Source organism: Eulemur rufifrons, chromosome 17 (genome assembly GCF_041146395.1).
Source record: "Eulemur rufifrons isolate Redbay chromosome 17, OSU_ERuf_1, whole genome shotgun sequence".
Classification (NCBI taxonomy): domain Eukaryota; kingdom Metazoa; phylum Chordata; class Mammalia; order Primates; family Lemuridae; genus Eulemur; species Eulemur rufifrons.
In genome coordinates this window covers 32961460-33105638 of record NC_090999.1, presented here as the reverse complement: position 1 = coordinate 33105638, position 144179 = coordinate 32961460, and the positions used below count along the sequence as shown (strand labels likewise).

At 38.0% G+C, this 144179-nt stretch overlaps 2 protein-coding genes and 1 pseudogene across 2 annotated transcripts; 1 reads left to right on the top strand and 2 right to left on the bottom strand.

Moving 5' to 3' along the window:
* Nucleotides 1–48463: 48463 nt before the first annotated feature.
* MOCS2 (molybdenum cofactor synthesis 2) lies at nucleotides 48464–57979 on the top strand. Its single transcript, XM_069492838.1, has 6 exons — nucleotides 48464–48529; nucleotides 50137–50281; nucleotides 53117–53244; nucleotides 53829–53979; nucleotides 54879–55002; nucleotides 57426–57979. The coding sequence occupies exons 2-6, from the start codon at nucleotides 50184–50186 to the stop codon at nucleotides 57489–57491; spliced, it is 567 nt and encodes a 188-aa protein (XP_069348939.1). The 5' UTR covers nucleotides 48464–48529; nucleotides 50137–50183; the 3' UTR covers nucleotides 57492–57979.
* Nucleotides 57980–66663: 8684 nt separating this feature from the next.
* On the bottom strand, nucleotides 66664–140254 carry ITGA2 (integrin subunit alpha 2). The gene is made up of 30 exons (XM_069492229.1): nucleotides 140122–140254; nucleotides 132769–132889; nucleotides 114851–114960; nucleotides 112089–112180; nucleotides 108939–109053; nucleotides 108645–108772; nucleotides 106385–106533; nucleotides 102854–103004; nucleotides 102395–102560; nucleotides 100484–100560; nucleotides 98559–98697; nucleotides 97565–97710; nucleotides 95694–95837; nucleotides 93719–93922; nucleotides 92847–92983; nucleotides 89749–89888; nucleotides 86216–86367; nucleotides 83960–84070; nucleotides 83308–83390; nucleotides 82742–82883; nucleotides 81496–81588; nucleotides 80835–80911; nucleotides 80665–80748; nucleotides 76744–76846; nucleotides 75153–75263; nucleotides 73798–73902; nucleotides 73354–73467; nucleotides 70074–70163; nucleotides 67207–67323; nucleotides 66664–66744 (listed from the first exon to the last, which is right to left on the bottom strand). The coding sequence occupies exons 1-30, from the start codon at nucleotides 140252–140254 to the stop codon at nucleotides 66664–66666; spliced, it is 3615 nt and encodes a 1204-aa protein (XP_069348330.1).
* On the bottom strand, nucleotides 115486–120699 carry LOC138398361 (ZZ-type zinc finger-containing protein 3 pseudogene; annotated as a pseudogene).
* Nucleotides 140255–144179: the final 3925 nt, after the last annotated feature.

The window sequence follows — 144179 nt, the reverse complement described above, 5'->3', positions numbered from 1 at the left end:
TTGCATGTTACTTCCCCCTCTCTTAAAATAATCCCACCATTTTCTATTTCCTCAAGTCCCAAATTTAGGTGTTATCCTTGATTCTTCTCTTTCCTTCAGCTCCCTCCTCCAAGATTACATCTGTCAGCAAGTCCTGTGGGTTCACACCTAACCAGGTCTCAGTCCATCCATGTTCCTCTACATGGCCACCCTATTTCAAACCGCCATTTTCTCTCCCCTGAGCTATGCTACCATGGCCTCCTGATTTCCTTGCTGCTTCTTTTCCCCTGCAGACAACGTACAAAACATTCAGAGTGATCTTAATGGAACTTATGGTCAGAGGGGAAGACAGAAAATGGTCACATAAGTAAATGAATTAAAACAATCATTATTAATTGTGATAAATGTGATGAAAGAAATCAATACAATGATGTGATAAACAGAGAGGGGGCCACGAGCCTCCCATAAATGGGGAGTGTCTGAGTTAAGGCTGCTCAGGCTATCATAACAAAGTACCACACAGTTGTTACTTAAACAATAGAAATTTATTTTCTCATGGTTCTGGAGGCTAATAGTCCAAGATCAAGGTGTCATCAGGATTGATTTCTGGTGAGGTCTCTCTTTCTGGCTTGTAGATGGCTACCTTCTCGCTGTGCTCTCACATGGCCTTTCCTCTGTGCCTGTGTGTGTGTGTGTGTGTGTGTGTGAAAGAGAGAGAGAGAGAGAGAGAGAGAGACGTCTCCTGTGTCTCTTCTTCTTTGTATAAGGACACCAGTCCTGTGGGATTAGGGCCCCACTCTTATGACCTCAATAATCTCCCTGAAGTCTCTATCTCCAAATACAGTCACATTGCAGTTTGGGACTTTAACATAAGAATTTGGTGGTGGGGGTGCAGATATAATTTAGTGCATAACAAGGAGGCTGGGAAAGCCTTTCTGTAGAGGTGGCATCTGAGGATCTGAGCTTTGAGGTGGAGCTCACCACCTAAAACATAGAAAAAGGGTAGCACACAGAGGGAACTCATGGACCTGATGCACCTTCAGGTATTGGATTTCTTGGTTATCAGAACAAATAGATAAATAAATTTAGGCATTTCTAGCCTGGTCAAAGTGAGACTTTAAAATCAGACCTATCCTCTTCAGGTTTCTACTCAAAAATCACTTTACTGGCATTTGAAACTGGCATTCAGACAAGGTCGGAAAGAATACAAAGAGACTAATTACTGGAAGGTTGGAATTGCAGCTTTACTTCCAGTCCAAAGCTAACACTACTCACTGAAACCTGTTCACATAAAAGCTGCCTCTGCAAAGGATGAATTCTTGGGATGTCTCATCAAGTACTCAGTGGATGTACGCCTGCTCCATTGATGGTGATTTAAAAGCATCATCCAATTCTACTATGAAGAAAACAATTCTCATAATGTCCTAAAGGTCTCATTGGCTGATGTACACAGAGATTCTTAATCTCAGTCTTTCTAAGTCAACTGAAAAATATTTGACATCACGCGTTGGCAAAGCCTTCTTATGGGCCGCCAACTGAAGCTTTCCGCCATAGCTTTCCGCTGTTTACCCAAGCAACAACAGCTTGCAGATTATGGTTGAGACGTGCTCAGAGACAGGAATGGGGAATGTGAAACATTGAAATCCTTCCATATTTATTCAACCACACCTCGTTTTCATTACCTCCAAGCAGGGAAGTGAACGGAGAGAACTACAAAATACAATAGGCATGATTTGTGCTTGATTCAATCTTTTCCAGCTCAAACAGTGTAATTATCACATGCATAAGAGAGCTCTAGAGAAGTATCTTTCAAATTCAGGCCCAAGAAACTGTCCCCTTTCATGACAGGCCATTAGGGACTGAAGTCTTAGCCTAATTTGGTTAGTAAATACATGTAAACATCATTTTTATTAATGACAATTATCTAAGACTCATATTTTTATAAATTATCCTAAATCTCTTTATAGTGCACAGTTGTTTTTTAAAAGGAAATATGCAAAACAATACACACTATATGTTTTATTACCAGTGGATAAGTTGAATTCTTGTTTGACAGATTTTTATATGTCGCACTCCTTTGGTATACAGTATCATTGATTGGTTTCAAGTAATGGCCAAGGAAAACTAAAATTTAACTTTCTTTACATTGCATTCAGCACTGATTATACTTCTATTAATTAAAAATAGAATAGGACTAGATACGTTGCTTATCTAATTTTCCATGGTGCAATTTGTATTTGTGGTTTAATTGCACTTAACTGGGCAATATTGGAAGAAGCTTTAAAAAAAAATAACTCTGAAAATCTATTTGATTGTAACTATTACAATAATAGCAAAGAAAGAATTTTATATTTTCCTTCATGTAATGTGTAAAAATGTCTACCTGCACATGCATATGAACCTTTAAAATATGAGCATGTACATGAAATAATTTATTTCTACTCAGTTTTTTAATGAACTATGATTTTCTATTAAAATTGTTAAGAATCATTTAAGCAATTTTAGTGAGACAAATTACCTTAAAACTACTCCTGTGAAATAATAGTTTTTAAGTGACAATTATACAGTTGAAATATCTACTTGGTGTAAATGTTTTTAAAAAACCTGTATATTCTTGGTTTTGTCCACATACTCATTTTTGGATCTTTTTCTGTTTTTAGTTTGTACTAATAATCTTTTTTCTTACAAATAATTCCAAGTTTACTTTAATACAGATGGTATTCGTCTATAGCCAAAAACACTTTCCAAAATGCAACCTAGCTCAATAAACTAGCTTAAAAACCATCTTCAATAAAAATACACAGTCAAAACAGATATTAACAAGAATCAAAACCCCTAAGAGCATCCTAACTGGCTGTTTTCACTTCATTAGTCCTGGTTTTTCTAAATCTAATCTAGAACACAAATGCATAAGAAATAGAAATTGATTGCATAACTGTATACATGGTTTAATGGGACATGGTAACTTGAATGGCTGCCATCTATACTGTGTTAAAAACAGGATCTTGCACATGTCTCTAAACTTTGCCAGATAAAAATGATCATGGAATTTAATACAATTTAGATTACCAAGTATGGGATAGTTCAGGCTGAAACCCTGGACAGTTGGCTGAATAGGCAGGAAAATTTTACCTTTCTGAATTCAGAATTCATCTTTAGATTTTATATTGGCATAAAGTTACTTTAAAAAAAAATGCTCTCTTGGATGCCTACTATTTGCAAGAGACTAAACTAAATATTAGTGATAATGATGGTGAACAAAATATAAATGGATGCTGCAATCATTACTTAAAACATATAAACATTAGAAAAATAGTTTAGTTCCTCTCATCTTTTATCAATTATATGGTTAATTAATTGTCTTTATAAAAAAGACTGTTGTTGGAATTTAAGAAAATAAAATACAAATTTCATTTCAGAAATAGTGAGTTAAACTGTTTGGTTGTTCTGAACATATACTGCCACCCAATGGAGATGTGTCCAAATGACACTAGTCATTTGGAGGTCTGGAGACCACACAGCCTTTAAAGCAGTGGCCCCCAACCTTTTTGGCACCAGGGATTGGTTTCATGGAAGACAATTTTTCCACAAACCGGGGTGGGGGATGATAGTTTTGGGATGATTCAAGCACATTACATTTATTGTGCAGTTAAACCCCTCTGCTAATGATTATCTGTGTTTGCAGCCACTCCCCAGCTCTGGCATCACCGCCTCAGCTCCACCTCAGATCATCAGGCATTAGATTCTCATAAGGAGTGTGCAACCCAGAACCCACGCATGTGCAGTTTGCAGTAGGGCTCACGCTCCTATGAGAATGTAGTACCGCAACTGATCTGACAGGAGGCGGAACTTATGCAGTGATGCCAGGGATGGGGAGTGGCTGTAAATACAGGTGAAGCTTCACTTGCTCACCCACCGCTCACCTCCCACTGTACAGCCCAGTTCCTAACAGGCCACTGACCGCTGCCAGTCTGCGGCCTGGGGGTTGGAGACCACAGCTTTAAGGGAAGTAATACTATCCTAGTGAATCATTCAGAGAGGTATTTTTTTGCCCAGATTGAGCTGGATTGCCCTAGTTGAGGGGGAAAGGAAGAGAATCTTTAGCTAAAAATGTTTTTCTCTAAACCCAGCAAAAAAAAAAAAAAAAATCTAACTCAAAATCTGATCTGAGGTGATTATAGTAAAATAGTAAAATTGCCTATGACTGGCTTGGATGGTATCAAGTGACAATAACTATCTAATAGAAACACTATCAGCATGCTAAAGACACGTTTTCCATGTTATATAGACATTGCATCATGAGGAATTGAGGCTGGGAAAAAACACTGGAATAGAACACAGGTTTTCTGGTCTGCAGTTCTCTAAATTCAGCCCAAGTCTTATTTATCAAGGGTAATTTGTAGAGGATCCAGACTGCTCAAGAGGAGGGATGGGCTAGAATGTTCCTCGGCGTTCTTTCCCCTTCATTATTATTATTATCAATGTCATGTTCAAGCCTCTGTCATACACACACACACAAAATATTTTCAAAGGGAAAAACTGTAACTCCTCTCCAAAGTTCTTAAAATCACTTACATGTTAGATGCAAGTGATATTGCATCTAGCATCACTTTTAAAAGATGTTGAAATGGCCCAGACATTTTTCACATTTTTCTTGATCCAGAGCTTGGGATAACCAGCATATATCCTATGGCAAGTTTTAAAATATGAAGGTGCCCTGATGTCAAAGGCTTGCTTTGTTTAGGAAATTCATAATTCAGGAAAAGTTAAAGTAATTTCCAGTTTAATGAAAATGTTGCTATATACGCTCTTTATGTCCCAAATTCCACTTCTTTTTTACAAAGACAAGAGTGACAGAGGGGTTGGGGCATTGAGTGGGACCCCAGTGCATAGGAACGAGAGCTCCTTTTTAAATTTTGGCTGTTAAGAAGGATTAATCTTAGTCATATCCTCCTGGGAATGCTGCAAAATTTTCTAAGGTAGCAATTGCCTTACTGAATTTATCACTTGATTACCTTAACACCCAAGTGTCCAGAGAAAATAACTACTTAATAATGCATCATGTAACAATTCAAGTTATATTAATAATATAACAAGAGAGATTAAATTGGTTTATTGAAAAATGTTATGGTAAATTTCTTCCATAGATTTCCTCAACAAGTGATTAAAGCCACCCTTTGTGTAGATTTTGCAGAGTTTTTCCATTTATTGAAGTGTTGGAAATAAAACACATCATTTAGTCATTCAACAAATATCTATTGCATACTTACACTGCACTCTGTTTAAATACCTTGTTGTGTAACTGTGTATATAAAGATAAGTAAAAAGACAGAATTACTCCCCCGTCAGAGAGAAACACAGCTATGGCTTGACAAGTGTGTACTGACTTAATGTCTAAGACAGAAGTTAGTTCAAAATATGAATCCCATCTTACTGGATGCAAGAGTGATGGGACATTAAATCAATTGATCATCAAGTGAATTAATACACTGTTGCTATAATGAGAAACTACTCTGTTCCATTGCAAAATGACTATTAAATTTTTAACAAAAAATGTGCCAAGAACAGCATCTTTTAGCCAGATCAAAGTTTATGTGATCAAACCAGATTATTTTAATAATGACAAATTACTCTACTAGAAAAGTTATTAATGTTGCATGTATGGAAGATACACAGTGATACTCTAAAGACAAATTAAACACATGGGAATGCAATTGCTTTGCTGGATCCTCATTAATAACTGTCTCACAGGAAGTTGCTAGAGAACTGTTGGGGAGCTAGTCAAGTTAAAGGCTCTTCTGTCTCATTTGCAATTTACTGGGATTGAGAATCACTAGAGAAGTGCATGTAAATCTTGATCCTCCCTTTTGACTTTCCCTAATCACAGAAGGATCTATCCTATTTCCTATTTTTCTTATTCTTGGCCAAGTTCTCCAAGTACAGAAGTCACTCCCATCTCTCTTAATTCTTACAAGCTCCTCAGGGTACCAGTTAGCAAATTCACTCTTGCATTAATAGCCCTCAAATGACCTTGGAGTTGAAAACCTTCCAAAATTGCCCAATGAACTCCCAGGGAGTAATTTATGTATAGGAAGTCACTGGTTTTGATCTGTGTGCAGCCCACTTTATAGATTGGAAGACGAATGGACTAATAAGTATATTCATGGATTGTTCCTATTTTTGATCTTTATTTACAGGGCTAAGGTTAACTTCAATTTGCCTAATTTTATTCCATTATCTCTAACTTTATCATCCGTCGTTAATAACATCAACCACACATCCACTGTTTGTAGAACCCTCTGTCTTCCTTCTAGTTTTCTAACCCCTTTTAAGGGAGATATTTTGTTTTCTTTTGACAAAATTTATATTTGTTCTTTTCCCCTCAGTGGACTGAGAAAACAAAATGTTCTGTGGGGGAGAAATATTTAATGTGAAAAGTTTCTATTCTGTGCCCTCATCTGGACTTTCTAATTAAGACAGTATACAGTAAAACTTTATTATTTTGGAGGATAAAAAAGAATGATGTTTAGATTAATTCATTTATGATAAATAAGTGCTTTATGAATGGGCAAAAAACACAACTAGTTAATGAACAAATAGCAGTGACTCAAAAATCATGTAATTTCATATATAGTTTTAGTAACATAACAAAAATAGACATTTTGAGTATCTGAGATTTCTACAAAGACACATTCATCCTCCACGCCCCACAGACCCCCCTCATAGAAATCACCTTGTTCTTTCTTTAGATTTTGAGGCTTTCCCTGTATCTTTAAGACCGTGCAATGTTTCTTGTTTGTCTGTTCCTTCCTATGGTCATTGCCCAATGATACCAGGTCCAGCCAACTTCCATCCACAAGGATCTGAGTTTGCCCACAGCTATATCTCCCCACTGTCCCTGATTTCTGTTCTCAGTTTTGTTCTCTGTGTCCTCAGCTGCAGCTTGTTCCTGGAACTATTCCCAGTTTTAGGAACTAGCCAGGAGAAGCTGACCCATAAGATGGGAGCAATAGAACAATGATTTCCCCAGCTTTCTCCAACTCTCTGGACCCGTGGGGCTGTTGTCGTAGGCGGCAGGAGCACGTGAACCCTCAGCAATGCTCTTTCACTGTCATTATTGGCACTGGCCTCTTGGATCTTCACAATTAGCCCATGAAGTAGACAACCTTTTTATAAAGAAGGAAACAGAGACTTCACGAGGTTAAATCACATGCCCGCAATGGCACTGCTAGTGAGAATCAGAGCCAGGATTTGAACTCAGGTGTGCCCAACTCCAGGGATCATGTTTTTTTTTTTTTTTTTTTTTTTTTGAGACAGAGTCTCACTCTGTTGCCCAGGCTAGAGTGAGTGCCGTGGCGTCAGCCTAGCTCACAGCAACCTCAAACTCCTGAGCTCAAGCGATCCTCCTGTCTCAGCCTCCCGAGTAGCTGGGACTACAGGCATGCACCACCATGCCCGGCTAATTTTTTCTATATATATTTTTAGCTGTCCATATAATTTCTTTCTATTTTTAGTAGAGATGGGGTCTCGCTCTTGCTCAGGCTGGTCTCGAACTCCTGAGCTCAAACGATCCGCCCACCTCGGCCTCCCAGAGTGCTAGGATTACAGGCGTGAGCCACCGCGCCCGGCCTCAGGGATCATGTTCTTAATCACTACAGGCCACTCCATCCCAGACACCCTAACGTTGAGACAGTAGCTATGATGTTCAGGATTATCAGATAAGACAGATGAAATGCAATCCAAATGACTAATCAATTATATTGTATTTAAGATAGTTGGAATTTAAAGTTTCTGAAGTTTAACACATGAATTCATAATGGCTAATATTTTTTGAAGTAGTTATATGCCAGATACTAGTCTAAGTGCTTTACATATATTTTCTCATTTGAGTCTCACAGTTCCCATTAAAAAGGTAGGTACTGTTATTCTTTGCACTGAAAAAATTTGAAAACAGAGGTACAGCATGGTTAAATCGCTCGCCCCACTTCTGAGAGCAGGGAAGAGCTGTGATTTGAACTAGGTATCTCTCATTCACTACGTTCTGCTGGTTCTGATTGAATTTCACTGCTTCCCTTATAAATACTTTCTATGAGAAGGCACTGTGCACGGTGTTATTTATGCATTATGCATAATCCTTGTACCAACCTTGAGAGGGAGTACTATTATCCACTTTTTACTGCTGAAGAAATCTGTGATAGAAAGGAGTAGAACTGGGATTTGAGCCTAGCTCTGATTGATTTCAAAGTTGTTGCTTATGGGAAATAATCTGAAAAATAAATAATGGACTCAAAATAACTTTAAGAATGACTGAAGAGGAGACTTAAAACAAAACAAAACAGAACCTCATTCATGCCCCTGGCAACCCCATTTATCTTGGGTTTTCTTGGAGGCCTCCATATCACTTTTTCTCCTGAGCAGTGTTATTTGGAAGATAAAGTGTTTGAATCATAAAAAAAAAAAAAATGTATTGGACTGAATTCTGCCTATTGGTGATAGTTAAACATTTGTGGTGTTTGCATTTTATTTTTACCTCCTATTTGAGGGATTAAATTATCCTTTTCAGTTTTGACTCTTAATTGCTCATAGGTTGACTGTCATAGGCAGGCCATTAAAATGCCTGTCACCCATCACCTACTCTATCTTCCTGGAGTCCAAAAACCTTTCTGCCATGACTGGCTTCTAGTCACCTGAGGCTACCTCATAGATTTGGCTAATGTGATTCTCTTGGCTTTTCTGGAAGTGCCACCAGCTTGTTTTGTTCTGTTATTAGAGTGATCTAAACATGATTTCTTGACCTGATATGCCCTTCTGATCATCTTGATGCAACCCTCTCAGCTTCACACTTTGGCTTGTATAATATTTGCAAATATATAAAGTTTTAATCTCCACTCTTAGAAGTGGCAGATCCTGTTTCGGAATGAAGTGCTATGATTTTTGTTACTTGCTTTTTTTTTTTTTTAAATTCTCCCTTCAGGCCAGATTTTGGACAATTTCCCTGTTTCATATTATAATTCTCAACTGTATTAACATTCAGATTTCCAAGTTGAATCTCATTTCATGATTTTCTGCCATATTTCTAGCCTCTCTTTTCCACGGCGTATTATATCCTCTATCGTTACAATTTTTAAGCCACTGCCAACTTAGCACATTTGTCATACTAGCAGGGGATACTGTTTACCCCCATCACCCTCCACCAGACCATGAGTAAAGATATTAAATTAATCTGGTTTCACTCCAATACCATAGAGAACTTACTGGACACCTTCCCCTGTCTGGGGATGGCCATTTATCACTGCTTCTGGATGTGGTACTCTGGCATGTTTTCAGCTCGTGTGACAGGGCTTCTATAAGAATAAATCTACTTCAAGAGAGATTTTTGTGTTGCAAAATATTAGCTGTGATATTAAAGGTCGGTTCTATTAGGTCTACTGAATTTTTTCCTTCGCACTAATTTTGGTAATTCATTCAAAAGAGGGATTAAGTGTGCCTGGCATTATGCACACTGTATTTTGTTTAGAGTTCCAACATCCCAGATGTTCAGAATAAGCAGCTGTGGGCACACTGGAGGAGAAAAGTGAAATATTCCCAGACACCCTATTATGTACCCAAATGCTAGAAGTGGCTGATGACTATGAATACATATACCTATGTATGTATATACACACTCACATATGAATCTATATATGGACATTCACATATGTGGTGTGTTGGAATGAGCATATGCTGGCCTGTGAAGCCAAACTCTCAGAGAGAGAAAGGACTAAACAGGTTATCTAGAGATACAGCCTCTGCTGCAGGTTCCAACTCTCTATAGCTGCCTGACCCAATTTATAACAGTTGATATAGTGGAGTCTTATATGTGAAATGTCTAGTTGGGTCAAAATTATTTCTAGTGTCCAATGCAGCATCTAAATGTATGGTTGCATATCCTTTTTCTTTTATTCTTTATTTTTTTTAATATCAGAACAAACAGTATTCCTTTGAGATTGACTAGGTAAAATCATGTTACATCTGACTCTGGGCTTTGTTTTGTTTTTGTTTTTCTACAGCAGTAGATTAGGGGATTAGCAGATTCAGGCTTTTTTTGTACATATTCAGAAAATAGTTGATTCTGGAACCAAACTATAGAGAGGGAGTTGCCAATGCCACTATTGGCAGAACAGAGGAGCTGTGCTGCATACCCTAGGATGGGAAAATTCGCCCTCAGATTTGCTCCTAAGAGTTCCTAAGGAAAAAATGGAAACTTCCTCCCCTCAACAGAACTCCTGCCTTAGAAACTCACAGAATCTTGGACCTGGGGGTTATTTGAAGGTCAGCTAGCTAAGTCCCTTATTTTAGGAAACTTAAGTTCCCTTAACTTTCAGTGCAAGACTCTTTCCTTTGCATGCAAGGGAGGGAGGGTGAAGAGTTCATAGCAAAGGGGTGGCCCTACCTTCAAATTCCGCTCAGAACAGGAGCCAGGACCTGCCTCACATACCAGGTAAGTAAGAGGCACAGTGAGATGTCTCAGAGATGGTCCATGACTCTGGAGAGAGAGGAGAAATGACAAGGCCAACCAACTCTTCTTTCCCCTACACTCCCTCCAAAACCACGACAGGGGACTTTGTCCTCTTTCTTTGTCCTTTGTCCTTGAGTTTCCATCAGGTCTTCATTTACAGTTTAAAGGCAAGACAAATGGCCATGACCACTCATCCTGGTGCTTCTTTCAGAGCTTAGAGTGCAATGAAAATAAAAGTAAGGCAACATGAGGAACTGAGGGGATATGTTCCTCCCAAAGCACAAGGGAGTTGCAAAGTTATTTATTCACAGAAACAAAGAAAAGTATGCACTTTATTTAATCAAAGGCATGTCATTGGAAAGCCAAGTTTCCCAGGGTAAATTACATCCATTTCTATTACCAGTGAAATATCTCTACCCTTTAATTAAGTCATCTGCAATACATGAAGTAATGAGACACCAAATGTTTCAAAAACCCTACAAACATTTTGCAATCACCGGATCCTAAAAACAGTTCCGTAAGCTATTAAATGCACTAACTAAAAAGAGAGAAATAATCTCCCATTTTCATAAAAATGTATAACTGCATTGAAAGGTGACTGGGAAAATATTCACCAAAATATAAAGGGTTTACACCAGCGTTATAAAATTATGAATGATTTTTACTTTTTCGTTAAACTTTCTGAGTACAGCTTACACAGTCTAAGGGAAAATTATCCTTGTAATCTAAAAGGACAAAACTAGTTTTATTTTGAGAAATATTAATATAGAGCAACCTTTCGGGCATCTGTAGAATTCTTGAGTTTGTGGCAAGTGCCTCCATTTTCCATCTATTCAGTCTCTTCCTTAACTTCCATTATGTGGTTCCTCTTCAGTCCCACTCTGATGAAACTTTCTTTTGAATGTTACCAATAATTGTCCTTTCTGAAAACATGATGTTACTTTCTGTATCTTAATTTCTAAATTTCTATAGTTCAGAAACCAGCTAGCCATGTATTCATTCAATCTCTTTCCATGATTTTCAATGACACTGAAATTTCTCCTTCTCCTTCCTATGAGCACATTCCTCCTCTACGCTGCTACTGAATGGTAGCTGTTTTTCTCCCCTTTCTCTTCACTCACTTCTTGGGTGAGCCCGTGACCTTCCATGATGCTAACCACTCAGAATTCCACCATGTGGAAATTGCAAGGCCACTGGGTGCCAGGCATTGTGCTCAGTGATGTGGATTCAATCACAGATAAGATACAGTATCCTCAAGGAACTCATTAAAAAGAAGAGAATATTAAATTATGCATCTTGCTAAGTTTAAAGGTAGAGTCAAGCAGAGAAATACAAGGAAGGAGTCCTTAACTCAGCCTGGAAAGTGGGGAAAGACTTCCTTAAATGAGTAGTCAGTCATTTCAGACACAGCACAGTGTGAGCAAAGGCACAAAGATGTGAGACAGCACAGTTCGCACGGGGACCTACAGCAGCCTGGTCTCGACAAGCCTGTGAGGCAGGGTTGCCCACAAAGGGGAGATGAGGAGGGCCTAGTTAGATGTGCTAGTGCTATGGGCTGAATGGTGCCCCACCCTCCATTCATATGTGGAAGCCCTAAGCCCCAGTGTGACTGTATTTGGAGATAGAGCCTTTATGAGAGCACGTAAGGTTAAATGAGGTGGTAAGGATAGGTCTCTGGTCTGATAGGATTTGTATCCTTATAAGAAGAGAGTTCACTTTCTTTCTCTCCCTTCCCTATGTGAGGGCACAGTGAAAAGGTGGCCATCCACAAGCCAGGAAGAGAATCTTCATCAGAACCTGACCATGCTGGCATCCTGATCTTGTATTTCCAGCCTCTAGGGCTATGAGAAAATAAATTCCTGTTGCTTAAGGCACCCAGTTTGTGGTGTTTTGTTATGGCAGCCCTAGCTGACTAATAAAGCCGGGGAGTCTGGACTTGATCCTGCAGACCAGGGATTCTCTGCAGGGAAGTACTGTTGCCAGGACCATTTTGGAAATTTGAGAGAGGGGTGTTTTTTTGGCTGTAAAAATAATTTCCAGCTGCTACTGGCATTTATTGGGTAGGGGTCAATGTGCTAGGTATCTTCTTCATGAAGCATTCCCATGCAATGAAGAAATGTCCCACATCCTCCAGACATTTATGTTAGGTGAAAAACCTGTTTATAATTATCTGGGTCCAGAACAAAACTGTATTTTATTTAAAAAGACCACGTGTCTTTATATAATGCAATATACACTGAAGTTTTCAGGAATGTCACTACTCTGTAAATTGAGGGAATTTTTTTTTGGTGACTCAAACCTTGCTTAATGTACTAGGAAAGCCTATTACTTAAAAGAAACAAATGTAGAATGTTTTCTGTAAGATTAGTATACAGTTCTTAATGTATCTATTTTTTCCATTTTTTTCATTGTGGTAAAATACACATAACGTAAAATTTACCATCTTAACTATTTTCAAGCCTGCAGTTCAGTAATATTCAATACAGTACAGTCACAATGTTGTGCAACCATCACCAACATCCATCTCCATGACTCTTTCACCTTGGAAAACTGAAGTTCCATACCCACTAAACAGTAACTCCCTTTCTCCCCTCCTTTCAGCCCCTGGCAACCACCATTCTACTTTCTGTCTGTATGATTTTGCATACTCTAAGTATCTCATATAAGTGAAATCATACAGTATATGTCTTCTTGTGATTGGCATATTTTGCTTAGCATAATTCCTCAAGGTTCATCCATGTTGTAGCATATGTCAGAATTTCCCTCCTTTTGAAGGCTGGAATGATATTCCATTGTATGTATATACCACATTTTGTTTATCCATTCATCTGTCAATGGACATGGGTTGGTTCCACATTTTATCTATTGTGAATAATGCTGCTATAAACATGGGTGTACAAATATTTCTTTGAGAGCCTGCTTTCAATTCTTTTGGATATATACCCAGAAGTGGAATTACTGGATCATATGGTAATTCTATTTTTAATTTTTTTTAGGAACCACCATACTGCTTTCCACAGAGGCTATACCATTTTACATTCGTACCAACAACACACAAGGATTCCTATTCTCTACATCCTTGCCAACACGTGTTGTTTTCTTTTTTTTTTTTTCAGTTTTGATTTGCATTTTCTCAATGATTGGTGATGTTGAGCAACTTTTCATGTGCTTATTGGCCATTTGTATATCTTCTTTGGAGAAATGTCTATTCAAGTCCTTTGTTCATTTTTGAATCAAGTTTTTTGAGTTTGGGGGTTCTCTATATATTCTGGATATTAATCTCTTCTCAGAGATACAATTTGCAAATATCTTCTCCCACTCTGTGGTTTGTCTTTTTACTTTGTTGATTTTGTCTTTTGATGCATAAAATGTTTTAATTTTCATGAAGTTCAATTCATTTGCTTTTTTCTCGTGTTGTCTATGCCTTTGGTGTCATATGCAATCACTGTCAAATGTCACAAAGGTTTTGTCCTATGTTTTCTTCAACAAGTTTTATAGTTTTAGATCTTATATTTATATCTTTGATTCATTTTGAGTTAGTTTTTGTATATGGTGTTAAGTAAGGATCCAACTTTATTCTTCTGTATTTGGATATCCAGTTTTCTTTAGCACCATTTGTTGGAAAGACTGTTCTTTCCCCGTTAAGTTGTCTTGGCACCCTTGCCCCAAATCGTTTACCACATATATGAAAGTTTATTTCTGGACTCTTTACCCTATTCCATTGGTCTATATGTCTGTCTTTATGCTAGTACCACCCTGTTTTGATTACTGTAGCTTTGTAGTAAGTTTTTGAAATCAGGAAGTGTGAGTCTTCTAGCTTTGTTCTTTTTCAAAGATTGTTTTGGCTATTCGGAGTCCAGTGAGATTCCACATGAATTTTAGGATGGGTTTTTCGATTTCTGCAAATAAAATCATTGGGAGTTTGATAGGCATTGCATTGAATCTATAGATTGCTTTGGGTAGTATTGAGATCTTAATAGTAATTCTTCCAGTCCATAAACATGAAATGTGTTTCCCTTTATTTATGTGTTCTTTAAGCAATATTTAATAGTTTGCATTTTTGTAGTTTTCATTTTAGAAGTCTTTCACCTCCTTAGTTAAATTAATTCCTAAGTATTTTATTATGTTTGATGCTATTGTAAATGGAATTTTCATAATTTCCTTTCCAGAGTTTTCATTGTTAGTGTATAGAAATGCAAAAAGAGCTGCAATAAGTCACTCTTGGTGTTTGTTTTTCCAATATATATGCCTGTGTCAGTCAGTATATATAACTGTCACATGTGTAGTGACTCAACATACAAGTGTAAAGCATTAGTTATTTTGTCTTCTATTGTTTTTGTGTCTGGGCATTTACTAATGAAATATATTTTATTATGTTATTCCCTTTTACTTCTCTTTCATAATACAACTAGAAAAAAATTCTAGTTTTGTATTTTGTTTTGTTTTGTTTTTCCAATATGTATGCCTGTACCAGTAAGTATATGTAACTATCACATGTGCAGTAACTCAACATACCAAGGGTAAGCATGTTATATATGCAGGTTATACTTATCTATAAATTTTATTTCAGGATAAAAAAAAATTTGAAATTTTTTTTTATATAAAAATGGGACTATTGAGAACTACTGCTGTAGAAGATGGGGAGCCAGTGAAGAATTTTAAGCCAAAGATTTGTCTAAATCACTTCAGATTCCTTAACATTTTCCTTTCTCCCCAAGAGTTCAGAGATAAGCGAGACATAAGAGTCCCCCTTCCTCCCTCCCTCCCACCCCTGTGTACTGTTGCCATGGGAAATCTTTCCAAGCTCCTACTTTCAGAGTCACTAGATTAAGACATTGGACTTGATGGCTAATGGCACATTCCAAACCTAAGGAGAGATCACCACCCATGTCAATACTACTCTAGACAACTGTATCAAATCCCTGCTCCCTGCTGCTGCCAATCTCAGAAGTAGATTACTGTTACCTGAGGAATTTTCTGTCCCTTCTTTTGAGGATGCATTTATTTCAGGATGAACCAAGCTCTGAGCTCATAGGCGCCAGAAGCATGTGTAGCCATCTTGGTTTTGTGCTTGGCAAGGATAACAAAGTGATAAGGTTTCTTTTAGTCACACTAAGTCACATGATCAACAGTTGTGGTAGTGAGTTGACCACCAATACTATCTGAGGTTCTTATGGAGGTCAGCTGCCAATGACAGTAAATAATTTAGCTTCTTTGCTCAAGTCTAGCAATCTGATTGCTACCCTGGGAAAATCTTAGAACTGTTTCATGCAATGAATGCATACTGAGCACTGAACAAACTGCTTCTACAGACTAGTGGAATTTGCCTCGATGCTATATGTGAGACTGGCAGAAGGATCCCATTTTACTATATACTTCAAGGCTCTGGCCTTTGGGATATACACTCACTCATTGAGTAAATTTCACCAGGAGACCACACCCACTGAGAGAGGTGTGGGGAACATCCTGAGGAGCTAGGACCATTGATTGTGTGCTTCCCACATCATCATGTGGTCTTCACCTTCCTGGCTGGAGGTCTGTGACTTGACCTACTTGTAAAAGAGCTGCACATTCTACTTTTCTTCAGACTTCTGCTAACATTGGCTAGGTTCTCCCCCAAAGCCCTAGGCAACCCCTGTGTCATGAGTTCAGAATAAATGTGCCACTTAGGAGGAAGCGTATTACCCAATACTGGTTTTTTTGTCCCTACTTCTATTATGAGTACACTGCCTATCTTTAAGGCAAGAAGATATATAACTTCTTTAAGCCCTATAAGTGCATTGACACAAATTTAAGACAGAGGTTCATTGGGTTCCCACCTATGATTGTGAGAGGATTGGTATTTTGTGTAAAGAAATAGTTTGTGGAGCTCCACTTTTGGAAATAGACCATGGCCTAAACATGGTCATACTCTTTCAACTGTTATCAGTTTACCTGATTCCTAAGCTGTCAGGTAAGTTCATGGGATGCCCTCCAGAGATTTTGTTTTTTTTATTTCATCTAAAATTTTGGAAAGGTAATAAATGCAGATATGCCTTGTCTGGTATAAACACACTCTAACACTGTGGGGGGTGGGGGGCTGTGATGCAAAACCCAGATTCCCCTTCAGTGATGAAAGATTTATTACCTGGCTGCTGGGTGCACTGGTGAACACAGCCTTAGACTGTCAGCCTCCTTCAGGGTTTGCCTCAGCTAAAAAGAGCAGCCTCATCCAGTGTCATCCCCCCTTTCTGGGGTGGCCAACATTCATTGCAAGGGAGCTCTAAAGGCCTAGCTCCTATCTTACTAAAAACAGTTCATGTTCATCTGAAGAGATGCTGAATTCTTGAAGGAATGTATTTGGTGGATGACTTTAAGTCTGACTCAAATGAAGGGGATGACGTTGCTCTAGGAGCTGCACCCAAGTTCTGTGACAGACCAGAATAGTACCAGTACCACCCCACAACTCCCAGCCACCAGCAATGTGCTGATCTTCTTTTCTAACTAGTCAAAGTGTAAAATTGCCATTTTTCCTTAAGTCCCTTCAAAGACAGTAGTAGCAGTGTGCCAATGGCATGTCAATCAGTATGACTCAGTTGTCATCAAGAGCCTTCTTGTTGCATGAACTTTCCCAATTCCACGGTCTGTGGGAATTCAAAGCCTTCTCAAGAGTGTCTGCTAATTCCCCAGATGGTTTCTGTTTCCTTAGCCTCTCTTAACTCCTAGATTTCTTACTCATCACCTTTGTCCTACACCATTTGACTCCAGTGTGAATCTCAGTCCTTCCTATATTTTTCACTAAGACGACCACAAAAAAAAATTCCTAAAATTAACCATTCTTTCTAAGGACTCAAAACTTATGTAATGGATGGAAAAATCAAGAGATAGTATGTATAATAGAATCTCTTTTCAGGAGAATCAAGCCATGACCTTAATAACAGCTTTACTTCATCAGCTGTAGAACTTCATGCTCCTAAACTCTAAAACTTTATCTTGGCCATAATGATATCCAAATTTATCAATATTTTCTTTAATCACTTGGTAATGCAAGCAGGAACTTCCCTCTCTATATGTAGGAATTTTGTCAAATTGTAATAATTTAGTTGAAGAACCAATAGATGAAAAATTCCTACTTACATATACATAGAATTTTGTCACTAAGAGGACAATTTAGAGGCTGAATTCTAGAAGGAATGTGTTTATTAGCCGTTTTTACTATTCTCTTGTCTAGCCTGAGCAAATGGAAGAAGGGTGAACTGATGGTGCTATGTGTTGGCATAATAAAAAATTGCTATTAGGAGCAAAAGGACTTCACTACATAAAATAATTATAGATATTATCCTAAGAGGATCTGGCAGGGGCAAATGAAGAACTATCACAACCTGCTTCTTCCAGTTCTATACCAGGAATGATCTTAGGGACTATGCTTTGTAGCAATGCTCGACACAGTGTGCCCAGTGGCACTGTTCGGGAACAGTGGATGTCCCCTCCTGTACATCAGGATGGAGAAGCACCTAAATGATGCTGTGATGAAGAGAAAATATATCTATTCACTGACTGCATATTACTTTCCTCTCTTGCCCTAATCAGATTCTTCCCAAACTAATCTATGGTGCTTTTATTAGTTTACGTAGATGGATACTATTTGGCAAATTATGAAACAGTTTATTATACTTTTTAAAAAGCCAATAACACAACATCTGATTCTTTTTAACAAAAAGTTTCTTCCCCTGAATGCTTTCATTACTTTTGTCAGTGGATTACAACCAGTTGTTATTTCCATTGAAAAACTCAACTTTTCTACTTTCTGATTCCATGAAACTGGAGCCCAGTAGACTTAATTACATTTAAAGGTGGCTGGAGTTAAGTAGCAGAACTTTGCTTTAGCTTGAAGTTGTGAGTTTCACTGTGCCTTGATATGCTTTAGCTGCCTAATCAATCACTCTGCTGGCTACATACTGTACTGTAGAGGATTTTGGGTGTTCAAGTGAAAAATAATTGGACTAGGTCCAGAAGAACACACAATGGATTCTCAAATCATTAATTTTTGGATTAGGCCTTTACTTTGGCAACATGTGTACAAATAACAGAATGACTGAAATTAATTTATTGCATTCAAGAGACATCTGTAATCCTGCAGTTACTCGGCGAGAAAGAATGAAACAATTTCATCTTTGACCATTTCCCTTCTTATTCCAGCTAAACAAACCTCGCCTCCCTATATTACTCAGATCCTCTGTTCCAGCTGATAGGAAAACAAAGGACCTCATAAATGAGCCTTTATATTTATAAATTTTAATACATATAAAAACACAAGGATGACATTAAAGTGTCATGAAAAGCCAGCTGAAAGATAAATTAGAGACTAACACTTCCCACTTCAGGTGGATCTGGGGGTGTCTGTGCCAAAGCATTGCATCTATGTGAGAGACCAAGAGTGGAGCTCATCTCCCTATAGTTCTGAAATATGAAGGCCAGGGCACACGTAACCTCTGAACAGCTCATGAATCCTGGGGAGCTAAATTCAACAGGACTTTATTCTTTTTCTCTTTTATTTTTATTTCCTTTATTAAAGGGAAAATCGTGACTAAAGAAATGCCAAAGATGCAGCCCATGACATTGCCGTAGTGCCCTCCATCTCATCAGTTGTGTTCTCAACAAAGCTGCAGGCTGGGCTGGCAGGGGCGTCAGCTTCTTCAGGCCCAGAAAAAGTAACCCACGGCCAGAGGGGATCAGAAATAAATAAGGATCAATGACAGTCCTGCTCCAATCATTGACCAACTTAGTGTTCAAGGATATTTACTGTGGGCTTGAAAGAAGAGCTTGAGATTTCTGCTAAAGTCAGCAAACTTTTTCACCCCAAGAGACTAACTGGGAAAATGTTCATAGCTCCCAGTTGTGTGCTATTGGAAGGCCTGTGGGAAGAAGGGAAAGGAAGAGAAAGCAAGGAGATAAATTCGGGTGGCAGGAGAAGGGAAGAGGAGGAAATGGGAGCCGTTAACAATAGTGGTGGTATTGACAGAGCTAGCACATGGCCTCGAGCGTTTCAGAGGGCCCAGGGACTACAGGCCTGGTGGGGGGTTTTCATGCTCAGGTCTCACTGCCATTCATTTACTCCGGTTGGGATAGGTGGTGTGAAGTTGGAAAGATATTTTAAAATGCATCTATTTTTCTTTCTACACAGGAACCTTTTTTATACTTGATATTATCTTGAGAGTTTTGTGGAAATTAATTGAATGGAATAGGTTTCATTTACTGAATGTCTACTGTGAACTTGTTCTTATGACTTCACGAGGGGTCTTATCTGGATTTTATGGATAAGGAAACTAAACCTCCAAGAAGTTAATAGGTTAAGAGATTTGCTCAAGTCAGACATATAGGAGGAGAGCTGGGCTTGAACCTGGGTCTGGCTTCAAAGCCTGCCTACCTTACACTGCCCCCCTCCAATGTACCAACTTTCCCCAACTACAGAATTAAAATCTCTGCATCATCGGGTATTTAATCATTCAAAGAGATTATCCTTTGCTAAGTAAGATTTAATATTTAATTATATGAAAATGCCATCTTCTTCTTGGTGTGCTTTAAAACCAAGTGGCTTCTATTCCCTAGAATCTTATTTTCTAGACTCATTTAGGACTTGGATGACAACAAAATCATGTAGAGGACAGACTTAGGGCCAGAATATGAAGACTGTGTTTCTGATTCTTGTTGAAGTTGGAAAAAAAAAGAAAAAAGAATATGAAGACTGTGATGTCTGTCTGTCTTTGTTCGGACAATCTCATGATACTTTATTTGTACTTTTATTTTATTTTACCTTATATTTAGCTTATTTAGTTAAAAATACTACATAGTTATATAGACTTAGGAGTAAATATAATTTGCAGCTATCTAGTTCTAGAAAGGATTTCAGGTGACTTGAAGCATAGTTAGCTAAGTATTTCTATACCCTTCATTTCTCTTGACTCAATTGCCCAATTCTTCGGGCTGGAGACTTTCCCAGCCATCTTTCTATCCCCAGCAGTCCCCAGCAGTCCTTGATGTGGTAGGCAACCAACATTTGTTGAATTCATTCCTGCTGAGATGACTTGACAGATGGAGTGTACAAAAAGAAGGGATTCTATAGAAAAGACATGTATGGATTATCTCACAAAAGAAATAGAATATTTTAGAATAGAGGCTAGATGGAATGACTCAAGTTTAATACTCTTTATGGATTAGTGGATAACCTTTTTGAATCTTTAAATACCAATAAAACATGTTGAATAAAAAATTTTCTATATTTTAAATCTATCACTTTGTAAATATTTTCATGGGCCAGCAATAGTCATTTTTGCATCCTTGGATCATAATAGATATGATTTTTGCCCTTTGTCAAGGGAACAAAATGGGCAGGTGCACTGAGGAGCAAGTGCATGGGGCTGTTTTTATGTCTGGGTTCTGCTTTTATCTAACAACAATTTAGTGGCTGCTATTGTTTGCCTTTGGCCTGTGTTCTTTTTAGTCCTTACCTGTTGGCAGCTCTTATTTATACTTTGAGAAAATAAAACAAGTGTTTCACAAACTTTGGTTTTTATTCTTGTAATATTTTTCACTTGCACAATGTAAGTGTTATAATTAAAAGGGCAACTAAAAGGCAATACTAAATTACATATACTTAAAGCTATATTATCTGTGACAGTGCAAGGCATGTAGTAGATAATCAATAAATAATTATGGATTCAGAGATTATCTTTACAACTATCTTTTGAAGCTCTAGTTCTGAAACTAATTTGCTATATAACTTTGGGCACATTATATCACCCTCTGGGTTTCAGTCTTAGCATCTGAAAAATGAAGAGATTAAAGTAAGCAATATATAAGAACCATTGAAACTTTAGTATCCTATGATCAACTTTATGGTATAGATTAGTTCACCATCTCTATTTTTTCACTATGAGAATCAAATTATTTGTATCTTTGGTGGTAGATGAGTTTAGAATACAACTTTATCTTTTCTACTTTTCTTAACCAGAGATCAAATTTAGGGTAAATTATGTTAAGATGTTTTATGCAGTATCATGAATATTCTTCTTTCTTCAACCACTGTCTAGAGGAGAAAGAGTAGATTCTTTTCGGCATATCGTTTTACAAATGGGATAAAGAGTTTCAGAAAAATCACTACTCCCAGCCACTATAAAAAAAAATTTTTACCTTCCTAAACCTGCCCCACAAGGAAAAGAAATACCCAACCCCAATCCACCTTTAGATGAAAGCATATACTAGTCCAAACACAAGTTAACTTGCAAGAAATTCAACCCCTTCTCAGTTAACTTCTAGGCAGGATCTGCAAAAGAGCTTCTTACTTTTCAAAAAGGTGTTGGGTGGGGAGGTTACCTGGCTCTAAATTGTGTTATAAGAGTTTATGGGTCTGTAAATTATTTCTAAAAGATAATTGATGTCATACTTCCATTATACCAAACAAATTTTCAGGAAGAGAATCATCAGTGTTGCTATCTGGCATCAAGCAAGTTAAGATTTAAAAAAAGAAGAACAAAAAACTTGTAAGTGCCAACAATAAAAAGCTTACCATTTCCCCCTTCTTTTTCAGATGACTACTTGATTTCTTTTACTTACTTTCTTTCCTGAGTTTCATTTTTCTGACTCTAGTGTTCTGTGATCAACAACATAATAGGTTCCAAAGATGGAGATGAATCGCTAAAGCCAGACAGGGATTTATCTTAACAGCTTAGATGACTCAGAGGATTAGAAAAATATATCTTTTTCTAGGGATTCTAGGGTTTCTAGGGATTCTGGAATAAACTTGGCTTATGCTGCTAGAAATGGATAGCTAGCACTTTGTGTATACTACTAATAATGTACACCACTAATAATATGATTTCACTGAGTTACAGAAAATTTTCTAGGTAGGCACTCAGATACCTGCTTTCACTAGAATGCTCATTGTTGCTTCCCTCAATTATCAATAAAATAGGTGCTAATCATTCATAGATGATGCTCCTCCACTCTGTAAAATGTGGTTTAAATCCATTTTATAGAAATCAATATTGAAAGTGGAATTCAATGTGTCCTGTGTTTATGATCCCTTCCAAAGTTTGAGTACCTAAGTTTAGAATTAATGTTTAAGTATATGCTTATGTATTAATATTTAGGTTTTTAAAGAAAAACCTACAGATAGTTCAAATAAAAATGTCTCATGGATGGACGAATGAATGGCTATTTCTGTCTTGTAAAACCCAGTTCTGCTGTGGTCTTATAATCTGCTCCAATATTGTGTACTGCTATCAAAAGAGGACTACAAATATTCAGAAATGTTGCCTTTTCTGGACAGCCTGACTTTTTTGTAGATTTTTTTTCCATAAATGTTATATATCCTGTGAGAAGGTTAAGGCCTTCTCAGGGAGAAGAGAGATTTGCAACCACTCAAGCCTGAAGGGCAGTTTGAGTTGACGTGCCATTGATGAGCAGGCTGTCCGCGCTCCGAATCCAGCAAGCATCCATCTTGACCTTGACTCAAAGAGCAGAAGAGTGACTTGCATTTATATTAGAATTTTGATGCTGATAGATAATTACAGTACGCAAAACACTGGAGCATGATAAATAGAGAAAGCTGGGTAGATAGCTAGGTGGAGAAGCTTCTAGCAGGACAGAGCTCACCAGAGATTATTTTTTTAATATTGGTTAAATTAACCACAATGAAAAATAGTAATTTTTAAAAACAGCTTTTTCAACCAATCTGCAGTTTCTGTTTTTGGTAAAATTAATAGCTGCCTGGGACTCTCCCAGACTCTGATCAATGTCAGATGTTAGGAAGATTGTATACCTGAGTGACTTTGGCAGGAGGTCTGTACCAGAAATTCTACTTGTCTCTGCAGAAAACTGCCTAGGCTTGGTCGGTACCTGTACTGCTGTCATCAAACTGTATTTGACTTTTAAGTGCTGGTTTGAGCTAAGAATGGCTTCTTCTATTTGTAGTGAGCTTATTGCAGGTACACACAGGAACATCACGAGTGAAGGGTATGTTGCACGCATCTGCTTTGTATAAATGCCTTATTTCACTTGGACAAAGTTCAAATGTTTGAGAGACCACAATTTTTGACTATTATAGACAGACCAATGATGCTTTGGAACTTCAACAGATAATAAGGAAATTTTTAGTGTTTCAGGGATAGTTGAAAAATATCCCTCATATCTACATAAGATGTGGCTGTCTTAGAGGGCACACTTTGTTTGCTTTCTCCTCACTTGGAGCCAACATACACATCATTCTGATTTCCTGGAGTTTCTTCACTCCTTCTTCTGCCAAATTACATCCTAGCCTTCTTTCAAAACTATGCGCAAAACACACATCCTTCAGGGAGCTTTCTGCACTGGCTCCACCAACCTCTCATAGTATTCCTGGGGGGGTTTTCCCTTTACTTTTTAAGGCTCAGCCATTCATTTGTTGGTTCATTTAGCTTATCTGCCAACTCTATGGTAGGCAGAGCTCTAGGCACTTGAGATATATTGGTGAACAAAATAAAGATTTTTTTTTTCCCCTCAAAGAGCTTATACTCTTTCACACTAAGGAGAGTAGTGTGATGGTTAATTTTATGTGTCTCCTGAGCTGGGCCACAATACCCAGATATTTGGTCAAATGCCAGTCTATATGTTGCTGTAAAGATTTCTTAAAAAATGAGATTAACATTTAAATTGGTAGATTTAAAGTAAATCAGATTACCAGCCATTATATGAGTGGGCCCATTCAATCAGTTGAAAGTCTTAAGAGAAAAAGACCAAGGTCCCCTGAGAAAGAGGGAATTTTGTCTCTAGACTGCCTTCAGACTTGAGCTGTGACATCAATTCTTCCTGTCTCTCCAGGTTGCCAATCTGTCTTGCAGAACGTAAACTCGCCAGTTTCCACAATCATGGGAGACAATATCTTAAATAAATAAATGCATATTTGTAAATTCTTCCTGCACACACACACACACACACACACCGTACTGCAATTGCTTTTGTTTCTCTTGAGAATCCCAATTAATACAGAGAGACATAAAATAAATAATATGTATAAGTATTAAGTAAATTATTAATATATGGTACATTAGAAGATGATAGTGTGAAAGAAAAAATGAAAATGTAGAATAGGATAAAGAGAACTGGGAATGTTGGGCATGAGAACCAGGCTGATTTTTAAGCAGGGGAAGCCTCACTGAGAAGGTGAGACATCCTTGCTTGAAAAATCAGAAGATATTGGGAGAGTCAGCCGAGGAGCTATCTGGAGAAAGAGCATTTCAGGCAGAGCAGCTGGAACTAAAATCCTAAGGCGGCCGTGTGCCTGGTGTGTTCAAGAAATAGCAAGGAAGCTGGAGTGCCTGGGATGGAGAGCAGAAAAGATGGAGGAACAGGAGCTGTGGACAGAGCAGTAACAGGGACCCATGTGCATCAGAGCTTTATTGCAGATTTACTCACTGCAAGGTGAGCTGCTGTAAAGTGTTGAAGAAAGAGAGACATGATTCTGATTTGTGTTTTTAAAACATTTTTCCTTCCTGCTGTGCAGAGAATTGACTTTAGTGGGCAAAGATAGCAGCAGGGAGATGTGTTAGAAAGCTGTATCCATGAGCTACTGCTGAGTGACAAACCACCCCATATTTTAGTTGCTCAAAGCAACAACCATTATTTAGCTCACAATTTTGTGGATTGGCAAGTTAAGATGGACTTAGGCAGGCAGTTCTACTGGTCTTCTCTGCAGTAAGCTACAGCTCAGCTAGGAGGCTCTGCTTCAGGGAGCTGCCTCGCTATTGGCTTGGACAATGGGGGTGGGGATGACCAAGCCATCTCATAGCGGCAGCAGGGTTTCAAGAAAATGAGCAGAAGTGGGAAAGGTCTCTTGAGCCTAAGCTTAGAATGGGCATGCCATCACCTGAGGCAAGTCTTGGGGTTTACGCCGGTTGAAGGGTTAGAGGAATAGACTTCACATCTTGATGGGGGAAGCTACAAAGTCACACTGTGAAGAGGTGTGGTATAGCAAGGGGAATAACTGAAGCCATTTTTTGGTAAACAATCTACCATAGAGGCCATTTTGGATATCCAGGTGAGAGATGATGGTTGTGTGGACTGAGGTGGTGGGAGTGGAGGGGATGAGACTTGATCAGATATTTTATTCGTTTTCAAGGTTGAGGCAAGAGGATTTCTTGATGGTTAGGTCTAGCATGGAAAGAGGAGAGGAGTGGAGTCCAGGATAAGTCTGAGATTTTTGGTCTGAGCACCTTGAATGATGGAGTTGCCATACACAGAAATAGGGGAGACTGTGTATGAAACAGATATTTGAGCGAAGATCATAAATTTCATTTTGGCAATGTTATTTGATGTGTCTGCTAGCCCCATAGGTAGAAATGTGGAATATGCAGTTCATATCGAGGCTAATATCTGAGAGAGAGATTTGGGCTAGGGTCTTCAGCATATAGCTAACATTTAAAATCATGGGAGTGGGGCCGGGCATGGTGGCTCACGCCTATAATCCCAGCACTCTGGGAGGCTGAGGCGGGAGGATCATTGGAGCTCAGGAGTTTGAGACCAGCCTGAGCAAGAGTGAGACCCCGTCTCTACTAAAAATAGATAGAAATTAGCTGGACAACTAAAAATATATAGAAAAAATTAGCCAGGCATGGTGGCGCATAACTGTAGTCCTAGTTACTCAAGAGGCTGAGGCAGGAGGATCGCTTGAGCCCAGGAGTTTGAGGTTGCTGTGAGCTAGGCTGATGCCATGGCACACTAGCCCAGGCAACAGAGTGAGACTCTGTCTCAAAAAGAAAAAAAATAAATGAATGAATAAATAAATAAATAAATAAAATCATGGGACTGAACAATATCACTTCAGGAATGACTAAAGATAAAAGAAAGGACTAAGAATTGAGCCCTGGAACCAGTACACTAACACTAATGCCAATGGTAATGCTGTAGTGTATTAGAAGTTCAAGAAGAGGAAGAAGAACCAGTAATGGAAACTGAGAAGGAGCAGCCAGTGATACGGGGAAAAAGCAGACCGAAAGAGTACAGCGTCCGAGACGTGAAGAGAAGAAAATGAATTGAGGAGTAGAAGATGATTAACTTTGCCAAATGCTGCACGGACAGGTCACCTGAGATCATTGCCAGCCAGCTCATTTGAGGATCTTTGCAAACATAAACTTCGGGACTTTCTTGTTATTTTTTCCATCAAGAAAATATTTCCACCTTGGCTGTCACAGGAGTGCCAGTAGTAGTAGTACTATGATGTAGTAGTAGTACTAGCAACAGGAATAGCAGTAGTAACAGCAGCAGCAGTGTGGTAAGAGTAGTAGCAGCAGTAGAGTCATAGCAGCAGTCGTACCAATGCAGCAATAGCAGCAGCAGAAGCAGAAGCATGCTCCAGGCCCTGTCCCGTGTGCTCATATGGATTATCTCCTTAAATGCTCACAGTAATCCTTTTCTTGATGGGTGAGGAAACTGAGGCACAGAAATGTTAATTAATTTTCCCAGCGCCAGTAAGTGATGGATCTGGAATTCAAACCCAGACATTCTGACTCCAGAGCCCTCCTCCTCATCACTCTGCTACACTGACTCTCCGGACGTACGAACAACAGTCTCCTTGGTGGTGTGATTGCAACAGATTACATGCTGCCATCGGATTCTATCATCATTTAGTATGAAAGCCAGGCTCCTGATCCTGTAAGCATTCGTCTACTAATAGTATATCTTGTTCTTATTTATTTACTTCCTTACCTCCATTTCAGTCTAAAACCAATTGGAAGCAGCCTTTACACATTATAAAGCATAAACAGATCAGGAATAAGTGACGGGATAGGGCAGACACCTTGCCTCCATCAGCCATTCTAATATTAATACCTGGCAGGGAAATGATCATTTTATTTCCTCAAAATTTGCCTACAAGATTCAAAAAGTAACATGTAAATTTTAAGAAACTCTTTTATGGTTATCTATGTTTTTAATAGAATGAATCATTAAGTTCCCTATATCATTTAAGCATAAACAGCATGTCAAACTTTTGCACTATATATAATCAAAATGTTATCTTTGAATTACAAACACTTTATAATTGTGGCTAGCACAAAGAATGAATTCAAATTTGGCCTAACAATCATTCACGTTTATCTTGTGTTTATCGAAAATAGATACCGACACATCTCCTATTCTTTTTAATAATGTAAAATGCTTCAACACAGTATAAAAATACACCGTAAGCCCCAAATTATTTTAGTCATAGTGGCCATTTAAATTCTTTTTTGAAATGACAAATTGGAGATAATGATGAGATAGCCCGATGGAAATGTCTGTAGGAAAGGAAGTCAGCATCTATAATTTTGGTCCTGTGTTGCCCACCTACGGCACAGTGCAGTGGGCTTAGTGTGATTTCAACCCACTCCAAGGCAGGAGACAAAAAGTGACACAGACTCATGCTCCTATCTTCAAACTCTGCCCCACTTGGGAATGACCTTAAATTCAACATGTCTAACAGGAGACATGTTCTTAATTTTTCTTTTTGCCTCTAGTCTCTCAGCTCTCTAATTCATTCTTCAATAACAGCACCAGATCAGTCATATTAAAGCCTTACTCTGTGGTGTTACTTTTCTGAAAATTAATGACTGCCTATCGTCTACAAGAGCCATACAGTCCCCCCTTGCTTGGGCAGGTTCGCTAGCCAAGGCAACAGCCTTTCCCAACAAGTTTCTTCCTTGACACTCACTGTAAAGGCTGGAAAGCAGACACTTTTTTTCTCTCCCTCTCTTTCAGCTATAAGTAGCCTTTGACTCATTTTTGTACAATGAGATATAAGACTACTGAGGAATTCTGAGAAAGCCCTTGCTTTTCTAATAAAAAGAACATACGTGGCTGTTGCTATCCTTTCTCTCTACTCCTGTCTTGAATGTAGATATAATGCCAGGAGCTTCTGCATCCATCTTAAGACCATGAAGAAAGAAACAAGGGTAAAAAGTCCCTAACGATGGCAGAGCAGAGGTAGAAAGACCCTGGTCCATAAGAACTCTGCTGAGCTGTTGACACACCCTGAGACTGCCTGATTCTGTATTTCTTGTTAAGTAAACAACAAATTTCTTTGTGTTGTAAGCAGGGTTTCTGCTAATTAAAGATGACATTATTCCTAACTAATTCAGCTTGGCATTTAAATACCTGCATTATCTGATTTGAAGCTTTCATTTCATACATAGCTATCTTTACTTGGCTACTTAATCCCCATGTTTCAAAAAAATCTTGACTAGTTTCCGTTTCTGGAATACTTCCTGGCCTTTCCTGCTTTAGTGATTTAGCTCATGCTATTTTCTCCCCGGGGAATTTCTTTTTTGTATTCTTCCACAAACAACAAACTCCCTTCTTTTTCTCTAATCTTGCTATATAGTCTTCAATGTCCAGCTTACATTCTACTTCCTCCGTGAAAACTTTTCTTATCTTTCTGGAAGTGATAGCATCCTTCTTTGAATTCCTATAGAACTTGGTTCTGTACAACAAAGATCACACCAAACCCCAGAATACAATTACTTATGTACATGTCACCTCATCTTCTAAATCATAATCCTTGATTGAAATTTGACTGATATGTTATTATATCCCCTTAGAGAGGGGTTGAAATTTGGTAGTCAATTTTTTTTCTAAGTGAGTGAATGAATAAAGGAAATGGATCATAAATGTCTAAAATATAAAGTAGGTTAGGAGTAACAGAATGGAGAAGTAGTGAAATAGGACTCCATAGATAGAGTGAAAGGCAGACTATTCTGTCCCTTTAAAGAGGTCATGGAAAGTTCCATCTAGGTACAGAACAACATAAATGAGGTTTGAGTCAATTGTAAGGAATATAATAACTCTTGGGTCTCAAGTCACATTTTGACTGTTGTGTGTGGTGAGCTTTTTTGTAGTGTTTTCGTTACATTTAATGGGAATTGGACACATAATTCTATATATCCTACAAGGAAAACTGGCCCATATAATAGTCTAATTAAAAATTGTACTCTTTGTGGTTTTATTCACATGTTTTCTTTGTATTATAACCTAATACGCTTGCTTAGAAAAACACATTTTATTGTTTTTGAGTCATTTCCCCATCTTGAGTTTATTAAATTTGAATTAAAATAAATTATTCTAAAAACAAAGCTCTGTTTTCTACACTGGAACTTGAAAAACCTTTGAAACTAAATAAAGTTAAAATTCAAAACATTAAGCAAAATTAAGTCTTAAAAATGGTAAGGCCTTGCCTGTCTCAAATATAGACATTTAATACAGCAACAAGGGAGTCGTTTTTGTCCTTTGGTTTTTTTCCAGTTGGGGCTGTTTGATTAATGTGGTGTTAAATGCTTAATGTTAGGTAACGAATTAAGTGCCCAGCCCCCTTCCCACACACTTGTAACAGCAAAGGGTGGCTAAGGATAAACAACTCTATGAGGAGAAATAAATATACTATATATGTGTACAGGCAGACATATCCATGGCCTTAAAGAGAGAGAGAGGGGAAAAAAGGCTTTGGGAGAAAATACTTCAAATATTTGTCTTTCTCCATTATGTTTTATACACATGTGTTATAGAAGAAAAAATGCTCAGCAAATTAAGAGAGCCCACTAGGACTGCTGTCACTACTAGATCTTGATGACAAGCAGTATTCTGAAGAAATATATCTAAATCATGGACACTTTTTTTTTTTAAGTTAAGAAATCCAGAAAAGTCCTGATTACACATTCTGACACAATCTCAATAACAGTTTTTAGACATCATGTCCTCTCAGCTGTAAGCCCACATATGTGTCCTTTACTGGCTAAGTTCAGAGCCAATTTTTTCATGCAAGCCTGGAATCCTATCTACTCCTTTCTGATCTTTCAACAGTTTTCAAGGAGTCAGCCTTCCTTCTTTCCAGAAAGCAATCATCCATTCTTTCAACTTCGTGTCACCAACATTACTCATCACAGTGGAGAAACAGACAAACGAAATCTTTTTTTTTTTTAATTTGGAAACAGCCCAAGGTTCCAAATCTCTTTCAAACTTGTCTAATACTTCCCTACTCTATGACTGCTAATTTTCTCGGATGTTATTGAAAGTTTCCTTAGTTTATTTATTTATTCATTCTTTCCCTCATTCAAAAAATATTTATCAAGTGCCCATTATGTGTCAGTCACTGTTCTGGACTCTGGGGATACATCAGTGGACAAAACCCTGAGGAAGTTTGCATTCCAGAGGGGAGAACTGATTGTAAATAAATAAACAGAAAACCCTCCAGTCTACCAGGTGGTGGTGAGTGATATGAGAAAAATATGAGTTAGGGAAATGGAGGAAGCTGAGTGGGAGGGCCACTGCTTTGCCTTGGGTAGTCAGTGAAGGCTGCTCTGATAGTATGCATTGAGCAGGACCTGAAGGAAGTGAGGGGTGTACTGTGCAGATATCTGGGAGAAGAGCTGTTCTTCTGTATCTGGCAGAGGACACGAGAGGTGCAAAAATCTGGGTATGCCTGACGTGTTCTGGGAATGGCTGGGGCAGAATGGGCAAGGTGTTCGGGGTTGAAGGAAATGGCATTAGGTAAGACAGAGCTGGGGCCAGACCAGGGCCTTGTTGTCCATTTTAAGGGCTTTGGTATTTACTCCAAGTAAGATGAGATGCCACGAAAGAATTTTTAGCAGAGGAGTGATAAAATCAGAATTTAAGTTTTTAAAAAATCACTTTGACTTTGGGGTTGAGCACAGACTATAGAGTCAAGTTCATAAACAGGGAAAACAGGAGTCAATTGTAATAATGCAGAGCTAGATGAGTTCTTGTTTTAGAAATATATAGACTCAGCCCAGTCTGGGTTAGATGTTTAACCATGGTGCTCTCCTCATGGCCAGCTTCTAGGTGTGTGGAATTTTCTCAGAACCATTCATAACCTGCTCTGATCTCATTTCTTATATGGGCCAATCTCTCCCCAATTCACCTACACCCAAGATGCCCCTATGAGACCTTCCTAGGGGAGGAAGACATTAGGCCTTTGGGTTCTTAAAGATTTTTCCTCTGGGCTTCAAATATTTTTGCAAGAAACTTGCATTTGTGACTTTTTTCTCTTCCAAGGTATCTCTGACACTCTAGGTTTGAGAAATTCTCTTCCACCCCTTGGGATCCCTCTCCTCTGCTTTTTTTTAATCCTCTTGGTTTTACCTGCATATGTTATCAAAGCAAGTTCTCGCTTTAGCTGGAACTCAGTCTCCTCACCTGTTCTCAATTGTGCCTGAACTGAGTCTTTTTGTACTTCTGTGTTCTCTGGAACCATGATATCATCCAAGGGGAACCCGTGCCTCATTCGTTAGCATCAGCAGAATTTGTCTTGCTTCTTCTACCCCTCAGAATTCCTGCAAAGTTTCTGTTTCTTGTCTAAGAGATACCTCTGGCCCAGAGTTCATTTTAGGAGCACTAATGATTGACAGGCCCTGAGCCTTCATTCTGTTTTTCAGTTTGGACCACCTTCTCCCATTACCTATGGCAGAGGTTACTGGCTACACACCAGCCATATCCGCTCACAGATGTGTTTTGTTTGCCCGTATGGTGCTTTTAAACATTTTTGAAAGCTTGCCAACACTTAAAAATGATGACATTTATACAAAAAAATTGAATTTTTCATTTCTCTTGAAAAATGGGAAGAGTTGGCTAAACCAGATACGTATGTCAACAGTCAACAGGAGCTGAGTGGCAACTGCGACATTTGACAGGGTGCTCTGCAGGTCTCCCTGCCCCAGACGGCCTGTCCACGCTCCATCAAGTCCCCTGTCTGCTGGGTCCCGAGATATTTGAGTGCAACACCTATGGTTTCCACTCTCATTCTCTAACTATCCTTCCTAGAATTATTCTAAAAGAATAATTCTGAATGCTCCAATGCCCCTGAAGAATTACTAAAGATGATGAGAGTAACCTTTTAGAATTATACCTTAAAATAAAAACAATACCACTTCCTGACATATAGAAAAGTATTAGAGACACAACTTTCACATAGGGAAGAAGAGCGACCAACTTCTTATGTCATTTCAAAATAAGAATCTAAATGGATGTTGGCTTTTGTCCACTTTCGTGCAACCTGGGACACCACTGGACGTACACTGACCTGCCCCTTGGCCTAGCCTTCCCCACGCCCAAACTCCCCTAGCAAAGCCTTCTGAAATAGGGTTTATAGAAACATGAACAATGCAATGTAACTGTGGACAAAGTTACTGGTGTTGCATTTGCCATAGCCACTTCTGACCTAATGCTAATGTTTCTATTGCTTTTTGAACCATTTTCAGATGTCTGTATGATGAGGGAGAAATTCTCCAATATCCCGTTAGAGTTACTGAGCAGTCTGAATTCAGTGGAGTAAAAATATATAAAGATTTTATTTTTTCCAGTCACTGCCTTCAACCATGCCTAATTCAACACCATTTCTTGTCACTTAATACCATCTGGGATAGATCCCATAAATTTGCAGCCACTTTAAGGCATTAAAACTCAGTTATTTTAAAGAGTCAAGCTCAAATTTGATTTAAATCCCTTCCCTCCTGTGTCACCTTTCTTGTGTGAGTCTTTCAGCGGGCCCTGCAGGACCCTGACCGGCAGATCCAGCTCCACGTCCACCTCTTCCACTGCCCAGTAGAGCGTGCCACCACATGGCTTCTCATTACAGGGCTCCCCTTGCTCAGGTGGTCACCACTGTAGGCAGGGCACGACACCTCCACCCTGGCTACTTTCTGCAGTACCCGCTTGGCCTGCAGTCAACAAGCAGTGGTAGGGCAGACCAGCCCCTCTCTCCTTCCTGGTGTGCCTCTTTAGTGGTTTTCTCCTCCACCCAGATCAGCACAGGGGCATATTTAGCTGGTTTATGGTCCTAGCAGATATCTAACTGGGGCATCCATCCACTCGACTGAGGCTGTGAATCTCCCAGGCCCCTGGTCTCCGAGCTCTCCTCTTGGAGGGAGACTTCCTCTCACTTGCCTTAGTGTGGAGAGTATCTCCTCTTCTCTCTGGGGAAAGGAGGTGAATCATCTCTCACCCCAAACACTGCTGTTTCCCCAAGGACAAGGAACCCATTGATTCTCATCCTTTCTTCTCCCTAGTTTATAAAGACTGACATTTGGGGGTAGTCATTTGTGGTAGCTGCACTTCTGCAGAATTTTGTAAACCCTGATGGAGACAGCTGGTCTAATGTTGTCCACTCTCTTCAGAAAGCAGGGACTTCACAATTTCACACATGTCGTTCTCTGTTTTGAGCCTTGGTGCCATGTCTGGGAAAGCCCCCTTCAGCATCCTGCTGCACTGTTCTCTTTGAGCTGGCTGAATTGGCTAGGCTACCTCTAGCTGTGAGTGACAGAAAACTCGACCCAAAATGGCTCTGATGGTGAGAAAGTATTACTACATTGTCTCACTTAACTTAAAAAGTCCAAGTGGGAAGATCTGGCTTCGGGTCCTATTGCTTCCTGGCTCAAATAGTGTCCCCAGGTCCCTAGCGCCACTCCATTTTCTCTGGATGAAGAAATGGCAGATGGAAGAGTTGCGGGATCTTTGTGGAGGCCCCCAAGGCTCACACCGTCACAAGCCAGCTTTCCCAATTACTCAGAAAAAAGTTCTGGAACATGACTTGGGTCATGTGCTTGTCCCTGATTGTGTCACAGTGCTCAGAGACAGTTGAGGGCCACTCAGAGAGCCAGCTGAAGTTTGGAAATAACTTCCATCCATCCTTCCCGACCTCCTGTGGTATCCATCAAAGAAGGCCATAGATTTTCCTGTTCCAACCATGTTCAAACATAACCTGAGGGCACTAGATACACGCTAGGACCTGAGGCTAAGGAGTGGCCTTGGCAATATAATGGAGCTATTGCTGAACTTCAGAGCGACATGAAGAATAGTTGTTAAAAGTATATGGCCTCAGAGTAAAACAGACCTGGATTCAGACCTGCTCTATCAGAAAAGGAAACTTGGGTCAGTATTAACTTCTTTGAGACTCAGTTTCCCCAGCTACAAAATGGGAAGTATTGATAATACTATGTCATTGGGTTGTTAAGATGATAAAATAAAATGTGTCCAGTACAATTATTATATAATGTCTGGCACAATTAGGTGCTCAATAAGTATGATTTTTATTGCTAAGTACTTCTGTGAACAGAGAGCAATACTATGGAAAAACATGCAAAAGTATGGAAGATTCTCCTTGCACTTTCTAGAAGAGGCCAATTTGACACTGTTATCCCAGATGGTAAGCAGATTTTCCTGTTATTTCTCCTCTTACTCTTTGTATATAGCCAATGGAGGGCCCAGTGTGAGAGATGGAGGGTGAAGGAGATGTAGGTATATAAATTGTCTTAAGCAATGCATGTGTGTATATGTACATATGTGTATATATGTGCATGTATATGTATAGATGTGTTTATGTGTGTGTGTGTGACTAGAATGTTCATGGGTAGGATTAAGCTAGCAGAGATTCATCAATCATTTCCAAAGAGCAACACAGTATACTTTGGAGAATCTGTCAAATTTGAGACACCTGTGAATTTAGCAACACCCGCCCCGCCCCCGGCCCAAGACATTGCTGAGGCCTTCTACTCTTAGGCTGGTTTGCACAAAAAGATAGAAATCAAGGCATTTCTGTTTTGTCATTTAAAGCAAAGCAATCTTACCAAAATTTCATATTTAAGAAAATTTTTAAAATATTGATGACATGAATTTATATTTCTAAAATGTATTTTCAACATTTATTTTTAAAATTGAACAATATTGGACTTAAATTTGAGATCTTTTTTTAAATATCAACTAGAAACTATACCTTTGTGTAACCCAAAATGTTATTTTTTATTGAGACAGTAACAATGAAGGTAATCTTCCCAAGCATACTATGTGAATTATATGGAAATATTTGGTATAATGACATAAATATAAAATGTAACAAGAACCCATTGTTTCAAAATTGGGCTGCCACTTATTCCGAAAATAAGATATCAACTGGCGCCCTCTTGTGGAAGTGATTATTTTAGATGTGGGAAAAGAAAATTTTATACAACAGCATTGTGACATATCACAGACATATTTTTTCCAGACACTTTCAACGACTTCAAATAATTGTACATTTTTGACTATACACAAAGTCTAGGAGAAGATGTTAACATGCAGTATAATGATGATATTCACATATTTACACTGTAAGACTTTTTCTTCAGTAGATCTTCAGCTGTCATCTGATTCAACTGTTCTAAGAACTTTAATTAGCGCTCATTAAGGTACATTTATATTACACCTCGAAAAGTTGAACCAGATAAGTACATTGAAATGCAAATAAAAATACTTTTTACTAACTTTAAACCTATGGTGTCTCCATCTGTATTGTTTTTCCCTCTCATCTGCCCTCCCTAAAGCTCTCTTGATGCCTCCTCCCTCAGGAATAGGTTCTGATACAGACTAAAGAAAGTTCTGGCCAAGTGGGAAATTCTCCAGGAATGTCAGCTGTCACGTCCACCTCCACCTTCTTGGAGGCTGGTCACCTTCGCTGTATGTCAGTATGTAAAGAACAGTCAGACTGAAGGTAATTCTTGGGCTATAGAATTCGCTGGTATTCAAGGTAATCAGAGAGAGGCTGGTCAACTGCTCCGTAGGCATGTGACAGAATGTGTTCAAGTTCAGTTAGTTATCTGGGCCCAATAACCTTCATGGTCCCTTCCCACCTGAGATTCTCAAGTTCTACTTAATGTGATGGCCAGCCCCACTGACTGAACTAATCACTTAAGTTGCTTCTCTTTAGTCCTAAAATGGCCATGAAGATTTGAGTCTACTCCTCACAGCATTGGTCTGTACCTTCCTCTGGAATTACTCTTTCAAATAAACCCTCAGAACTTTTAAGGGGCCTTTCAAAGTGCACATTAATCAGGGCACTGGACCATAATGAAGATATGAGGCTCTTTCGCCATTATTTTTAAATGGCTATAAAGAACCAATGAGTAGATAGATTGTCTCTAGCAGAAAATTGTCAGGTATAATTAAGGGTGGGATGTCGATTCAGATATGGAAATGGTGCAATGTAGAAGGTAAGGGTGCACATACTCAAGGGAAACATGGAAGCAGCCTGGGATGAAGGACAATGTGTGGGTTTGGGGGCACAAAGGACCTCAGTTCAAACCCTGGCTCTGTTTCTTGCTAAATGAATGGCCCTAGTTAAGTGTCTGAGCCTCCTATGTCTGTAAAATAAGAATGATTATACTTACCTCACATTGTTGTTATAAGAATTAAATGACATAAAAAAATGAGAAGCACAGAATATGGCACTTGGCACACAGAAGGCTCTCAAAAAATGATAGCTTTTCTTATTAAAAGGAAAAAGCAGTATAAAAGGTGGGATCTCGGCCAGAAAGGGTCCTTGATGTTTAAGGCCTTAATAGGCAGTGGTGGGGTACACACACTAAATAATTATTTTTTGCATATAATTAGTGTTTATTATTAATCCATGATAGCCTCACCTCATGAATCAGAGGGCTATATCTCCATCATCCCTAATATTTTATAATATTTTCCCTAATAATCTTTGATTATTGATTGGAGCACATTTTAATCTCTCAGTATTTGGAGTCACACATTTAAGTACACTTAGCTAACTTAGAATAAAAAATCTGTGTGAATGGAGCACAGTAACTTTTACCTCCCTTGCCTTTGCATTAGGGACATCTCTGAAATCTTCTGAGAGCAAACATTTTGGGAAACAACAGCTTCTAGTGCCCACAGCGAGGGATCCATGGAAAACCTTAATAGTTGAGCCCTAACTATTCCACAGTTCAAAGACAACTGTGATATTGGCCAGGTCTATAAACTGGGTAATCACAGATTATGCTAGAGATTCATTTCTGAAGACCTTGTAGCGTTCAAAGGATTTGTAATTTAAGACAAATTCTACTGAAGGATAGTATTTGTAATTTTTAGCTGAAGTGGTGCCACCAAGTGGCAAGAGCAAAAATAGCATGCACTCAGACAGCCAGTTCTCAAGGTAGCAATTTCTCATTAATTTTTAATTAATTTATTTTGATAATTTCATTAATTATTCTTAATTAATTGACTTTGATTATCATTTTTCAAATATTACACAAAATTAGACTTTATTACTGTTTTTAATTGGTTGAATTCAAGTATATGTAATTCAAATGTGCATAAAAGGCAATAGCCCTATAATTTAATTCTTATGATCAGAAATTAATGTGGACAAAAAATAATAAAATGGACTCTTGAAACTAAATGAAATGTGAGGAAGTCTGTACATGAGTAATTTTAAATAAGCATTAGATCGCTTTGATTTCTTTAGAACTCTACCTAATGATTTGATTGATTCCCTGAGTAAAAATGAATATATAAGGTGCTAAGAGAACTGACCAATATTAAAAATATAAAGGTGATTTAACTAAAGGCTGTAAAACTAAAAAAAAAAATGTGAAGTTGAGGTTTTGTGGATAATATGGCAGACTGACCACATGCTAATTTAAATAAAAGTGAAGAAATTCCAACAGGATACTTTCACAATGAGAGAGAAAAATATAGAAAAAAGAAAGAGAGTGTAGGGGAGAGAGAAAGAATCAATAGGTAACAGCAAATACCTGGAAAAGGAAGAGCAGCTGAAGGAATGGGATGGAGCGAGCTATAACATAGTCTAGAGTGTTTGAGCAGAAGGATACTATTAGGAGGTTCTGATTAAGTCTCAGAGACCTGGAGATGGAGGTAAAGCCCAGTGGTGTGTGGGAGAGAGAATGCAGAGCTAAAAACAGGAGTCTTAACTTAAGCTCCATCCCTAGAAAAGTTGACCTTAAATTTCCAGCCACTAATTTCTCTGTACGCACAGAACTCCAGGTAGCAAGGCCCCTATACCCTAAGAAACAAATTGGAATGTATCTCTTTGGCTTTTATTCCCTAACATTGTGGAAAAAGCCTGTCCTTCTGGTCAAGATGGAGTAACATGGACCAGATTTACCATTCCAATTGAAACCATTAAAAAACTGGACAAAGGACAAAATGTATGAAACAACCGTTTTCAGGACACTGAACATCAGGTATTGAAGAACAGTGGCCCCTGAGAGATAGGAAACAAATGAGGTAGACACTATAATTGCCCAGCTTACTGCCTGGAGAGAATTTCCAGAAGGCAACACAGGCAACCCAGGCAGAAACCAGTGGTCTCTGTGAGTTGAGGAGAAAGAGATGAGAGTCTGGAGAAACCAAGTCAGCTAGGCTACCAGAGAAGAGAGATGTGTACATAGAACTCTGGAGACTTGCTGAGGGTCTTCTTAGAGCATACAGTTGAGTAATGTTCAGTATGTGCTTGAGGAAATTACTCAAGGCCAGGGAAAGAACCACTGCAGAGAATCAGGGGAAAAAAATCTACAAAACTCACAGGTCCAGGATTAGTTTCTGTTTCCACCAGCTGACTGGAAAAACCTCATAATTCATAAGGCATTGGGTAGAGTTCTCAGAAGAATTTTGCCTCAGTGGTGACGAAAATTAACACTAGACTAAACACTGGCTTGGTCCTGCTTAACAAAACTTAGAAGTAAATCCCAAGAGTTAAAATGTTTTCAAGTAACATAACCTGTTTCAGAACAAAGCTCAAGAACATTTGTAGACGTACAAAAATATTTACCTCACCCAACAAAATAAATTTCATGGTATCTGGCATCCAGTCAAAAATTATCAGACTTTCATAGAGGCAGAAAAATATGACCCATAATGAGGAGAAAACCAGCCAGTCAAATTGACCCAGAAATGACTCAGGTGACAGAATTCATAGACAAGAAATGGGAGTTTTTTTTTTTAAAGACTCAAATTAGGTTTCTAGGGATGAAAAGTAAAATGTCTGAAATGAAAAATACACTGGGTGGTATTAATGGTAAATTAGAAAATACAGAAGAAAAGATTAGTGACCTTGAAGACATGACAATAGAATCTATTTAATATTCAAAATGAAACAGAAATAAAAAGAGACTAGGAAAACATGTGAACAGAGCACCGGTGAGCTGAGGGAGAACTTCAAGTGGACTAAATTATTTGTATAATTTTAGTTCTCACAGGAGATGGAGGGACAAAGAAGAGAGAAATTACTTGAAGAAATATTGGCCTGCTTGAAAATTATCCAAATTTAAATAAAATTATAAACTCACTGTTTTATGAAGCTCCATGAACCCTAAGCACAAGAATCATAAGAACTACATGAAGTCATATCATATCCAAATTGTTTAAACAAGTGATAAAGAGAAAACCTTAAAACACAGATTTGGGGGCGGGGGATAAAAAGACACACTATATAGAGATATGTATAAAGGAACAAAGATAAGGTAACAGAAAAGACAATGGAAACTAAAATGCAGTGGAGCAACATTTTTAAAATACCTAAAGAAAAAACTGTCAGCTTAGAATATGCAGTTGTTGGATATAGTATTCTATGTGTCAGTTAGGTCAAATTGGTGAATCGCTATACAGATCTTCTATATGCCTAGTAGTTTGCTTGTTTTGCTATCAATTACTGATAGACATGTATTAAAATCCCCAACTATGATTGTGGATTTGTCCATCTTTGCTTTTAGTTCTGTCAACATTTACTTTATATATTTTGAAGCCATATTATATGGTACATACTAATATCTTCCTCTGGAATTGACCCTTTTATTGTTATACAATATCACTCTTTATCTGTTATAACACTGCTTGCCTTTTTGATCTATGCGAGTATAGTGACATCAGCTTTCTTTTAGTTAGTATTTGCACCATGTATCTCTTTCCATCTTTTATTTTCAACCTTCCTGCTGTCTTATTGAGCTTGATTGAGTTCTTTGTGCCAGGGTTTAGAAAACGCCCTCAAAGGAATCGATGTGAGGCCCACCACCTGTATTTTCCTTCTCTCAAGTACCTCAGCCCTCACTCCGTGGTGCCCGCACACAGTTGTTTAATACATCTTTTTATATTTTTTGTGAGAAGGTAAGCCTAAATCCATCTACTCCATCATGACCGGAACTGGAATTGTACCATCTACTCTCTGGTTTCCAAAATTTTTCTTTATCCTGTGGATTGATGCCTTTTAACGTAATTTTTCAGAGGAAGAGGAGGTAAACATGTGCTCAACCTGCCATGTTTAATCAGAAATCCTCATCTACGCTCTGCTGGAGTTCTGCCTGAAATTGCACCTTCAAATACTTGTTTGTTTTCCTCCCCTTCCTTATCCACCTTTCCCACTTCCTTACCAATGTTTCCTAGGAACATTTCCTTAATCAGTTACTTTGTTTACTCATTTCAGGTTGTACTTCTGGGGACCAGGCCTAAGATAATTTAGTAGGCTGTAATATTTACCTCTTCAGTTAAAATGTATTTATATTCTATAACCATAGTTTCCATGCTTGTTTAAATTTGATTGTATATTTAAATGAATTCAATGTTTGCCATTGTTCCCCGCCCCCATGCCTTTCATTTCATTTCCAGTTTGATTAGATTCTATTATGAGGAAAGTTCTGTAAGATGGTTCTGTTTACTAAATTTCCCAAATTATTTCATATTTGCCTGTTGTCTTTATAGTTGATGATAATATATCTGAATATAATATACTTTAGGCTCAGTTTCTTTGCCTAAGCACTTTGTAGACAATTTCTGTGTCTTCTGATGCTAAATGTTACTGTGAAGAAATCACAAAGTAGCTCAATTTTCTTCCATGTGTAACATTTTTTATTCTTCCTGGATAACTAAGGAAATTTTATCCTTAAAATTCAATAAAGACCAGTAAATATTTCATTGTTCACTATGCTGTTTCTAGAATTTATTGGAATACGCAGTGTCCTTTGAAACTATAGTATAAACTCCTCCTTTGTTTGAGAAAGTTATCATTTATTACAACTTAAAATTCATGTCATATTTCATTTGTTTATTTCTATTCAGGGACACAGATTATCTTCATATTCTGTGGTCTTTATTTCTACTCTACATTTATTATCCTATCTGTAATTGTTTAACCTCTTTTCTTTTTCTCTGTGTTCATTGTAATTGTCTCCAGTGTTTCCTGCAGACCTGTAGTTCAATAAACAGCCACTAGCCATGTGTGGCTGTTGAAATTTAAATTAATTAAATATTTACAAAAAACTTAAAGTTCAACCCCTTGACTGCGTTAATTGCACTTCCAGTGTTCAGTGGGCACTTGGGGCTACTGTATTGGATGGCAGTTATAGAACATTCCAATCACTGCAGAAAGTTCCCCTGGACAGTGCTACTCCAGAGCAATAATTGAGTCTGCTGCTTATTTTATGTTTCCTCTTTCTTATTTATTTATTATTTCTTCTGTAATGGTATTATGTTAGTCCCTAATATTTCCTTATAACCTTTTATTTCTATTTTGTGGTTTTATCTTATTCTTGAAGTCTTCTGATACAAATCTGTGTTCTTGTAAACTTTCTCATAGTACAAACCACCCTGGGGGATTTTCCCTTTGGGAGGGGATTTGCTTTCTAGTATTACTTATTTTTTCATCTATCATTGCACACTTTTTTTTCATATTAGTTTTATTTATTTATTTTTGGCTGGAATAAATATTTCCCTCCTTACACTGGTTTATATATTTTTTTTTCTGTTTGTTTCTAACTGTACTGAAACTTAATAAGGAAAGATTTGTCTAAACCTAGCTATGCTGATTATAATGTGGCTAGATTCTGCCTTACTCCTCTTCTCTTTCCCTTACTTTATAAGCTATACTGCAAGGGTTAGCAAATATGGCCTGTGGGACAAGCTGGCCCAGCTCCTCTTTTTGTAAATAATTTTACTGAAACAAAGTCACACTCACTCCTTTGCGTATTGCCTCTGGCTGTTTTTGTGCTGCAATGGCAGAGTTAAGTAGCTGTGACGGAGATCACAAGGCTTGGGAAGTCTAAATATTTATAGTCTGGCCCCTTTACAGAACACTGTGCTGACCCCTGAGGTACAGTGAAGGAAAAATTATCTGTAGCCCGAGGGCATGGGGTAGGGTGAGAACAGAATTAGAGAAGATCCTCCGTTAGCCAAACTGGGCTGTTTCTTATTTGGAGTCTTATTAAAGGCCTTTGTTCTGGGTTCACTTAGTGTCTGAGTCAGTTCAGGCTGCCATAACAAAGTACTGTAGACTCAGGCTTATAAACAACAGAAACTTATTTCTTACAGTTCTGGAGGCTAGAATTCTGAGATTGGGGTGCCAGCATGGTGAGGTTCTGGTGAGGGCTCTTCTGGGATGCAGACTGACAGCTTCTTGCTGTCTCCTCTCATGACAAAGAACGTGAGCAGGCTCTCTGGGGTCCCACTTATAAAAGCACTAATCTCATTCATGAAGTCTCCACCCTCATGACCTAATTACCTCCCCAATTCCCATCTTCAAATACCATCAGCTTGGGGGTTAGGATTTCAACCTACGAATTTTGGGAGGACAGAGACATGCAGTCCATAATACTTCATAATGGCAGGCATACCCTCTTTGAGACCAGGGATGAACTCGAGCTTCAGTTCATCCTCAATCCCTAGGTCAATTTGGACCTCTGGAACTTTTGCTACTTTTAAGGAGAGGTAACCCAATTTGTGCTCTTGCCCTGTACTCAGGCATCAATCATTTCCATAGCCAAAGAGCTGAAAGATGTATGAAAGGTGGGTTTGGCTTCTTTACTGAGCACCTTTAAGACTAGAAAGACGTTACCTGGGCTGTCCACCACGGGCTCTGTGCTCAACCTTGCCCCTCACCTGCAAGTGTCTCAGATCTTTCCTTCTTTCTTTCTATTTCTGTGGACATTTCTGCTTCACCAACTCCCCTTTGGTGAGATTTTTCAGATTTTTGTTTTCCTCAGCTCTCCTTCTTAATCCTTCTAAAAAAGCCAGTGTTAGGAGTTTTCTAGAGCCCACACTATGCTCCTTAAAAGAGCTTTGGTTTTCATTGGCTAACAACTTCTGTGTGGTGTATTTTTCTCTTTTTTAAATCTATTTGTTGTGCATATCTTAGACTTCAAAGAAATAAAATTTTGAGATCTGGCTTTCTTCTGCCATATGAAATTGGTAGATTGTATACATTGGTTTTATTAAATGATCAGTGAAGATCACATTTACAAAACTCTTTTTTAGCTACCTTTTTTCATTTTAAGGTGAAGGATTTGCAATTGGAATAACTAGCCACAAGGGGGTGTGCTTGTTTTGACTTAAATTTCCTTGAATAAATTAACAAATACAGTAAATATAGTTTATGCTGGGTTTTGTTTTTATTTACAATGACCAATGAATAAAATAACAACAAGGATGAGATATTTTTAAATTACCTCATTCAATTATAAAACTGATTCAACAATATTTTGTACATTTACAAGTGCAAGGCACTCCACCGGGCTGTTTATTAGTAGCATGCTATACTCTATGTCTTTACAAGTCATTTTTATAGAAAGGTGCTTGAAATTATGGGTGATCTGTTAAAATGAGTAATTCCAGATGGATTTATGTAGCACTATTCTTTAAAAAAATAACTATTGCATCACCTATATTTTAATGAGAAGTTTACCACCAAATATACCTTAAAGACATTAGTCCAGCGTCTACAGATCTCACACCACAAAGTCAAGACTTCTTCAGACAGAGATATGCTCACTATTTAAAAATTCTGCTACAATTTAAAATAAAAGGGCTCACGTGGACTGAGATTTGAAAACCTATTTCCTATATTTTTTAACACAGCGTATTATTATAAGATTCAAATTTCTTAAGCAAAGTAACTGACATTAAGTAGCATTTCAGAAAGAGTTCCTGATAATGGGCTGCTGGATACCTAGGACTGACTAGATGCTATTTAGTAGCCAAAAATGAGGCAGAAAATATTTGGACAGACATGGAAATAGGGTATGTTTAAAAATTTTGGTAAGATAATATAAAATATTTAGATTTTAAACATCTGTGTAAATGAATGGATAGGCTGTATTTTAGATAAGTTTAGGCACAGTGCAATTAGAGGCTAAACTGTAACATGAAAACACAGAACTAATGGTGGCAAGTATTTAATTATATTATTTTAATTGTGTATGAAAAAACCAAAACAAAAAAATGTGATCTACTTGTGAAACGACTGACAGACAATCTAACAATGAACTTTGATTCTGCCAGGTATTTCTGGGAGAAAATTATTTTTCAGAAAAAGGAATGAATATTTTTGATAATTTGTTACAATAAGCAAAATTATCTGGGGTCTTGTTCTGTCACCCCAGGCTGGAATACGATGGCATAATCATACCTCACTGCAGCCTCAAATTCTTGGACTCAAGTGATCCTCCTGCTTCAACTTCCTGAGTAGCTAGGACTATAGGAACACACCACCAGGCCCAATTTTTAAATATATTTTTAGAGATGCTGGGCGGGGGTGAGGTGGGGGGGCGGCGGGCGGAGGTGCTTACTATGTTACTCAGGCTGGTCTTGAACTCCTGGCCTCAAATATTCCTCCATACCTCAACTTCCCGGAGTGCTGGGATCACCGACATGAGGACATGAGCTATCACACCTGGCCTTTTCTGATCTTTTAACAGAGCCTTCTGTGAAGGCCTGAGATGTTCCTATATGTCTCATCTCACAGAATCTCATCTTTTTTCAATCTGAAAATAAAAGGGAAGTGTTTTTGCCTTGACTTACTTTTCATTTTAACCAAATGGGGTTCCTTATGCTAAAAATAACTGGAAAAATGATGGTTACAACTATGTTTGTATCATAAATTTCAGCTTAAGTGAAATGCACATATTGTTCTTAAAGTTTTGTTGGTTCCTAAAATGATTTACTATATTCCATTCTGAACATTCACTGATTTAATTAATAAACTCACAATAAAAAGAAAATCAAAGTCTTTGGAATAAGCTGGTTTTTTTCTGGTATTAGTTTTTCTTGACTACCCACAAATTATAGGTAGGGCTACATTTTTTAAAAAAGAATTGTTTCATATCTACCGTGTAATAAGTAAAAGACACAAACAGAAATTTCACAGAAAAGTACATATAGGTAATAAAAACACAAAATGATTCATCTCACTAATAATTAGAAAATGCAAATCAAAACAAAGCAGTATTATTAACCTATTAGTCAGATAAATATTTTATTTTTTAGCTAAATTTTTTCATTTATCAACAACAAAATAACTGAAGTGAAACTGAAAATTATAAATTATTAGATTTATAATTACTATTTCATAAAAATAATTGCTCCTGAAAGATTGCTTGAAAGTAAAGAAACAAGATTATGAAAAATATTGAGAAACTTGAATTAATATTTTGTAACTACATGTTCCAATTGTGGACAATTATTATTTAATAGACTAATGTCATTTACATTTTATTCTATAACCATAATCCCACAATTGATGTCTTTGTTTTGTTTGAATGGATTAAAATCTACTGCCAGTGTTTTTTCTCTAGATTTTTGTTTGTACCATTAATGTCTTTATTACTGAGTTAATTATACTGATTACTGTCTTGACTGAGTGGATTTTTTTGCCCAAGAAGAATTTTTAAAGAAGAGTTCATGGGAATCTCATTTTTTCAGTTTTTGCAGGTTTAGGAATATCACGCTCTGGCCTTTAGAAACATCGCTTTGGCTCTAGGTAACATTTTGAGTCATGATTTTGTTCTCAGTCTTGTTTAGATACTGTACATCACCATCTTCTGGCCTCAGATGCCACGTAGGCATCTAAAGCCACTGTCATCATTCCCTTGTTTTTATGCCTAGATGTGAATATAATTTTTCATCCTTGATGTTTAGCAGCTTTACCAGAATATATGTTGGTGTTATTCAGTTCTTGCCATTTTTTCCTGCCAAGGGCTTCTACCTGGTATCTCCAGCTTAACTTCTCATCATGTCTCTGCAGAGGGCACGTCCACCTTGCCAACTATTTGTCCTGTGAACTCACTATGCTGCTTTATATCCCTGTGGCTTGGTACAGGCAAGAGAAACTCCCTCTCCTCCTACCCCCACTCTGTCATTTGCTGTTCCTGTTCTAGCAGATTTAGCTCACGTGTTTCCTTGGTGAGAGTTCCTGGAGCACACTCCTCAGGTGACCTACCCACTTTTCCCTTTCATCCATGAAATGTAACATACATCCCCAGTATTACACTTAGTACAGGGAGTTACCATTAATGTTAGCTCCAAGGGGTGCCTCACATATCCACGTAACTGCGCAAGCAATTTAAAGCCAATTGTTCTTGTTGGTGAGAAGCCGGGCATATTGGATGGGTAGTATGCGGACAAATTACTGAGCAGCTAGTAAACAGGAAAAGTGTCAATCTGATAGAGATCGAATGTTCTGCTAAGGCGATGTTGTAAGTTTTCAAGGAACGCTAATCATATACCGGATGGCGGGGTCGATAAAAGTGTCAAAGAGAAGCCTAAATTAGGTGAGCAAGTTATTAGCTACGTCTCTGTAACGTAGGTGAAGTTTCAGGGGAGTCCGGTGTCTGCTCTCCAGCACCCCGACCTTCCTCCTGGAGTGAGGAGCATGTATGGTCAGCTTTTTTTCCATTTCCACATTTATTGCTCACTCTCGCCACCACGACCCAACTGCGGGTGAAAACTAATCTTTTAGTGGAGTTGTCCAGAGTGGAAACAGCCGGAGCTGGGCTAGGGGTGGGGATGGGGGTGGGGGTGGGGGCGTAGGGGTCGGTGTGTGACAGCCGCACCGAGCTGGTCGTGCGCATGCTCCGTGCGGGCGCAGGACGCGGTGGAGCGCCGTCAGGTTGCGCCTGCGCTCTGGGTCGGCCCGGAGCCTCGGCCTCCGCAGTGGTAATTCGGTCGAGAGGCCGCGGGCGCGATGGTGCCCCACTGCCAGGTAAGGGATGCGGGTGCGGGTGCGGGTGCGGGACCCTCCCGGACGTGATTGCCCCGCCCCTTCCCCCAGGGACCCGGCCCTGGCCGTCAGACCGTCCCCTCGACCTCCAACACGCACATACCTGGCGGTGCCTTTGGTTCGGGCCTGCCGCTGCAGCCACGGCGGCCCCCACCTGGTTTCCGGGCTTTGCTCCGGCCACCTCGACAAAAATCTAGTCTACTCGGTGAATTTTTGGATTCTGGGTCACGGCATCAAGGACAGGCTCGTTTCTGAAGGCGCCTTCACCTTTTCTGGGCCCCCTTTTTCGGATTATTTGTTTTGACGTAGATAAATTTTTAATCTAAAAAGAAATGTACCTAATTAAGCTTTTTTATGAAGAAGTGTGCCTCACCTATGGATTTACGAACCCTTGATTATTTGCAAACCTGTGATTATTTCGTAGAGAATAATTTGTACTGAGTGGCAGACAGGCTGTCTTAGTGGGATCTCTTAGATTCCAACAAACCATGATCCTTGGGAAAAACAAAAAAAACGAAAAAAAGGGATCCCTTAGATATCACGCTGATGGCACAGGTTTGTCCTAGGAAATACCCGTTTATCCAGTATTTCAAACCCACTTGTCAGGTTTTGTATGTTAAATAACTAAACCCACAGCTGCTGGGTCCAGTGTAATGTAGACTAGAATCAAAGGTCATTTGACGACTGTGAAAGACAAGTCTTTTGCGGATTTGGTCATTTATTTTATTTGTGTAATTCATCTCTTGACTCAGACATTTGTTCACTGCTTAAGTGTTTATAAAAGGTGCTATAATTTTATGTCAGTTAAAGACAGGCTTACGATGTTTTCTGAGAAGATAAATACTTAGGATTTTAATTATAGCATATTTAAGTTTCTAAAACTAAAAGCATGTAGAAATTTGTCTGAATTGTGCTTAAAACATAACAGTTTTTCAAAATTTGAACTTGTAGATATACTGAAAAATTTTTATGGACAATTTAATTTTCTCTAACTTACAAAATTTGTTTTTAATTAAAGTAATACATTTGGAAAATGAGTTAACCTTGTAACTTCTCAGCCTGGACAGTCAGAAAAGGACCATGAATTATTATTAAAAGCATTTTTTTTCCTTTCAGGTTGAAGTATTGTATTTTGCAAAAAGTGCTGAAATAACAGGAGTTCATTCAGAGACCATTTTTGTGCCACAAGAAATAAAAGCACTGCAGCTGTGGAAAGAGATAGAAAATCGACATCGTGGGTAATTAAAATTTTGTAGGATGCATATGATTAACACTTTGTAATATTTTAAAAATATGTAGATGTTAAAAGTAAAAGGGCTAATAGTTATTTCCATGCTTAATGTCAAAAGGGCCATTAGTTGTATTTTTCTGGAACTACTTCTGAAAACTTAAAACTCTCATATTTAGAAATGCACAATTTCTTAAGGAAAGTTAAAGATATTTTACTGAAAAAAACACAGTGAGCTGGGATACTCCCAGAGGAACATGACTGTATGTTCTTTCATAATTTACAAAATACTAAAAATGTATATTCTGCATTTTTATAACATTAAATGAAATTGTTACAAATTCTGTTAAAAATGTGTGCTTTAGCTGGGCACAGTGGCATAGGCCTGTAATCCCAGCTTCTCAGGAGGCTGAAGTGGGAGGATCACTTGAACCTAGGAGTTAAAGACCAACCTTGGCAACATAGTAAGACCCCATCTCAAAAAATATCTGTGCTTTAACTTCTTTGTCCTGCCCCTCTCTTTAGAGAACTCAGAATAAAAATTTCTAAGATTAAAAGCAAAATGAGCTACAACAAATCCTGGATGCTGCTGAGTTTTTGCTATATTTGATTTTTTTTCTTCTGATTTTGAAAAATGTATAGCTTTAGTGTTGTCATTCGTACCTCAGCCTTTTTAGAACAAGTTATAAAAGTGGCTTATTCCATGATGTTCTAAGAATATTAACGCCGTCACTTAAGTCTATATAGATGTTTAACCTGGAAGTCCTAGTGCCATATAAACGATAACTCCACAGTGCATGTTTAAAAGGAAACTATCTTATGAATTGCTCTCACAGTGGCTTCGTAACTAATGAAACATGGTGGAGCCTCTGTTCTTTACTTTGCAACTTTTACCTGCAGGGAGATACCTGGTCTTGTGGGAAACTTCCTAGCTATACTTAGTATGCTTGTGCCTGTAGACAGAAGGCCCCTGGAAAGGCCATGTACTGATTAGGAAATTTTTCTTTTCTTTTGATCTGATTTGAATGTTGCCTCCAGTCTAGTGGGTTTTTGGTTTGTTTGTTTAATTTTCTAAGACACACAGCATCTAATAAGGAGTTGTTAGCAGTTTAATATGTTCTTTGCAATGAATAAGTATGTTTTTCAGTGGATATGTCATTTCTCCACAGAATATGAGTTAATTTAATTAGTAAATTTTGCAGGTGATACTTTATACAGTATTTTTGTTTTTTAAGAGGTAGATAGGGTCTCACTGTGTTGCCCAGGCTAGAGTACAGTGACGCGATCATAGCTCACTATAATCTTGTACTACTGGGCTCAAGCGATTCTCCCACCTCAGCCTTCAGAGTAGCTAGTACTGTGGGCATGCACCAGCATAGGCAGCTAATTTTTAAAATTTTTTTGTAGAGATGGGTCCCCTCTGTTGCCCAGGCTGATCTCAAACTCCTAGCCTCAAGTGACCTTCCCACCTCTGCCTCCCAAAGTGCTGGGATTGTAAGCGTGAACCACCATGCCTGCCTTATAGAGTAATATTTATATAATATCTTTAATTGCAGCTGAAGAGATTTGAGGTCTGTGACAGCATTGACACTTCTAATCATACTTTTTCCCCTTCAGATTGGCTGATATTAGAAATCAGGTGATATTTGCTGTTCGTCAAGAATATGTCGAACTCGGAGATCAGCTCCTCTTGCTTCAACCAGGAGACGAAATTGCCATTATCCCCCCCATTAGTGGAGGGTAGTGCTTTTGAACCATCCAGGTACGTGAGATTTGTTTTTCTTAACCAGTGTTGTACAGAAGGGCCATACAGATGGTAACTTGTATGTGGGCTGCTTAATTTGTTTGTATAGTCTTTGCAAGTGTGTCTGGTCAAGCAGTTGTTGATGCAGCAACTCTTTACTGGTGCAAACAGACTTGTGAATACCTACCTACCTTCTCTGCAGCAACTCTATTGTAAGCAGTTTAATTTTAATATCAGTTTCATGTGTTTATTCTGTTCATTTACCATGGCTTATTGAGATCTTATTATGTGTCAGGCACAGTACCAGACAGTGGAGTGTTAATATCCATATTTTTCATGTGGGAAAACGAATTCAGAGGAGCTAAAAAACTTGCCTTTGATCACATAGCTAATAAGTGGCAGAGCCAACATTTGAAGTCATTATTGGACTCTCTGTTTACTTTTTTGCAAATGTGCTCTCTGATAGTACATTTTAGCTCTCCGGGGCACAGAGAAATGTAGAAAAATTGCAAAACTAGATAGTCAAAAGATCACTTTGCCTGAAAAGAAAGCTAACCATTGTTCAGGTATAAAGGAACAGCTTTATTATTGTAGCTATGTTGCAGTGGCTCTAAGACCTACACCATCTTTTTTTCTTTCTAAGCAACTTAGTCCATATTTGACTAGGATAATGTATAAGAACATTCTTCAGTCTAGTCTAGAAAGAGCACACTTAAGTACAGACAGATTGAATGAGGCTTAATTTAGTCAACTGAAGAATAAATAATGTAGAAATTAATAGTCATCCTGATTTAAAAAAAAAAAAAAACACTTGGTAAGTCAGAAATGACAGACTTTTTGATAGGATTTTTATCCAAAATCAAGGATAGATATCATGCTGAATGGCAAACACTTAGTTCCATTAAAGAAAGGAATAAGCCAAGGATGTTTGTTTATTTCTTTCACCCATTTTTCCCCCTACCCTCCTGGAGAGCAGTGCCACAAAAAAATGAAGTATAGATCTGTAAAGCAGATTGCCCTTCAGAAAACTATGGGCTGCCATAAAAAGGGTGTCTGTGTTTGTGATGATTACAGCTGTTCTTTGGAAAGATTGGAAAGATTACTTAAAAACATTGTGTGTTGTTTGAGTATATTTGGCAGGATTGGTATTATGTAATTTTAGAACTTGCCAGCTGGGTTTTAGTAGTCCTGTAAAACCAGAAGTTGTGGGAACTCAGTGGTTTGTAGCTCATAGACCACATTTGGGTTGCCTATGTCTTATTGCAAGAAAAAGAGGTAGAAGAAGCTCAGGTGGCTGAACATCAGGTGATAAATCTGGAATCCAGTGGTATATGAATAATTATGCTTTTCTTTTCAGTAGTTGGAAGGAGATAGGGAAAGAACATTGGATTTATTAAGATTCCTTGGTTGGAATTTCAGCACCTTGAATGAGTCCTTAACGTCTCTGAACCTTCTTTTTCTTGTCTTTCAGTTCAGATAAAACCTCAAAGAATTTATAATTATGCTTCTCATAGCTTGCAAGGTCCTGCCTATCTGTCCACCCTCAGTCTGTCCTGTTCTGTCCCTTGTTGGTAGGTTCTGGAGCATGTCCTGCTCTTACTTGCCCCAGAGCCTCAGAACGTGCCACACACTCACTCTTCCTGGGATCCCTATTTCTTTACATGGTTGCCTTCTTTCAGGTCTCAGTTTCTGACATTAACCCCTGAGAGAGACCTGAAATAGTCTCTTCCCCAGCCCCCATAAACTAAGTCAATACTTGTTTATTTCCATAACTTATCCCTGTTCGTAATTCTTATTTATTGCTTTGGTTCTCTCATTTGAATACAAGAACCTTGAGGAAAGGAGCCTGTGCTTTTGTTCCCTGGTCAATATCTGGTGCCTGGCCTTAGTCTCTGGAACTTAGTGAGTGTGTAATAATGGCCCTTAAGTGAGTATATAATAGTTGATGAATTAAATGAGAAATGCATGGCAAAGGGCTTTGCACAACACCCAGTAAATAGGTATGGAGTTCATTCCCTTATTTCCTCAGTTTCTTAACTGGGGTTATGCCAGGTCATAAAAGGAACCCGTAGAATCACCATAACTTCTGCTCTCCCCCTTTCGTTTATGGATAAAGGAAAAGAAAGTTCTAGGTGTGGTGCTTGGTAACATAGCAGTTAGAGGTGGTGGGCATGTAGATGAAGGTGGCAATATCTCAGTTGTACCATGATGGGAGATATTAGTAGTAATTACAGAATTCGGAATACATTGTCATATGAGATAGATTACACTTTAGTGATCATATTAATGGTGAATTCCTTTTTTATAGTATGCCTGATTCATTAGGGATATTTATAAATATGTTGAGTTTTGCTAACATTTTACACTTATCTTTATCATTCAGGTCAAATCATGCCTCCTAACACATCTAATTGTGGGGGGTATATGGGAGGAGAAAAGAAACTTTTTATCTGAGGAATGTGAGCCTGTTTAAATTATCAGGCCCAGAGAGATACTGGAATGAACAGCAGCCATAAGATGCTATACACTGGATATCACAACTCGTCCCCTATAGTTCAACAATGTATAGCCAGTCAGTGTCATCTCTGAACCAATGGGAATTTCTGTCAAACAACTTTGTATCGGCCCCCTCCTTGTTCTCTTTCCCTTTAAAAACTTGCTTGTACCAAAGGCAACTTAGAAACGTCCCAGGCAGCTGTCCTCCTTTTGGCTTAGGTAAACTCCTCGTGGTTTGTGCCTCAGCCTCTTCCTTTTAGGTCCACATAACAGAAAAGATATAAATTGAAACAGCCTGTAAGTTGAATGTTTTGCCCCTGGTACTAGAGTTAAGGTTTATTAACATATTATTTCTAGGAGAGAGATGGATGAAGTTGAAGAGAAACCGAAAGAGATAATAAAATTCACTGCCAAGAAACTTTCAGTAGATGAAGTCTCACAGTTGGTAATTTCTCCACTCTGTGGTGCAGTATCCTTGTTTGTAGGTGAGTTAAAATTTTCACAGCATCTATTGATTGCACAAGATAGTAGAAATTAGCAAGTGCTTCCCATGTTCAGTGTTAACAGAGGATTTTTAGATACGAGGGATAAACCAAGATTACTTATGGTGGTAGGTGGAAAATTTTTTTACTTCTTATTTGTTTTGGTAGATTTGAATTAACCCATATTAAATTACAAGGCATCTTTAAAAAGTAGGATAAAGGCCATTGTTAGGAGAGAGAATTTTATATTTTCCAAATACTGAGGGAAAAGTGTACTTAAAAATAATCCTGACACATAAATATTTTCCTTTTGTATATCAAATGCTGTTTGAAAAGGAATATATGGCCTGGTTTGTCATATGAGTGTTTTAAGTAAGCTTACTTAATCATTGTTATTTTATTTCCATATTATTTTTATGATAATTATCTTTTGTTTTCCTAGTAAGGTTTGTTTTTAGAAATTTCAAAGTAATTTTTAGACAAATTGGTATGCTACTTGTTCACTATTCAAAAATAATCCTTTTTAATTCTATTGTGCTATTTCTATTTTAGGGAAAAACTTTAATTGTTTTCTTTCTTTTTTTTAGGGACTACAAGAAATAACTTCGAAGGGAAAAAAGTCATTAGCTTAGAATACGAAGCTTATCTACCCATGGCAGAAAATGAAGTCAGAAAGATTTGTAGTGAAATCAGGCAGAAATGGCCAGTGAAACACATAGCAGTGTGCCACAGACTTGGGTATGCTTTCCTTTATCAGTTTAAAAACTAAATATGTTGTTGTCTATCTGTGTACTAATTCTGACTCTTGAATCTTTCTTAGGAATTCTATTTTCCCACAAGAGGAAGAGTTGGAGGACGTAGGGACTGCTCTTAGTACCTTTAGTGACTGCCTGTTGGTTGTAACGCTGGGAGAGCACTTGTTGCCCCTAGTGCTGTAACAGTGCATTCGTGCCTGGGCTTTCAGGCCCTGGACCTTAGTGTGGACTAAAGGCCTTGAGACCTTTTTGAGAGTGTTTTGTGGTCTAGTCTCTGTTCGTATGACAATCGCTTATAGATTCTTTTTGATGTAAATGCCTTTGAAAGTCATTAAAGTAGTTTGCCTTTTTGTACCACTAGAAAGAGAAGAGTTCTTGGCTTTGAAAAGAAGCCAGCAGTTGAGCCTATGTGTATCATATTTTATGAGTTACTATTTTGTTAATAATTATAATTTTATTAATAATAGTTTTGCTAGTGATTAATGTTATCAGTCCTAATATTTATTGATTTTTTAAAAATTCTGTGTTATACTTGTCAGGTGGTAACTTTGTATCTCTGGGCATTACTTGGCACTGTGCCTTGTGTGTTTGAGTCAGATGTGTGCTGATTCAATGAAAGGACCTTTTCTTCTTAGTGCCCATCAAACAGGTTTAGTGGATAGATACTGACAATTTGGCCACAACATCAGCTTCAGCATCTCCTCTGCTGAATGCTACTGGAATGAATTACTGTTTTCTAACTAAACTGAATGTTTAAGTAAAATAGAACTACAGTGTAATTACAAGAATGCATAACTGGATATTTTTTTCTATATGTCTAGTAGATTCTTTAATACCTAGATTCAGAGGTGATGGTAAATGTTTTCCCTCATCTCATTAAAGCTTGGTTCCAGTGTCAGAAGCAAGCATAATCATTGCTGTGTCCTCAGCCCATAGGGCTGCATCCCTTGAAGCTGTGAGTTATGCCATTGATAATTTAAAAGCCAAGGTGCCCATATGGAAAAAGGTGAGTTAAGAAAAATATCTCATTTTGCCACGTGGACCTGATGTTACTCAGGAATTCTTAGATTAAAGGGTGAGGAATAAGAGTGCATACAGTATTTGTATTTATGTGCCTTCTCTGACTATAGATTCTTATTTTATCTGTGTAAAAAAGCATTTATGTAATACCTCCTTTCCATTTTGTTAAGCATGAAAAATACATGCTCCAGAGAATGCATGGCACAGAGTAGGTCTCAGTAAGTGGTATCAGTTAGAATTCCTAGGCTGTACTATTCCTGTAGTTCATATGTGAAGTCATTTCCCTTGAATTAGAATTCCCTTGATTAGAGGGTCTTTCTTTTGGAAAGTGGGAAAAATGCCTAGCTATTTAGGCAATGGCTAAAGTAGAAATTTCTCAAGGTAAAAGAGCCTTTTTCCTAGAACTGCTTCTTTTTAGGAGAAAAAAAGGTAAGATATCACCATCTCTGAGAAAATGCATAGCAGGTGGATTTAAAAACATCAGTAGGAAATTCCACCTTGTTTTCTGTCAATAAGTCAAACCAGTCAATAAGAGGAAGCAATTCTCTGGCTAAATAGAGGATTCTGAAGGGATGAAAAGGCCCAACTCCCTAACTTCTCCCCTGGTGTAGTAACACTAACCGTGGGATTGTTGCATGCTTGCACATGTGTAACTACACTTCAGCGTCTAGAATTGTCCACAGCATTGTGGCTGACAGCAAAGCTGAGGAATTAATGAACAGCTCAGTAGATCAGAAGACTGGAGCAGAGGGCCAGGGCTTTTAAAGGGTGAGTCTCCTCTCCTTCACAGGAGCCTCAGTCAGTGTTAGAGATAAGCAAGCTGGACTCTGAACCAGAGCCTTGGTAATTTCGCGACCATATTTTCTGAATAAAACCTGAAACCAATTGTTAACAAGGGAATACTTTGGGATAGAGGATAGAATATGTGAAAGGGAACTAGGTGAAGCTCAGATATATGGTTGCTTAGCAACGAACAAAGCTGCTACAATTTTGATAGAATATGAAGCAGGCCTTGGCCTTGGAAGAGGGAGAAGTAGAAAAGAACATTCCAAGATGAGCTTCAAGCCGGGGCAGGAATAGCTTTCTTTACCAGAGAGGAAAGAATGGATATTAAGCCAACAGAAAGTAGACGAGGGGGAGCCCCAGAAAATAAGGGTTAGGGATAAGAGTTGGGCATATTCTTCTTGTCCTTTGAGGACTAGCTGGGCTATTTGCTTTTCTCTGTTTGTGGAGATTTGGGGGAAGTGTAGGTTTCAGAGGACAGTTGAATTTGGATTCTTCTCTCTGCAGAAATGGAATCTGACTAGAGAGTGAGGAAAGTGATAGGTTCTTCTTCCCTGCTTTCCACAAATTATCTAAATTCTAGTCTGGTTCTAGTCCTAGCCTGTGCTAGGGAAGTGGGTGGCGGGCAGGTAGGGCTCATACTTCACACAACAGCTCGCACCAGAGTACAGCTCACACCTGTGTAAGAACTTTTGCAGGTGATCACTTAACTTGACCGCTAATGGAAATAACCCACCTGTCTTTAGAAAAGCATATTGAGAAACGTTTAAACTAAAGACCTTCCGCCTTTCCTTATATAACCTTGCCCATGTTGTCTCTTGTCATGGCTCAAAATGGAATTAATTGTTTATTCCCTTCTGTTGTTGCACCTTGTCTCGTTATAGCTTCTTGTCTGTCATTTCTGCAACTGGATTGAGAGTCCTTAAGTGTAGGGAACATGTCTATTCATTTTTCTATTCTGAGAGCCGTATACAGTCCATATTTGTTGGATTGTTAAAAGAGGAGCCGATTGAAATAGACGTTGTTGACTAAAGAAAAAACTAATAATTGTAATAAAGAATTAATGTTAGTTTTTTCAGATGTCTACTGAGGACTATAGGCCGGGCCTCCGGCCCAGGAGCAGTTCTGTCAGACTGCTTGAGAGCAGTGTTTCAAACCACTGCTTATATACAGGTGATGGGGGTTCAGTACGAGTAAAATCACATTAAGCTTGCTCAGAAGTTGTATTAAAGCAGAATCACATCAAGGTTTGTGTGTAAGGGCACCTCTGGTTATAGATTACAGAAGTATACTCACTGACTCCATCTAATGTTTTCTTAAGGAAAGGCAAGGACTAGGGTCGTTTGTCTTTTAAGGAATATGCTGAGTCAAGACGAGATGCAGGGGGCTGTGTGCTCTGTCCTGTTTTGTCTCAAAGTCATTATTGCGCAGAGAGTTATATGTCTTCACAGGGTCAGGGGCCTTGTGAAATGACTCAATGAGCAGAAATGAGCAAACTTGGCTTCTTTTGTTTGCTACTCTGTTTCACAATGTAATATTCATTTGTCTGAGTTATTCAAATGTATTTTATTTTCATTTATTAACATGATCTATTTTGATTACCTGATAATGGTTTTGTTTTTTTAGGAAATGTATGAAGAGTCATCATCTTGGAAAAGAAACAAAGAGTGCTTTTGGGCGACCAACGATTAACCACTTACGTATTTACAGTACTAAACCTTAAATTTATTGAACTTTTATTATTGATCACATTTTTATTTTTCTTCTCCACAAATTAAGCTAGTTTTCTGAAGTACAGTCTCTTATGTTATACCAGTGGGACAAAATGGAAAACAAAAAAAGCAAAATAAATGGATATGTAGAATGAGTGGTTATTATGGAAGTAGAGATAGAGGAAGGACTTTAGGGAAGAAATGGGACAATTTAAATGTGAGGAAAGATGTCTTTGGTAGACATATCCTTCCATGACTTAATTTCTGCTTGTAACTCAACTCATATTGAGGTATGGACCCTTCTCGTTGACTTTAACTGTCTTAGAAAGAGCCTTCCCCACCCCGGCCCCAATCCATTGATAGCATTGTTATCAGTGATGCATTATGGGAATGTTGGCAGAACTGGAAAGTGTAAAAAGTCATTATCAGACAGTCTTGATATTGTAGATTTTCAGAACTTATGTATTCTAAAAAATAAACTAAATAAACTCATGATTTAAAAAGTTTAAAAAGTCTTTTCCTGTATTTTTAAATTCAGTGATAATACCTAAAATATTTCAAGTAGGAAATACGAAGGTTTCCAGTATTTTAGAATCTATAATCTTACTATAAAACTTTTTGTATTTTATTAGTTGTTAATATTGTATCAATATGTAAATCAGCATAAAATTGTAAAACTAACAATGGGGTAGTTCGTAGTTGATGTTTAAAATTTGACCCACAACCATTTAAGGAAATTATATTAATGAAATTAATATAAGGAAACTTATATGGTTGTTTATTAAAGCATTTTCAGATAGTTGTCTTTTTGGTTGCTTATGCAGCATTATGATTAGTGAAGTCATTAAATTTTCTGCAAGATTTTTATACTAAACAATGATCTAATTTTTGATTGGTCAACCTTTATACTATCTTGATAGACTTGAGTGTGTAAGTCAATTATCGGTTTTATTTGAAATTTTTTTCCATCTTTTTTGAGGTATACTTGACAAAAATTGTATATACTTAGGGTGTACAATGTAGTATTTTAATATACATTATGAATTGATTATCATAATTCAGCTAATTAACATATCCATTACCTCACATAGTACTTTTTTTAATGTGTGATGAGAATACCTCAGATAGACTCTCTTTACAAATTTCAAGTATACACAGACAGGTCTTAAAATAAAATATCGGCATAATTTGAGCAGTTGGCATCATCACAAAATTTGCATTATGGGTATTAAGAACAAAAACTGTACTTTTAGACACTTAAATTGAATGGTTTTATTTTGTTTCTGTGACAAATAAGAAATCTAGTGATTATATCTGTTACATTTAGGAAAACAGTTTTTACCTAGGGAACTCATTTAACACATTTAGTGAATGCCGTTCTGTGCCAGGCACTCACCCAGTGATGCGTGTCTACCAGTCTTGAATACCATGGGGAAGACTGCATCCCGCCTCTGGCTGGGACCTACAGGACCGCCACATTGACTTTAGGAATCTCACGAGTACTTGGTGCCTATTCCTTGGCCCATCCAGAGAGATTGGGCCAGAAAGATATTGGGAAGGCAGACTGAGTTGGGCTTGCCTGTCTGGTCTCAGCCTTACCCTCGCAATTCATTGCCACCCTCTGCCTTCCACCAAATGCCCTGGAGAAGGGGCTGGGTGTTGGACAGTAAGTTGGATCTTGTATCTGAAAGCACAGTATCATGGGGTTACTGGGCCACTGCAGACATTTCTAGGATTTTGCACACGTTGTTAGTGTGATATGTTATATGTAATGTTAATATGAGATATGTGGATTTCAAGATTTTTCCACTCAAATATTTCTTTAGAAGGTCTTTATTGAGGCTAATTGTGTTTTTAAAAAACAGAACATTCTTTAAACACATTTTTGAAGAATCATGCCTTCATTAAATAGGCTTTATTCTAAGTTTGGAACTGAGACTGTTATGTTTTTAAAGTTTTCATACAAAGGTTAAGGAGTTAATCTGAGGCATGCAGGAACTGGGATGGAATGTCCTTGAAAGTTTTTGTGCATTGCAGTCAACTTAGATAGGGTCTTCACTGATCCTCCCTTTCGTAGGAGTAAGTGGCAGAGTTAACTGGTGGTTGAGATATTAAGGGGCCAGCATCACTCTGACATGTAGCCTTTCTATCTCTGTAACTTGGCTGCTCAAATAATTAGAAGAGTAGGCCCCCCCCCCAAAAAAAATCAGCCTTTAAGCGGATTGCCTGCAAGGTTTCAAGGCCACTTTGAAGTTGTGACTTTGTGTGATTGCTAGATAAGTTCACTCAAGAAGTAGGAAATTAAAACTTCAAGTATTTGAACATGTGGCAAAATGAAAAAAGAATTTCATCATCTTTGGATGAAAGTAACAGCAGATGGTCAGTGAGTGAACTGTGGATATTTTCATCCTTTGGGTATGTTTAGAGTCAATATATTTTCAATATTTTTTGAGAAATTGTGATTAAGAAGCTAGTAGTTTGAGGATTGGTCTCAGATCCCCAAATGAACCTACTGGATAATTAGAAAATGGATTCCTGAATGTATCTTGAATCCAGTCACTTCTTCCTTACTCCACTGCCACTTCCATAGTCCAAGCCTCCAATCCAATGCTCTTAGACTTTTGCCGTGGCCTGTGGACCACCCCTCTGTTGGCACTCTTCCCCCTCCTGCTAGATCATTCGTCACACTACTCAGAACCCTCTGATAGCTCATCATACCCTAGGACCTCAAAGTCCTCACCATGGCCTGCAGTCCTACACAGGGGCCCCTGCCTGCCCTCACCTCCTGTCTTGCTCCAGGTGTTCCCATAGTCTGCTTCTTCATTTTAGTCTCTGATTAAATGTTACCTCCTTCGAGAGCCTTCTCTGACTACCTATTTAAAACTGGAGTCCTCTCCCCTTCCTCTGCTTTGTATTTTGTTATGGTACTTGATGTACTATATCTAGTAGTTTATCACCATCGCTAGACTATAAACTTCATGACATCAGGGACTTTGACTTTGTCACTACGATGCTTAACTAATACATGAGTTTACTGTATGCACTCATATTTGTTGAATGAATACCACTGCTATTGGTGTTAAATAGTGTGCCCTACATTAAACTTGACACGTGTAGTTGTAATGCTTACAGGTGTGAAATGTATCTGGCTAAATGAATGCATGGGTCAGCCCAACTTTTCTCTTTCCCTTCCTTCCCCACTCCCATCCTATGACATCTTACGTAGTTACTGAGCATCTATCTAGTATTAAGATGGCAATGATTTGTGTGATGTAGTTAGGTGGATCATCCAGCAGAGGGGGGTAGAGGCAGGGCAACATGAGTCTTTGATTTTATTTGGAATAAAACCCAAAAGTTCAGCTTAGTAGCCATTTTCTTTAAAGGCAGGTTGGAGTGGTCCATAAATGAAAATTAGGCCCTGTTTTTGTGTAAGATGATGCCCAACTTTTAATTGGCATCTTGATTTAAAATATTAAAGAGTTATGATAGGATGAGGAAGGAGTTTTTTTAACAGGTGCTGTAGAATAAATAAAAGGAATTACTTTTTAAAAAGTGAGTAAATGTAAAACTATTTTCCACTTAACAGTATGGGGCAAAGTGGTAGCTTTAATACAGGTCTTTAGCAGCATTTCCTAACCTGCTCTGTGGAAAACAAACAAACAAACAAACAACTAAGGCTCCTGTTCTTGAACATTTTGTTTTATTTTTTAAGAAATGGAGTCCTGTTGCCCAGGCTGGCCTTAAACTCTTGGGCTCAAATGATCTTCCTGCTTCATCCTCGTGAGTAGCTGGGAGTACTGGCCCCTAGCACCGTGCCCAGCTCTCCCACATTGTATTTTAATGTGAGATACAAACCAAACACACTTACTGGTAGCTGTGCTGCAATAAGCTGCCCTTATGAGATGGTCCACTATTGGGATGGGCAGGGTGGCATGAGAGAGCACCTGATAAATGAGTGGGAGCCATCTGTGCATCTGTATAAATGGCAGCACTTACACACTTTCCAGCCATCCTTTGCATTAATCTGCCATCTGTACAGTGATGGCAGTCTGTGAGCCCGATGTGTACCTTATTTTATAATTTCAGTGTATGCATTTCAGCATATCTAATCTTTAAATAAAAATATTTAAATCCTCATTCTTACTACTAAAATTAAAAAAAACCAACTGTGCAGATGACGATGCTTTTGTATGTTGCAGGAGTTTGACTGATGTTTTTCCATCTCTATTCCTATCGTACATTTTATTTCAAGAGGTAAGTTGTGCTTTAGAGCAGTGCTTGTCAAATGTTAATGTAATATGAATCACCTGGGGATCTTGTTAAACTTCCAATTTGAATTTAGTAGTTCTGCGTGGCACCTGAGATCTGGGTTTTATAACAGGCTCCTAGGTGTTGCAGCACTGCCTATCCATGGACCACACTTTGAGGAGCAAGGCTTTAGTCTTAAGTCTGTAAACTCTGAAGGCAGTTTAAGGCTCCTGCAAAACATGCTTGAGGTCAATGCTAGAAAGGTAACAGACTGGATACCTACGGCTAGTTACATACTCAGTCTTCTTAGTCTTGAATGTGTTCTGAAGGACCCAAGTACATAAATATAGTAAAATGTGTAAGTTGTAAAAATCAAAACCCAAAGGAAGGTCGGGCGTGGTGGCTCATGCCTGTAATCCTAGCACTCTGGGAGGCCGAGGTGGGAGGATCGCTCAAGGTCAGGTGTTCAAGACCAGCCTGAGCAAGAGTGAGACCCCCTGTCTCTACTAAAAATAGAAAAAAATTAGCTGGACAACTAAAAATATATAGAAAAAAATTAGCCGGGCATGGTGGTGCATGTCTGTAGTCCCGACTACTCGGGAGGCTGAGGCAAAAGGATTGCTTGAGCCCAGGAGTTTGAGGTTGCTGTGAGCTAGGCTGACACCACGGGACTGTAGCTCAGGCAAAGAGCAAGACTGTGTCTCAAAAAAAAAAAAAAAAAAAAAACCAAAAAAAACCCCAAAGGAAAGAATTAGCTTTATTTTCAAAACAATTTTAATGATATTCAATAATGTGGTATGAAAAGAGTGGTATATAATTAAATAAAACTTTTCTGTTTGATTCTCTTACTGTGACATGAGAAAGACAATTTGTGTTAATTTCTACTCCAAATTGATTTTTGTTTCTCAGAAATCAAATGATTTGTGCAACTTGACATACAAACATGCATATATTTATGTTTATAGTTTTAGTGGAGAGAAAAATATAAATACATTTATTTAATCAAAAACAGCAAACATACTTATCACATCTTAAAGACTTACGTATTATATCTGAAAGAAAATATTCAAGACAATTTCTTTAAAAAATATACAATTCTAACAGTTGTGCAATATATACATTTATATTTTGACTTCCTCTGTCAAAATAAATCAGGTACATATGAAACTATATTTACATAATGGCTACATTTTCATTTTTAAAGTTAAAAGAACTAGTTAATATTTTCATTTATTTCAAAATTTACCCATGTGTTTATCTTTCACCTCTAGATGTTTAAATTAATTTTTCAAATTGATTAAAACAGGTATGCCTGAATGTACATGAAGAGCATAGTCCTAGAAACTTGTGTATACAATTGTGTTATGTGCACATTGAAATATTACAGATGGATCTGGGAGCACAGTTTAGGAAATTCTGCTCTTCTGTTTAATGATGTCCTCATGAATGAGATTTTCATATATTGGGTTAAAGCTTATATCAGGATAGCTATATTATAAAATTATACCTCTTTTAATAATTTTTAGTATAATCAATTGCGAGACTGTAATAAATTGCTTTAGTTTTCCTTACTCTTCACAGTTAATAGATAACTTTCACTATTTTACAGAACATTGCCAGCTAGAAAAAATTTCTGTCCAGTTAGGAGTTATTACTTCATTGCTGAAATGAGTGATGCACAATTTTAAATCTCAATGCGGTTTCTTCATCAAGCTACTTTACTACGTTACTATTTTATAATGCTTGTGTGGCAGCCATGCGTGAAGCAACTCAGAATTTTTATCTCATTCTATAGGCCTTGTCTATACACCATTTATGAAATGGAAATTTTAACATGACATCTTTTACAACCTCTACTCTACTTACTTTTAAAGCAAAAGTATAATATGAATAGAAAGACATAACTTTCCTTTAAAAGACTGTTTTGTTCCCCTTAATTTCTTGAATAAATAGTCGCCTTTGCTTAAAAGTGCTTGAGAAGTACTCCTCCCAGGAGGCACTTGACAATGTCTGGAGACATCTTTTGATAGTCACAACTGCAGGGGGAGATGCTACCTGGCTTCTAATAGAGGCCAGCAATGCTGCTAAACATCCTACAAGGCACAGGGCAGTCCTTGATGAGGAAGAATCACCTGGTCCAAAATGACAATAGTGCCCAGGTTGAGAAACCCTTCCCTAGTGTGATAAGTGGTGTGGAGGCAAGTGGCTAATATTTTACTTTACAGTAATCCAGCTACTTCCTGGAAACTGTGTAATCGACGCTGACTACTTAAGGCAAGGCTTAGTCAGAGTTCTCAAGCTCAATGTGTGTATGTGACCTTAGTTACGAACTTATCTAAGCAAGGTGAGGCAGAATAAAATAAAAGGACTGATGTGCTATATTTCTTTGTATAGCACATTGGAAAACTAGTATGTATATATACAGTAGTTACATGGTTTGTTAAATATTCTTTATCAACCTAATGACTAGTTTCTCTGCTCTTTTTAAATAAAATTTTGGTTGGAATGAAACAGTGAATTCACACAGCTGTTAAAAGATTTGAGCTCTGGCACACCTGACTAGAGAATACCATGCTGTTTTTCCTATAAACCCCTGACGTTTTATGGCTAATTGTTTGTTTGTTTGTTTGTTTGTTTTGCTTTGCTTTGTCAAACACAAGGTAAATCATTAAACAGTACATATGGCTCTGGACTGCCCACACGGGCCAGGCCAGGGGGGCAGTCACAGCCATTCATATGCACAGGGCAGATACCTGTTTTCCTCTGATGTCTTTCCCAAGTCAAACTCTTGGAGGATTTTCTATTTGTATTAGAGGAAATCCAGATGATAGCACTTTCAAACTGAAAGCATCACTGCCGAGCTCCAGCCCAGTCATCCCATTTTATAATGAGGATGCCGAGGTTTACGGAGGTTGAGGACTTGTCCTCAAAGCTTTAGCTATGTAGTGTCTGACATAAAATAGTTCCCATTGCCCTTTTCCTCCAAGTCTCTCCTAGAGAATGTGTGTGCTCAAGAGCCGAGAAAAGTAGAAATGGGTGGTGGTTCCTCAGTGTGGTCCATTTACATCATAATGACTGGGGTGCTTGTTAATATGAAGATTACTGGGCTTTATCCCACTCTGACCAAATAAGAATTATAGGATCTACATTTTGAACCAGCTTGCCCAAGTGAACACTCTCTCTTATGGAAGTTTAAGTACTCTGGAAACAAGACAAGCACACACAGTGCACCTGCTAATTTGGTGGTTTCTTTCCAATGCCTTGTGTGTAACTTTCTGTGAAATCCTGAGATGTTTTACTTTACCTTGATTACACTGCCTGAAATTCCAAAATTTAGAAATTCACTCAGGCTTAGTTTTCTTACTTGTTTAGCAATAAGTGAAAATAGCTCCTTGAAGTTAAGGAGTTTATACAGTAATTCACACAGTTTGTGAATTAACACATTGACTGCCACACCAGAAAAAAAAATTTTTTTCCATGAGGCCACGGTGTTTTGTTATGAAAATAGAATATAAACTTCAGAAACAAAATGATCCTTTTTAATTTAATGAAAAATTTGTTATTTTCTATTTTCTGTGCATGAGTTATATGCAACTTTTTTTTTTTCTTAGAATTACCACAGTTATCCAAGTAGAGTTATATGCAACTTGAAAAATAGTTCTCACAGCTCCCAAGGTGAAGAGATGTGTGAGTTACATATGCTTCACGAGGCCCCGGGCTCAAAACGACTGTGAGTTAAATACAACTCATATGGCAGTTGATGATTTTTTCCCTCCTAATACCTGGTGTAGAGCAGCTGTCCCGAGGGAGTGGGAGCTTTGGATGAAGGGTAAAGGAAGGTGGACAACTCTGGACCACTGGAGAGGAAGGCAGGCTTCAGACGGCTTCTATAACATGGGGCTCCAGGAGAAGGGAGAGTGGTTCAGTAAGGGGAAAGGGACATTGCCAAAGAAATTACTCATCTTTCAAAAATTCACTAGGTTCCTGCCAGCTACCTAATCAAGTCCTAAAAGGGAGCTGTTGTGTGCATCCTAAAAGGGAAAGGAAATTTCCTCCTTTTTTTTCCTCTGTCACAGTCTAGGCCTCCAGCAGGCAGGAATTTACCATAAATGTTGTTCTATTATGTGTTTTAAGCAAAGTTTTGTGCCTTGGCCTCTAAACTGCCCCTACCCCAACTTAAATGGAGATTTCCTCAGTAGGAGCTATACTGTAAACTCTGGTCAGTTATTCAAGCACATTTTGACAATTAAAGCAGGATAGGACTCTGAAGAGGCAGCTGTGGGCTGAAAGGAACCAAGCAAATTTTACCTAGTTTATAAATAAAATCATCACTTAAAAGTATCCTCTGTGGCAACTTTGGATGAGCAGCATAAATTGAAAAACAACCTGTGTTTTTTTCCCCTCTTGTTAACATCAATATTCATAATTATATATGTAAGTGGAAGTACTTATATATATATAATATAAATTATATACATATATTTATTTATTATACCAGGTACTTCCATTTTTGTCGTTGCTGTTTACAGGCAAGCACTTTAAAGACAGCATTTTTTTTTCCCAAAAGAAGTTGAGAAAGTTAGATTTTCTTTAAAACTTGTCATGCTTGGAAGCATTTCACGATTCTGACACAATGCACATTAGAATGTAAACTCTGGACCAGCCAGTTTAAAGATTACTTTTTCCCCCTCATAGAAAGTAAGTCTTTTACCCTTTATACCCTACCCCCCACCCACAATTTATTCATTCCAAACTGACCTGCAGTTTCTCTTAAAATGCCAGGCTAGTTTACCTTTTATATTATAAAAAAACAACTTGGATTTTAAAAAGAAATCCATTCACACAAACAGCAAATCCGGCTGGGATGCTGCCAGTTCCCACTGCGGCGACGTGTGCTGGGTGGTTCAGCTGTTGAGCTCTGTGGTCTCATCAATCTCATCCGGATTTTTGGTCATTTTTTCATATTTTCTTTTGAAGAAACCGAGCTGTAAAGGTGATGATGTAAAACGGTTACCACCCACGGCTTATTCTGTGTGGTGCCTTTGACCCGCTTGCTGCCCACTTCCCCTGAGGCCCCTCTGGGAATCCCTGAGGCTCTGGCCAGTGTGGTGTGCGGACTGCTGACCTGGTATCTCTCGCCCCTTTAGTGAGGAAATGTATATGCAGAGAGTTCTGCTGAATTGCAGAAAGTTAAATTTCTCTTGAGTCTACTCATCTGAAGCTGAACAAAATGTTCAGGGCTCTGGATGAAAAGAAGGTTAAAAAAATAATATAAAATCCTTACTGGTTGTTTTCAAAGACGTGAGTGAGAAACTGTAAACAAATTTGCATTTATATTTTCTCATAATACAGGAGATTCCATGTAAAACCTAAGGCTGCTGTTTTGCAAGCAAATTCAAGACAGAGGCCTTCAGGAGCCTGTATTTACAATATGAAACTTTTCTTACCTTCCATAAAACTGCAACCAAGGCTAACAGCAACAGGATCCCCGCAATTATACTTCCTACTATAACTCCTGTAGGTACTTCGGCTTTCTCGTGGGGTTTCATTATCGTAAGGGGAATCTGTAAACACATGTTCACAATTGAGTTACTAATTTTAGCATCAAAAAAAGGAGATGGTCTAGTACAATTCTCTAATTTTATGAATGAAGGACCATGGTTCTAGAAAGGTGACACGACTTTTTCTTAATGGTATTCCTCAAACATTGTACATTCCTCAAACACTGAACAATTTTTAGAGAAAATGCTCCTGCGAAGTCCAGGTAAGGAAAACAAATTTTCTGTTTTCTCCTTTTACCTACATCAGTATTTTACGGCTGCATCTCAGATAGTCATTTATGAGCTAGGGACTTCATTTTCTGGCATTCACATCCAGGGAAAGCACCATGGAGTTTAAGCAGACAGCCGTGGGGAAGGGAGTCAGAGCACAAACTAATTAACTCAGCTGCACCGTGATTAAACAACAACAACTTTGTCCTGTGTTTCTAAAATACTGATTTCACTTAAATCTCATGCAAGGTGGATGTCAAAGGTTGAAAAGTAGAGATAGTATCTTAGGGGTCAACTTGATCTTTCAGTGATAAAGTTGCCCCTGAGGCTATTTGGGGTTCTTCTTGTCCTCTCTGTCAGCAGCTGTAAGGGCCATAAGAGAACGGCTCTCCTGAGTCTTAACAGTAAAAATCCGTGATCTTTTCTTTAATTGGGGAAAGAGTGTCAATCATTTTCTTGATAAAATATTCTTAAAGAGCTGTATTTTGAAGCAAAGAAAGGAAACGATCTCCAATTTCTGACTTGGTTTAACATTACATTGCAGTGGCAGAGGAGCTGCTTTTTGTCACATAATTTATGGGCTGGGCTAAACTGGGAGCTGGCCTTGGTGACCGTATGTCTTCTAATTTGTATCTTCAAGAGCTAAAATAAGGCTTTATAAATTAATGAATAAAGTGACTATTAAGTGATATGCCCACTTTTCTTGGGCTAGGATCAGGGCTCACACCTGTAATCCTAGCACTCTGGGAGAATCACTTGAGCTGGGAGTTAGAGACCAGCCTGAGCAGGAGCAAGACCCTATCTCTACTAAAAATAGAAAAAATGAGCTGGTCTTGTAGTCCCAGCTACAGGGGAGGCTGAGGCAGGAGGGTCGCTTGAGCCCAGGAGTTTGAGGTTGCAGTGAGCTATGATCACGCCACTATATTCTACCCAGGGGGACAAAGGGAGATTCTGTCTCAAACAAACAAACAAACAAATAAATGAAAAATAAATAAGTCATCTACTACTTCTCTCTATTCCACAGCTTCCTAATCTGGGGTCCATGAACTCACAAGTATAACATTTTGTAGATCAGATTTTTAAGTGGTCCAGGGATTTAAATAATTGTAGCAATCACTTATCTACCTATAAAAATGTGTCAAGTTATTATTTATATTCAAACATTATTCAAAAAATTATCCAAATTGTTTGGATTAAAAAAAAATTTCCATAGACACAAGTAATAGTTGGCTTCCGTTATTTATTAGCATTGCTCAGGAAAACCAAGAAAACAAAAATCGAATGGGTTTGTTAAAGTTCCTCATTTGAATTTCCAGTTAATATATTTAATATTAGTTTCTAAAAAACAAAGACTTCATCAGTTTCACATATTGTCTGAATGCTACGTTTTTCTAAAGTGAGCTTTAAAAAACATCTATACTACTTTTCCCCTAGGCTAAATGCATAGCGCTTTGAATTGAAGTCCACATTTCCTTTGGCTGCATTTCTGATTTTCCAGGCCCCAGCCTGTGGAGAGAGGGTGTGGGCTTTCACTGAGGCTCCTAAACCAGAAGCAGAAAAGCGTCCTCTATTGTGTGGAATCATTTTCCCTGGGACAAGAGTGGGGCAGCAGTGCTGTGAGCTCTACTCGCTGGCATTGAGTGAGGTCCAGAGTTCACGGGGCCATTGCCTCTTTAACCAACTCTGTGGGCTGCAGCAGCGGACTGAGGCCAAGTGCCAAGCTAGCCCTGGGGGCAGAGTCTTGACCTGGCTTCCAACTCCTAATACAAGCATTGGGAGGAAAATGCTCGGGGCTCTGCCAGCAGATTAGCTGGGCATGGAAATCCCACTGTATCTAAATATGGCATATTCTAACCAGAGTTTCAGTGCAAAAGGAAAATTGTCTTGTGCCAGCTCTTAGAACAGAGAGCCTTTGTTTTCTGTAAAAGTACATTTCTTTGCAAAAGCTTTTTTATGAAGGGGAGCATTTATAGTTTTCTAGAATGTAAGACCTAATGAATGGGCATGTCATACAGTGTCAGTGTCTAATTGTAAAGAGTACTATTTAAAAAAACCTTATTAAGCATGCTGCAGCACTTCTCTCTAAAAAATGCTCTAAAATACAATTTATGATTTTTAAATGAGTATGATGTAGATTTTGCAGCCTAAGATCTAGACAGTTTTGTGTAAACATGAGGAGAAAGGAAGAACTGGTGGTGCTGGTTTAGGCATGGAGAAGAGACACCATGGAGTCCCAAACAAGAGAGGGGGCCCCTTTTGTTGTGTCTTTCATTGGATCACCACTTCTAGGAAAGCCAGCCTTGCCAACAGGGGTTGGGGGGAGGGCAGGGGAAGTGCAGCATGGAGGAGGACATACGTCACTGAACTTTGTGAGTAGCAAGCACCCTTGCCAAAAGTTTAACATAATAACCATCAGATTCTTAAAGTTTCAGTAAGATACTTCTAGATACATGTAGAGGAGAAGAACGACTATTCCAAGTTTTCAGCAGTGGAATGCCTATCATAGACTCTAATGCTCACCGTGAGGGCTGTGATGCACTCACCGTGACAGAGTTATCTTCAATAACATATATCTGAGGGTTATAGGTGTTGATTTCTGCGGCTGCCATCAGCTGTACTGTCTGGAAGGTTGACTGGAACATAAGAATAAAGAATATAGTTTATTCTAGCAGCAGTGAATGCAGAAAACCTGGCATGTTTATGATTTCTTTCTTTCCTGGTAGAAAGTGACAAGATCAAATGCCAACTCTGAAGAGTCAAGAATTTTTGTGTGCTTAAACCAGTGCTATGTTTGGTGACTGCTCATCAGAAGGACCTGGAGAACTTTTAAAACATGCAGATGACCAGGCCCTGCCACACCAAATCAAACCAAATCTCTGGGATGGGATCCAGACATCAGCAAGTTAAAATATCTCCCTGGTGGGATTTGAACTTGAACATAGGGGTGAAAAACAAGGGCTTAAAAACAAATGTTTTTAATTGGGAAAGATCATAGTTCAGATTTTTTAAAACTTCATAGTGTAGTCCATGACATGAAAGAAAATTGCAAAGTTGGTATTTTTATATACTTGCCTGAATAAGTCATAACGGAATGGAAAACCAATATTTAAAAGGGAAGAGAATTTTCCTTCTGGGAGCATGTGTGTAAAATAATACTGTTTAAAATTAATGTACTTGAACTTAACCATGCAAGTCAGCAGCAGACACCCTGAACTTTTTGCATGTTGTATCACATCAGTAATAATTTAGATTTCCTAATTTTAAGTGTTTCTGTCAAATAACACTGGATTGGGGCAAGCATATAGGAAGGACATATATTTTACGCTGATGTTATCACTAACCTAATATGAAATAATTTTATATCCATTACTCTATCTAGTTTATCTAGTTACAGAAAAAGAAACCTTTTCAATGGAAACGTTATTGATGTGTATATTTCATTGTTATTATATTATCTATAAAGCAAATATTGGGCCTGATGCACACTGTGAAATAGAATACAATGCTCAGATTTTAGAGCTACTTTTACGTGCTCTGACTGCTAGGGCTCAGTTTTTCTGGTTACTAGGGCACACTATTCAACATACTCCATGAGGTAATTTGCTAAACTATATCTGGCTGCCAGAAAGAGAGAATGCATTTCCAAAAAGTGAGCAATTAATTTATTTCTTTTCCACTGGGGCTCGGTCTCTGGTTACTCTTAATTTTCTCAAGATAGAAGATTGCGTCACAGGTTAACTCTGATCGCCAGTAACATATGTTATTGGGGGAACATTAAGAGTATTGATAACGGTTTAAGTTTAAAAAACAAGTAGCAGTTAAGTGAATGCTGGCTTCATAGTCCCTGGAGGTCAAAGGTGAAGGAATTTTTCTTACAACACTCCCAGATTAGACCCTTCTCACAGGTACACAATATCCTGCGGGGTTAACAGGTAGAGGAAGCTGCACCACACACGGGGAGAGTGAAGAAACACACCTGCCGGCATTCATAGGCTTTTCCTTACAAACGGCAGCCAACACTGACATCCATTTGGAGGCCTGAGCAATCACGTTGTGATAAAATTACTTGAAATGTTAAATTGACTTGCACTACATCAGAAAAAGGGTGGTGACAAAAGGCAGTACATTAATGAGTTCTAACACAGGAAATGAGCCATATTTCAGACCCGATCTCCTAGGTGGTCTGAGAAAAATGTCCACTTTGCTGTTGAAGTAGCTGAAAACAAGGTGGGGATAAACATTTGGCCTTTCATGAAGGAGGAAGATGTGTAGGACTTGACATACAGCAACTCTCAAGGGTGTTTTCTCAGTGTGACCATTATAACCATGTGGAACAGCATAAATAATACACTTCCTAACAAGTTTGCCCCCAGAAATGAAACTGCTGCTTCTGAAGACCACTGGGAAGGTACTATAAAAAAATCTCACAGTTGAAATGATGTAGCTTTAAACAAACTCAAGAAAATCCAAATGTGTTTTACAGAGCTGGGGTGATTGCATTTTGATGTGCAACAGTCAGTGTTCGTTCCTTCCCAGTTGGCAAAGTTTGCTATGAAAACATTTGTTCCTCAAATCCAAGGAGCCAAGAACCAATCGGTAAAACTGAGCCCCACGCAGCAGCAGCTGGGAAGGGGGTACAACCACGAGCTGCTTCACATAGTATAGGATTTAGAACTGTCCTGAAGGCTGGGGAGCAAATGCAACCAACGAGAAAACAAAATGAAAGCAAACAAGCAAAAAGAAAACCCAACTCCTCACTTCCCCACTTTCCCAATTCTGCATTTTTTTCTAACCTTTCACTATTACTTTTTTTTTTTTTACTATGTCTTTATCCAAGAATATTGCTTATATTTTGACTCCAAGGACAAGTTTGGAGGGAGCTCAGTTCTCTAATCTCACACAAACCTCTGTAGCAAGGAGTGGAGTTTATTGGAAGGATCATAAAATGGTAAGTAAAAACAGGGAGTAGAGTCTGGTTGTAAGCATGTTGGGAACTGATTTATTATTTAAAACAAAAAAATCCAGTGAGAGCTACAAAGCCCCCCAGGAGGTTTCAGACTAATTTCTATTTTGCCACCTCAATCGAAACCAGTGTTGGTAAAAGGAATGGTGAGCCACTCAAGCAGCTGGATTTACAGAGGGCTGTCTATCCTTACAGTTTTCATGCCAGACCTAAATTCTGGCTACCAAAATTCCCACTGAAAGCAAGTATCACTATGGCAGACTCATACTTGCCATATGGAAAAACAACACTGACATTGTTTTGACACTTCAAACTTTTCATGGGGATTGAAATGATTTACAAAGTAGTGTGATCACTGGGCTCTTGCCATCAGAGAAAGTGCAAAACAGTAGAGCAGAGTGGTTCCCTGGCTCCAATAGAGGGAGATGGATCTTCATGCTAGATTCATCTACTGGGTGGTTTGAGATCAGTCAATTAGCTGAGAGCTCAAGGAGTGAGACAGAGGCAGATAGTTAGATTTGGGTGTGTGGAGATGGGAAGATGGGGAGAGACAAAACAGGCCGCCCACTGCAGCCCAGGACAGCAGAGGTGGCATTGACAGCATCCCACAGATGGAGCAGGATGGCGTGGAGTCTCAGAAGCAGACCCTTTCACGAGTGCCCCGGGCGAAAGGCACAGCCAGGTTGGGTGGGCCTTGGAGAGGGATGGAAACGTACTGCCCTCCAGGGTAAAACTGCTCTAGGTTATTCAGGCACTGCTGAACATTAGCCAGAATCCTGATTTTGTCAAAGGGGAAGAACTTCTTGACAGTGAAGTCTTACATTTCCCAGCTATTGATAAATCCAATAAATGAAACTTACTGATGCAAAAGTCCCATTCCAAATTCTGGTAGACACATTAACAAAGTATTCTCCTTTCATGTGAAGGTCTTTCAGCCAGCAGGTAACGTTACTACAGGAAGCAGTTCTACAGTTCTTATGGGGGAGTCAATAATTAAATAGAGAGAGGATTAGTATGGGCATTAACAATAAATGTTCCAAAGTGCACAGTGCATAAACATAGTTTCACATGAGTCCTTTTGATGTCATGAAGTCTGGAACTTGAATTTCATAAGTCATGGCATAACTAATGACTCTAATAACCTATATTTGAGCATGTATTTTCTAAATCTTGATTCCTGTAAGCCATCAAAGGCAAAATAAGAAAACTCTCTACTATCAGCTGTTTGGAGAAGAGAAGTGCCTTGATTCCATGTAAAACAGTGCCTTGCTGAAGGGAACTTCCACACCTTAACCTGTCCTTACCAATTCTTTTGTATGCCAGAAATTTTCACTCTTGAAGGATACAGAGGAGGAAGTTTCTCCTATTTTCAGTGGATTGATATCTGCATTACAACTGATGTCACCAGCCTACAAAGAAGAATAGCCAATCAGACTGAAGAATCAAAATGGTTTATTTCCTCGTAACATGTTAGGAAGTCCTACTGTCACCTGTTGGAGCAAGGGAGGGGCTGTTAGGCTTCTTTCAACTGCACTGACCTGGACACACTCCTTGTAATCACTAAGGTAAACCGTGAGGTATTCAAATCCTCCTGATGTGAACTGATGAGGTGGGCTGTAAGAATAGCCCATATGTATCCAGACTCAGTGACTCATGCCTGTAATCCCAGCACTCTGGGAAGCCAAAGCGGGAAGATTGCTTGAGGTCATGAGTTCAAGACTAACCTGGACAAGAGTGAGACCTGTCTCTTCTAAAAATAGAAGAAATTAGCTGGGTTTGTTGGTGTGTGCCTGTAGTCCCAGCTACTTTGGAGGCTGAGACAGGAGGAGGTTACAGTGAGGTATGATGACGCCACTGCACTCTACCTGGGGTAACAGAATGAGACTCTGTCTCAAAAAAAAAAAAAAAAAAAGTAGCCCATATGTGCTAAGGCAAATTTGCAATAGCAATAGACTGATTTAATTTGGGGTTCTTTTCTGTGGAACATTTTAGGATTCTGATTTCCTATAGTCCCTTATGCACACTACAGGAGTAACATGACGGTAGAGCTAGCTAAGTGCTGGACTAAGGGTGAGCCAATGTCAAAGGGCTTGGCTAGAGCAGTGCTTCTCAGCTCAGGCTGCATGGTAGAACCTCCTGGGGAGCTTTTAAAGAAAAACACCAGTGTTAGAGTCTTATCTCTAGAGATTCTGAGCTAATTGCCTAGGATGCATCTGGGCATGACTCTTATTTAAAAAGCAATCTGGGTGATTAAAATGAACAGCCAGGGTTGAGTATTACCAGGAGAAAGTCCAGGCTGGCTGCTTGAAGACCAGCTACTAATTGTACCATAGATCTACTATGCTCCTACCATAGGTTTCAACCTCTCACTCCCTGGTCTTTTCTTAACAGGGCCCATCAAAGATAGATCTTTAACTGGCCAAAATGGGACCTTTGGAATAATTTCTGCCACCTGTAAATCCCTAGACTCAGATACTTGTTTTCTTATAACAATATTCTGTTTCTAACGTGACATTAACTGCTAGTTAACTGGCATGCAGGATGCATAGGGATTATTTTCTGTTTCTATGTGTAAGATGTCAGACACAATCACCCCAACCTCATGGGTTATTTCCATCTTGAAAGTGCACATGTTTATAGGCAATTTTGGTATCCTTACCTGGTCTGTGTGCACCCCAGTCAGGTACATGAGTGGATTCTTTTCTTTGGTGTACTGAGGGATGTGGATGATTACAGATGCCATGCTTACTGGAACACTTCCTGTTGTCACCTACGTAGGGAACAAAACATGCTGGTACTGCTACAGGATGTACAAGATGCAAGGAAAGTGATCAATAACCCCCGTGTTGAGGAAGGACAACTATACAGTGGTAAGACTGAGTCTATTTGAAGGTGAGTGATCACTTTATAGGCATATTGGGTCTTTCCGTCTCACCTTTTAATGGAAAAAACTCAACATCTACAACTTTAATGGGTAAATAATTTGTGACTTGAGAGATGTGGCATAAATGGTTAAAAACACCATCTGTGGAGTTGGGCTGCCAGGGAGTGGGGTCCCACTCTGCCACTGACTAGCAGTGTGGCTTGGGCAAGGAATTTGACCTCTCTATGCTTCTTTTTTTTCATTACTAAAATAAAGATAATGAGAAATTCAGCAGCTATGTGCTGATACAGGGCACTGTTCTCACTGGTAGGGTTTGTGCTCTAATTGGCAGGGCTCATGCCCTACTGGTTGTTAAACATTTTAAATAACATCCCTAGGAATAATAACAGAACCGACCTCATAACTGATTTGGGAATTAAATGGGGGTAACATACTAAAGTGCTTGATACTATGGCTGATACTTAATACACTCTCTATGAATGTTATTTTATTACTACTACAAATTGATGGAAAGAACATAGTTGCCAAATACCATTCACATTTTATAAATTCTAGTATCTGGATCACAAATCAAGATATTTTTAAAGATTTTTTAAATAGATTTTTTAAATCATAAAACTGCAACCTTGTAATGAACTAGTAAAAAATGTACAAAAATAAAATGATATTGGCTTAGAGAGGTGGATGAATTCTTTTTACTTTCCAAAGTTCTGTAACTTTATTATATTATAAAATATTCATTCTTTCACAAATTAATTTCCCTTTATGTAACCAATAATCATTAGATTAATAATTGCTTACTAATACCCAATAGAATTTGATTCAAAGATATTTTTAGATACTACCTAGTATGACTGTACAAAACCCATATTTGTATACAAATAGTAAACTTCTCAAACAGAAGTGGTATCCAAGTTTAAATTGGCATAATAATTATATTCCAAACACTTTTACCCATAGCCATACCATTATAGTAATGCTCTGTTGATTAATGTTGAACATTTGCCTTTAAAATATATTAATTATCCCTTACCCAGGACACATAACTATGCACAAATCCAGTTGTTTACAAATCTATGATCTATCCTAGGAGTTCTCAAAAGTATGGCACCTGAATCAACAGCAGAAGCATCACCAGCGAACTTGCTAGAAATGCAAATTTTTAGACCCACCCCAGACCTACTGAATCAGAAACTCTGGGAATGAAGCCCCCATAATCTGTGTTTTAACAATTCCTCCAGGTGGTAAACCTTTGAGAATCACTGGTGTATTCCAATTTCTTTTTACTGTATTATTCTCTTCCCAGACTCATTTTTTTCTTCCCCCTTTCTCCTGGATTTGTCGTCCTTATGACAAGCTTACCAACCTTAAGGGAGAAGGTGAATTTTGGACCAATATCTTCAAAATTGTGCACAATAGAAGGAACCTTCCCGTCCGAGGAGACTTCATAAAAATTTATGTTGGTGGATCTGTTGGATGATGGTGGTAAAGCCAGATATTTTAGTTTTACTGTTGTTCTCAAAGCTTAATATTTCTTTTATTTAAGTATCTTATAGCTTATAAGTAAAAGTTTAATTTTAGTTGCAAAAGCACTAAATGAAAATAAATGCTTGTTAATGGCTTATGGTCCAATGTATGTTTCAAAGACTAACAAAAATTCCTTCCAAAACAATCTTGTCATGGGCTTGCTGCTAAGAATCTGTACATTATAGGTTTATCAGTTGTCAAATTTCTAAAATAAGTACAAAAGTATTACTTTAGAACTGATAGTAGAATTCCTCTCAAGATTGCTGTTATATTGACTGGTATGTCAATATAGTGGACACTTAGCCTGTGTTGGTTGTATGAATGCATTTATAAGGCAGGGGTTTACTACTTTGTGTGGCTGAAATACAATAATAAGAGTACTGGGTATTAGCTCCTGCACTATTCATTATTGGATGTCTGTGAAACATGGTATACATTATTTTTTTAATTCCTTATTCCTATCCTTCCCTAGTTCCAAAGCAACTCAAATGGTTTAGGTCTGAATTCAGGTTGGTCAAATCTGTTTCCACCACTAGAGACCACCTTTAAGATGGTTGACCCAGAAGTTTTATTAGACTAGACTTAAAGGCTTTGAACTGATCCTGACTCTTTTGCTTGGGATTTCCAACTAAGGTCTGCAAGCAAAGTGATGACTAGGTCAGAGGAACCCCCACAGGACCACTCAGACTAGAATGAAACTAGTCTCCTCACTCATTTCTGGGGCTCTGAGGTGGGATTCCAACCAGGGTAGCTTCTTTGGGTGGGGATTAAGGGGCAAGTGGTGAGAGTAGAGTCTGAGAAGCTCTATGTACATTTTCTTCATTTATTCCCACTGGACAATTTATCTTAATTATAGGGTGTTGATTTTATTTCCGGGCTACACATTTTCTGAGGGAGAAAAATTTGTTGTTTTCTTTACGAAAACCTTGTCTTTCTCTGTTATGCCTTAATTTTTTTTTTCCAAATTCTCAAAAGAAAACTATGTCATAGGGAGATTTGAATAGATGTGGTACTTGTCAAGGTTATATATGAGAGGAAACAATGATTTGTCAGCCTGATGTGGAAAATAGGAATACTGACTAGTCTCGAAACAGAAAGCTTGGCTATATGTGCATGAATTATTTCCTTTGCTTTCCAGATGATCTTTGTGTGAGCTCCTAAATAGGACCAGTTTCTAAATTAGTATGTTCTGCTTTTGCATTTTAAAGAGATCTGATATTTTGCTGTTTGTTACTGAAGTGTTCTTTAAATTACTTAAGTGGTCATCAATATATTTGTGATAGCAGTTAGCTATGCTGGGGAGGGGGGTCTTGAAGAAATACTATTTATTTCTCACCGATCATATTTGTACAATGTAACTTCACAGCTATGTACTATCAAAGTTGTTGCTAAGGGTTACACTCAATAGGAAGTTTTGCAAAAGTTTGCAAAGATGTCTATTAAAAAATTTTTTTTTTGCAGCACTGCTTATATGATTAAACACAAAATAAAAATGCAAAACAACCAAATATCTCATTAATATTGTGTTGGCTATATAAATTATGATCCAGCCAGGACTAGCATAATATAAGTTAAATTTGTGTGTCCCGATATGAAAATTTCTCTAAAGTTACATAAAAAGCAAGGTACAGAAGATTACATAAAAAGCAAGGTTCCTTTTGGGCAAATAAAATGTGTATGTGCACATATGTGTATGTATCTGTGTGTGTGTTACATGCACGCATCTGGTAGAAAAGCAAACCCTGTATCTGGAAGGTATTCTGAAAACAGTCTTATTTGTCTGCTATAGGGAGTGGAACAAGGGAAGGGAGGGAGGGATGACCTCACCTTTTATTGTGTATCTTTCTGCAATGTTTGGGTTTTGTAGATGGTAGGATTAAGAGCCATTTTAGCTTTTGTTCTTTATAATTCTCCATGTTAAATTTTTTGACTATATGATATATTTTAAAGAATATTAGCATATATTAGAATCCAAGTTACCATCACAAAAATACATAGCTAAGACATTAATTAGTAAAAGTGAAGTCCCATTTCAATCTATTTCCTGTTAAAATATCTGAAAAATGCCAGGTGTGGTAACTCATGCTGGTAGTCCCAGCCCTTTGCAAGGTTGAGGCGGGAGGACTGTTTCAGGCCAGGAGTTTGAGATCAGCCTGGGTAACATCATAGAGAGACCTAATCTCTACAAAAAAGATAAAAAATATTTAGTCAGGTGTAATGGCACGCACCTGTAGTCTCTGCTACTTGGGAGGATGAGGCAGGAGGATCACTTGTACCCAGGAGTTGGAGGCTGCAGTGAGCTATGATGATGCCACTGCACTTCAACCTGGGTGATGGAATCATACCCTATCTCTAAACACACATACACACACACACACACACACACACACCCCTAAAAAAATTGGCCATGGTGGGAAAGTGGAATGATTTAAATGATACAAAAAGTGTTTAGAGGAAAGAAAGAATCAATGTAAGTAAGAAGAAAAAAAATCTAGATAATGTGACAATATCATTCTTTTTGGTTGCATTTGTTTTCAGTTACTTATTTTAGCAAGTGGGGTTCCTTTAAAGTCTGCAGTTACTGATGAATTTTTCAGAGATGAATGACTTGGACTGTATTTTGCTTCTGCTTTGCTGTTTGCAACTCACTTAATACAGAAGCATTCTTTTCATCTCTGCTCATGTGTCTCAAGCTCTAGACATGATGACATATTTTCCTTTTTGTTTTTGCTCAGTGATCTATATTGGATGATCTACAAATTCCATGCTTTTAGGGGCTAGGGTGATGTGGTAAAAGTTGGAAAAACCTGCTGTCACTGGACTTCTTGGGAAAACACTGTAGCATGTTTTTCACGGGTCATTAATATTCCTCAGTGCTTCACCAGGTAGAGAACTCCTGGTTCCCAGCCTTGGAGGTGGGCATCCCTGGTGGCCCATGCACCTGCGCAGCTGTGCTCCTGTGTGTCTGTGTCATGAGCTTGCTTCACTTCTAAGTGTGAATTAAGACAATATCAACCCTTAGTACCCATGGTACTTGTATGTTACCCTCTTCCCAAGACACCTGTTTCTCTGAACAATTCAAGATAGCTGGTCTCAACCAGTACCATTTTGATAGCTGCTCTCAAGTTTACTTGCTTTGGGCAGGAAAAGGGAAGGGAAGAAAGCATTTCTTCATGGGTGACCTCCTTCGGAAAACCTCTCATTTACTCCCGATTGGAATAAAACCCCAATCTGTTTTGTTAGGAAATCATGCAGAAACTAGACTAGATCTAGATATTCAATCTGTGACTAAATTCAATATTTTCTGTGAACCTACTATGTGCAAAGCATTGTGCTTGGGGCATCACTTTCCAGGAATGGGGATATTGCTTGAGTTCTCATACACAGTAGGAATTAGGCAATGAGAAAAAAGTGCCGGCAACTCTCAGGACCCTTTAGAGTTCTGTTTCAACATCTTGGGGAAGTCTGTATTAATAGCTCCCCTGAGGGCCTGCAGAGGAATGTGCCCGTGACATGTGGCAAAAGGGTTATTTCTCTGTCTTTCTGGTACTGTTCTCAGTCAATAAACCTAAAATCACTCAAGGTTTTCCTAGACACCAATCTGTCTGCAGACTCCTGTTTTAGTTGACAAGGGGGAAACATTTTCATTAAAATTCTTCAGTTAAGAACGTGCATACAGAGAACTTCTTTAATCACTAGCGAAATGTGTTCTAAACTGGAGTGGTGTCAGTGGTAATAGGGTCTCCGTTGCTTCACCTACCTTGTTAAGTGAATCTCAGCATCATACAAAAGAGGAACTTTGAGCTTGACCAAATTATCTGCCTTGTTTTCTTCTTGGCTTTCACTATTGAGACAAGCATTAGGAAATTACTTAAAGAAAAATATTATAAAAGCCATCCATCATCAATTCATGACTTCATTATGTTTTACCTTAAGGCTTGGAAACTGAGAGATGCCCGATTTTGAAGGTTTTGAAGATTGAAGTCGAAGTTAATAGTAAAAGTCACCTATATACAAAATTAAAATTTATCAATCTATGATGCTTTATACACAGGGGCCAACATGAAAAAACACCCCACATTTCCCACAAAAGTAAACTCACTCCAATTTGATTCTGAATTTTATAGACTCTAAGCTTTCCAATTTGTAGAATATCATTATTTATTTGTCCACCTGGCTTTAGCATACCTCACTTTAGAATTAGGAAAGCTTAACTTTCAACTGACACATATAAGTCATCCAGGCACATACACTTGTCTGAATTTGAAACCTCTGTGCTGATGTGAAACTTGTTACCAGGGGCTAACAAATTGTGTACAGCATTTTGAACAATTCGGTCAACATATTCAGACAAAAAGAACTTTCCATATTACGTGTGTTATTTGGAATGAATTGCATGGGGGAAATCCCACTTTCATTAATAATTTAAAGAAAAAATTCAGATATTAAAAGTTCCTCTAATATGTAGCCAGTTATTTTGTGATGCCTATCATATGAGGATATCTAATACAGAGGATATGTTATGTTGGTAAATTAACACGAGTGCTGAGGAGAGGCTCACATGGATTTGAGGATGAAATGCAAGTTATACCTGTTGTTCCCTCTTTAAAGCAGGGTAGCCTACGTCACAGGTAACAGACTTCTGAGACGAAGCAACCTGGCATGTTACTTCTGTCCCGTCAACCTAAACAAGACGAAGGAAACAACAGAAATCAATTAGCATACAACGTGTGTGTGTGTGTGTGTGTGTGTGTGTGTGTGTGTGTAGGAATACACATGCTGAAAGAGGTACAGGGACATTTCAACAGTAAGGTTGGTTCATATGGAAATAGTTTATTAGCCTTCAAGACTTGAAATCTTCTACTGTCCCAGTGGCTAATACAATGTTTTTATTGCTAACAGTAAAGATAACCAGGACACCCAACAAGCCAAAAAAGAGATTAAATACTAGAATTTTTTTCCCAGAAGGAAATCATAGCTTTTATATTTCAGAAGCACAAATAGCTTTAATCTAATATTCAGAAATGCTATTTTTAGGAATACCTTTCTCTCAATATATTTGAAACTTGCATTTTTGAGAGAAGGAAACAAAATCATATGTTGGTGTTAATATTTTAAATAATTTAAAGGATCATTTTTAGTTTTCCTCAGGGTTTTTTTTTTCCCCCACTTTAAGCAGTTGCCATTTGGCATAGGACATCTAAACACCAAAAGTCAGGATAGGTTTAGAACGCTAAATCTTTTAAGTTCATAGTAACATATTAACTTTAAACTAAATGAAGCCATTGTTTAATCAAGTAACTCATTTGGAAAATCTCAGCTTTTCTTTCCCTTCTCTCCTTTTTTCTCTTCATTGTTTGGCAGTAGAGAAGGGACCAGGGGGCACTCGTGGTCAAGGGTGTTCCTGGTATAGTGATCAAGTCAGCATGATTAATTGGCTTTGCTGGAATGCATCAACTTGGCAGTAGCAAGACCTGTGGCTGCAAAGCTGGGACTAAGCTTTGGAACTCAAACGTCTCAGAGCAAGTGCACAGCATCAGCGAGGACCACGGCAGCCTCATCACACTGATGGCTCGAGAAGGCTTACGGGAGTGTCTAGATACTGCTGCCAGGTCTCAGGCTAAAGGAAAAACTGACCCAAGCTGTGAAGCAGAATTGGTCTAGATACAGAGCCAGACTATGTTCTCATGTGGTTAACCAGTCAGAAGCCACAGAGTTAGGATGGATCATGCTGAGGGTTAAGGCACTTCTTCATTAACTGAGAGGATGTGGAGAAGACTGTGATTGATAACAAGTATGAAACACAGCGGTGGTAAGTTCAGGGTGTCATAACATACCGGCATAGAAGATGAAGCAAAAAACAAGTTGTCTGAAAAGTCAACAACAATTGCAGTGTTGTATGCACTTTCCTTTTTGTTTTTCAGTGTTACTAAAAATGTTAACCTTTTGTTTTGGTTGCTGACAATAAAGGGTTGTTGCCTGTTAAAAGAAAAAAGGAGAAAAAAGAAAGCCATTAAGGTTTTTAAAAAAGGCCAGTGTTCAAAAACTCACTCATTTAAAAAGTATATTCTTTATATTTAATTAGAATACTGAGAAAATTGCTCAATAATAAACTATCTTTAAAATGATACTAACGATAAATAAGTAAATGCTATTGGATTTTCTTTTTTGTTGCTATTACATTAGAGGGAAAGAAACCATTCAAATGCAGATAGTTCTATGTTTCTTATTGTTTTACTCCTATGTGGATGTATTAATAGAAATTGAAATTTAGTCTTCAAATGTCTTTATTATTTATGAATGTTCTTTTGTAGAAAAAACTCCATAAACATTCATTTGACTAAAATACTCTATTGTCTCTTTTATTTCTGTATTTTACACTGAGCTTTAAAATAAAACTCACTGAGCAGCTGGCAGCTGTCGGACATTTAGGACTAGATCAGAGATGCAAAGTCCATCATCACCACAGTCTTTATGGAAAGGAATCTACAGAAAAGAAAAAGAGATCCATACATTTGCTCTTGGGTTGAAAAAGCAACTTTCAGAAGAATACATACAGTACAATTCCATTTACATAAAGTGCAAAACCAAACAATGTTTTAGGAATACACATGTTGAGCAAAATCATAAAGAAAATCACCGATAAAGACAAAATTCAAGGTAATGATTTGCTTGCGTGATCCAGGCAAAAGTGGATGTGACGGGGAGTGGCACGCAGAGCTTCATAGGTATTGGTAATATTTTATTTTTTAAGCGGGTGGTGAGCACAAAGTGTTGGCTTTATTTTTACCTATTTCTTCAACAAATATTTATTGAACACCTACGGTGGGCCAGGCACTGCTCTAGGGGCTGGAAATAGAGCAGTGAACCAGAAAGACAAAAATCTCTGCCTTTGGGGAACTAAACGGCCAGGGAACTGAACACATATGGAATTGTACTGCATTTTCAAAATTAAGAATTTAAAGGCTATGTCCTAAGTATCTTTTAAACAGGACTACAGTGACTGTGAAACTTTGTTAGCCAGTCTAAATCCAGGAGGGGCAAGCTGCACTTACACTGAAGACCTTGGCAGTCTCAGAATAGGCTTCGAGGGCAGGGCTGGTGCCAGGGCTTTCCAGACTGATGTCCACACGCAGATCCAAAGGGTTGACAACATCAGAGGGCTCCTAAACACACACACGCACGTGCACACACAAAATGTATTAGTGCACGGCAGCTTAAAAACAATAAAATGACCACAGATGTGTTTATAATTAAGAACACAGCGCTCAATTATGTAGAATATCCTTGTTTTGAACAGTCAAGATTCTTGCTTCTTCTCTTCTGTTCTGATTCTGTTTTTAGCCTATCTAATGCAAGAAACTTTAGGAGACAGACTTGAGTCCAGTAAAAATCTGAAACGGTGATTCTTAGTTAAAATCATCAGTAATCTCAGTAATATGCAAGTAAATGTAAATATTTGGATGTTATTTCCAGTTTAAACACTCACAAGCCTACTATGTCAGTACCCTACATCCTTCTAATTCCTACTGCCAAGAATTTAAGAGTCCTTAGGTGTCCTTGTCAAATCTCTGGAAGAGCAAATTATGACCTAGAAGGGAAGGTGCCCAGAATGGACTTTCTTCCTTAGACAGAACCTGAATGCTCTATAAAATCCAATAAAGGTGACTTCCACATCCTAAATCAAGCTCCCCAACTTTTGGCCCTCGCTGTTAGGAGCTGTGTCACCCCTTTCACACATATAAGATGACGCATGTATCCCTCAGTAGTCACCAAGGCCAGCCCTCTACCTACGAGTACAACTTCTCCACTTTGCCTCTAGTGTAGAGTGTAGAGGATTTGCTGTATTCCAGGAGTCATGGCCCCTTCCAGTTTTTGAGGCTTCTTGTCTAATGAAAACGTAAGAATGCCAAAACAGGGTTGAGAAAGTCATCTAGCAATCTTCTTATAAACCTCTTTCCAAATCTTGGCAAGAAAGAATCATGTCTGTACAAATGATAAACCTTAAAATTCTAACTTGCCTTTTCCTGAGAAGTGGTATCTTCAGTATTATTTAGTCCATTCGCAGGACCTACCCCTAAGTCTTGAGCCCCTTGCAGGTCTACCCACGGGCCAGCTGCCTGACTACGAGGAGATGCTTGTCCAACTGGTGGCAGCCCTAGCATATAGGATGGACTTTAACTGGCAATGATGGCAAGTAGTAAACAGGGTTTTTTAAAAAAAGAAAAACAGCCTGGCTGTCTTCACTCCCCCAGATGTGTTATTATATGTGTAATCTGATCCACTACTCAGCACAGGATGGAAGAGAATGGAAACGAGCTTTTTTTCCTTTCAAGAATCTATAATTGGCACCCTAACAACAAAAAAGTCTTCACAAACAACCTTCAAATTGAACAATAAATTAAATAATTGATTTTAATTTATCTAGCTATTAACTTTTATGTTTTTCCAACTCTTAAGAGTATAAGAGCATTTCTTGAAGTCTGATCTCTGTACCATCCATCGACATCAGAAACATCTGGGGTGCCCCTTAAACCTGTGTGTTTCTTGGACCTTCCAACCTAGATTTCTGGTGTTGGGGACCTGCAATATGTATCTTATAAAAGTTTTCTTGGCAATTCTTTTTCACCTTAAACTCTGAGAACCATATTCTAGGAAAGTACTTAAATAGCTCTTTGTAAAGTGGTTTCCTGAGTAAATTACCCTTTTAAATACTGTTATGTGGTTTCTAAGGGGAAATATTCATGTAATTTATAAAACAAATTTCCTGATGGAGGTTTTCTCCTGAAAAGCATTTTTCCTACTTGGGAGATTTTCAAAATCCATGTGAACTACAATAATTATGACATAAGATTAGAACGAATAATTTTTACCTTATAATCCACCATACTTCACCTATGTTTACTTTAATAGTGGAAACCACAGTTGGAATTATCTTTTTCAGTGGCTTAAAAATGCATAAAGTTTTTCCCCGATAGGAAAATATCAAAATAAAATTTATTGCCAACTGAAAGTTCTCCCTGTGAAGCATTTAAGAAAGCACTGTTTCTTTAATTTCTTTAAGAATCTAATTTTCAGCCCTTTTAGTTGCAATCCCAAATAAAATTTAACACTACTAACTTGCATAATAATAGAATGTGACAACCAGTGTTAGCATAAAGGAAATATGCTTCTGGTTGATGGAGTTAGATGAGAAAGTCATTCATTAGGAGGGCAAGCAATTTCTAATCATAAGCTTCCACTTTAGACTTTTGCCTTTCATTAGTCTTTAGGAAGAATTGAGGTGAAAAGAGATGATGCTGAGGCCTCACCTGTATCTGAATGATGTACTCAGAGCAGCTCTGTGCCTGATTTACTACCATGGTCTTCTGCAGGAACCTTTCGCTATTTTGTTTAAATAACCCTCTGGAAGTTACTCTGGATGAAAATCCATCTGCATCAAGGGTGATGTTATACATAATGGCTATGATAAAAATCATAAAGAAATGTTATTACAAATGAACTTATAAGGAAAAAGCATCTCTGCTTTATGTGTCTTACTGGACAAAGTAACCGACTTTAAGAAAATATGGAAACAGTCTTTACATTGGTGGATAGTGAACCATGGGTAGCACCATATGGCATTTGTAATTATAGCTCTGATATGATTAGCTGACTGTGGATACAAAGAAATGTGATTCAGAGAAACGTTCCTTGGAGCAATGGAAAGAACACTGAACTTGCCACCAGGAAACTTACTGGATGAACTTGGGCAAATTACTCCCTCAAGCCTCAGTTTCATCATCCATAATATGGAGATACAGAAAAGAAAAGAATAGTTATTGAGTGCCTACATTCTAACATATTTTCACATGCTATGAAAGTTTTATAGTAAACCTTGAAAGTGGATATTGTTATTCTATTATGAACTAGAATAAAAGAGGTAAAATAATTCACCTACGTTCACACAGCTAAGGCATGGTCAGAAATAAAATTTGGATTTTTTTTTAAATAAGAGCCTATGTTCTTTCTGTTTCCATGCAGTTGTAAGGATTAACTGTTATTGTGAGGATGAACTGAGAAACTCTAAGGGAAGATGTACAGTGCCCGACATATTCTAGATGCTTACATGGGAAACACATGCAACGTTGCAGTGCTAAGGGTTGAATCAGACAGGCTTGGTTTGAGTCCAAATTTCACAGTGTTAACGTTGGGCAATTTAACTTTGAGCTCTGTGACTTTGGGCAATTTACTTAACCTCTTTGAACCTCTGTTTCCTCATCTCTATAACAGAGATAATAGTACCAACCCATGAAAAATAACTATTCATATGTGATAAAAACTGATGTCAGTAGCCGATGTCAGTAGCCAATGTCTAAACTGTCAGAATCAATACCTTCAACTAAAGTCCACTGGTCACCTGTCCAAAATTGAGAGAGAACATCTGGTGATATTCATAGCATCAACTACCTTATTTGGGGTTACTCTATCTTATTTTATTATATTCAATATTTTATAGATTGAATTCCAAAACATGAATTCTACATGTTACCTTTAAAATATTTACTAGGGATCTTGTATAATTTTTCTTACTTCAATGGCTTAATGAGGCCAAGAAAGATAGATAAAATATAAAAGAAAAAAATAGAGAAGAGGAGGAGGAGGAGGAGGAGGAGGAGGAGGAGGAGGAGGAGGAGCAACATGACCCTAGAAGCAGAGATTGAAGCGATGCAGCTATAAGCCAAGAAATGCTGGCAGTAAGCAGAAGCTGGAAGAGCCAAGGAATGAATCCTTCCCTTGAGCCTGCAGATAGAATACAGCCCTAGATTTTGGCCCAGTGAAGTTTATGTCAAACTACAGTCCTCCAGAATTGTGTGAGAATATATATTTAAGCCACGAAGTGTATAGTAATTTGTTACAGTGGCAATTAAAAACTAATACAGATTGTGGTATCTGCTGCAATAAATTTCTAAAAATGTGAAAGACAAACAAACAAACAAAAAAATAAACCAAAAAGAAGTGGCGAAAATGATGCAAAGGAAAAATAATGGCGAGGAGATGACTATAGTTAGGACAAAGTTAGTGCACACGATAATCCTTTTCAATTTTCTTCAAGCAGCTTGGTAAAAATGATCTATGGTCTCATAGGCAATATATTAATTTTTTATGTTATTAACCTTAAACTGGAGTGTGCACCTGATGCAGTAACTAATAGAAACCATATGCTTTATAAATTCACTTTCATAGTTGTGAAGAGGGGACTCATGTTTTACACATTATTATTGCCAAACGATGAAGTGACAAATGATCTCAGGATCATCTCGTTTGGCTTGTCTGTGGGGACCTGAACGCATCAGGGGGGAGGATTCCAAGGGCAAGATGCCCAACAGTAAGAAAAGCCAGAGACCCTCAGCAGCCAGTCGATGGGAAGGAAATTCTCGAAAAGTAGAATTTTTGAGTGTGCGGCACCACCAGAAGTGAAGTATAGTCAAAAAGTGGAAGACACATGAGACACATCTACACTTCAGGGCCAGGAAGGCTGCCTGGCCAGCCACTGCTGCCAACTAATACATTTTCCAAGTTAATCTTTTAGGCAGACTAGCACTTAACCTTATACAGCAACAGTTTTTGACATAACTGTCGTGGCTACTCCGTTGGATATGCTACTCAAAGCTGGGTCAATGTGTGAACACCTGAAAGGAACACTTCCAAATGGATATGAAAAGTAGGAAAATACAAACAGTGTGCCAAGATATGAATCTAACTTCTGCCTTGTGTTCTTTCTTCATTTATATATTGGTATGATTGTAGCAAATAATCTGCTTCTTTATTTTCAGCCTGTAAGTTAATTTATTTATTTGTCATTTAACTAAATACCTGCAGGATCTACAGTGTCTGAAGTTTGGAGCCAAAATCTGATGGAAGAGGGATTAGCCCTTTTTTAAAAAAAAATTTTTTTTTTTTTTTAAAGACTAGTCAAATGAAGCAGTGGGAGTGGAGAAGGAACAAAGGACTCTTAACTCATTGTGATCAATTAGTTGTAAACACCACTGCACTCGGACCAGCCTGGAAGAGGGATGAGGACCTATGAAACAGCAGAAAACGAAAGAAGGTAGCTTTGAATCAAGCATTAAATCGCAGGCTGTGTATTAAGAATGCTGAGATTACTGGGGTAGGACAAATGAAGGTGAGATAGAGTGGTTAGAAAATGCTTTAAAGAGGATGTGGGACCTCAGCCAGGTCGTGAAAGATGACTTGACCAGCCCAAGAGAGAGAGGGTGATTCCTGCTGACATTTGCCCGTAATGTTTTCCTCACCCTCCCTTGTCTGATGGGACACAATTCAGACTCTTACTCTATATTATTTAGAAAATTTAAAACACTGGGCACACAGTATATATTGCTTTCCATGTTTTCTTTTACTATTTCATGCTTATTAATTCCTTAAGAACAAGAACAATACTCGGTACTTTTGTTGGCCACGCCCTATCTAGATCATGGCATAGTGACACGTTGGTTTAAGACTAACAGCATAATCTATGTGTGCCCAAGGTTTTGGACACAAACTAAGGGAACTGTGGGTAAGAGAACCTTGAAGGATAGGGTTGAGAGGGCCCTTGATTATATCTTAAAGATTACAGCTCTCTGCATCAGAATGTCATGTGCTAGAGATGAGGAGGAAGATCTAAGCAAACCTTCCACGACTAACGAACCATTCTCAGGCATCTCAAATGTGTGGCAATTTAAGTTTAGGCAACTAAAGCCCCTTATTTCTCTTGATCTACAAACCAAAATATAGGTTGTGTTCAGGGCTAACACTCTGTAAGCCAACCTATCTCTGTACAGATTATTTCAGGTCTACGTACCCACTTGATTGTTTTGCTTAGTAGGTCTAAACTTCGCACTGAAGCAGAGTTTGAGGGTTATCTGAGCATTCTTGTTGAACAACGTGATTTTTTCTGGTGTGAATGAAGCTTCTATAGCTACATCAGCAATACTTTGTGACCTGAAAGAAAGAAATGGAAACAGAGACATTATTACTAAGTGCATACGTTATATAACCTTTAGAAAGATGACCCACTGCCAGCGTTATTGAATTTTTCTCTCCACTCTCTGTCTAAACACTTTAGCAGTATTTTATATTCATAAGCTCTAAGATGGCAGGCAGAGATATTGTCTTTTCCTGTCTGTGACTGTATCAACAGCACAATCCACATAGAATATTTTTTATTAAACGAACACGTGCATGAGCTCAGGATAGGCATCTGCAACCTCTTTGCAAGTGGAGTGCAAAATCATGGTCTCTGTTGTGTTTTTCCAACTGGTAGCAGTGATATTCACTCTTCTCACAAAGTTAGGGGAGACAGAAGGTGGGGAGGTGGGGGTGGCAGGCTGAGGAATGTGGTTGTGGCTGTTTTCTTGCTGCCTGGGTGGCTGGGAGGGATCCTTTGAAGAGTGGCATATGGCTGTGACGGTGGCAACTAGACTGATACTGGAAAAAGGCGGAGGAGTCCATCTCAAGGAGGATGCTACAGATTTCTGGCCCTGGCTCAGCCCTTTAGATATTTGACACATGGACTCATTTGCTTCTTTACAATGCTCCTGGGAAATTGGTAGAACAAATATTGCTTCTGTTTTATCAATAAAAAAGTCCAAGACACAAAGTCATTTGGTGACTTACAAGTTTACTGGCTAGTTAGCCCACAAGAAATTAGAGGCCACGGTCTTCCAATTCCTCTGCCAGTGGGATTTGTACTTCATCATAATGACCCCGTGTGCATCCTCTCAACTATTTACAAAGCAGCAAGTAGTAATTTGTAATTTCACTGTTTTGAAAAGTACCACGAGAAGATACAGAAAACAGTTTTTTAAATTTCAGCTACCATCTGAAGGACACCAGTCAATTGAAAAATTATTTGTATCTATCAGGCCTCCCTAGTAAGTAGTTATAAAACATTTAACAACAAATGAAACATGTCCTTAAACTTATATATACACACACACACACACACTTTTTTTTTTTTTTTTGAGACAGAGTCTTGCTATGTTGCCCAGGCTATAGTGCTGTGGTGTCAGCCTAGCTCACAGCTACCTCAAACTCCTGGGCTGAAGCAATCCTCCCGTCTCAGCCTCCCAAGTAGCTGGGACTATAGGCACACCACCACCACACCTGGCTAATTATTTCTATTTTTAGTTGTCTGGCTAATTTTTTATTTTTTTATTTTTAGTAGAGACAGGGTCTCACTCTCGCTCAAGGTGGTCTTGAATTCCTGAGCTTAAACGATCCTCCCACCTTGGCCTCTCAGAGTGCTAGGATTACAGGCATGAGCCACCACGTCTGGCCTGTCTTTGATTTAAATATTTTGTAAACTTGTTTTTAAGAAAATTATTCTCAGGGAGTTGCCCAGAAAAAAACCAATCTTATCACCTTATGGGAATGTGACCACAAAATGGCATTAACCTAGCTTAACTCTTAGTATATTGATTTGATTCTGTGTGTCTTGACTTTTTTGAAAAGATCAAATCCACTTTCAAAGAGAAAAGTTTGGCCATCACTGACTATGTGAAAAAGGAGTGTCATAGTATGGAAAACATACAGCCTACTAAGTGTGAAGCCTACCAAGATGGCTGCAGGGTGATGTTCACTGGGAGGTGTAGTAAAATTGTTTAAAAATCAGTCATATTATCATATCACACCTTGTATTTACTCTTGGTATGCTACTCTTAAATGATTTTACTAAGTAAATATATTTTTTTGTTTTTTAAAGTCTTAAATATTATCTTTGAGTTTTATTTTTAAAATTTTTTTTCCATATAAAAGTTTCATTTTGCAACAAAAACAATGCATTTCATTCTTCAAAAGCACAAGTGAGATTTGTAAATAGTATCATTAAACTCATAAATCACAAAACATCAGTGAATAATGTTTTTCTGTTCTTGACATATTTGAACATTTAATGCACCTTTTTCAACAGATAAAAATGAATGGAGACTCTTGATCGAGTAATCAATGTCTTTCTGTTTCCATTCCCTCACTAGCCCAATATACTTATTTTTGACCTTGAATCACATGACCTTTGAATCCCTTATTGTTCCCCCCAATCTCTAACTTTGATGGAGGTCAATGAGAAGTCAGCTAAACCTAAATAATGGCTTCTTGTTTATGACTAATAATTTTATTTTATTTTATTTTATTTATTTTTTTTTTTTGAGACAGAGTCTCACTCTGTTGCCCAGGCTAGAGTGAGTGCCGTGGCGTCAGCCTAGCTCACAGCAACCTCAAACTCCTGAGCTCAAGGGATCCTCCTGTCTCAGCCTCCCGAGTAGCTGGGACTACAGGCATGCGCCACCATGCCCGGCTAATTTTTTCTATATATATTTTTAGCTGTCCATATAATTTCTTTCTATTTTTAGTAGAGATGGGGTCTCGCTCTTGCTCAGGCTGGTCTCGAACTCCTGAGCTCAAATGATCCGCCCACCTCGGCCTCCCAGAGTGCTAGGATTACAGGCGTGAGCCACCGCGCCCGGCCGATGACTAATAATTTTAAAATATAACTTTTAGCCACATAATGAGTTACACTTTATTTGTGTGGTCTGAATTTTCAGTATTGTGAGTGTACTCTCATGAGGTTTTCTTTCTGTAAGCTTAGATAAGTCTGTTTTTAGGAAGATAACATTTAGAAATATCCTGGCTATCAAGGGCTTTGTGTTTTCTATGCACTGTGTCTTTTTATCATATACAGAAGATAAATTTTATTCTAATGGTGAGAAAATATATATTTTTTTCTCCACCAGGAAAAACATATTTCTTCCTTTATGCAAACTATGATACATAAATTCCCAACTGTCTTACATAAAATGTGTGTGGCATTTCTACGGTACCAGTGCAGACATCCATTCTACTACTCAGCAGATCATTTGTATTAATAGTTAGCTAGTTTGTGTCTGGCTCTCACTGACTCACCAGAGTTGAACCACTTGTCCAAATGCACCAATGGACACATCAGTGATGGAATCCCCATTTAAATCTCCATAGCCATCCAACGACCTCCCAAAGTACTGGAGATGGCTCCTAAAGGCTCCATCAGATCCCAAGATTTTCTACAAGAGCAAATTTGACATGAAAATTATAGCGCACAACATCTGAACCAGAAAAATGGCAGCCTCTACATTGCATTATCATATTCTCCATGTAGTCACTTTCCAGGTTGTCCTTAGTCTCCACAAAATTCCATTGGTTTTTCAATCACTTCTTATATGATCTCTGCATCACTCTTGCATCCACAATTTCATTAATGAAATAGCATGAAGCTTTAACATAAAGTAACAAACCATTGAAAAGATCAGTGGACTGGGAATGAATGGATGCGAGTTCAGGTCCGGATTCCTATTTTAGCCCTTTTTCTTCAGGTCTTACTCAGAACCTACCTACTTACTGAGGCCTCCTTAAGTCACCCTTTCAGCCACCTGATACCACCTCTCATCTCTAAAATCTTATTCCCTATTTTAGTTTCCTTTCCCTTTAAAAAAATTCCTTAGTATTTATTACCCTCTGGAACACTTTATTTTATCTCTCTCTCTCTCTCTCTTTTTCATTTGTCTCTTCCATTAGAATGTAAGGTCCATAAGAGCAGAATTTAGTCTGTCCTGTTCTTACAGCATCCCAGAGTCTAGACTAGTAATTGGCCATATAGTAGAGGCTCACTAAATATTTGTTGAGTCAATGAATGAAGTTATGAAATAAGTGGGATGGATTGGATGGTCTACATCATACTCTCTAGCTCTAATATGATGATATCCACATGTAAATACATCACCGTGTAGCTCATGGATTACCTGGGAATACTTTGTGCGAATAGTACCCTGATGACCATTATAAATATACACTGCTCCAGAGTTCTGATTTTCTAACGGTGAACCAACGATCACATCATTAAAGCCATCCATGTTAATGTCTGAAAGAGCTGCAATCGCTGAACCAAATCGAGCATTTTCAATGCCGTCAGGGCCTTCAAGAAATTGGTGTTGGCTCAAAATGCCCTTGCAAGGGAGAGAAAGAATGATTAAAGCAAACTTCATAACTTGTATGATTAAAATTCACAGCAATTGATGACCAAACCAATTTTTATAGGGTTTTAAAATTAGAATTCAAAATTCTCTATTTATGATGAGAATTATAAATAAGCATTTCAATAAGTAAGGTCATAGGATATCTGCTCATAAACCATGGTGAAAAGAGGTAATTCTCTTTACCGTAGCTGAACGACCTACATAAAAGTACCCATTACTTTGTCTTCATTTCCCTTCAATATTAGTATCTTCACCTGTTTACAAACCTTTAGATTTAAAAATTTTCTAGTGAAAATCTACTAATATCTTACATGAAATTAAGTAGACACAAAACAAAATAAGACACAATATCTTAATTTAGACTTTACTTAAAAATTACTGAATAGTAGCATAGTTGTAATGGTACAGAAAGTGGAAAATGAGATTGTTAATATCCCATTATAAGAAACACTAAATAGTTCTGCCCAAAAGAAAAGACATTTCCTCGTAAAACACACAGTTGTTTTTCTTCAGATTTCGTAATCAAGGATGGAAATATTTGATGACTTCACAAGAAAATAATGCTCCTCAAGCATGAAACTGGGTCAGTGTTGATTCTTTCTCCTTTTACAATCTTACAGAAATTAATTTGTTACTGAGTTTGATAAAGTATTAGATCTTTTCATCTTCAACAATTAATGATAAGCCAGCATATTTGACAAGCAAGAAACATTAAAAAAACTGGGATTTGTTAATTTTTCAAATAAGTAGATATGCCCTTCCTTTATTGTATACTTAGTTAAACACTCTTTTTATGTATAATTGCTTTAAAAATGTGTTAATTTTTACATTCATTTAAAGAAATAAGGTAGGACAAAATATCACAACTATTGAACATATTATTTACTATATTATAAATCAGCCTCTCTTTTTCCATCCTTTCCCCTCTATTGTCATCTAATTGTCTGTGTTAACTTGTGCCTTTAATTCAGTTTTCACTTTGGATTTCAATGAGTTATCTATACATGCATAGATTTAGAGAGCTCAGTTTACAAGTTGGAAAAACTGTGCTTTTCCATGTTAAAATATGCTAAGCTTCATGTGCAAAGATTGGAGATTTCAAGAGTTGGATGTAGAAAAAACCCAAGGCCCTCCCCTTTTCTCTAGTGGACACATTTTTCGGCCTCACCCATCTGCTCTCAGATGCCCAAAATAAACAGTATGTTGCTACAAAAAAAAAGAGTTGGATGTACACCTAAATGTTACACCAAACAATGGCATTTTCTGACAAACTAACATAGAAAGCACCCAGGACTATATGGAAGTTTCCAAAGCGGGTGGTACCATTTGTCTTTTTCACTGTAAATTGATAATAAGAGAGCACTGCCCTGTTGTTGTTATCTCTTCACAGTGAAAAATTGCATAAGATATTTGAAAAATACACGAAGGTCTGTGTATTTCAAAAATGATATAAATTTCAATGGCTTTATTTGTATAAGAGAATATATGTTCAAAGACCTTTCATGAAAAATGGCAGTACACTATACATTAAACTCTAGTTATGCTTTTTAATGTGATTTTTTAAAAATCATAACTTAATGGTGACATCCTCAAAAATGACGAAATATAAACTAAACTGTTTATGCAAATTAACTATCATTCAGTAGTAATACATTTTCTTTCCAAATGCAGATTAACTTTTATTTATCACTATTAAAGCAAATTGAATTGTCAGTTTAATATATATATATATATATTTTACCTGTATGATAGTAAAGAGGTAGACTCTCCCTTCCTCTTTCTTTAGGTCATTCATGTACGTTGGTGCACCCACCAAGAGCACATCTGTAATGGTGTCTTTATCCACATCAACTGAACACAGCACGCTACCAAAATAGGAGCCAATCTGGAGTAACAAAGCATATTAACCTTAAGATTCCTAGGACTCGTATACTTCTAATATTACATGGAACTTTTATTCACTCACTCAACACACAAAAATTAAGTGTTTACTACCTGCAAGGTGCTGGAAACATAAAGGGACAACATATTCTCTTCCTTCAGGCTGTGTCGTGATCTAACACCTGATTCTTAAACCTTAGTGTGGACAAGAATCACCAAGAAAGTGTCTTTAAAATACAGGTTCCTGAGACCCATTTCTAGAGATTCTGATGTCATGTCTAGGCTGTGATCCAGAACACAGCATTTTAAATCAGCACTCCAGGTACTGAAGCCAGTGGGTCAAAGGCCACACGTACAAGACAAACCCTTAGTAGGTACATGGGGCGTGTTATAGAGCATGGCACGAGGGGTACAAGCAGGGGGAACAAATTATTGTGCTTTTGTGGTAAAATAGATTGTAACAGAGGCAAGTCTCAAATGCTGAGTGAGCGGAGTACAGGGGAGTCAGGAAGGCTTTGAAAGCTCAAGTAGTGTTTGAATCTCATCTTAAAGAGGACAAGGGGTTTTTTAAGTGGAAAGAAGTGGAAAAGCACAAATGATGTGAGCATCCTTGGCATGATCTGGGACAGGTAAGTAGTTGCTGGATAGATCAGGACAGGAGGAGTAGGTGGAGATAAAGTAAAATAAGAGAGGCCAGGACTTTGAACGTTTGCTCCATTCTACAATGTTTAATGGATGCCAATGTGAACACTTTTTAAGGATTTAGAAATGAATAAGAAATAATTCTTCCATAGCACTTTCATTGTTATTTTTACAATTAAAAAACATCTTTCTTTAAAATATTAAAAAGGAGGGAAAGTATGTGACCATAGTTAATTTGTGGTCAAGAAAGTCAAAAACTCGGGTCTTCTTACTGCTAGATACTTCATAGCAACAGTAGGATCAGATTTAATCCGGAGAAGAGAAATCCGTGGTTAGTTCCTCTGACTCAAAGAAGAAAATCATTTTCTGTTAGTTGTCAGAGATCAGTGATGCTCATTTCAGATATGTGTCAAGCTCATGGGTCAAAATTGCTTAGTAAGGAAGCAGGAACCAATCAGCTGGCCTTCGTGCTAGCAACAGGCCTTTGCTGTCGTGGGCCATAAGTGACATTTGTCATAGGGTCTTCCTACCAAACTGTCACATCAGTAGAAAATGACAGAGAAGAGTGGTGGCTTACTTTTAGAAATGTCAAAGTCAACTGGATGCTTTGAAAGGCTCAGATGTAGAACCTCAGTCCCTATAATGTCGTAATACTCCCTTCTCATTATTTCTCCTCCAGATCCTTGGCTCCTAGTGTGGGCTTGTCTACAAGGCAGTGGTTAGACGCCTGCCGTCATGACTAAAAAATGCCTGTGAATTATTAATCTGAGGAGCCAAAAATACGAAGTAGAATGTAATCAAACAGCACAGGCTTTGAGGTCAGACAGGATTGGGTTTTAATGACAGCTCAATCCATTAAAGCTGTGTGACCTTAGAAAGCTAGTTAAACTCGCAGCGAGCAGTCAAAAGGGGGATGGCAGGTCTTCTGAGCATTGTTGTGAAGGTTTAAGGAATATAGTAAATTCAGATTACAGAGCCAATCACAGAGTACCAGTGAGGGCATGTTAGTTTCCACATCTACCCAACTGGCTCCCCACCTGTCCCAGTTCTCCGTAAAGTTAATTTCACCTGCTAAGCAATGAGATTTACCTGGTCACCTCTGTGAGCCTGCATAACTGTGACATTGCCATTCTCATTAACACTGTATAGCACTATCTGGCCGGTGTAATTTGCTCGAGGAGCACCAGCAACAAAGTGGGTGCTTTTTCCTGTAGAAATTGTAGTCATAGAATAACCTAAAAAAGAAGGAGACATGAGTGACTACCACTGAATTTCTCAGCCAGATAAGGTTAAAAAAAGTTAGTAGAGGTGATCAGAAGTCCTTTCCTGCCAGGTGCGATGCATACTTCCTAGTGCTCCTAAGTCTAGCATTGAGGGCACGTCTTTCTTTTTCTAAAATGAATTGCTCCTGCCCTTTGACCTGCAAACGTGAGACCTCTGCCTATAAAGCTGGTCCTAGATTTTGGGTTGTCCTCATCAGTCACCTGTGAACTTGGCACTCAACAAATATTTCTTGAACAAATGAATAAATGAATTTAAAAGGTAGTACTGCACAGCAGAAACAACACAGGCCTTGGAATTAGTCCCAGGTGCAGACTCTGGATTACCATTTACTGGGTTGTTTGCAAGTTAGTAACCTTGTTAGGTCTCAAAGGTAAAATAGCTCTGAAAGGAACTGAATGTTTATGTAGGTAGACTAGCCAGCTCAGAAACTGTCCCATAATTGGTCCTCAAAATTGGTGGCAGCTTATTATAAGGACAAGAAGACTAAGAGCTCTAAATTAATATCAGACTACCACTTACTATATTGGCCTTTAGAAACTATTTCCATTTTGGAGAAACACAATCATGTTCCAGCAATTACAACCACCTGAACAACCAGAAGAGATTTGTGAGTATAATATAGTGTTTCATTAAGTAGTTATGGATTAAGGCCTGATTGGCAAAGAGACTATATATATAATAATTATGACAATTAGATGACAGTTCAAGGATTTTGCTGAACTGACTCTGGGATTCAACAAATAGCTAGTTTAAAGGAAAGGGACTTAAGTTTGCTGAGCCAGATACTGTTATACCTTACCTAAATAGGAACTGTGATTTCTGTCTTGCAGAATTTGGTCAAAAGCTTGTTTAGGAAAGATCAAATGCCCATGAGATGTCTCCTGGACAACTGTCCCACTCCAGCCAAAAGCTCCCACTGCACCCAGCATCAGAATATCCTAAAATAATTGAAAAATGAAGATCATTAAAACAAATAACCTTTAAAGCATAAAAATGCAGGGTAGGCAAAATATTGAAATAAATTGTTTAGAATTAAAACAAAAGAATCTAAACATGATGATGGAAAATATATATGAATGTATGTTGATATATCACAGAATTATTCTAATACATTTGTGCTGGAGAATAAGCCTTCCCATGGTTTATGTTATCTTGGACTTTATTTAGTATGACGTATTATGTAGATAAAACTTTGTAATAAGTTGTAGCATTGGACGAGTACCTAGCCATCTTCAAATATCCATTCAAAGGCATACATTTGCCAATGCTGAACCCTCATGAGCCTTTAGGAAGGAGTCAGAAGTGAGTTTCCAGCCCCACATATTCATAAAGAAAAGCTCACAGCTGGATATGAGACATGCTTGAAAACCAGTAAGTGCTGATGATGGAGGAGAGACAGTGATGTGGCTGCTATCCCAGGCATGTCTTGGGAGGTCCTCTTCTGACCTATTCTATTCTCAACTTTCATTCTCTCTCTTCCTGACTCCTTCTCCACTGTCCTCTAGCACCTCTATGTTCCTCTATCCCACCTCTTTGATAGAGGCACCTGTAGCTGTGACATTCAATCTATTGGAAGGGAAATAACTACTGGTGAGCCCTGGAGAGGGCAGGGGGAGGACAGGCTGCTCTGGATTGGCTCAAAACGCAATTTGAATATTCAAAGCTGTAAATCATGGAAAAGGCAGATTTGGTCAGGATGAGATATTGTTTTTTTTTTTTTTGTTTTTAATTTTTGATCTTAGATTCCAGAAAACACCAAAGGTATAATTTTGGATTAGAAAATATAAGCCATTAAAAAAAGAGCAAATAGGGAAATGATGTGTCCCACTTTGGGAACAAGAGACCATGAGGTTATGTGAATGATTGTAATAAAATCACAGACTCTGAATCTGAATCTGGGGAGCATGAAAGGGCTTTAGGGCAGGTACAAAAACCTCATGGAATAGTGTATAAAATACGCTGTGTGTGGATTTATTTACATTTTTTCTGAGGGAAAGATCCATAACTTTTATAAACATCTCTAAGGATTGATGATCCAAAAACAGCACTTTTTATTCTAGAGAAAATAAGTTTTTCTTGGTTCTCTGACCCACTGATCAAATCTCCTGACTTCTTATTGCCCCCTAAATATTCCCCAGGCCTCACATCTTTTCAACCCTTTCTCTACCCTTCTCATATCCTGAATTGAATTAGAACCAGAGGCCTGAAAGGTGGATGTTTCTGAGAACCAAGAATGGACTTCCCTGAACTAAGATGACAGTGGTGTATTCCAATCTCGTCTCACATTTTCCCTAACTCTTTACTTTTCAACCATTTTCTGTCTCGGCTCTTAGAAAATGATACAAAAGCAACTCAGGATTCAGCAATGACACTGATGACAAGAGTGTATGTTTTTAACAAATGTTAATAGTTAATTGATTCAAAGGAAATTCCTGCAGGGATAATACCTTAAATTAATATAGTGCCTGTGCCCTGGAGCACTCAAAGGCTTTCTTGTATATTATCATTTTTTCCCCATACAAAATCCCTATGAAATAGAGAATGGAAGGTAAATCTTCAGTTGTTAGATGGTAAATCAGCAGCACAAAGAAACTAAACGATGTGACTAGGAATCCGAACTGTTGATCACTAGATGGCTGTTTTCCCACTTTATGTCTAAAGCTACTGTGTCCAGAAATGTTAGGCCAAATGGCAGCATGGCTTGAGGTTGTCTGATATACACACATTTTGAGGAGAGTAATCTGCGCTGAATCCTACTTGTGACATTTCCATCTGGAAGTTGTCCCCTCCTTGAACAGTACCTGAGAAATATCAGTTTCAAAAATCATATTACTGTAAGCAATTTTAAATCAAGTTTTCAAACACAGGAATACTCATACACACACACATATACACAAAATGTTCTGATGTTCATCCAAAAATATAGAGCTGGTAGATTCTGGGAAGGAGAAATCACTGAGAGTGTTCTAGCAGATTATAGAAATCCACAATACTTCCAAGGTAGTGTTCAATGTTGGCATTAATCTTAATTAAACATTAATGTAATTTATGGAATACTTATGAAGTTCCTGATATTAAAGAACACTCAACAAAAGGTATGAGGTAAGGTGAAAACTGAGGTGATAATTTTTTTAAAAATTTATCATTGCTAGCTAAGAAACTAACTGAAATTTTAGCTTTTAAATATTAGTACTAATAAATGTGCAAATATCTCAGAAGCAGCTGGAAGAGCTAGGCAATGGATCTGTAGTGAAGACTATGCTGAGAGATAATTGGGTTAGCTACTCAAGACTGAGAAGGAATTTTACCAGTTGGGAAATTTGTTCCAGTTCTACACAGTTCTGTCACTAACATCATAAGACTCAATTAGTACTCATTTTCCATATAGTGTGGTCAAAATGGTTATGTTTCACTAATCTTCACAAAAAAGGAAGCTAAATTCCTAGACTGACACTTTATTAACATATTAATAGATAAGAAGACAAATGGTACTGCATGACATGGTCTTGTTTAGAAGACGTAATAATTTTCACAAGACGAGTAGAGGTAATTTTTAATGAAATAGGACAGTGCTTCCCAAAAGTCCATAATAGCAGATAATGCTCAAAATCATTTCCCGTTAGCTTGTAGATTGCAGCTGTCCTCATTCATGCCACTACAAACACACAGAATTGTTAGTGTGGAAAGCCTAGGAATTTTGTATTATCTCAGGGCATACTGGATCTTGATGATGATTTAAACAACTTAGAAGCACATGGGATGAAGAAGCAATAAAACTCTTTGGATAGAACTTTCCAGTGGAAAATCAGGAGACCAAGATTTGACCATAGGAATGAATACTTTACGCAATCCCCTGGGCCTCAGATTCTAAGGCTATACCCATATCACAGGTGCTCAACAAAATATGCTCTTTATTGCAGAGAGGTACTTGGGTTAACTATCTGGAATCAGGATTTGGGTCATTAGGACTTTTTTTTTTTCACCAACTGTGAAGTGTGTTCTAGTCCTCCATACAGGGAGCTCCTGAACACACAGTATTTCTGCACTAACTAAACCTTTCAAGGCCACCTAAGTAAAATATTTCAGGTCTGATAAATAAGTTTTTTCCTCAAAAGCTGAACTATTAAAAATCTTTGCTGTATTTTTCCAATTTTAAAAGTATATATGCTTATTGTAAATAAATTCAAGAATTTTAGAACTTAACGCACCATAAAAAGGTAAAACTATTTACAATTATTAATATAATAGATATTACTAAGTTGCTTCCCCAAAGTTATAACAGTTTATCATCTTAGCAACAGCTTCTTTGAGCTTCTTTGCTTCCCAATAATCTCCTCAAGATTAAATATTATTAATCTATGCCATCTTTAAGGCAAACATAATGGTTTAATTCATATTTTTAAATATTGACTGAAATTGAGAATATTTTCTTATGTTTATTGGTCATTTGTATATTATCATTTATAAACTATTTTAATACTTATTCACGTTCTTTGTCCATTTTTCTTACTGATTTATAGGAGTTCTTTTTATATAAGGCATACAAGTTAACATTAGTAGAGCAAGTATGATGATAAAATAAGCAATTCATTTTAAAAGTTTTGGAAAAAAATTCTTGAAAGGAGTGTTTTTTACCTTCAATGCTGAAAATTTGTTCCCCTAATGTCCCAGCCTTCTCTAGTAGAGCTGCTTCGTCAGACACGTTGAAAAAGTATCTTTCTGTTGGAATACTAGCAATTGCTTTGATTTCTTTTATTAAATTTTTAGTATCAAGGGCATTTCTGTTTAAGTACCCAAGAACCTTGAAAATAGAGAAAGAGGAAAAAAGGCCATTACCACTGTCCTCCAATTTCCCTAGTTCTAGTCTATTTTTTGTACACAATAGCCCCTCTGGAGAAGTAAATCAAGCAACATCTCCACAACCCTTTATTCAGTTGACAGAACTGAAAATCAGCACGAAGCAGAGATAGAGTAAAAACTTTCTTTTATATTAAACTATGAACAGCCAATCGGAAAGTGCAGCCTTGAGAAGCAACACATTAAATGAACATTTACCCAACAGCCATAAGACAAGTAAAAAGAAGAGCCACTTACTGCTATGCCAAACCTCAGTATATTGTCATTGTTGCATTGATCAATCACATCTTTCAACATTGAACCATCATGCGATTCACCATCAGTTACAACCACCATTACTTTGGTAGCACTTGGTCGTCCACCAGAAGCTGCTGAATAAGCGAAATCTCTGTGGCGGATAAAATTAGACTCACTATCAAAAGATGAAGTTAATATGTGGACCTCTGGTTTGAAATAGAAATCCAAAATCAGCTTCTTTAAGCACAATGATTGTGACTTAGAATTTCTCTCCATATCATCTGGTGACATATTTAAGTCAGGTATCATGGCTTGTGTATGCATATATGCACAGGTATTCACCATAGGCTTCTTTAGAATTATTTTCTTATAAGAAAGTTGAATTCATTAGTGCTAATCAACAGAGCAAAGATATTTCTGTCATAAGTTTTACTCATTGGACCTGTATTTACTTTTTCAATACTCATTTTTAAAAATCTAATAGATACATATGGTAAAAAAAATTCAAAGTATTTGGAAAGGTATAAACAAAAATTTGACACTAAGCCCTTCACTAAAGGTAACCACTATTATCAGTTTCTTATGTTTCCCTCTAGAAAATGTTTTATTTAGATATAATATGGTTATATGCATAGGTTATAGCTTAAACTTTTACTCAAATGGGGACGTATTCTAAACAATTGTTTTCCATTTTGATGGAGATCTTTCCATCTGTACATATGAAATCCTCATTCTTTTTTAATGGCTGCAAAATATTTCATTATTTGGAGGCACCACAGTTTATTTAACCAGTTCCCCATTATTGGGTATTTAGGCTGTTTTGAGTTTTACAAGTAAGGTTGTAATGAATATCCTTGTGTATGTATCTTGGCATACTTTTTCAAATGTATCAATGGGATAAAATCTTAGTAATGAAATTATTGAGACAAAGGTTATACACATTTCAAATTTTCATAGACAATGTCAAATTCAATGTATATAAAACCAAGCATATTATTTTATTTCCTGAAATCTTTTTTGCATTCTATATTACAGAATACAGAATTATAGAAAATATTCCATATTTTTCAGGCAGACAAATTTGAGTTATAGTACTCACATCAGATCCTTTTTGAGTAACATATACTCTTTATAACATGCTGCAGATTTCATGTGTAATTATAAGGTTTTTGAGGACAGAACTGTGCTTTATTTAGTTTTAACTACCTGCAGTGCTTTGTTGAATGCAGGTGAAATAAGGTGAACTGAAACATGGCAATATTATGGCAATATTTACTGAAAGAGTGTCAGATTCTATTCAATGTTTTTTGGTTTTGTTTTTTGAGAGATGGGATCTTGCTCTGTTACCCAGGCTGGAGTTCAGGGGCACGATCATAGCTCACTGCAGCCTCGAACTCCTCCACCGAAACAATCCTCCTGCTTTAGCCTCCTGAGTAGCTGACACTATAGGTTAGTACCACCACAGCCCACTAATTTTTAATTTATTTTTTGTAGAGATGGGAGTCTCACTATGTTGCTCAGGCTGGTCTTGAATGCCTGGCCACAAGTGATCCACCTACCTCGGCTTCCCAAAGTGTTGGGATTACAGATGTGACCCACCACGCTCACCTGGTCTATTCAATATTTTAAAGACAGAGATCAATAAAAAAGAGAGAGAGAGAAAAAAAAGAAATAGAGGTAATTACATTCTGGGAAGTATGAGTAAAAAGGTGAATGATTCTCCTAGCACTGGGAGACTAAATCTTGTTAATTTTGAAAATCATGGTGAGAGGGAGATACAAAATGGCACAGGGGAGAAAACCAAAGTTTTGAAAGATGGTGAAAGCCAGAAAAGTTCCACCTCCATGGACAGTGGCCATTATGGAGAAGAAAGCTTGTCAGGCCCCCAGGCTCCTTCCAGGGAAAAACGCCACACCCACATTCCCTGCTGAAAACAGGGGCCCTCAGCAGTTTCTCACTCCAGGAAGGCCATTGTCTATCTCTACTTCTCCTTACTCCAGTTGGCTGGCCTGGGAAGGGCACTTTACTAAATGGTAGCTGACCTATTGACTGGCCAGCAGCTTATGAGATGGCCTGTCCCAAAGAGACATCTCAATAGGGACAGTAAAGATTAACCAAACCAATCATATCTTCTCTTGTGGAATCTGCTTTTGAGACATATGGAGATAGTCACCAGATAACAGAAGCAGCAACTAAAATATACACACAGAAAAAAGAAGGAACAGATATAATGGGAAATGCAGAAATAGAAATGACAGGATGTGGTGACTGACCAGATGTGAGACGTAAGGAAGAATGAAATGAACAAAGAAAACCATCAAGTGTGTAGTCAGAATGACTGAGGAAGTAGGCAGCAACATCAATCAAAATGGCAAAGCCATGAGGAGTGGCAGGTCAAAGGATTAGGCTAGTTGAGGACATAGTGAATTTGGTACACAAGCAACACTCCAAATAAAGATATTCAGCATCAGCTGCGTACCTGTGTGAGTTCTGGGAGAGAGTTCAGGGCTGATAACCTACCAATGGGGTAATCCACACAGAGCTGATGCTAGCACCATGAGAATGAATACAATTCCTAAAAGAGAAGGGTAATAAAGAAGAAAGCGCTCTGTTTAGTGAAGAAAAAGTAGGAAAAGGAGCCAGTGAAGAGGTACAAGGTATTGACAAGAAGTTGGCAGGGATTCCAAAAGTTTGTGTTGTCATGGCAACTGGGTTGGGACTAGCAGCATGAGTTCATCACTCTCAAATGAGCCAAAGAGGCAGGACCATTGGTTTGGGGGATTAAAAAGGCCACACTCACCTACTAGCAGACTGATAGTTTTCAAGCAAGTGGAGGAAGGAAATGGAGACACTTTTTTCAAAGAATTATGGTAGTGGAAAGAAGGAATTCGCAAGATAAAAAAGGCAGAAAGGAGGTTTAAGGGAAGGTACGCTTATCGTTCTCATTTATTTTTTAACAACAGAGAGTATTTAGCATTTTTGCAAAGGGATTTGGTTAAAACAGAGGTGAAGATGAAGGTCAGTGGAACTGAGAAAATAGAGAAACTGAGATAAGAATGAGGACAGTGCTATACAGTTGTAAAATTCACACTTCCCACAGATTGTCATTAGTATGATGAACTCACTGAGTTCAATTCAAACTCATGTTTAAGAGTCTACGGCCCTTGTTAGTTTGAATGCAATGCTCCATGAGCTCAATTGGTCTGAAGCTCTGATACATATTAACAAATAATGACAGATTTCTCCATTTCCTACTGTTTTAACCTAAGGTCTTCTCATTTCATTGACTTCCTATAAAATCTTTAAAAATCATGTAATATAAAAATGCTAGAATCAGAGATTTTTCACTTTCTTTTCCAACTGTCTTCTTAAAGTATTCAAGTCATAGAGTGCTCAGACTTTTTTCTTTATTAGTTCTGATTTAAGTGTGAGTACCAGTTATATTATTTTTCTTTGTCATTTCCTTCTTTTTTCATACTTATAAGCACTTTTATGTTATTAAAATTTTAGCCTACTAGCACTAAAACTTACCTTGCAAATTGAATTGCTTTGAATGTGTTTGTGAGGTCCCCACCATATTGGGATGTCTGGGATGTTGCTACAATCATTTCATCTTTGGTTGTAAAAGTGTTCAAGTTAAACACAACTCTTGGATTATTGGCATACTGAATTAACCCCACCTTTAAAAGAGCAGAAGTTTATTAATGAGCTGTCATTAAGTTATAAATAATTTCTATTTAACCAATATAATAAAAATAAGCAGTGTATTTAGGCATGGTCTGATAGCTTGAGGGAATCACTTTCAACTTTGTTCTTGATAGTTATTTTTCTTTCAATGGAATAATTTCTTCTTTGTTAGAGGCTATCAGTGTACAACAGTAGTACTATTGCCAAGCAAGATGATGTGCTACAGCTTACGATTTGGTTCTCAAGAGTAATAATTGTAGATTTTTGAGCACTGCCCTATAATATTTCAATATGAATGAGTATTAGAACAAGGTTTTTAATAGGAAGATTAAAATTAACATTCTAAAATAACATTCAAATAAACATTCTAATTACCAATAGATATATGCTTATAAGCAATCCTAGTGGAGGGTAACATCTCATCACTTGAGGGTAATTGTGTAACAGGGAACTAGAGTTGAATAAAAGGGAAACAAATGTGCTCCTAATCAATGTAGTATATTTGGGAGTATTATTTGCATTTCCTGTATTATGGGCCTCAGCATCTCTGGAGGGAAGTTCCTATACCTGCATGTGGAGCAGCGAGTTTCTGGCCTTCAGAAAAAGTGCCATTAGAGACAATCTTATTTGAAAGAGCTGAGAGAAAGAAGGACTTCTGAACAAGATGCTTGGGGACATTTTCTAATCTTAGAGATAAGAAAGTAACCCCATCTTCCTCTCACAAATAACCCCCATCTTCCTCTCACAACTTCTGTGTGAGAAAGGGGAAGAAAAATTTAAGTAATTGTGGTATATTAAGACTTATAGAAAAGTCAAATTTAAATTGTAAGAAGAGAGACTGAGTTAAATCACTTCTAGAGAGGAATAAGATGCAGTGTGGTGGGAAGACACAGAAGAGGAAGGCCATGAATTCTGCACGAGACTATTAAATAAAATAAGTCATGTTGTAGGGGCTTACCCATTTAGAGACAGAGAAAAATAAGCAGATACATATGAAAACTTCTCTTATAAGGGATCATAACAGTGGTGCTTTCCAGAAACCAGTGGTATACCTAGTCTAATTTGACAGTTTTCTGGTAAAAGCCCACAGTGAAACTTCCAAAGCTTCAGTGGGTATTAACGTCCTCTTGGTACTGAAAAGCAACATCAATGGGGAAAATGTGTAACAATACTTTATAATATTGTATAGGAAAGAAGAAAAGCAAATTTCAATAAAGATAACTGCATAGCATCTAGGGAAAAATATTCCAAGAGTTGTTACTAAATGTTGGGCATTAGAGTATCAGATGCAATCCGAGAAGGTACACTGGTAACTGTGAGGTGGTCCCTGTTGATACTGATTCAGTGTGCTGCCACAGCCAGGACGACCCATGAAGTGGCAAATCCAATCAGAATGGAAAACAACAACAAACCCACATATGATCAGGAAGTAAACTCTTACATTAAGTGCTATTTATTCTTTTTACAGAAACATGAAACTTCTGCTCCTGAGTTTTGATTGCCTCCCTCAAGAAGATACGAAAGCAAATTAAAGACTTCTTAAAACAGAGAGAGCTATATCAAATTATTGAAAAGATTTATTCTGTGTAGAAAAAGGCAAAATGGACTAAAATATGTAAAAATTATAATATCATAAACAGTAGAATTATGTTTGGTGACTTATTTACAAAAATCCCAGAATTCAAAGGTAATTGTTTTACCAGTAAAGAGTAAACAAAAGTAATTCATTATTAGTTCAAATGGACATAAAAAATGCATACTGAATTTTATTTTATTTTATTTTTTTTTCTGAATTTTAAAATGTATAAATAAACTCATGGGTTAGAGGGGCAAAAATAGGTAACTAAAAAAGGATTAAGATGTTATATCCTATACTCTTGATTTCTGTGTCAGAAATAGAACTACAAGGGTCAAAAGACCAGTACTGGGCAAAGTCTGAGGTAGAATAACCCAATTTAGTACAAGTTTCAATCAACTCTTAACATTTCCACTAAATGCATTTAAAATGGGGATTTTGCACATGCAAAAATTAAAACTTCATATCTAACCATGTTTTTTCAGGGAAAAAGCCATGGGTTAGTTTACATATTTCTGACATCCATACCTGTGTCTTTGTGGGGCCTATATCCAGGCCTTGTACAAATTTTTCCAAAAAATTCTTTACTGCATCCCAGGGATAAATACTGTTTGATTCATCACATACAACCACCACATCTATGAGGGAAGGGCAGGCTACACAAGAAAAGAAGAAAGAAGCAGATTTCCATAGGTTAGTCAAACTTCACACCTATATAAAAATGAGACTTAGGGAGGGTCAAGTGGCACTTGTTTATAAATTCCACCCCTCCCCGCTTAACTATAAGGCATTGCTCATGCCATCTCTGTATTCATAACTTACTCTGAACTGCAGGTGAAAAGCTGCCCAAGAGCTGAAAATCGGGACTGACGTCAGAACACACACCAGTTGTGTAATACTGATTTCCACACTGCTGTGCCCACAGAGGACCACACGTCTTCAAAGAAATGAGAAAACAATAAATAGAAACACATGAAAAATGCTAACCCTCTACCTCTCCATCGTGGAACTCAGAAATCATTTCTATTCTTTCCCAAGATACTAATAATTGTTAACTCTTGAAACTAACAAGTCAAAAATGCCTTTGAATAAGAGTCCACTGGGGCAGGCAGGAGTGATGGAGAAGGTGGCAGGTGCTCTGTGCCCAGTGCAGGCCTCCAGGTAGGGGAGGTGGGGACTGTCAGTGAAGGGAGGAGCGCATCAGGCCACCCACCAAGCTACAGAAAAGGGGTACATGGTGTTTTCCTTCCAGAGAACACCCAGGAGGAGAATGAATGCAAAGTTCACTTTTGTGTCTGTCACCTGTGCCGCAGGTGCTCCACCTGTAAAATGAGGATGATCATACCTCCTATCTTTCAAGGTTGTTGTGAAGATTAACTGAGTCTATAGATACAAAACACTTAGAACAGTGCCAGGTAAGTAGCAAGCGCTATGTAACTGTTAGCCAGCATCATTATCGTGGTTATTGTTGAATATCAGTTTCCTCCAGTTCCTTGCATTCATACACCTAAATAGAAACCATACACCCAGTGTCCTCAAATTCCAGGCAGTGACCCTTGAAGAGAGCCTGGGGTTAGGTACAGACATCATGGCGAATGAAGAAGCCATGGCTGCGTACAGGCCCAGGCCACTGCGGTTCCTGCCCACCCACTTTTATGAAACAGGCTCTGTGTTGCCAGATTCCCCCATTTTTAAAGGAGAATCAGAGAAGGCAAATTTCATATGAAAATTCATTGTTTAAAAAATACTCTATATTCTTAAGCAAACACAAATGAGGTTTATTGACTGCCCATTTTTAACTTTGCTATAATGTATTGCTTCACTTTGAGGATGTCAAACCCCCCCAATTCTACTTCCTAATTAATTTCAGTCACCAGAGCTGGCTGGCACTTGTCTCCTTGCCCACATCATGCATACTCCAGTTCTTAGTATGTCCACTAATGCAATCCCAATTCTCCCCTTTTCAGGAGTCCTTGAGTGCCAAGAACTCCTGACTCAATTATGATTAGGTTACATGGGGAGCATTCGATGAAATAATACTAAAATCGCCAGATGGGAAAGAGAAATCTAGTCCAGATCCAAAAAAATGCCTACAAAGTTTAACATTCTGTAAAGCTGTGGATCAATTATTAAAACTGAACAGGAGTGTGGACTTGCAAGAAGCAGTTGGAAAAATGAAAGGGACTTTATTTGACCCACTTTTAACTGTAAGTAGCTCAAAGGGGAAGCAGCTGTGGTCATATTTCATGCTCAATGAACAGGGCATAGTTTCCCCCTATAAAACTAGTTCATTTTGCCAATTAGGAGAAAATCATTATTAACTCCTTTTGTTAGTTTACTAAATAACACATACCAGTTATTGATTCCTGTACCCCCATTCCTAAGGTTTTTTTTGATCACCTTGAAAAATAACTCATAAAGAAAGAAAAATAACTCATGAAATATTCAAGAAAAGAATTTTTTTGTTTTAAAAGCAATGGAAAACAGCATTAAGAAGTTGAAATTAGAATATGCCAATTGTTAATGCCAGAACTACATTCCTGCTTTAAGCCCAGAACTTAAGAAGTTTCAAAAAAATGTGATGATTGTCAGTCTTTTCCACATAATTCTTAAGAGTATCTTGTGATTTTGACCTTTTAGATACATAAAGGAAATTTTGACTTTTTTCTTTCTCCTTCTTCTCTCTCTCTCTCTGCTTTTCTGCTTGCTCCATTGACTATTAAATTAATCTCTGAAATTCTCTTGCAATTTTATTTTACTTTATCTGGAGTGACAGATTAAAAATTTTGAGGCACAGTCTGTAATCCCTAAATCTTAATATGTTCTTCTTTCTGATTTATTTAACCTTAAAAAACAAGCAAATAAAAAAAAGATGAAGGTAACCCTGTTTATCATAAAGGCTTTGAAATATCATAAACCATGAAGATTTCCATTGCAATCCTCACATATGAACTGATGTAACATATATTTTAGCAATATCTAATTTACTTAGTGACACCGAAGTCATCTGAATACTAATATCTATTAGTAAAAATAAAATTACAGTGTTCAAAATGGATTACATTTTTAGAATAATGAAGTTATTAAACATAGGCTTTTCAGTTAGCATGTGAATGGTCTAGATAAAACTAATGTGAAGTTCAGTTAGGGTTTCTAAGACAATTTTAATGGGGCTTACAACTAGGATATACCTATATGAGCTAGTAGAAGTTTTGATAGGATTAGATTTTTATTTGCCTTTAAACGTTTTTTTTTTTTTTGGTGTGCAATGTTTTTCATTTTTTATATACTGAAATCTTTTCAACAGTTTCCCATAGTCTTACTTCTATTAGTTCTAAACTCAGAAATTCTTCCTTCAGAAAATTTCCATTGTCCTCTGTTTTTTTATCTTAACTCTTTATTTAATTCACTTGAAAGTATACTTGCATATGCAAATTATTAACAAATTAATTGTCCCCAGACCACTGTTAAATGAGGCATTCTATTTCACTGATTTGTGATGTCTTTTGTTAGGATTTTAGAAACTAAATAGGAGTAAACACTGACATGAAATAAAATGAGAGACTGTGCCTTGCCTTAAATAATATGAAATTAGTCAACAGTTACAGGAAATGATTAAAAACAAAAGTTCTTTTTAGCTTTGAAACCTACTTTCTGAATTAGCAGTACCTATCTTGAACGTTCCTACAGGAAATAGAAATGAGATTTGGGATTCTGCTGTTACCAACGAAATACTCAGCACACCCACCAGGGGCAAAGAATCAGTGTTGCTTTTGTTCCCTTTTTTCAGAATATTCTGTGGCAACGATTTTGCAGAATACGCTAAAAAGGCCACACATCAACAGATTAGTTAGCAAAAGGCAAGCTCTGAGCATTTAAACCTCAAGGTCTGATGTGATGGGAAGGGTGGCGAGAAGACAGTGACTACATACTTCCTCGAGAGGAATGACGATTGCAAAAGTCAACACTCACAAGAAACCCTCCGGTTCCCACGTTCCTCGTGAGCGTCAAGCCAAGGCTCATGTTGGTTTTCATCTCGGTAACATTCGGAATGCTTGTGGAAGCTTTCAAAGGGAAAAAGATTTTAAGAAGTGATTCATTCTCGGGCACAAACAGGCACACCCATGTTTTCACGTAGCATTGAATCTAGTGTCACATGTACAGGTTCTTGAGTAAGGTGATGAAGTGCAGGGAAATGAGATGCCTTCAGTGACCTGGCAGCTCACTTTCACGTGTGAGGCTGCAGAGTGTGAGACATTATGGCGTGGGCTCTGGAGAGGACATGACCTGTAGACATTTACGTTTAAATTTTTTTACAATATTCTGGCCAAAGAAAACATATCTAAGGACACCATTTGTTCCTCTGCCTCCTCTGCTCTTTCCAAAGTCATGTTGGCTCTATCTAGTGCTTTTTCCCCTGGATTGCTAAAACACGCTTAAAGTGTTATCAAAGAAGGCCCTATGATAGAATCTGACTCAAAGCAATAGTGGGTGAATTTTTAAAGGAAATCAGGAGACCGGCCATGTAAAGTAAGTAAATCTCTCCACCTCCTCTCTCCCACTGATCTAGGGCATCAGTCACTGTATCCGGTCTTGAGCTATTTAAACATGGCAACGCTCCTCAATAATATCATTATTCGCTCGTGTTTTCTAATCTCTGCAGAGTCATCATTGCCACTTTCATTTATTCTTAGTTGGAGTCCTTCCCTCATTTCCTAGGGCGATTGTTGTAAAACTTCACTCTTCTTCTCAAGCCTCCCACCTCAACCTAGGTCCCATCGCTCTGAGCGAATAACTCGTCTACTACAGAGAACACAAATCACACTCTCAGGATAATCTCAACTTTTCTCTAACTCATTTTTTTGGGGGAGTAGAGATGGGGTCTCAATATGTTGCCCAGGCTGGTCGTGAACTCCTCACATCAATTCTCCTGCTTCTGCCTCCCAAAGTGCTGGGATTGCAGGTGTGAGCCACGGCACCAGGCCTCTCATCATTATGTAAAGATCATTCTTAGAACTTCTACTTTTTCTTTCCTTCCTTTATGTCTTAGAGAAGAGAGCATTCTTTCTAAGACTCATTTTCACAGGTATCAATGACATTAATTCCATCCAGTTAACTCTCTCCTTGACTAATAGGGACTCCCTTTTTACCGCCTCCTGCCATGTTCCCTACATATAGGATCATCTCCTTTTTACCAAAAAAATCTCCTAACCCTGCCATCCCATAGAACTGATTTTCCAGCTCTCCTTCCCTACTCAATTTCTAGAACTGGAGGTAGACTTTGACTCCCTGTGCTTACTCACTACTCACAAACTTCTGAATTCTTTGTTATATATTTTCTCCCCGCACTACTGGATTTATACTCTAGGTGAGCAAGTTTCAAAAAATATGATCTGCTAGAGTGAAGAAAGAAAATAACAGAACTTCTATGTGTATGTTTTCATTCTTTTTAATTTATTTTTATGTGAATGTGTTATTAGGAAGATAATATGCCAACACACATATATAGTTTTAAAAAAATGATAAAAATATATACATTAGTGATGAGTGTTCAAAAATTAAGGGTGATATGATTGGGAAGATATAAAACTTTTGAACTATATAATAAAACTTTGGACACTTATCCTAATGTATATATTTTTATTATTAAAATATATATATGCACACACATACACACAGTGAGTGTTCAAAATGTTTGGACATCACTGATCTAGATCACCCACATCTCTTTAAATAAGCCAAGATATTTACTCAGTCCTCATGCCCTTTAACCTCTGTAGCATTTGACTCTGCTGATATTCCTTCCGTTTCATAGGAAATCTGTTTATTGAGCCCTGTATATGCCAGAAATTATTTTAGATATTAGGGATACAGAGACATGTAAGAAACACTCCTGTCCCTGTTTCCAAGTCTTAATCACTATTTTTGAAAGTCTTTGTTTCCTTGATTTTCATAACATTGTATTTTCCTAATTCGTGACTCTATGACTCCTTAGTGCTGAGTTTTCTGGCTGCTGGCTGCTGGCAGCTGGTGTGATGATCAAATTGAGTGACTTTTACTTGCATCAGGAAATACTGCACGGAAATATCACTCATTTAACTTTCTACCCCTGCACCTTTAGTAATTTTTGTATTATAATAGAAGTCATCTGAGTTGTGGATAATCATCTACGGCCATACCACCCTGAACATGCCCCATTTTGTCTGCTCTTGGAAGCTAAGCAGAGTCAGGCCCAGTTAGCACTTGTATGGGAGATGTGAATAATTAAAACAGCAAATAATTCCAAGTTATGGATTTGTTCTATTGGAATGCAATAGTTTAGACATAATCAGAAACACAGAGTGTTTCTTGGCATCTCCAAACTCAGCCCTAGTACTGATGTTTCCATACTTAATAGTTTGTTTCGAGAAGAGACAGAGAGAAATAAGGATGGCCTCAGATTTCTTTAAGTAATCAGGAAAATAATCCTCAATGTGGATGGAAACCAGTCCATGGTCTGGGGGCAGCTGGTTCAGGAGGCAGCACATTCCCCATGCATCTTGTTAAGTCAGATCTCCAAACTGTTTTGGAAATTTGGGTACAACTGGGCCTCACACGGCCAAAGAGATAAAGGCAAAAAAAGCTGTGTGTTTTTCTTTAAGAAAGAACAATGATTGTTTTAGATGTTTTCAGTTGGGTATACAACAAATGAGATTTTGCTATTTGTAAAATATCACTTGCTAATTAAAACTTACTTTGCAAGTTCAGTTTTTCACATGTAGCCGTGGATTGATCAACAGGACATTTATACACATCTCCCATTCGGTTCTTGGGAAAGCCACTCCAGGGTGAACCAACCAGTAACCTAGAAATAGGATTTTTTTATTAGACATAAAATGTTAAGTAGTTTCTTCAAGATAAAACTGGCTACAGACAGTGAAAAATGAATTTAATTTCGATTTTTAAAGTGAACAGTTCATATTTGTTTAGCTATGATTTGACCTGCTTCCTTTCCTCTTAGCTGATCAAGATCCTTGGTGAATGTTTGCAATACCACTGCTCTGCCACACACCCTGGAGGTCCCTCTAACGCAGCGCTGTCCAACAGAAATAAAGCCACAAGCCACAAATTTAAACCACATATGTAATTTTAGATTTCCTAATAGCCAGCCATGTTAATAAAATAAAAAGCAACACGTTAGATTAATTTTAATAGTATATTTTAATTTAACTCAATATATCCAAACTAGCATGCACTTAATATAAAAATTATTAATGAGCTAGTTGATATTCTTTTTTCTCTACTAAGTCTTTGAAATTTAGTGTGTATTTTATACTTAGAGCACATCTTAATACGGAAAGTAACATTTTAAGTGCTCAACAGCCACTGGCTATACCAGGTCTGTCTGGAAAGTATTCAGCCATGTAATATGAAAAATACAGACATTTACCGAAGAAGACACAAGATGCTGGCAGTGCCACTGAACACCCTGGATAGGTTCTGTGCTACAGTTATCACACTTGAAGCCCACATGTTGCACAAATCCACTTTCAGCTTGCATTTGCTGAAATTTCTGTTTCTTTAACTTTTTAAACTGTAATAATTCTTTATATTGAGGTAAATTCCTATACGTGATAGGAATACTTTCTTCATCCAATGCCTCTTCAACAGCAGTGTTCATGTGGCTATGAAAGCAGGGCTGGGCATCATCTTCATCTATATACACTGGTGGTTCGTGTGAAGTCATAAAAGTGGAAAGTTTAAAAAGAGGCTTATTAAGAGGGTGCTGTTGTCTGCTCATTGAAGACTTTTTGGAGCATGTATATAAGTTTGGCATTCCTCCTAGGACTGGAATGCCAGCTTTAGTTGGCTTTTATGAATACTCAGCTGGCGACCTGTTTTGCTGTCCTGTTGCCCGGTTCATCTGCTATCTTCTGCCAGCATCTAGATTCTACTTCTTCAGGAGGGTATTTCAGGAATAGCTGTTCAAGCTTTTTCTGTTCTTCAACAGTCCACAATTGGTTAAATGTTTCGGGTTTGGTATCATCACACAGGTGTCTGCGGACAGCTGTCTGAGCCCTCTGGACCATCACTCAAAGGCAAAGTAGAGTATGAAAAGGACTGTCCACCCTTCTTAGGATCTGAAGGACTTTTTGGTTTAGTAGGTAAACCTTTATCAAAGACCAGCATAACTCTCCTAATATGTCTTTTACAATTTTTCAATTCTCTTTCAAAGTTCCCAAGGCTATGGGGATATTGGTCCCATACAATTGCAGATAATTGAACATCTCTGTGGATATGGAAGCCCTATATCAGCCTTCTTCTGGAGTTTTTTCCACAAATCCAATGGGATTTTTTTAGTGCTTCTCTCTGATGTCTGCCTAAACTTTCAAGATCTTGGACTGCTTGAGAACGCTGAGCCTCAAGTACAGCAATCGTCTGTAACAGTCTCTGATAACCATGATTCTCGGGTACTTTGCTGTTTTACATCAGTGGTTCTTCCATTGTTATTTCCTTTCTGAATTTGCATAGGCTCTGGTCTCTTTTTTGGTGATCTTGATTGTATTTGAGAATGAGAAGAGATTTCTTCAGGGTTAGCAATACTACAATTCCTTAAAGTTCTACCACAAAAAGATTCATCCAAGCCATTTGAACCCACTGTTGATATTGTAACATGGGTAGATCGGGAAGTAGCCATGCTATGGCAAGTCCCTGCAACACGGTCATCATGATCCACTTACTGGGAAACCTGTACAGCCAAAGATCTATCACTGTGGTAATGTTACCTCTTTTCCTTATATCCTGAAGAAGTTGGAGCTATGATCTAGAATAGAGCTTAAGCATCAGGTTTCAGATTCTCAGCTTCAGCCATGCAGGATACTAGAACCTCCTAAATTCTTTTGGCTGAGTTCCACCGGCATTAAGATAGGATTCTGCAGATGTGTTTTTTAAAAGCTAGATACACTTTTTAAAACTGTTTCACCCAGTATTTGATTCCCAATCATCTGTATTTATCTGTCATCACTGTTGATGTCCATGTTACATTGAGACTTCAGGTATTAATTATTTATATGGTTGTACTAGCACAACTTGATCTCTTTGCCATGGGGCCAGGCACCATGGGCCACTTGGGGAGGTGCTGCAGCCGTGGCCGCTCTCCACCCCCACCATGGCACTTGCTCGGGTGGTCGCTGCCACAAGAAGCCCAACAGTGATGCCCCAGCGCCCAGAACGTGGATCACTTTCAACAGATTCTCAACCACCTTTGTAGCGTTTGTGCCGCACTTTTATTTGTGCTACACTCATTGCATCGTCCCTGAAAGCCTGCTGAATCATCCAAATAGTTTCCACGGAGGAATGTTCAAGTTTAACGCAAAATTTGATGGGGATTCATTGCTCTACTCACTCAATCATTTCAAATGGGACGGCCACACAGTACACAAGCTCACTTAATAGTGTCTACTACCCCACTGACTAGTACAGCGAAGTCATCATTGTTCATGTGTGCATACGGTGTACGCATCATTGTTCACGCATACAATGAAGTCATCACAGTCTACTCGCCTTGGGTGCCAGGTAACATCGACGTTGTCTAACCCATTCTTGTTATATTAACAATGGCTGGATACTTTCTGGACAGACCTTGTATATTGATCAGCATAGCTCTAAAGAATGAAAGGATATTAAAACTAAGAGCAAAAACTAACATTTGTTGAGTGCTTTCTAAGCCCTAAGCCTGTGGTCCCCAACCCCTGGGCTGCAGACTCGTACTGGTCCGTGGCCTGTTAGGCCGTGCATGAGAAATCTATTGAGGAGGCCCAATGAGGTAGATACAGTGGTGGCCGTGATAAAGCAGTGACTTTGGGATTGTGGAGGGAGGGACATGGTAGTACACTAGAGTGGACAACTGAATGAGAGGGAAGAGAGATATGCTCTCTCATGCATTTTTCTAGCATGGGAATTGAGGGCCTTTGGTAAATCCAGGTGGCAACATTCAGTGCATCTTTCATTCTTTTTCACAGCAGGAGGTGAGTGGCAGGTGAGCAAATGAAGCCTCATAGCTGCTTGGCTGGGGACTGCTGCCCTAAGCATTTTCATATATTAACTCACTTAGAGAGCAGATGCATTATATAAGTGGCTTTATGTTTATTGTCTTTATAAGGGGATACTTAGCAAAAATACAGAACATATATGGGGCTCTCTTTGTGTGCAACAACATCTACATATCTAGAATACAGGATGAGACTGGTGTTCACATCCTTCCTTTGGTTAGTTTTACTTCCTACAGAACTTCCCCAACTAGAGAGTATGGTTTTCCTGCAGAAGCACTCATCTGACATTTCTGATCACAGATTGCACAGAAAGAGCCCATGTAACAGTTTGAGCTTTAGAAACTGCAGCAGGTTAATTAATTACTGGACAGCATTCAATTAATAAGGAACCATATTTACTTCAATGTTTTTTTTCTTGTCAGAGTTGGGAAGGATTAGATTATCTATCTATGAAACTTGAAACTTAATTCTTTCATGAGCCTTCTGTATAAATATTTTATCATCATTTACACAGTATGTGCCCCATACTTAGTGCAATAGTGGATACAAACAGACTAAGGGCAGACTCTTATTTACTAAATCTAGCAAAATTGTTTAAATACATGGTAAGTAAAGTAAAAATACAAATGAACTGGAAGATATGACCTAGTTCGCTTGCCGAAGAACAAACATTAAAATTGTCAAAGGGCAAAAATGGACATTGAAGGATAAAGGTTTTAGCCAGTATTCTTAGCAGAGGAAATAGCATGAACAATCGTGGAAAGAGGAAAATACAGAATATTTTAAAAGACAGTTAATAGTTCAGTAATAAGATTTTCCCCATGTTCATTTTATAAAATTATTCTCAAATTAGTATGTTATAGAACATTCAAGAATAGTTTAAGTTCAGTTAACTTTGATTAAGGTTTGAGTTGAAAGATTTTTATCTTCTTATGAGCAGATAATGTAGCATAATTTACATATTAAAATATTACCCATAGTCAGAATTACAATAATACCAGGCATATAGGCTAAGACTTTTGAAAAATAAATCTGAATGTTAGATGTTAGCAAGTCCCAATTTGCTTTTATGGTGGGAGAGAATCAGTGCCAGAATTCAGAATGCATGTCTGAGCATATCTAATCTTCAAATTCATCATAGTTCAGAAGAAATTAGCATCCTTATGAAGACTCTGTACTGAGAAAACTGTCTTCCAGCAGCTTGATTTTTTCCATCTGTGTGAGTCCTTAGTCTTCATTTCATGAGGGTACTACACAGGATTACCTGTGATTTTTGTGTGTGGGACACATTTTAAAGTATAAGAGAGAAATAATCTGGCTCTAGCTTTCTTCTCCAACTCTGTCTCCTTCCATGCACCTTCCTAAAATTCTATATTTCAGTCACATTGAACTCTGCTCATCCTCCAAATTAGAGTCTTTCTTGCTTCCAAACCTTCATGTATGCTGTTCCATGTGGGGCAAAGTTCTACTCATTAGTTATGTCTCCTATTAGATACCACTTCCTCCAGGAAGTCCCCCTGGCTCCTCCAAATCTGGGCAAGGTGCCTTTCCTGAGTACTTCCATAGCCTCTGACTCTTCCCTGACCCACTTTTTTTTTTTTTTTTTTTTTTTTTAATCACATCACCCTGTAGCTGCCTGTGTACTGACTAAATCTTCCACTAGAGAGGAAAGGTACATGAGGGCTGGGAATTCTGTGCCTGGAGCTCTGAATAATTACTTGTTGAACAAATGAATGAAAAAAACAAGTGAACAAACAAATGAATGGAGAATTCCATTCTACTATTTAAAAGGACTTTCTTGGTTGAGGAAAAGCAGAAAATACTAAATTCTGTTCTTATGGAGGAATTTTTTTTTTTTTTTTTTTTTTGGTCCAAGTAAAAGTAAAAAGAAAAAAAAAGGTAAAAAAATCAACAAGTTGAAAGGAAAGTATTATACTGTCACTGTTCTGTCATCTGTTGCTGATTCAGCTTATGCATATCCACCATGCATCAACTGGTTGTGTGTGTGTGTGTGTGTGTGTGTGTGTGTGTTTCAAAGAAAGGCTGACTGTGGAGTATGTGTGGAGAACAAAATAGCATCTTATAGCAAGAAACCATCATAGGAGGTGAGGCTCTGCCCCTTGGCATGCTGGGAATTCCTATTAATTATGGCAAATCTTACACCATCTGGTACTATGTATAAGACGTTCTATACATTATCTGATTTAATCTGCAAAACAAGTCGGAGATTATTTTACCTCCATTTTATAGAAGGAGCCACTAAAACATAGAGAGATGAGCAATTTATTCATGCTCACCTGGCTAGTGAGAGCCAAGTGTGACAGATTCTGAAGTCCAAGTTCTTAACCGTTAGGCTACTCTCCTTCTTCTTAGCTGCACCAAGGCCTGGCATAGGGCCCAGACTGAGTAAACTATCCGACCAGTTGAGTTGGGTTCTAGAACTAGCATGGAGTAGAAAACAGACACTGAGGATCAGGCCACACTTACTGCGAAGGGGTGTGGGGCTGTGTGACGTTTGAGGGGACTGCAGCCTGGACATCAGCTACAGCCATCCTGTGAGGGCAAATCTACATTGTGGGGCCCAGGCTATACTGTTTGCAACGGCAAATAAGAATAGGGTATGCTCAAATGATACCAAATGCAGTAATTTGGGTGACTTCTATTATGCATATTTCCATCCATCCTCACCATAGCCCAAGAGAGACATGCTGAGAAGCAAAAGATAATTGTTTCTGATCTAAAATTTAACCATTTTGTTCCTCAGAGCCTCCAGCAGTGGAGCTGCACCACTGGCCATATGCTTTCTCCATGAGAAGGCGAAAAGACCGTTTGCTGTTTCCTATCAACTAAGTATTCCCTGGACACTCTCCGCCTCACCTCCTTCCACTTCATCTAAGAATTCAGGATTTGATAACTTTACCACTACCACTGTGAGAATTGTGGCCTTCGCAAGCTAATCCGACAGAAAGAGAAAGGCAAGCATTTGCACAATAGTGTGCAACTTAACACGGAGGATATGAAAGCACTTGAAATCTCTGAAAGAATACATATAAATAAATCTCTGACATTATTATGCTATTCTTGGATGTTTAACACTAGACAATAGAAAACAGTGGAAAAGCAGATCATTTTGGTGACTGTTGAAGAACAACAAAGATTTCCTTATCATTTATGACTCATTCCTTAAACATTGTGAATCACATTAGTAAGCAGCCTACGGGTCATGTTAGTGACTACAGCGAAGGTTTCAGAAATCATTGCCCACCTCCTTTATTGGCAAAATCTCCAGCAGACACTCCTCCTCACTCCTTACTCACCCTAAGTCTCGGTGAAATCCTGGTTCCTGACAACTCACCCGCATAAGGAAAGGCTATGACGTCACCAGTCATACTACTACAAGGGAATTGTGACATTCTTAAATTAATCAGACAGGAAGACGAGGGAGGTTGGTATATTTATCTATAAAAATTTTATGTAATCAGCTGTAGCAGGAAGAGACACAGCAGGAAGAGAATGGTACCGAGGTGGGGAATAGGATATGTTGGTGGGTACACCTTGGTGAGGTAGGGCAAAACCGCTTTGAGGCAATGGATTTAATTTAATCTCAGCCAGACAAAAGAACTGCATGAACAGTTGTGTGTACTGATTCTCAAAACAAAACAAAATCCCAAGATATAAACTTCTCTTTTCCTACAGTGAAACTGGGAATTCTTCCAAGATGACTTTAAATAACACTTACTGTTCAATTATCTTGTGGGAAAATAGTGATTATGCAGACTTCTAAAACATAGCCAATTTGCCCACCTGCAGTGGAATTCAAAATACTTTGTTTAGTTAGTAAACAGTATTTATGGTGGTGTAGGTAGGAGAGTTTGAAACCCACAATCCAGGGGCTGTTATAAATATCTTCCTTTGGTCTGTGAGTCTCTAAACTCTCCATGCAGTCCTTCAATATGAGGGATTTTACTAGAGACTACTGACAGAAGCGTACTTAAAATAGTAGGGAAAAACATTTTGTTTTATTCTATTCCACAAATGTTTATTGCACTTCTAGGGGCTGACATGTTGCACAACTCCAGGGGCCACCATTCCTTAAATGGTGTGTCCTGCCTTGTGCAGTACACAACCTGTGATTCTGTACATCATGGCCAGACCTACTATGTGCCAGATTTGATTCTAGGCACTGAGGATACATTAGTGAATAAATCAGTCAAAACTTTCTGGCCTCATGGAGTTTACATTCTGGAAGGAGAAAATAGACAATAAATTTAATAAGTAAGTAAAATGTATGGTGGTGGTAATCAGTGTGTGGGGAGAAAAATAAGCAGGCTAGAGTTAGGAGTATGAGGTGGAGAGTGTTATAATTTTTATTTGAATTTCTTTGAATAAAGATTTCTTAGGGAAGTTCTCACTGAGAACAACATTTAAGTAAAGACTTGAAATAGAGGAAAGTGTGACCTGTAAGACTCTGGTGGGAGAGTAGTCCAGGCTGTGGGAACAGCAAGTGCAAAAGCTCTGTGTCTGGAACAGAGTGCGTGAGGGGAAAGTAGTAGGAGACAAGGTCAGACTGGTAACCGGGGCAGGTCATGTAGATACTTATATGTAATTAGAAGGCCTCAGCTTTCCCTCTGAGTGAAATGAGAAAGCCACTGGAGGGCTTTGAGTAGAGTAGTGATGTGATTGGGCATGTTTTAGAAGGATTTTAAAGGCTGCTGTTGAGAATGACTGCATTAGAGCAAAGTTGAGGCAGGTAAGCACTTAGAAAGTGATTGTAATAATCCATCCAGGCAAGAGGTGATGGTGTTCTCACACAGGGCTGGTGGAAGTGAAGGTGGTGAGCAGTGGTTTTATTTTGGAGATATTGTGAAAGTTGGGGCAGTGAGATTTCTTTTGAGGGGTTGGTCTTTGAATGAATGAATGAATAAATAAATAAATAAATAAGAGTCAAGGATGATCCCAATGGTTTTGGCTGAAAAACTAAAAGGAACGAGTCATCATCACCAGATAAAGAGGATGCTGTGATTGAAAACACCGATTGTAAAATTAATAAAGCACCACAAGGTGGGAACTGTGGTCAGGGAAATATATGTGTGTATATATATATATGTATATATAAAACCAGCCATTATTCCCTAGCTTGCTTTCCTATAATTGACTACTCCTACTCAGGACTCATATAGCTGATGGCCATAAAGATTCTTAGCTTTCTTCATTGCTCTTATAGTTAACGTCACCTTTATGAAACCTAAGGCTAGTTTTTGAGAAATCTTCCAGGGCCTGGATTCTGGTGGAAAGGCTGACCCACCCAGACCAGTGGCCTGTACCAAGGAACTGACTCAACTGGTCTTGCAACCCCCACCCAAGAACTGATTCAGCAAAAAAGACAATTTCTACACCCCTATGGTTCTGCTCCAAACCCAGCCCATTAGAAGACCCAATTGCCTAGCCCTTTGCCCCTCAAACTATCTTTAAAAACCCTTTCTCCTAAATTCTTAAGGAGATGGATTTGAGAACTTCCTCCCATCTCCTTGCATGGCACCTGTGATATTATAATTTAAACTCTTTTTCTGCTGTAACCCCTGCTGTCTCAGCGTATTGGCTTCTTCCTGAGCAGCAGGCAATGAACCTGGTTGGGCTGTAACATCAGTAGAGCAAGATCTAGAGACAGGCTGAGCTCAGGAGTTCAGTGTGAGGTGTTTTAAGTTTGAGATATCTATCAGACATTGAAGGAGATATTTTACTTGGGATTAGAAGCCTATTGTATATAATATCTACATGAATGTGAAAATTTTCAAATCTTATAATATGTAAATATAAATGTTGTTCCTTATATTGTTTTGTTCCAGGCCATTGGAGACCATCATCCTAAGTGAAGTATCACAAGTATGGAAAAACAAACACCGCATATACTCACTATTAAATTTGAACTAACTGATCAGCACTCATGTGCACAGATGGAGGTAAAACTCAACAGAAATCAGGTGGGAGGGGGAAAAGGAGGTGGATGAAACCATACTTAACGTGTACAGTGCACAGTATCTGGGTGACGGGCACACTTATAACTTTGACTCAAGCAGTACAAAAGCAATCAATGTAACCAGAACATTTGTACCCCCATAATATTCTGAAATAAATAAATAAATAAAGTACATATTTCAGCTTTTGATTTTAACTTCAGCAAAACTGCATGTTGGATAAGTTAAAGACACAGATTCAGTTTTTACTGATTCATTTGCTTCCAGCGCCAAAGCTAATTCCCAGGGGGTTTATGAGGCAGAAAAATAGGCTTAATATCTTTTAGCAATAATGAGGTTGGTGGACTCTTCATCATGAAACTGAAACACCTTGAGGGTTTAGCCATCCTACTATTTGAGGAAACTTGTATTTGTTTCCTCAATAACAAGCTGAGGAAACTTGTATTTGTGGCAGCTTAAGAAGTCTGAGGCAGCATAATGAGGCTTAAATACTAAAATTGCCTTTCAATATATTCCAAACAGTTTAACTATTAAATTTATAATAGCAATATTTCCCAAATAAGACCTAAAAAAATGAACTTTCTTTACTTGTCTTCCTCCTTTCTGGAGACACAAAGTCTCATAGGTGAACTCTTTCCATCATAAACTCATTTTACATTCATTAGTAGGAAGCAGGTAGCCATTTAGAACTCATCAGACACCAACAACAGTCAAGCTGAGAGTCAAATCAAAGACTCAATACCTTTCATAATAGTTATAAAGAAAATAAAATATCTAGGAATATATTTAACCAAGGAGATGAAAGACCTCTACAAAGAGAACTATGAATCACTGAGGAAGGAAATCACAGATGATGTAAACAAATGGAAAAACATATCATGTTCATGGATTGACAGAATCAACATTGTTAAAATGTCCATACTACCCAAAGTGATTTACAGATTCAATGTAATCCCCATCAAAATACCATCATCATTTTTTGCAGATTAGAAAAAATAATTCTACACTCATTTGGAACCAGAAAAGAGCCCGAATAGCCAAAGCAACCTTAAGCAAAAGAAACAAATCTGGAGGCATCATTTTACCAGACTTTAAGCTATACTACAAGCAATGGTAACCATAACAACACGGTACTGGCAAAAAATAGAAACACAGACCAATGGAACATAACAGAGAATGCAGATATAAAACCATCCACATATTGCCATCTGATCTTTGACAAAGTAGACAGCAATATACACTTAGGGAAAGAATCCCTACTCAATAAATGGCTATGAGAAAATTGGATAGCCATATGTAGAAGATTGAAACAGGATCCACATCTCTCACTACTCACAAAAATTAATTCAAGATGAAATACGTACTTTAAAGCCTTGTGATGATACAAATTCCAATTCTTGGGCCTATGTCAGGGAGACAGCGGGGGATGATGTCCAGACCACCACATTTCATAAATCAAAGCCCATGAGCTAGTACCTTTCAACTAGGTACTTTGGCAGATAGTTGTTTTCATCAATGATAAAATTTGGAATAGCAACATTTGTAAACTGCTTTACAGTTTAAAAGCACTTTTTATGTGCATGATGTTGTTTCATCCTTTAAATATTCTGTGAGGTCAAGTGCTATAACTATTTCTGTTTTCATATAAGGAAACTGACTGTAAGTCAGCAACAAAGCCTAGATCTGCACCTGTGTCTTTTCGTTCAAAATCCTTGATTCTTTCTATCATGTTAAGGTCACTTAGAAGTCTTTAGCGAAGAGGTACTCTTTGTTTTCTCACCATATAGGCCATAAACAAATAGGTTCCACCTGTGATACTTAGCACTCCCCAGATCCCTCTTCAGATGGAGTTAGAGGGATGGCAACGTCTCAAACAACTAGACACTAGGAATGTGTGTGTGCAAGTTCCATTCTTGTAAATGAACTTTATTCTAGAATCAGATATTCAGACATTATCACAGAAGAAAGCTCAAGATTGCAAAAGTAGCTAGTGAGGCATAGAGGATTTTCACAGATCAATGAAGTGCTCCAGACATTCTGGAGCAGCAGCTGTATCCTACATGCAAGTCACAAACAATGGGTGTGTATGTGTGCTCATGTGTTTGTAGGTGCATACACAAACTTGTGTTCAAAATGGGGGAAAGGAGGAGCAAATCAGAACAGGGGATATTTAAATTGTCCTTTCTAGCATAGATTTATATTTATGGTAAATAGCACAAACAATTGAAAAAATAGCCATAAATATTACTTAACTGAGTGAAAAAAATTAGCAAGTATGATGTGACAAATGTAGGTGAATTGACATTAGGGTGCTCCATGGGGCCAGTGTTCCAAAAGTTCCTCGGTTCCCTGTTTACCCTGCACCAACTGCAAGCTAAGGAAAAGTCACTGTTGGTAGGAGACAGGCCACCTTGTACACCTCTACTAACAGTGTTGAGTAATGGTTTAATTACACAACAATAGCGTAAAAATATTAACAATAAGTTTCTCAAACTTAAAAGTACAAGAATATATTACAGTTGGATTTCTAATGTCTTTACATAATCAAAAATTGGACTAAGTTATGAATTAGTATAAATAGCTAAAATTGAATGGAAGAAGAAAAGTAATATGTATGTCATGGATTTAAAATAAAAGCAAAGCCTATGAACAAATGAAGTAAGCATGTTAAATGCCAGGACAATCTAATCACAAGAGAATTTTATCTTAGAAAAGATATATAAAGGATGATATTGGCTAAGACTTAAAGGCCATAATGAAAGACAAAGACATAGTTATTTTGGGAAGGGGATCGGAATAGCATTCTTGGCCAAGAAGAAGAAGAAGAAGAAATGGTCTGAAGTTAGTCCAATATGCGTGGAAGCTAATCCATGACAGATGAGAAATGGCTGAGAGGCAAGAGGTGGGGTGAGGTGGGGAGGACCTAATTATAAAAACCTGATTTTCTTCCTGTCTTTTTACAAAGTGCTAATGAGAGTACCTCACATATGCACAATGGTTTAGTTTTTGAAGTGTTTTGCTTTTATTCTCATATAGGGAGCTTATAGCATTCCGGTTTGGTATGGATGGCACTCTTTGCACTCCAGAGAAGTTGTGTGTGACTTTCCCAAAGTCACCCAGAGAGTGATGGAGAAGCTGAGGGTAAAACCATTGTGCTCTGGCTCCTAACTTACATAGGAAATCCCTGTCCAGGAAAGGATGAAAGGATGGAGGAAAACCATCATCCTTGCCTGGGCAACACTTAACAGTAAAGCCAATGGAAGAATGACAGTATAAATTCTGTAACAGCACTTTTAATTCAAAATTTTGCAAGTTTATCTTACTTTATAAAGCTTACGTTAAAATAAATTTAGATATTATCTATAAATGTCAATTACATCCTGCCATTCCCCTCTTTGGATATTTATAAAGACATGTACATTTGGAACATCTTACCTCTATTTTGCATTAACTACCCTATCTTTGTTACCTATTAGTTCTGTAATCTTAGGTAAATTACTTAGCTTTTCTAAGTCTTAGTTCCATCATTTGTAAAAGGGCTGATAATTTTACAAAGCCCTTAGAATCATTATGATTATTACGTGTTTGGCAAAAAAAGAGTACTCAGTAAATACCTGTATTGTTCTTACCAAAGTACCACGTGACATAATCTTTGGTGTCTGTTATAGAATTGAATGTTTCTTCTCTATTTTTTATTTAAAATTCTCTTATAGAAACACCTATGGAAGCCAATCTGTTATATTTATAACACACTTAGATCTTTAATAAAATTTTTCTTAATTAAAAAGTTAAAGCTATAAGATCACATATAGATGGATTTTTTTTTTTGGAGCTATGATACACGTTTATTATATTAATATTTTTCCTCTCTTTTTAAGGAAAAAGAATGCACTAGCCCTTCTTAGAACAAGAAAATACATTTCCAAAACTGGAAAAATCCTTAATTCCCAGTCAATCCTCGTCACACAAGTGATTGCAGTTTTCTATGGTTTTTGAGTCATATAATGAGCTCATATTGTTCTTGGGACAGGCCTTCAAATTAGACAAACAGAAACAGTGCATATTACCACAAGCTCCAGGAAACGATTTTAAACATATCTCAATGCTTTGTAGATTGTTTGTGATAAGCATTGCATCATCTGCATTTGAACATCCTGTGTGTAAAATGAGGACTCCAAAGCGGGATGGCCCTCCGCCTACACAGAAGGGAGAACAGACCACAACTTTACTTATAGTCAGAGGGTTGCTCTGGTGCTCTGCTTGGGAGGTAAGCTTGCTTTTAAAATCATGCAGCTTGCTTGAGACTTGTAAGAAAGTCCCAAGAATTATCAAAGCCGTATCACCACTATTTCTAGAGTAGGAGTCTCTTGTGTAATAAAAGTATAATAAAGAAAACTAGTGAAAAAGTCAAGATAATTTTGTTAAAACTTGTAGATCCTAATGTAAAATATGCCTATAAATTCTTGCAACACAGCACACAGGGAAGAGCTAAAACTGTCCTTTAAAAATAATGACGTGTGAGTTAAGAAAACTGAGACTAGAGCCTTAAGAAGGAAGGAATGGGCTGACAGGTAGAGTCAGGGTTCAAATAGACAAACTGTAAAGAAAGTCAAAGCTAACAGAGGAACAAGGAACCAAAATAGCAGCTTCAGAACAAGCAGTAAGAGAATAAAGAAAATACGGCGTGCATATGTGTGTGTGTTCATGCACGCACATTTTATATGTATGAATCCAAGGGGGAAAGACTCACAGTTTAAGGAATTCATATTCATAACACTTTCTGCGCCCAAAGTTAACTTGATTAGTATCAGAAGGAAAGTTAATGTTTAAACAGTCCCTCTCACATCTGCTACTTCCATAATGTCTGTACAATTGTCATAAATTAGGAGTAGAGAAGGGCATAGTGCCAATTGTCAAAACAAATAGGCAATTTTGGATTCCAAGTTTCATGTGATTTTCCTTGAGCCTGAGAGCTGTGAAGGCTGCTGTCCTAACTGTGGCCCCCTCTAGCACTGTCATGGAATAACCCACTCACCTAGATCCTGGCCACAGTCCTGCCCTCTGTAGTAAGGCACCTTGGCAGGACTGGGCTAATGATAGATGTCATGAGGAAACCTTGTCCCTCTAGGGTCCCAGGCCTTGGAAAGAGAAAATTAGCTCTTAATGTTAAGATACAGCTAGTGACACTAAAAGAACACAAACACCATTAACTACGAGAGGTTAGCACTTATGTCTTCTGTATTATTCTTGGTTGCCTACTCTGCATATAAATCTTCCTCATTGACTCTACGCCACACTCCTTAAAGTCAACATCTATGTTCTGCACATTTTGCACTTCATGTAGCATCTAGCCTGCAGTGGATTAGAAGAGCATGCCCACGGCTTGGCCTCTTCTTTGCTTCATAAGCCCAGATCAGTGAAAGACCCAGACAGGCTCGCCTGGCAAGCTTTGTTCTCTTTCCTCTCTGCTTCTCACTTCCATATGGTTCAGCCCCTTGGGTCAGACAGGTACTCTCCCTTCTCTTCCTCTTGAGTGGAAGAATGTGCTTATATCAGGTGGTAGTTAGATACAAACTGGAGGGAAATAAGGCCTTGAGCTGAAGCTTAATGCCATACCTTGCCCAAAAGCTCAATACTAGAGTTCAAAGCATTAGCCCAGTCACTGATAGAGTGGTGCCTGGTTCCCAAGAGCCATTGTCCAGTGTTTATACATCTTTCAGGAATGTCATGAGGTCAAGACAGGACTTAGAAACGTCTGATGTCCCTGGTCTTGATATCACCCTAACAGCACCAGAACCTCACCATAAACTGATAATAGACTTGTCTTTTAACAAGTTATTGAATGCTTAGAGGGAGTCCTGGTGAGAGGAAGAAGAGATGACTGCCTCTCACTTTCCCAGGTCTCCGCCTGATAGGTTCCTGCCAACTCTTTGTCTCTTTTCCTCTAACGCAACTTCCAACATTCAATGTGGCTAGTGGTTGAGCTCCCTTACAATCCTTGATAGGCTTATTATTTTTAATAACATCTATTACTGATGGTGGCTCTTTCTCTTAGATTTACTATGCCCCAGGAAAGCTGTTACTTAAAAAGAATAATCTTGAACTTAGTGCCAGCCTGTCCTTGGTGAGGCCACCCTTGTGAGGTAGAACACTGGAGTTCATCTGAAGGTCTCATTCAGCTCATACTTCTTAAGTCAGTTTACTGTAGTTCACCTTATAGATTACCTGGGATGAAACATTTAGAAGTAGAACTTTCATTCAGTCATTCAACAAATAATCATTGATCCCCTATTTGGTGCCAGACACCACTCCGGGTGCTGAGAACACAGCAGTAAATAAAACTATGTCCCTTTACTCAGAGACAGAGGAAGAAGGCAGATAATGAACACATAAACAAATCAGATTCTTTCAGATAGTGACAATGGCTACAGAGAAAATAAATCTGCGTACATAGCTAGGCTGACTAGGAAGTGTGGTGAAGCGCTACATAAATGGGCTTGTTCTGTAAGGTCTATCAGGAGGAGACCTTTGAGCTGAGACTGAAAGATGAGAACCAACCACTGACAATCTTGAAACTCTTCCAGCCAGGAGAGAAGGGTGTGCAAAAGCTTTGAAGCAGGAATGAGCTTCGTGTGTTCAAGGGACAGAGAGACGACACAGTCCCTGGTGCATAGGAACCAAGAGAGGCGGGTAATAGATGATATGGGAGAGGCAGGCCGACACTGATCCTGGATCATGGAGGGTCCTTTAAGGAATTTTAACTTATTCTCATTGCAGTGGAAAGCCACAGAAGGTTTTAGTCTAGGGAATGAGCCGTGTTTTTCATGGTTCATGCTTTCTGTAGTGAAGAGAGCAGAATAAAGAGAGGCAGGAAGGGAAGCAGGAGCCAGGCTGAGAAGCTCCTGCAGCAGCACCTGAAAGAGCTGGCGTTGGCTTCCATCACAGTGGCAGCAGGTGATGGTGAGGAATGGTCAGGTATAATAGGTATTTTGGTGATAGAGTCAACAGGACTGGCTTATAGACAGGATATGGGAGAGGAGGGAGAAGGAGAGGAGTCCAGAATTTTTGATTTCGTTAGCTGGTGCAGAAAATCAGACACTTGTATCTCTTACATAAGTAGAGACGTTGAATGGATTGTTTGACATGGGAGTCCCTGGGAAGGACGTGGGGCTGGATATGTAAAATTATGGGTCATTAGCAACTTCATCTGCTAGATTCCAAGGTCAAAATATACTGACCATATCATCTTTCTAGCCAACTTGGCACTATAGTTACCAAACATAATTTGGTAATTGTTAGGGATGCAACTCTCTCTCAGATCCCAAATGGTTACAGGAATTGCTAATCTTTGGGTTTCCAATCAGACTGTTCCTATTCTTCCAGATGACTGACAAGCTGTCTCCAACACACATTGCTTTCAAGTCTCCTCCCATTAGTTAATGCTCATCTCCACCTTTTAAAACTCACCTCCCGATTTACCTCCTCTAAGATGCCTTCTGAGACACACTATCCTCTCTAGTGATAATTTCATTTTGTTTCCTTGTCAAACAGACAGGCATGCTCCAACACGTGAATGATTTGGATTCTACATCTTTCTTTGAATTCAATTGTTGTGAATAATTTTAATTCTTGAATTCAATTGTTGAGAGCATCAAGCGTAAGTTCACACAGAAAAAGGGTTATAAACTATAATTATTTGATAAGCTAACAACAGACCATTTAATCACTGGAAAGAGATCTAGAGGGAAGATATCCAGGATCTGAAGTTCTAGGGTAATTGGGGACAATCTGGAACCTTCTGCAGCAAGAAGGAGGTAAGGTTTCAATGGCAGGACCCACGTCAACAAGTGGGCATTAAGTCTGACAGAAGAGGAGCCATAGCTCTTCACCTAAATACAACTTTCAGAATCATCTCATTTCCCTGACTTTATTTGCATTATTATTATGGGAAACTTAAACCAGCAATGAGGATATATAGTTCCATGTCCATCAAGATGATTGATTTTTACCTGAGTACAATGGCCATGGTTTATAAATGTAACCATTACACAGCACTAAAAGACGGGGTATTTTTAGGCAAAAATAAAAGGTGCTAAATATACTAGAGAAAGTCATCTTTGCATATTTTGCATTGATCTTTGTGAGAATCCTTTACCACATGGAGTGGGGAAGGATAACTTAGAATGAAGTGAGAAGACAAAGCCTTGCTGAAGGAAAAAATTTAAGAAGCAATTCTACCATCTAGAAATGGCCCAGATGGTAATTCTACCATCTAGAAATTAGCTGGGTGATGATTTACCAACCTCAATAAATATCAGTTTACGTGATAAAAAATGAAGACAAATCTATCCTATCTCTCTACCTACCTATATATCTATCTACTAAGTGGTCAAAACTGGTATTATGAATTTGCTGTGGAATATTTAGTGAAGAATTTTCATCCAGGTTTTTAAAAAAAGTATACTATCTCATTAATTACTAGTCCATTAATTATAATCTGAAGTTGTCAACTCTCAAAGAAAGATTGATATTTCAGGGCTATCCATTAATAGTATAGCCATGCACCAATTTGAAAAAGAAATTAGAGTCCAATATGAAATTTATTTTGTATTTTTAATGAAATCATAAAGAAGAGAATATTCTTACCAGTTGCCTTCTGGATTTATAAACTGTTGTACCGAATAGCCAAACTGTTCACTTGAAGGACCAGAAAATATTTTTGCTTCTGGAAGACCAACATTATACGCCAAACAACAATATAAAATGCCTATTAAAAACAAAAGAAAACATAACACATATTTACAATTTGTGAATATAAGTGTGTAATATAATTCTCAAAGAGCCACTTAACAACTTGCTTTACCTAATAATAATTTTCCTTATCAGTGTTTACCAAGAAACATAGCTACTGCTTTTTAAATATTTCTTTGGGGTCCTGGCACCAAGATAAATACTTTATATGCACGATTCATTATCTCATCCATGCTCATGGCAACCCTAGAAGATGGTTACTAATATTATCTTTGTTTTGCAGAGAATTCTGAGGTTCCAGGAGGTCAGTGTATGTCACAGCTGAAAAGAGCGGGATTGGAACACAAGGCTGGCTGATTCAAGAGCCTGAACTCTTAAACCACTACATTACCTATAAGGATTCTTAAGGAATTTGAGTTCTATCTGTTCTTCCTAACACAATAAGACTCTAAGCCACCCAAGGGCAGGGTCTGAAGGGTATCATCTATTTCTTCTGAATCCCCTTGAAGATCTTGACATGGACTCCATATGAAACATCTGTCGAAAGGCACTGATGAATGACCACATCAAAGGAGGCAGAAAATCACTTTGAAAATTGTACCATTTTCTTTCAGAAGGGATCATTTTTGAGGATGAAAATGTAGAGAAAGGTGTCATATCTTTTTTTATTCCAGTGGGAACTGTCAAAAGTGGTTTTGCTTTTCTGATGCTTCTTTTTGAATGATTAAGAAATGATAATCATTTGAAAAAAACAGAACAAAGACCGCAAGGAGAATAACACCTTGATAGACTTTTTTTTTTTAAATTCTTGTTTCTGATGAAAAGGGAATGAGGGAAAAGAGTGAGGTGGATTATGTTTCTCTCTCTGACACAGATAGCATTAAAGCTGCCAGTCCTTCATCCCAGAGGAAGAAGGCTGTGTGGCTACTAATGCCCTCGTTGGAGACAAGAATATGTTTCACGTTGTGTAAGATGAGTATTTATCTTTGCAAACACTGAAGACAGAACGGACGCTTTAAAATGGACATCAAAGTCCCATTAATACGTATGTTCATAAGGACTTTTCAGGGGCAGCAATGAAAGTGCACAGTATTTCATAAGTCTATTGTTTCAGGCACTGAAAGGCCGGAAGAAAACGGCTTGCTTTTGCTTTTCCATTGTGCTTCTGCATTTCTGGGAGGAGATTCAGCAGAGTGCTCCAAAGGAATAATGAAGTCAGTGATGAAGCTTTTGAGACCTAAAGTAGTTAACGTGCCTCTCTAACTGCCAAAATCACTCTGTTGGGGATTTGTTCACTCAAGAGAGCTCAGTTCATTATTTCTTAGAAATATGTGCTGCCAGGAAGAGAAGTACAAATATTAATTTTGAAATACTCTATAGTAAAATCTACCCAGCTCAACATTTGCAAATTTTCTCCTTAATATCTATTTTTCATATGCTCCACTGCTCCTTTGTATTTTTGGATAACGATAAAAATAAAATGCAAAAGAAAATAACATAACAAATTAAACAGAGAACGAGAATTGGCATTTAGAATACCAGTGTTTCCAATCAACAGTTTACCTTTACCCTATTGTGCAGAACTCAATAAATGTTATTTGAATACATTAGAAATTGTCTTACATACTAGTAAGAGCTTGGGGAGGTGATACAAAACTTTCCTCATTTTTAAAGTATCTAATGCTTGAAAGAACACACGTGCCTAAGTATACAATGACCTCATATTTTTCCCCATGAATTAGACTTCAGCACATCACATAAAGGCATAAAATCATGATGGAGTTCATTTTATCATCTAGCAGTTAAATTTTATTATATATGTGTATGTGTATAGACATACTCATATGTATCTATACACATATGTTAGAACTCATCTTTCTTGCTCAAAGTCACACTATTGGTGGCTGAGCTCTGAGTCTTGTTTTGGCTTATTTTCTCAACCTTATTGTCCAGAATTTCCCTTCATAAATGGTCTACTTATTTTCTTCAGCAAACATGTCATTCTTCATCATTATATCTTCATTTCATTGATCCTAAATCTCCCCTTTAATGATTTCTAGAAATCTAAAAAAAATTAGTTCTTGATAATTAATCATTAAAGGTATGTTCAATATTGGGGAGTAAGTATACAAACTGTAGCATACAAACTAGATGGAATTTTATCCTGCTATTGAAAAAACAGCAATTGTGAAGACTACAGGGCAGAATGAAAATGTTTAATGAAAACAATAATATACAAAAATGATATTCAGAGTAGAAAAAAAAATTTTAAATATATAAGAATATTAATACAGCAAACGGTGTAATTGTGAGTATAATCTGCTGCTTTTAAATTTTCCTTTGTTATATTTTAGTATTCTTGCAACAAATAAAAATAAAAATAAGGAAGAAAGCAAATTACTTCTCCTACACCAGTGTAGCAGGATGGTAAACATAAGCTATTTTACTTCAGCCTCTTTTTGCAGTGTTTAACCTTATCACAGCCATAAAGGTATTGTTTACAATACATAAAGGGAAACTCTGGCCCATTGGGTTGAATCTGACTCCGACTTTCATTTGCTTGGTATGTACTAAGAATTGGATCTCTACATTTATAGCTATAAACTTAAAAGCACAATGGTTATAAATGTCTTTAGTTTCAATAACTTCTAAACAGCCACATGATAACACTTCAATTCCATGGAAGTCTATGTTGATAATAAGTCTTTTTAATGAACTCGTCCTTCTGTATGATGATCTGGGTTTTCTCCCCGATTCTGTGGTTTTCCTCTCTGCCTTCACAACTGTCCATAATATAAAACTGATAAATTTATACACATACACTCTTATTGAATGAATTTTATTTTCCCATTTAGTCATTTTTTATTCACTCAACAAACTTTTATTGAGTGCTTACCATGTGGTAGACACTGTTCTTAGTGCAGGAATGATAATTACATTAATCCCCCCTTATCCACAGGGGATACATTCTATGATCCCCAGTAGATGCCCGAAACTGCAAATAGTACCAAACGCTGTACAGTTCATATTGTTTTTTCCTATACTTACATGCCTATGATAAAGCTTACTTTATACATGAGGCACAGTAAGAGAGAGACAATAACTAAAAATAAAGTAGAACAATTATAAAAATATGCCAGCATCACTCTTCTTGCACTTTGAGGCCATTATTAAGTAAAATAAGGGGGACTTGAACACAAACATTGCAACACCAACAGTCGATCTGATAACCAAGATAGATACTAAGCGACTAAGAGGCAGGGAGCTCAGACAGCATGGAGCTGCTGGACAAAGGGACAATTCATAGTCTGGGTGGAGCAAAGTGGAACTTCATCACATGCAATTTAAAACTTATAAATTATTTACTTCTGGAACTTTCCATTTAATATCTTTGGACCACACAGTTGAATGCAGGTAACTGAAACCGGGGAAAGCAAAACAGCGGATAAAGGCAGGCTACTGTATAAGATACCATCTCTTCTCTAAGTTGCTCACAATGAATGCAAATGAGTCATAAAAGAACACCTTAGTGGGAATAAGGGAGATTGAGATTTACTATCTACTCTGCTACTACGTGAGCAAGCTTCTTACCCTCTTGAGGCTTCATATTTTTGATCTCTGAAAACAGAGACTTACCTAAGTCTTCTTCCATGTTTAAAATTTTATTAATTTACATATTTTGCTCAAGATAAAAATTAATTGCTGTTGCTTATTATAAATGAATTACTTGTTTTCTCCTTTGAGGTTCAATAAACCATTGAATCATTTTTAAAATTTATTTTAGATTTGAATTTTTAAAAGTACCTTTTATTTTTATTTTAAAAAAAAATATTTTAAAGAGTACCCCACCAATTTTAGGTATGACTTCCTCAAGAATAAATGTAATTTCTAAAACAAGTATTTTTATATGTTTTCTAGAATGCTCTTTGGGTTATTCAAAAGCTATATCATCTGACAAGGCCTTAAGGTATACGTGACTAACTTAAGTAAAGACAGCGAAACCTCACAGTTCAATACAAGTCTTATTGTTTAAAAATAACAGTATAAGCACTAAATGCTGACATTGAAGACAGGATCATTTCTTCCTTCTCTAAAAGTAAAAAGAGAAATTTATTTTTTTTAAATATTATTTAAAACTTCCCAGTCAGTGCAGGACATGACTTGGATGTCATGTTGCTATCTGGTGTTGTGAATAAAATCAAAGCCATCTGTTGCATGTTAGGAAAAAACTCAACCTTCTTTTCCCAAATAAATCCTGAATGCATCCACAAACATGGCAAAATCTCAGCAAGAAAGTGCAGTCTTCCCACTTTGGAGAAACTGTTATTCCATCAGTGAAATTCAAAATATAGACCTCAACCTGGGGGAATCCCCGCTCCACTGTGCGGTGCAAGAATGAAGGCCAGGCCTCACTCAACTTCTTAAGACTATAACGATATTTTACATATAAATAACCCCTTACTGTTCCCAAGGATTTTTTTTTACATCCATGATAATTTCATTGTACTTGATTTACACAGATTTTGGTGAAATCAATGATGATATTTTTTTTCCTGAGTACACGCATAGTTATTACTTTGTAGGCAAATTCTTCCACTTTGTAACTTCAGTGTCTGGATGGATGAAAGCATATTCTCAGCCTTGGAAGCCCTGGCTCTCTAACTCTAACTAGTTCTAATTCCAAAATCCTTCTGATTTCTGTCTTTCTTGGCCCAGTCTTGCCTTCCTCCCTTGCTACTGCCTCCCCTCCATCCTTTCCTCAAATATTCACCATCACTGTTTTGAATCTCTCAAAGTTCTTTTGAACAATATTACATTGATACAATTGATGACTATTTCATAGGGAAAATATTTTATAATTTAGAGAGGAACTAATTTTTGTTTAGAAAAATCGTTGATCAACTGAGGTGAAGATAAAACTTTTAGGGCAAGAGTCAGGGCCACTAAAGAGAAAACTGGACAGGACTTTGAGGGAAGCGAGAAAAACCATGAAGAGAGGGAAGGTAAGAAAGTATGGCCAGCAACGCAGTGGTGTGGTTGAAAACCTACAGGAACAGGTTGCCTAACACTGTAGCTTAGTCTGTTTGTATTGGTATAACTGACTTGCTTCCTACCTCACTGGACCTTGAGTAAAGCTCACAACACACACACACACACACATACACACAAGTCCTGTATGAATGATTTTGTGGGAAAGTTAAAGAAGAAGACTCCATCTTTTAGTTAAAAGAAAACGACAGGATTAGTCTGTTGGGAGACCCAGTCCTTCCTCGGTCTCTTGCCCCTCTGACAATATCTTAATAGATGTGTTAGTTTCCAATGGCTGCTGTAACAAATTACCACAAAGTAGGTGGCTTAAAACAACAGAAATGTATTTTCTCACAGTTCTGGATGCCAGAAATCCAAAATCAAGATATTGGCAAGGCTGTGCTCTCTCAGGAGGCTCCGGGGAGCATCTGGTTGCTGCTTCTTCTAGCTTCTACGACAGTCAGCATTCCTTAACCTGTGTCTGCATCACTCTCATCTCTGTCTCTGTGGTTACATCACCTCCCCCTCTGTGTGCGTGTCAAATCTCCTTCTGCCTCACTCTTATGTGAACACCTCACATCGGGTTTAGGTCCCAATCAGGGAATCCGGGATATTCTCTCTCATCTCAGGATTATTAACTTAATTACATCTGCAAAGACCCTTTTTCCAAATAAGGTAACACTCACTGGTTCTAGTGATTAGAACACGGACATACCTTTTTCGGGGGCTGCCATTAAGCTCACCACACTCTGCCATCTGGCCTCCCAAAACTCACACCCATGCCACATGCAAAATACATTCATTCATGTGTCCCAACATCTCCAAAAAGCTCAACCCATTACAACATTAACTCTGAGCCCAAAATCTCATCTAAATATTACCAGCTCAAAAGTCTCAAATCTAATCATCTCTATCAGGTATGAGTGAGATGTCAGGCATGATCTGTCCTGGGGCAAAATCCCGCTCCATCTGTTTTCTAAGTTCTATCTGCCTGTGAACCTAGAAAATAAGATATCTACTTCCAAAATACAATAGCGACGCAGGTGTCTGATAGACATTCCCATTCCAAAAGGCAGAAATTAGAAGCAATAAAGGGGTCACCAGTCCCAAACAAATTTGACATCTAGCAGGGAAAATTCCACTAGATTTCAAGGCCTGAGAATAATCCTCTCTTGTTCAGGGCTCTGTCCTCCCAGCCCCTGGTAATACCATAGGCCTATGGGCAGCAGCTCCATTGGTCTCTGCCTTTGTGTCCCGTAATTCCAAGATGGCAGTGTTTCTGCTGAGATAACATTCTTAAAAACCTTGTAGGTTTCTTATGTATGTCATGTGGGATCCATGCTATTAGATAAAAGATCTCTGCACAGGGAATATTTCCTGAATAACCTCATCTCTATTCCTGACCTCTGCTGGAATGGTTGAGAGGCTCCAAGAATCACATACTTAATCTGTTCGGCAAAAGGTTGTCCAGGCATACCCTTTGCCTTCAGAGAATGCTTTCCTTACAATGAATCTTCTAATATCAGGTCTTAGTTAGTTTGACTAATATAACAAAGTAACATAGACTGGGTGGTTTACAAACAACAGAAATTTATTTCCCACAGTTCTACAGGCAGAAATGTGAGATCGGGGTGCCAGCATGGTCAGGTTCTGGAGAGAACTTTCTTCCAGGTTGAGACTGTCAACTTCTCGTTGTATCCTCACAAGGCAAAAAGAGAGCTAGCTAGCTCTGTAGCTTCTTATTAGGACACTAATCTCATTGATGAGGGCTCTACCCATATGACCTAATTACATCCCAAAGACCCCACCTCCAAATACCATCACACTGGAGATTATATTTCAACAGATGAATTTTGGAGGGACACACAAACATTCAGTCCACAATATTCCATATATATGTGTGCATTTTTTGCAATCTGGATAGGCTGAGAATTTTCCAGATCATCAAGCGCTGGTTCCTTTTTATTTAACAGATCCTTCTTCAAGTTAGCTCTTTCCTCTCATATTTTACTATACTTAGCAAGAAAAAAGCCAGCTATACCTTCAATACTTTGCTTGAAAATCTGTTCAACTAGATATACAAGTTCATCCCTTAAAAGTTGTATGCTTTCCACACAACTATAAGACACAATTAGGTAAACTTTTCTGTGATTATATTATGAAGATCACATTTCTTCCAGTTTCCAATAGTATATTCCTTATTTCATTCTGAGCCCTCACCATAAGCAGCTTGCACATTCACGTTTCTATCGACATTCTCCCGAAGGCAATCTACAAAGACACTCTCTCCAAATAAGGTAATATTCATAGGTTTTGGGGAGTAGGGCAGAGACATATTTGGGAGGGGCACCATCAACCCACTACTATGGCTATGCCAAGAATATAGGATCCTGACTATTGTTTATCTTGGCGATTTCTTAGGGTTGTGTTTATAGTGAGCAACATGAAGGATGAGACAGTATCTCCCTCCAGAATAAAGAGCAGTTTTCTGACTGCTTGCTATAAAACATCAGGTCCATCAAGCTCATTGTTCTTTTCCCATCTGGGTCCCTTCATGTAACCACCACGAGACTACAGTGGGACAAGGGGAGCTGTGTCAGTATGCTCACACTCATGCTGCTTGCTGTGCTGTGAGTAATAAAGTCCTTTGTCTCTGACTCACGAATCTCATGCCATCTGTCAGCATCCATGAGACAGTGACAGGCTAAGGTTTTAGCTTGTCCATAGGGTAAAGTCAAATACCAGACCTGAGAGAGTGAAGAACAAAATCTCTGCAATCAGGAAGTTGGGGGCTGAATGACAATGAAAATGTATATCTCAACGGAGTTCAGAGAAATCTTGCGAGGGCATTGCATTTTTTATAGGAATGAAATGGAAATTTGAATGAATCTTATCTTAATTTTATTTTAATTTTTTTTTCCTTTTTTTGGAGACAGAGTCTCACTCAGTTGCCCTGGCTAGAGTGAGTGCCACGGCATCAGTCTAGCTCACAGTAACCTCAAACTCCTGGGCTTAAGTGATCCTACAGCCTCAGCCTCCCGAGCAGCTGGGACTACAGGCATGCGCCACCATGTCCGGCTAATTTTTTTTCTATATATATTTTAGTTGGCCAGATAATTTCTTTCTATTTTTAGTAGAGACAGGGGTCTCACTCTTGCTCAGGCTGGTCTCGAACTCCTGACCTTGAGCTATCCACCCGCCTTGGCCTCCCAGAGTGCTAGGATTACAGGCGTGAGCCACCATGCCCAGCCTTATCTTAATTTTAAAAGGCAGAGAGAGACTCTAGCTGACATCTGGGTAATAGTGTCCCTCTTCGTGATTTGTGGCTATTTGTTTTTTACAATGTATGCATCTATCATTTATTTGACAATTATTTTGTTTTCATATCAGAAAGCTATGAGCATCACATCCACAGCCAGAAATAAACCCCTTAATATACTGGTAAGGCTTAGGAGGCCTTTTGGACTGAAATGTGTCCCCCTCAAAATTCCTATATTGAAGCTCTAACCCCCGGTGTGATTGTATTTAAAGGTAGGGCCTTTAGTGAAGTAATTAAGGTCAAATGAGGTCATAAGAGTGGAGCCCTAATCCAATATGACTGGTGTCTTTAAAAGTAGAGGAAGAAACTCTACAAGATCTTTCTCTCTCAGTGCACACACAGAAAAAGGCTGTGTGAGGACAGAGGAAGAAGGTGGCCATTTGCAAGCCAGGGAGAGAGTCTTCAGTAGAAACCAACTTTGAAATCACCTTAATCTTGAACTTCTAGCTTCCAGAACTGTGAGATAATACATTTCTGTCCTTTAAGCCATCCAGTCTGTGATATTTTGTTATGGTAACCCAAGCAGACTAAATATAGGGGGAAAGCAGATTATATATATTATACTAGAAATTTTCAATTTACTATTCCAGGTTTCAAAGATAATTTTGTCAATATATATACATCCACATATATAAATACAAAGAGAGATCTACATTAATGCCAGATGCATCATTTAAGGTTCATATTTTGTATTAAAAAAACCAAAGGTTTGTGTGTGTATGCATTTGTGTGTGTGTGTGTGTGTGTAAAAAGAAATGCATCAAGTCCTAGAGTACTGTGGCATGTTTTGCGGTCATTCCAAGGTCCTTTCATATTTCAAAAATACAATTTTTCAGGCCATGAACATCTCCAAACACCCATTGCAATTGCTTCTTGTATCCATTTATCATGATGCTTCCTAACAACTCGGTAGATTCTCTTTTTTTTTTTTGAGGATGCTGGAGGGTGAGCTTCCACTTGGCAGACCCGCTGTCTCCCAATAGCTTGGAGGGAGATCGTGAAATACAGGAGAAAGAGTGTTGGCTCAAGAGTCACTAGCAATACCACCTCATGAATTCATTTTCTACTTTTCTGCTTCTTCCTAAATACCTTCCATGTGAAAGGAGCAACTCTGTCTCTCTCTCTCTTTCAACAGAATTTTTGTGTAGTTAGCAAGTCAGTACCTGTTGCCTAACTTGCTCGGTAACAAGATATGTCTCGCATAGCTTGAGGCCATGCATGGAAAAAACAGACATAACTAAAGTCAGTCTTTCTTCTATTATATCTCTGCTCACAGGCCACTTCTCCACAGACTTTTGTTTGGGGTCTTCCTTTACCATCCACCCTTCTTTGGACTCCCTTGATACTGACCATTTGCATCTCTAACTATAGTGTACTATCTGGAAATTTTACTGATCGCCTAACACACTTCTCTAATATGTTTTTTCCTAGTTTTTGGCTCTGCATCTTTTGATCTCCTCCTCACATGACAACAATTTTATAAAATCATATTCTCCAACGAGAATAAGAAAATTCATTTTTTCTTCTAAAATGGTAAATTACATTTTAAAAATTATTATTATTTATAGTTAGGAAAAGCTCCTTTCATTTTTACACTTCCTTATTTGTAATGTTATGTAAATGTTTAGGACTGTTTTCCAAGTTCACGTAGGAGCTACAATATTTCAAGACACCTCAAGTTTTCTTTTACAGTGATTAATCCAGAAACTCTGAACTGATGAAATTGATTAATTAGTTTGTTGCTGATGTTCTTGTTGAAATATATTGTTAGGGTAGAAAAGAGACCGTGATCTTAACTTCTGCATATTTAATGAAAATATTAGGCAATATGAACACATGGGAAGGGACCTGCACAGTGCAGATCCCTGAAATTTCAGCTTCACTTGTTTTAGAGTAAATCTGCCTTTGTTCCTAAAGGTAGGGATTATGTCTATTTTTTTCACTGATATATTCTCCAGTACTTGGAATAATGCCTGGCACATGGTTATGGCTCAACAATAATTATTTAATAAACAGATTGTTTCACTTTTCCACCTCTCAATAAGTTATGCATATAATGGGAGATCAGTAAAGACCAGTTTAATAAATAAATAAATAATAAATAAATAAAAGCCAGTTAATAAATAAATCCTCAGAGTCCTGGATTGATGCAAAGGAATATGCTTCAATGCAAGCTACTGAGCAGACATGTAGATAGATGGATTAAAAGATAGATTAATTAACATAGATGTACATACATATGTACATAAAATATACATACAGTTTCTTTTATTTATTTATTTATTTTTTTTTTTGAGACAGAGTTTCATTCTGTTGCCCTGGATAGAGTGCAATGGCATCATCATAGCTCACAGCAACCTCAAACTCCTGGGCTCAAGTGATCCTCCTGTCTCAGCCTCCCAAGTAGCTGGCTGGGACTATAGGCATGCATCATGACATTGGGATAATTTTTCTATTTTTAGTAGAGATGGGGTCTCACTCTTGCTCAGGCTGGTCTCGGACTCCTGAGCTCAAGCAATCCTCCTGCCTCAGCCTCCCAGAGTGCTAGTATTACAGGTTTGAGTCACTGCACCTGGCCTACAGTTTATTTTCTATTTAGAATTTTAGAGAACATTTAACTTTTTTTTATCTAGCTACAGGAGAACCCTACAAATAACACTGACTGTATTTGGGGGTGATAGGGTGGCAGAAGTATGCTAGTACTAGAAGTACAGCTTTATTTTAACCAAAAAGTCCACTTATTGAGCAAAGCCAATAGTACATTATAACGTCAAAGAGCTTGGCCTCTGAGGTTTGAATAGTTCTGTGACTTTGGGCAAATTTCTTATTCTACGTAAGCCACTGCTTTCTCATCTGTAAAACAGATATATGTGTTTACCTCACTGTGGTCAGAAAATGCACATAAAACTCTCAACCCAGTACCTAACAAGTGATAAGGACTTAGTTAATACTGTCTTTT

Excerpts from the sequence above, each read along its gene's own strand:
- MOCS2 (XM_069492838.1), top strand. The coding sequence starts at position 50,184 with ATGTCGAACTCGGAGATCAGCTCCTCTTGCTTCAACCAGGAGACGAAA. Across the intron at positions 50,282-53,116 it reads AGTGCTTTTGAACCATCCAG|GAGAGAGATGGATGAAGTTG; the intron begins GTACGTGAGATT and ends TATTATTTCTAG. Across the intron at positions 53,245-53,828 it reads TGCAGTATCCTTGTTTGTAG|GGACTACAAGAAATAACTTC; the intron begins GTGAGTTAAAAT and ends TCTTTTTTTTAG.
- ITGA2 (XM_069492229.1), bottom strand. The coding sequence starts at position 140,254 with ATGGTGCCCCTCCCAAATATGTCTCTGCCCTACTCCCCAAAACCTATG. Across the intron at positions 114,961-132,768 it reads ATAAATCCAGAAGGCAACTG|GTTACTGGTTGGTTCACCCT; the intron begins GTAAGAATATTC and ends TCCTATTTCTAG. Across the intron at positions 76,847-80,664 it reads GCTGAGATTCACTTAACAAG|ATCCACCAACATAAATTTTT; the intron begins GTAGGTGAAGCA and ends ATCATCCAACAG.